Source organism: Pelobates fuscus, chromosome 1 (genome assembly GCF_036172605.1).
Source record: "Pelobates fuscus isolate aPelFus1 chromosome 1, aPelFus1.pri, whole genome shotgun sequence".
In the NCBI taxonomy this organism is placed as follows: domain Eukaryota; kingdom Metazoa; phylum Chordata; class Amphibia; order Anura; family Pelobatidae; genus Pelobates; species Pelobates fuscus.
Genome location: NC_086317.1, coordinates 356999125 through 357143303, shown reverse-complemented (window position 1 = coordinate 357143303; position 144179 = coordinate 356999125).

Genomic DNA, 144179 nt, shown 5'->3' with positions numbered 1-144179 from the left:
TCAGCCCTGCTCCCCAGCGGCTGAAAGTGTGTAAGGGAGAGGAGTTTGTTACCCCCTCTCCCCAGCGGCAGCGCAGCTCACCAAGGGGAGACAGTAAGCCCCTCACCAGCGCAGATGGGACCGTGGTCTCTGTGCCCAAGTTACAGGGAGCTGAAGGGGCCGTCCTCCCTCCCCAGCGGCAGTGTGATTTGTTGGGAATTGGGAGCCCAGTCTCCATTCCCCAGCAGCAGAGTGTCCAGCAGGGAAGAGAGAGCCCAGTCTCCTTTCCCCAGCAGCAGGACACTGTATTGGGAGTAGAGACAGTCGGTCTCCCTCCACAGAGTATAGAAGTATGTAGGGGAGAGGAGCTTGCTACCACCTCTCCCCAGCGGCGGATCAGTAACGTGCAGGGAGAGGAGAGCAGCGTCCTCCCTCCCCAGCGGCAGGCTGAGTTACAGGGGGCCGAGGTAGTTGGTCCTACCCCCCAGCAGCAGCGTGATTTATTGGGAATTGGGAGCCCAGTCTCCATTCCCCAGCGGCAGGCTGAGTTACAGGGGGCAGAGGTAGTTGGTCCTACCCCCCAGCAGCAGCGTGATTTTTTGGGAATAGAGAGCCCAGTCTCCTTTCCCCAGCAGCAGGACACTGCATTGGGAGGAGAGACAGTCGGTCTCCCTCCACAAAGACTGAAAGGATGCGTGGGAGAGGAGATTGTTACCACCTCTCCCCAGCGGCAGAGTGTTCTAATGGGAGAGGAGCTGGTTACCACCTCTACCCAGCGGCAGCTTAATGTACCAGGGGGAGACTGTAAGCCCCACAACTGTGCAGATGGGACTGTGGTCTCTGCACCTACAGCACAGGGTGTAAGGACAGTCAGTCCTGTCCCCCAGCAACAAGGCTGCTTAGCCAAAGGGGAGACAGTCGGTCTCCCCCTCCAACAGCGGAGCTATGTATCCAAAGGGGAGACAGTCGGTCTCCAGCAGCAGAGCTGTGCAGCTAAAGAGAAGACAGTCGGTCTCCAGCAACCAGGCTCCAACCAGACTACTCCCGTGGTAGTGCTGGCACCAGGACAGAGTACCGCTGGTCTCTGCCCCCTCAGCAACCCACCAAGGCAGCCTACCAGTCCCCCACACAGCCGTGGTAAGGCACCTGGACAGGGACAAGATTCTCCCTTACCCAGGTGTAGTAACCATTTATTGCGGGTGGGCTGTACTGCTGTTTCTGTCTTGTGGGTGGGCTGCTGGACTAACAAGGGCACTGACCGGCAAGAGGTCAGGTACCCTGTTAGTCTGTTTGGAAAAGGGGAGAAATGTGGCGAAACCAACCTCGCCACTGGGCCCTGGAGAAGCCTGTTTGCTAGCCTCCTACCTGCTGACTATGGCCCCTGGGTTATTTGGGGCATATTGTACTTTATATTGCTGCAACTGGCCCTTTTATAATCATCGATGGACATATTGGGACTTTTTGGGATTGTGGCGGAACCGACCTCGCCACGTGTCCTTGGAGGGGGCCGATAGCCCGCCTCTTGCCTTTGGACTATGGACCAGACTTTATGGGAATGTGATACCCCAGATAGCTATACCATGGAGCCTATTCATAATGAAAGACTATGGGAAAGACTTTAGCTCCATGGCAATTGTACTGTGTGAGTAGGATCTGCGCGCTATTCGGTAGTTTTGTGCGCTCAGATCCCAGCTATCTGGGGATATGTGAAATGTCTGTGTGTTATGTGTAAAATGTGACTTTATGTATTTTAAAGTGTTTTATGTTGTTTTGCAACCTTGTGGTTAATGGAGTCTGTCTCTGTGCTGGGAGATAATTGAATTACTTCTCCAGCACAGAGAAGGCCCTGTAAAGCTAGGGGTTTTAAAAGATACTTTTAGTAACTTTTGAACCCCTGGTCTGATCCATGCCATTTTTTAATATGTTGTTCCCCTGAATGGATTGATTGTGGATATGTAATTTTGTGTAAATGTGATGTATGGTTTTGAAGTTATAAATATTGTGTAAAAAGTATATTTTAAACTGTATGAATAATGGGATTATGTGTCACACTAAGGGGAGGGGATGTGTGGGAGGTAACATCTATGTCATTGGTTCTTTTATGCCTCCCCCTGGGTGTGGCCTGTATGTGTGAGTTGGAAATAAAAGCCAGGCTGGATGAGCCAGTCCAGAGTTCCTGTTTTACCCTCAAAGTGATGTGTCGTCTCATTATTGGGGGAAGGATTTATTGCATGCTGTTCCAGTTGACTGCTAGGAGTACAAGCCTATTCGTATGGTTCCTATTCAATGGTCTACAGCATTCATATGCTTGGGAGAATTTAAAAGGTTTCTCGGATTCGGTGATTGTGGTGTCTGCCAGAGTGCTTGGAGTCCTCAGGAAGCACTAGGAGCATCCATTAACGGAGGTACCAAGTCGGGGTGCCAGGTGATCCGTTACATCCTGCGCATCATGTACACATTGTCTCTATACAGGTTATCTCTGCAAGTGTAATTTCATGGAACTAAAATTGGGCATATATTGGACTTGTTGGAAACACCATTGTGCAGTAAAAACATTTCCATTTATTTCACACTAGACATCGGTATATGATGTAAATATTAAATATTCAATACTATTGTTGTATATATGTAATATGGTGGCATTAAAGTGGCACTGTCACAAATGGAAGTGTTATATATATTTCTGGGATTTATAAAGTACCAACATATTCTGAAGCACAGTAGAATTGGGAAAACAATATCATGTCAACAGACCAATACAAAAGGTTGATGGCCCTGCCTGTGTGCTTACAGGGATTGAAACTAACAATGAAATGACTTCAAAATGAGAACTGGAGATTTTAAGGAGCCCATGGGTTGCTCCAGCACCTGTTAGTCCACTCTGGCTATGGACTTGCAAACAGACATCTTGACCTGACATAAAATTACTTTTTTTTTTTTTTAGTAAATAAATGTCTTAACAAAGCTAGTTGAAAAGTCTAATTTGGTGAATATACCCCTCAATCATCAGGCGATGTATTGATGTGAAATCTGCAATTATAATCTCTATTATAAATTAAATTATCAATAAATAAATAAAAGGAAAGAATTATCCAATTATCCATAGGCATGAGTATGTATAATTTTAGTGCAAAAACATTGTGACAATCATTTTAAATGTATAACTTTTTAGAGAAGTACTTAGCAAAATAAATGTAATTTTATGGTGCGTTAACATATAATATCACCTGTATAGAAAACAGTTAAAGTTTCATGAATAATAGGAGTACACAGAAAGATGTAAAAAAATGGATCTCATTTTACCTAGCTGACAGAAGATCTTTAACCTTTGAATCAACCTTTTTGAATTATTGACTACATTATATACCAATATGTAATATGCTGAAGTGTTGCACGGAACTTTTATTTAAAATCATCTTTGATTTATCCCTCTAATTTCATATTAAACGCATGCTTGACCAGGGGATTTAGATTTTACTGCATATATAGACAACTCTAATTTACTAAGAAGACAGCATCATGGCAGCATCACAAGGACCTCTCCTGAAGTCATTTATTATCATAGGTAGTAAAAAATGAATTTAAATGCAAAGGGAAGTCAGAAACCTAAAAGGCAATTTTGTTGACACATAAGCAACATGCAAGCTTTTCTATTTCTTTGTTTTGGAACTCCTTTTTAGAAACAAAAATAACCTTTAGTGTATAGTAGACATACAAAGAACTAGATGATTCATCTCTGTAAATCTGCTTGTTGAATTTGATGGATCATCCTTAAAAGCAATGCTGCTAATCTTCAGGTTTTCTTTTTTAGGTTATTCACAGATCAGTGGGTTTTCTGGCTAATACAGGTCCTGATGCTCTTCTGTCTTCACACATGGTATTCATCATATCTTGACAAGAAAAGACCTTCAGTCAACAAATAACCTTCACTGAAGTAAGACATGTAAGTGGGTTTCTTTATGAAAGCTAGATTTTATGGCTGAATTAAAAAAAAATGTAGAGTACAATTTTATTATTTTTATTTTGCTTTTTTTATATTTATTTTTTTATACAACCTATTGGATATACAATGATGTGGTTATTTTATAAACAATAAATCTGCAAAGTTCTCTGCTTAATGCATTTACATCGAATTTGCATTTTTTAAAAATGCAGCCTTTAAAACATTGTTCAAAATAAATTGTTGTCAGTGCATAACTATGCACTTATTAATTAATATACAGCAGGGTAGCTGAATGACAGAAGTGGGATCTTTCTTATTGATAATGCAGGATTTATAATTTGAAGTGCATTAGTTGCTTGATGACAGTTGCCCTTTTCATATAAAATTATTTATATGAATTAGTGTTTATTTAGAAATTTTACATATTAAACTGGAAACTGTAATGAATTGAGGGAATCACAAATGAATGTGATTGGTTAGAGAATGTGAGAATTACACCCATTTTCATGAATATAAAAAACAAATTGGCACATTTTGGATAAATGTGATTGTTTACAAAAGAGAAAATGCTTTTTTTATTTTTTTTTATTTTAAATTTAAGGACAAAGTAGCTGAACTCAAAGCATTTCTGACTTACAGAATTTTTCCAGTTCAGCTACTTCAACCTTAAATTTGAAATTCTCACTTTGCTTAATATATCTCAAAATCTCCATTCTGTGAATTTGAAGTGCACTGAAAAACAAATTGCAAAACTTAACCCCTTAACCCCTTAAGGACCAAACTTCTTGAATAAAAGGGAATCATGACATGTCACACATGTCATGTGTCCTTAAGGGGTTAAGGAAACATGACATGTGTGACATGTCATGATTCCCTTTTTTTCCAGAAGTTTGGTCCTTAAGGGGTTAGTAGCTTGCTAGACCCTGCAGGGGCCTCCTGTATGCAATTAAAGTTACATTTTCAGAGCAGGAGATGAAAACTTTCAAAGTAAATTACATCTGATTGAAAGTGAAACCATGTGATTGTCTGTGTGACTCTGTGTGTGTCTGTGACTGTCTGCCTCTGTGTGTGTGTGTGTGTGTGTGTGTGTGTGTGTGTGTGTGTGTGTGTGTGTGTGTGTGTGTGTGTGTGTGTGACTGTCTGACTGTGATTGTGTGTGTGTGTGTTTGTGACTGTGTTGAGCGTATGTGTGACTGTCTGCCTGTGTGACTGTCTGTGACTGTGTGTGTGTATGAGTATGTGTCTCACACAGAGGGGAAGCAGGAAGGAGTCCCAGCTGAATCCACCCCTCCTCCAGCCCAAGCTTACTGTAAGTGAGAGTGTGTGCTGTGTGTAACTGTGATTGTGACTGTCTTTGACTGTGTGTGTGTGTGTGTGTGTGTGTGTATCTGTGTGTGTGACTGACTACCTGTGATTGTCTGTGTGACTCTGTGTGTGTGATTCTCTGCCTGTGTGTTACTGTCTGCCTGTATGTGTGTGACTGTCTGCCTGTGATTGTCTTTGTGACTCTGTGTGTGTGATTGTCTGTCTGTGTGTGTGTGTGGCTGTCGGCCTGTGTGTGTGACTGTCTGCCTGTGTGTGTGACTGTCTGCCTGTGATTGTGTGTGTGACTGTCTGTGACTGTGTGTGTGTGTGTGTCTCTGTGTGTGTGTGTGTGTGTGTGACTGTCTGCCTGTGATTGTCTGTGTGACTCTGTGTGTGATTGTCTGCCTGTGTGTATGTGACTGTCTGCCTGTGATTGTGTGTGTGTATGTGTGTGTATGTGTGAGTGACTGTCTGTGACTGTGTGTGTGTCTCTGTGTGCGTGTAACTGTTTGCCTGTGATTGTCTGTGTGACTCTATGTGTGTGACTGTCTGACTGTGATTGTGTGTGTGTGTGTGTGTGACTGTCTGTGACTGTGTTGAGTGTATGTGTGACTGTCTGCCTGTGTGACTGTCTGTGACTGTGTGTATTTGTGACTGTCTGCTGCGACTGCGTGTTTGACTGTCTGCCTGTAACTGTGTGTAAGTGACTGTGTGTGGACTGTGTGCATCGGTCTTCGCCCTGCAGTGAGCCGGCAGGTGGGATATGATGTCATCGCGGCCTTAGGGTCATTACAGGGCGTGTGATGGACCTGTGCAGGAAGAGCACAGAGATCCCAGCAGCAACCACTGACCACCAGGGTACACTTTTAGTGCAAGGTAGTGTAATGTTTGCGTGTGTCTATGATTGTATGTGTGTGGGTCTGTGATTGTGTTTGTGTATATCAGTAATTATGTGTGTGATTGTGTGTATCTATGTGTTTAGTAGATAGCTCCTTTATTTGGTGTCCTTAAATATTGCAATCCCACATAAGGATAACAAATAAGGGATTTATCTACTAAACAACTGAAAATAAGAAAGGGGCATTTTTAAACTTGATCCTTTAGCTTGATCCTTTAGTAGATAATTCATTGAATTATATGCAAATGTGTAGTCAGATGCCAGCATGCAGAACACAGCATGCTGGCATCAGACTGCCAATGGCAGCATATTACCCCATCCCCTAGTGAAAAGTTGTACTGCTCACCCTCCCTCCCCCTTGTTTTGACTGTGGTATCTTATGTGCCCCCCCCCCCCCCCCATATATTGTTCCTAGAGTCGCCACGATGTCTGCATGTGTGTCAATGTGTATCTGTGTGTGCCTGTGTTTGTGTGTGTCTGTGTATGTGTATATGTGCACTACATACAAACACACCCACAGTGCTCAGTGCTAAATACATTTTAAAAAAATGGGTTGTTTTTTACATTTAAAGTTAAGGGGGGGTGGAGATGGGGTGCCAAAAATAGGACCCGCCCCGGGTGCCAAATGCTCTTGGTACGCCCCTGTACATAGGTTCAAATTTATCACAAAGATTTTTGAAGTTTTTATTATATTTAAATATGTTGCAAAAATAAAATGTCTGTCTCACCATTTAACGTGTATATTCTATATTTCATATACAGTAAGTTACCATAGATCTTTACAATTCATCAGATCATGTTTTTTTTTCAAGTGTAAAATGGCTGCCACATACAATTTTCCCAGTTACTTATAGCTAATAGATTTCTAAATATAGATTTCTAAAAATGCATGTGTTTGCAATAAAATAACAATTTGAAGTTTATTGGCTCCTCGTAGCCTTCTTAATTTTTATATTGGCATGCTTTGGAAGTGAACTTTGCAGGAAAGATGTGTAAACATTTTCACATCATTTCTTGATGGTGATGGAAATGTGCGAGAGTACAAAAAGAGAGCGAATCCAACTCAGAAATCGGGTCTAGTGAGGAGGCTGGTGAGGAGTCTGTGAGCGACTCTGAGAGGGATTACGCTGAGTTGGGCCTTGACCTCTTTTCCTTCACTCAGGCAGGGATGTCCGAAGGCTATCTGTGGGCTGCTCCTTCTGCAGGCGCAGGGATTGCCATTACGGACCCATTGGGCAAGTCCTTATTCGACCCAGATGAGCTCCACCATCCGAGGTCGGCTGAATGGCTCCCTGTGGACCATATGGCTCGATAACTTGAGAAATGGGTACGGCGCCCATTCAGCAATACGGCCAGCAACAAACTTAGGGCAGAGTGTCCCAGGCCTGTAGTGCCTAACAAAGTATGTGACACCCCGGAGCTAGACCCTAAGATGACCCAGTTTCTGGCTAAATTGGGTTGGAACCCACGCAAAGGACTGGATTCGGCAATTAGATTGTACCAAGACAAACACCTTGATGTCTTTGGTCCCCTTGCAAAATTGTTTGACTTGGCGGAGGAGGCCAGAGCCAAAAACCATATGGTAGACCTGGAGGAAATCCGTGGTTGGATCCAGAGAGCGATTTGCATCGCCGGGAGTGTCAATGCCTCCCTGTCCATGGAACAGCATCCTATTTAAAATAGAGCCCAAGTTGGCCAATCTCGCCCTCACTGAAGCTGGTCAAGATGCCCAGGCCTTATTATTTGGCAATTCCTTTATTAAGGATCTGGGTTGCTTCGTAGGGGCATTTACTGCCCTTGATAAGGCCCAATCTTCCACGAGACAGCTATTACAGGGGCGGGTCTTTACCAGGGCCGGCAGATTCCAGGGCCATCTGGCCAGCCGCAACTATTTCCAGTCCCGTGGCTCGGGACGAGGCTCTTTCCAGCACCGCTCCAATTTCCATTAGACGAGGATCTGGTCCCCCTTCTTCCCATCACGGAGTCGACCATGGCGGTCGAGAAGCTTGGGCTGGCTGGTACCTGGCTAGGGACGTGGATCCCATTTCAGCCCCTGTGACAGCGATTCTGGAATTCCTGACTTCTCTGTTTGACACTGGCAGGGCTCACCGAACGATCAATCTGTACAGGTCGACAATATCTTTTACCCACCGGGGTATTGATGAGTGCCCTGCAGGCCAACATCCTTTAGTATGTCGACTCCTACACAACTCCTGTCTTTCCTAGGCCGCGTTATTCATCCACTTGGGATGTCTCGGTTGTTCTGTCTTTTCTCTCTGTCTGGCCTTCTAACCAAGATCTCTCATTACGCCAGTTGTCGGTTAAATTGGTTTGTCTCTTTTGCCTCATTTCTTGCAAAAGGGTGTCGGATGTACGTGATTTGGATTTTGATGCCAGATCCTACACTCCAGAGACTGTGACTTTCAATATTTCCAGACGTACTAAGACTCCTATTAAGTTGGTATCGTATCCAACTTTCCCTTCGATGCCGGCTTTATGCCCGGTAGCATGTTTACGCCATTGTGAAGATCGTACCAGGCCACATAGTTCCGCATCTACACCTCAACTTTTCTTGTCTTTTTATTCCCCTTTTGCCCCAGTTGCGAGCGCTACATTGTCCCGATGGTTGAAGTGGATTCTGGACCAAGCTGGTATCAACTTTTTTGTTTTTGGAGTGCATTCTGTTAGGGGAGCCTCTGCCTCATCAATTATGGCGTCTGGAGGACCTTATGGGGGTGGCCGATTGGTCACGGAAATCAACGTTTCGGGAATTTTATTTTTGGTCTATTACTCATGTGTTTTCTGCGGTGGTTGATCAGCTTTAAACTTGCAACATGAGCCTCCGTGTCTTGTAATAAAATTACATGATTTTATTAAAGACACGAAGCCGGGTATTGTCCCACCCATTATGTCCCACCCATTATGAAGCAATTTCTCAGTTTGTTGTCTATTTTTCCAACCCATATTGTCTGTTATAGGCGATTGGATTCATTGGTATAGTAAGTGGGGCATTGTATTTATGAGGTTTGGTTTTGATTATACCTGTTTAGAGCTTTGGGGTGGGCTGTTGCATGACCTTCTATGTTTCGTTTGCTGAAGAATTATGTCTGCTGCTTTCCTGTTTGGCTGACTTTTTCGGTTGTGGTGTGTCGCATCTTCAAGAAAGAGGGAGATCTGAGGGTGGTGCCTACTATTACACTGGGACTTAGCTGGGAGTGACCTATGTTAATATGTATGCATTATTTTTTAATTTTGTTTTGTATTCTTTGCTGCTATTGGTGGACAGTAAAGAAAGGGATATGCAATATTTGCCTCCGTGTCTTTAATAAAATCATGACTTTACTTCAAGTAATAGGAAAATCATGTAATTATAACAGCTCAATCAAAAATCAGCCAAGACTTGATGACAGGTGAAAACAGAGTTTACTTTATTTAACCAACACACACATATTTATACAGGGTATATCTGCAGGGGGTGATTAACAGGCAATTACCCCCCTAAGGTGACTAGTCACCCCCCACCCAAAACAAAAAATAATAATCCCCTACCTACCCCCCTCACCCTAAAAATAGTGGGAAGGGGGGTAAAAGAACTAAGCACCTGTAAAAAAAAAAAACAAAAAAAAAAAACACCATTTGATGTCTTCTTTTTTCTAAAATCTTCATTTTTCAGCCCTAAAAAAGGCCAAATAAAAACCATAATACCTGTCGAACTTGTAAAAAAATAAAATAAAAAACCAGAGCGCAAAACAAAATCTGACGAAAAAGAAAAAGCCGACGCTAAAAAGTTAATCCATCTTCACCCGGCAAGGGAATGGCACAGACTGAGCTCCACAGGGCGGGGAAAAGCTTGCAATTTGACTCAGAGCACTCTGATTGGTTTGCTTGGGTCCCCCCCCCTCATTATTTTTATGGCCCCCACCCGACAATAGGTCCCCCACATTCTCATTTAGGGCTCCCACCCGCCGTTCAGGGTTGGGGGTGCTCTAGATCCCCCCTTCAGTTTAATAGACCCCCACTTGCGCGGCACAGGTGGGGGCTCGGGAGGGGGGTACTAGGTTTTGGGGTTTTTTTTTAACAGTGAGCAGGCTGCTCACTGTTTACTAGTCATGCCCCTACTCGCAGTATAGCAAGCAGTTGCAGAATTTACTAATACTAAGTAATCTTTACTTAGTATTAGTAAATTTGGCTGAAAGACCAATTTAGATCTTTCAGCCTTTTGGTAGATAGCTCCCTGATACCGTGGGAATTAGGGAGTTATCTACTACACGAATAGGATCGGAATTTCCTTCATTCTAATGAAATTCCGATACGAACAAAGTTCCGAATTGCATCCTAACCTGAATGAACAAACTGTCCTCATTCTGTTAGGACGCAATTCGGTAGTTTTGACGGCGTTCTGTCTAAGTGACAGGACGATCGGGAAAAGTGACATGAAGCATCGCGGGAACAGGGAGGAAAGCTAAGGATTGTGGGAAAAGTTCTCTGACCACCGGAAATGAAGCACACTTTGCTCCTCTGCTGGTCTGAGATGGTCAGGCGTAGGAAACCTCCTCCATAGGACAAATAGTCCCTACTTTGTCTTATGTTTTAAAGAAAACCAGAGCAGATAGGAAGAAATGGAGAACAGATTCTGACAGAGGGAGAGAAGAGAATTAAAGAAATGTAAGTTTGGCATGACAGTGCCGCTTTAAGTGGCATGTTATAGATATCTGAATAAAGTGAATTAATTTGAACAGTTCTAAGAGGTTCAAACTCCCTCTACTCCTGGGTGGCAGCAGCGATTCTAGTACACATCAGCCCCTAATATGTATTTTAATGTACATAGGGATTTGGGATTGTGTGCAAGCAACTTTTTTCTTTGAATTGTAAAAGGTTGTCCAGCAATTTTGTTGGCTAACTGCGTAAATAAGATGAAAAGGGTTTAGGGTCTGTATGTTTCATTTACGTTTTGTCTATAGATTTTCAATAAAATCCTTTGCAAAAACACAGTATATAATTACAGGCACCACATGTGCTCTTTGCATTCACACTCAAAGACGTTATATCAGAATTCATTCATTCCTGTACTTCTAACCTTGGTAATAATATGAAATTTGGTTTTACATATACAAATTGATTGGTAGGAAGTATAATACATTAAATTAATTTATTGCATCAAAGCACAAGGAGAGCCATTATAGTAACAGTGACACATTATTTTCATCTGGTAATGAGCACACAAGATGTTGTACAAGCTGTGAGATGAGTTCTGTTTTATTGTAATTAAAATTTAGAGTTATACTTAAGCTGTAAGGGAACTGAAGAATGTTATTATCATGAGCTAATGATGTGTACGGTTCTAAAGTATTTAGGGGGGAAACCTTGACTTATGCGTTATTGTTGGATGATTATTCTAGGCAGAGAATGAGCTGTCTTCTGAGATATTTTATGTAGGCATAGTATAGGTATATAGAGACATTACTAAGCAATGTGAATGCAGTGTGACTGTAGTAAGTAGAATATTAATCTCATGACTACTTAGTATGCCTAAAGAAACAATGTGACCATCACCAAGAGCTTAAGATGGATAATTCAATTAGGTATCTGAATGACTCCTATGTTTAAGTCACCCTGTGTCCATTGTGGGTGCAGCGTGTGTATGTAATGCGGTTGTTTGGGGTTAAATGTTAGTGTGCTTTCTTGTCTTGCTAGTGCTTGCAAAAAACTAGGTGGATTTGGCTGTGGAGCCTGTACAGCGCCACCTGTTGGTTGCAAGGGTCTAGCAACAGCGTTATGCACTACCTGAATAGCAAGGATTGCTAATTTGCACATTGCTAATTCTGCAGGAAGGAGAGATATTTTCTGTTAATTATTGTCTTCCACACCCCTTTATGAATATGTCATTGTGTTATGATAAGTTGCTGTATGTTGTCTGCTATGATTTGACGGTTTGTATTTTTATTGTTTGTTTGTCACAGCAATGTTTATGTAATAATCATATGGGCTAGTCCCAAGTAAAAAGTAAAGCTTTGCATGTTAGTTCCTTTTGGAACTTGTGTCCTGTGTGGATTTTTAGGGATCCCAGTGACAGAGTCTTCGGACCATATTGGTGGCTGAAGGATCCCTTCAAGAGAGTCAAGAGAGCTTGGCCTGAGAGCCGCAAGTGCCTTTGTAAAGGCAAAATAAAGCACAATAAGTAGAACTCCAGAGGAATAGGCAGACGGGATGAAACCTGTCTGGAAGGAAGGCTGCAGAGGAATAGGCAGAGGGTCAGGTCAGGTGGAAAAGCTCCAGAAGGACCCTAGTCAAGCTGTGGCGACTGGGGCAGAAGCGCTTCAGATTTCCGGTTCCAGCTATGGAGCAAGCTTGGCGGAGGTACTCAGCCGCGGTGCAGGGAGCTCTGTCACAAACAATATGAACTTGCCTTAGAGTTAGGCATTTATTTATAAAGCCACTACCTATTCCACTGTACATTGGGCCTGCACATGTTAAAACTTTATAGAACAATTATGTAACTGTTGGCTGCTTATTAGAAAGAAATTGAGTAGAGATTATATGAGATTACAAAAAACAAATTACTGGTCTAGATCAGGCTAAGGCAACTCTTAGCACTCCAGATGTTGCGGACTATATTTCCTTCAGTTCTGGCCTTTGAAGGTGTGAGAGCTGTGCAGGCGCACAGGGTGCCATAGCAATAGGTGCGCCAGGAAGCCACACAGCTCGCAACAGAGATAGAGAATCTATTCACTGAGCCATGCAGCACAGCAGTTAAATAGAAAGGCAGTGCTATCTGTAGAGTCTGCCCTCATGGGCAGGCCTGCATGGTTGTCAGGTAACCTGGGAGCATTTATGCCAGACTGGCCTGCCATTAACTCTGGCGGACCTGTCCCATGTCTGCTTTAACGCATGTCAGGGAACTGCCCCCAACAATCATAGCACAGGCACATCGATAGATGCACTTGCGGTATGATCAGGTGTTCCCTGCATGATTGACAGGCAGCTTGGCGTGCATTCATGTCAGACTGACCTACCATTAACTCTGATGGACCTCCCCCTTCTGGGTGGGCTTGCCTCTTTGGGGGCAGAGCAAATAAGGAGATCACATCACTTGCCCGGCCCCTTTCACCTCCCTCCCACCGACATCCCAATTCACTTATTTCCCCCCCAAAAATCTACTAAACAGTGCCCTAATTTGGTATCATTTCATAGGCAATCTTACATAATGGTGGCAAATTTGAGTTTTTAAATAGTGGAAGGCATTTGATGAAGGGGGGTGGCCAAGGAGACAGGGTGCCTAAAGTCCTAAGTCTTGCCCTGATCTTCCCCAATGCATTCCAGCATTATGTCTGTAGAAGCATCATGAGAGATGTAGTCATCAACATTTGGAGTATGAAGGGTTGTCTATCCCTGATCTAGATACATAAAATTGCAGAATTGCAGCACTTTGCATTTCTCCAGTCAGATTTTCTTGTGTAAAAAGAAAACTCAGTTACCAGGTTCATCATTGTTATACGATAATATAGGGAGAAAAAATATAGTTATTATGGGGGAGTGTAGGGTATCAAACCTAAAAGTGCAGTTTAGATAAAGTGGAACTTAGGTTAATGGGTTTGCATAAACAAATATTTTAGGAAATGTCTAGAAAAGTTAAAAGAAGAGCTACATATACATAAAAGAATTTACACTCGGATTTCCTTCCATTCACCCTGTGCTACCCCTCCTTCCACAAAACAACACTTGTACACACTGATACTCCTGCATACAAGGGAGGATAAGGTGGCTTGTAGGCCTGGTACAGGCAATGTTGTTTTCTTTTTGTGTTTTGTATTACCTCTTAATGTTCCTATCTACCTTTCTTCTGCTATTTGATACGGGACCTGCAAGTCCTTTTGTTCACTATTTCCCTCCTGTATGGGACTTGCAAGCCTCCAGAAATGATGTCTTTAATAATAACCTACTATACTTGTTTTCACTTGTCGTTAGTGTTTGGTGCGCTGACTGGGGACCTGTGTGTCCTATTCTCTATGCTCTTTTCATGATTTCTTTGTAAAAACAGACACCAAAAAATGTCAATAAAAAGATATTATTTACAAAAAACAAAAAAGAATTAACATTCTCTTAAGTCTTAAAGGGTTACTACAAGCACCATGGCTGCTTCAGTGGTTTGAAGAGGTCATAGTGCAATAAACTTGTATAGGCAGTGTTAATGTCAATACTGTACATATTCCTTGCACAGCATTTTATTCATTGGCACTCAGCTGATAATTTCAGAAAATGAATGACCATCAGAATCGCCATCTGGCTTCTGTAGATCTGCAGAACCAAATGGATTAATACGGCACGTTAGAAGGCTCGGCGCCTGAGGCGGGGGCCAGGTAAGAGCAAACCATGGTTTACCCCCTTACCAGGAAACAGTGCCAGGGTGCTACTTACATCATTACCACTAAAGTGCACTGTAGTAGTTGTGATCCTGGGAGTAAGCCTTTAAACTTCATGTAATATACCGTGTTTCCCCGAAAATACGCCCTACCCCGAAAATAAGCCCTAGCTGAATTTTCGGGGTGGGCTGCAATATAAGCCCTACCCCGAAAATAATACCTAGGCAGGGCACACTGAGTGTGCACTTCCAGGTCAGTCCGGCCGGGTCGCAGACCGGCGAGGAGCTCGGCCACGCTACAGGGAAGGGGAGGTGAGGAGAAGATTGGAGGGGAGGGTGGGGGGGAGTATTACAAGGATGGTGGGGGGGAGTATTACAAGGAGGGAGGGGGTGGGGAGTATTACAGGGAGGGAGGGGGGAGTATTACAAGGAGGGAAGGGGGAGTATTACAAGGAGGGAGGGAGGAGTATTACAGGGAGGGAGGGGGGAGTATTACAGGGAGGGAGGGGGGGTAATACAGGGAGGGAGGGGGGAGTATTACAAGGAGGGAGGGGGAGTATTACAAGGAGGGAGGGGGGAGTATTACAAGGAGGGAGGGAGGAGTATTACAGGGAGGGAGGGGGAGTATTACAGGGAGGGAGGGGGGAGTATTACAGGGAGGGAGAGGGGAGTATTACAGGGAGGGAGGGGGGAGTATTACAAGGAGGGAGGGGGGAGTATTACAAGGAGGGAGGGGGGAGTATTACAGGGAGGGAGGGGGGAGTATTACAGGGAGGGAGGGGGGAGTATTACAAGTAGGGAGGGGGAGTATTACAGGGAGGGGGGAGAATATTACAGGGAGGGAGGGGGGAGAATATTACAGGGAGGGAGGGGGAGAGTATTACAGGGAGGGGGAGGTGAGGGTCTCTGGGGGGGGTTACACAGAGCGGACACCTGCTGACAGACTGGCTCTAAGCCCTACCCTGAAAATAAGCCTTAGTGTGTTTTTTGTGATTAAAATTAATATAAGACCCGGTCTTATTTTTGGAGAAACACAGTATATTCCTAAATCGAAGTGTACACTGAATAATGTTTGATCCTACACTGGGCTTTAATCCATTTATATAAACCAATGAGATATAAAACCAATAATAGCATAAATTACTCACCACATTTTGAAGGTGCTAGGAAGGTGTTTGTGTGTGTCAGTGTATGTATCTGTGTGTCAGGATTGCACCTAATGGAGCAATGATGTCTGTGTGACCGGCAGGAGCACATAAAACCACTCTCCCACTGGTCACTCTCTCTTACCCCTCCAGAGGGGATGTGAGCTGCGAGGAGCGTCAGTGGCTCGCTGCCAAACACTTTGTGTTAAGGGCTGCTGGGATTAGTACATATATTAATATCAGAATACACTTAGACGTTTTGTAATATTTTCGTTGTGTATTGAGAGGGGGCGGCAAAATCAGAGTCCACCCCGGGCGGGAAAATCTCTAGCTACGCCATTGTTTCAATATGTATCTATGTGTGCTTCAGTGTGTATCTGGATGAGTGTATTTGTCACTGTGCAAATGTGTATGTTAATTTGTGTATTTATGTGGCAGTGTATGTGTTTATATACATACATCCCAGCAATCAAACACCAACACAACATACAAAGATACCCTGCAAACAAAACCAGTACATAAAAACACACCCCTATATTAGGGGAAAGTACAACGGAGGTGAGAAGGGAAACAGGTCCTTCCACCGAGGTTGTAATGGCTGTAGGATACTAGGGGCATAACCCCAAAGTGCGATATGAGAAAAGAGGGCTGAGGAGAGTAGATGAAATAAACCCACTCCCTATCAGACCTTGTACCCTTAAGTAAGAGCTGCTCTAATTAAATAGGTGGACAGTGCCTTTAGAAATAAAGAGCAAAACGAGAACTATAATTTTATTAGTCCTTCATGAGGAACAAAAGAATGATAAATAAATAAATGTAAATAGTGAAAACAAACAAATACATGAAAAATAATAATAAGTGCTTTAAAATAGGACCGATCGTGCTAATACTGTTGCAAAGTCAAATAACAACGTAGTAGACTGAGACTGTATGATAGTCCAATGTTGCAAATAGTTGCAAAGAAAAGAGTAATAGGTCTGTGTCTACCACTGGAGTAGGCTAGGGTGAATGAGCACAAATTTAAATTACAAAGCAACAGTATGAAGGCTTTATCTACCACTGTAAAGGGTAGTAGGCTTAGGGGGTAATATCCCTAGGGGGAGAGTAAATAGTGTCAAGTGGGTATTTGTGGCACCAGTTAGCAGCGTATCCCAAGTTAATATAAGATCAACCGGGAAGCTAGCATTGAGTAAATATTGCCCCAATTGTAATACCCTAGTAGGTATATCGTACACTAATCCAATAATCCAAGCACCCCCTAGTTTACAAAGGTTACCTGGAGTAAGTCTATACCAATATTAGGCATCCGAGCAGTCATTACATTAGAGAGATTGCCAGGAATAGGTATATACCAATATTCACCACTGTGAACAATACAACTGTGGTTGATGATCGAGAGGTAGATAGAGTACTAATGGTATGAGCGTTCTTGATAGCCAAAAATCATCAAGAGCCTGAGATAAAACTTTCCATCTCGGGAAGTGTAGGCAACTCAGATAATCAGACACCTCTTATTCCCACAACTTGAAAGGCTGATGTTAATTAGTACTGTTGGAGTAAAAGAAAGTAAATAGTATACTCAGGCTGAATAACGAAAAGACCTTACATCAGACCCTCCTCATGTAGCTCTATAGGAGATTTGGGGTAAAAGGTATCCCTAAGTGAGAACGTCTAAGCTAACAGAGAGCAAAAATGTAGCGGTAGTCAGCCAGAAATATAAAATCCCCGTATAAAAAGAAAAAAAACCCGCAAGGAGAAAAAAGCATGTAAAGTTGCAGTGGTCCTAATTAAAAAATCATCTGCAGTAACGGGAGAGCCTGCTCAACGCACGTTTCGGCGATACCTTTCGCCTTTGTCAAGAGCTGACTGCGGTCTGAAGGCGCCTCTTTTTAAACCCACAGAGGGGTACGTCCCTTTTCCTGATGCCATGTGGAGTCCACAAATCATATTAATCAGGGGGCGTGTCCAGTGAGAATGGAGGCTTGTTTTATTATCGGCTCGGGAGACAATTAACTCCCGAATAGCCAAAACATTTAAAAGACATAAGTCTTAAATGTATCCTCACGAGGAAATAGTAAATGAGTAGAAGATAGTTCTGAAAGAAAGGAGTGTTTGATCAAAAAGCGTGATATGGGTAAAATTTCCCAATAGTTTGAGTAGATATTTAATCTATATTTAGACCGCAGTGGGCTAAAGGTGATATGAATATATGTTGAGAAACTAAGGAAAGGTAACGACAAATGTTATGCTAGACTAACACACTGTGGGAGTTGAGAATTAGTACAGTGTGGATTACAGCATTAGATTGAACCATGGGCGTAGGAACCCCAAAAAATCTGGGGGGGATAGCATTTTTACTCGCCGGGTATATTCTTATTCCGTAAACTAGGAGTTGTTTATCCCATTGTACAGCGCTACGGAATTTGCAGTCGCTATATAAATGATTAAATAATAACATTAAAGGGTCACTATAAGGAAGGGGTTTTACTTACCCGGATACAGCACCAGGATCCTCCTGATTAGAACCACCCCTACCCTTCCCATGAATATTAGAACCACCCCTACCCCTTCCATGCACAAAAGAACCCCACCTACCCCTTCCACGCATATTAACCCCCTACCCCTTCCATGCATATTAGTACCCCCTAACCCCTTCCATGCATATTAGAACCCACCCTACCTCTTCCATTCATATTAGTACTCCCCTAACCCCTTCCAATAATTTTTCTACCTCTCCCCTCCTCCCATCCATATTAGTAGCCCCCCTAAACCCTTCCAATTATTTTTCTACCTACCCCTCTCCCCCTATCCTTATTAGTAGCCCCCCTAACCCTTTCCAATTATTTTTCTGCCATGTTAACTAACGCCAGTGCTGGAGTGCCGCCGTGTTTACATTAAAAGGCCTGCAGGGACAGGCTATAGACACCAGAACCACTACATTAAGCTGCAGTGCTTCTGGGGACTATAGTGTTTCTTTAATGTGAGGTAAATTAGAGATTAGTGCCACGAATAATATGCTAGATTGCCTACTTACAACCAGATGAGGATGATGATGGACTCTAGCTGCAGTCTGGCTCCACTGGTCTGGTGTAGAACAGGCTCTCTGGAGGCTGTTTGTAACTGTGGTCCCAAAAATCAATGTTCTGTGAGAACGGGAAGCAGCTCCATTTTTTGGGGGCCCTTTACACAGCTCAAGGTCTGGGTCCCAGGGTCCACCTTCACGTTCCACCAATGAGTTTGTTCACAGGGGGTGGAGTGTGTAGGGGATGTCCTGATATGTGTGTAAGGAATGCATTGTGTGAATCTGTGTTTGTATGTGTAAGGGCTGCAAGGTGTGATTCTGTGTATATACGGGATGCAGTGTGTGTGTCTGTAAGGGGTGCATTGAGTGTGTGTACGGGGTGCATTGAGTGTGTGTAAGGAAGGCATTGTGTGTTTCTGTGTGTGTAAGGATTGCATGATTGTGTGATTGTGTGTGTGTGCACGGGGTGCATTGAGTGTGTGTAAGGATGAATTGTGTGTTTCTGGGTGTGTAAGGGTGGCATGATTGTGTGATTGTGTGTGTGTGTGATGGATGTCAATCTCTCTCCCTCGTCACTCTCTTTCTCCCCCTCCCTCCCTTGTCACTCTCTCTCCCCCTCCCTTGTCACTCTTTCTCCCCCCTCCCCCCTCCCTGTTTCTTCCCCCCCTGTTTCTTTCCCCCCTCCCTGTTTCTTTCCCCCCTCCCTCCTTGTTTCTTTCCCCCCTCCCTCCCTGTTTCTTTCCCCCCTCCCTCCCTTTTTCTTTCTCCCTCCCCTCCCTGTTTCTCCCCCCCTCCCTGTTTCTTTATCCCCCCTCCCTCCCTGTTTCTTTATCCCCCCTCCGTTTCTTTATCCCCCCTCCCCCCCGTTTCTTTATCCCCCCTCCCTGTTTCTTTATCCCCCCTCCCTCCCTGTTTCTTTATCCCCCCCTGTTTCTTTACCCCCCTCCCTCCCTGTTTCTTTATCCCCCCTCCCTCCCTGTTTCTTTATCCCCCCTCCCTGTTTCTTTATCCCCCCCTCCCTCCCTGTTTCTTTATCCCCTCCTCCCTGTTTCTTTATCCCCCCTCCCTCCCTGTTTCTTTATCCCCCTCCCTCCCTGTTTCTTTACCCCCCCTCCCTCCCTGTTTCTTTATCCCCCCTCCCTCCCTGTTTCTTTATCCCCCCTCCCTGTTTCTTTATCCCCCCTCCCTGTTTCTTTATCCCCTCCTCCCTGTTTCTTTATCCCCCCCTCCCTCCCTGTTTCTTTATCCCCCTCCCTGTTTCTTTATCCCCCCTCCCTCCCTGTTTCTTTATCACCCCTTCCTGTTTCTTTATCCCCCTCCCTGTTTCTTTATCCCCCCCTCCCTCCCTGTTTCTTTATCCCCTCCTCCCTGTTTCTTTATCCCCCCTCCCTGATTCTTTATCCCCCCTCCCTCCCTGTTTCTTTACCCCCCCTCCCTCCCTGTTTCTTTATCCCCCCTTCCTCCCTGTTTCTTTATCCCCCCTCCCTCCCTGTTTCTTTATCCCCCCTCCCTGTTTCTTTATCCCCCCTCCCTCCCTGTTTCTTTATCCCCTCCGCCCTGTTTCTTTACCCCCCTCCCTCCCTGTTTCTTTATCCCCCTCCCTGTTTCTTTATCCCCCCCCTCCCTCCCTGTTTCTTTATCACCCCCTTCCTGTTTCTTTATCCCCCCTCCCTCCCTGTTTCTTTATCCCCCCTCCCTCCGTTTCTTTATCCCTCTCCCTCCCTGTTTCTTTATCCCCCCTCCCTCCCTGTTTCTTTATCCCCTCCCCCTCCCTGTTTCTTTACCCCCCCTCCCTGTTTCATTATCCCCCCTCCCTCCCTGTTTCTTTATCCCCCCTCCCTCCCTGTTTCTTTATCCCCCCTCCCTGTTTATTTATCCTCCCTCCCTGTTTTTTTATCCCCCCTCCCTCCCTGTTTCTTTATCCCCCCCTCCCTGTTTCTTTATCCCCCCTCCCTGTTTCTTTATCCCCTCCCCCTCCCTCCCTGTTTCTTCACCCCCTCCCTGTTTCTTTATCCCCCACCCTGTTTCTTTATCCCCCCTCCCACCCTGTTTCTTTATCCCCCCTCCCTGTTTCTTTATCCCCCCTCCCTCCCTGTTTCTTTATCCCCTCCCCCTCCCTCCCTGTTTCTTTATCCCCCCTCCCTGTTTCTTTATCCCCCTCCCTGTTTCTTTATCTCCCCCCTCCCTCCCTGTTTCTTTATCCCCCCTGTTTCTTTATCCCCCCTCCCTCCCTGTTTCTTTATCCCCCTGTTTCTTTATCCCCCCTCCCTGTTTCTTTATCCCCCCTCCCTCCCTGTTTTTTTATCCCCCCTCCCTCCCTGTTTCTTTACCCCCCTGTTTCTTTATTCCCCCCCCTGTTTCTTTCTGACCCCCTTCCTCCCTGTTTCTTTCTCCCCCCGTTTCTCCCCCCCTCCCTCCCTGTTTCTTTCTTCCCCCCTCCCCTACCTGTGTTGTAGTGTGGCCGAGCTCTGTACTGTCCGCGGGTACAGGCAGTGGTGTATCCTGGTTTTGTGCTGCCCTAGGCAGGACAAAACTCAGGCGCCCCCCTCCCACCCACGCCACCCTCACCCAACCCTCCCCCCCCCACCCGCGCCACCCCCACCGAACCCTTCCCCCGTCCCGCCTTCTAAATACACACACACACACATTCACTGGCAAATACGCATACACTAGGTAACAGAAACACACTCACTAGCAGACACACACACAGTCTAACAGACACACACACAGTCTAACAGACACACACACAGTCTAACAGACACACACTTACAGACACACACACTGACATACACACACACACACACAGACCCACACACATACAGACATACACACACACACATACAGACATACACACACACACACACATACAGACATACACACACACACTAACAGACACACACACAGACACACTAACAGACATACACACACTAACAGACATACACACACTAACAGACATACACACACACAAACACACACACAAACTAACAGACACACACACAGACCCACTAACAGACATACACACACTTACAGACATACACACACTAACAGACATACACACACACAAACACACACACAAACTAACAGACACACACACAGACCCACTAACAGACATACACACACTTACAGACATACACTTACAGACATACACACACACACACTAACAGACATACACACACACACTAACAGACATACACAGACATACAAACACACTCAATCACTCACATATTTAATACATTTTTTTTTTTTTTAATTTAACCCCCCCAGCCTCCTTACCTTTGGGAAAGCTGGGGGGGGGGGATATCTGTCTCCCTGGTGGTCCAGTGGCTGCTGGGAAGTGCGGGTAGGTGGGCGGCCGGCGAGGGAGCACTTCCTCTGAGCGGTCTGCTCAGCTCCCTCGCGCGCCGCAGAGTGATGCTGGGAGGCGGAGCCGGAATATGACGTCATATTCCGGCTCCCAGCCTCACTCTGCGGCGCGCGAGGGAGCTGAGCAGACCGCTCAGAGGAAGTGCTCCCTCGCCGGCCGCCCACCTACCCGCACTTCCCAGCAGCCCGCCGGCCGCCCAGCATGCCTTGTTAGCCGCAAGGCTAACAAGGCATTTGCCCTGGGCATTTGGGGGCGGCTTTTTTTGCCGCCCCCTGAAAAATGCCGCCCAAGGCAAATGCCTTGTTTGCCTCGCGGCAAATACACCCCTGGGTACAGGGAGCTTTTGTTTCCTGTACCCGGCGGACTAACAGGAAGTGCACACTCAGTGTTCACTTCCTTTTAGTCCGGCCGGGTACAGGAGACAGATGCTCCCTGTACCGGCGGACTATACAGGGCTCGGCCACACTACAACACAGGTAGGGGAGGGGGGGAGAAAGAAACAGGGAGGGAGGGGGGGGAGAAACGGGGGGAGAAAGAAACAGGGAGGAAGGGGGTCAGAAAGAAACAGGGGGGGGGATAAAGAAACAGGGGGGTAAAGAAACAGGGAGGGAGTGACAGGAGGGAGCACTGAGTGCTTCCCTCCTGTCAGCCCCTCTCCTCTGGCTGCGCCCGGGCGGTGCGCCCTCATGGACGCACCAGCCCGGGCAGAGCTGCAGCCGCCTGAGGCTCTCTGCAGAGCGCTTGGGGGGCCCGCAGCAAAAGGGGGGCCGGCGGAGCTGGGGGGGATTTCCCCATTACCTGTCCCCCCCGCATGATTTGCTGGGGGGGATGCGTCCCCCCCATCGCCCCCGATTCCTACGCCCATGGATTGAACTTAAAAGGTTATCGTTACCTATATGTAAAAGAAAACAGTGCAGAAATGTCTAAAACAAGGAAATTGTTGTAATATTGTAAAAAAATTAAATAATAGTGAGTATTGAAACACATCAAAGAGCAAGCCTTGTTGGCAAGTGATTAGCAAGATAGTTATCAGCTTGACCAGTGTATAGATGAAAAACCTAAGACATAAAGGATGACCGATAGTCATAGAGAGTACATAATACTTCATGGTCAGAGTTGTAACTTACAAAGTAAATGGTGGCTTTAATAATTACTGCAAATATGAGAGTAAAGATAAACATAAGGCTAAACATGTGGAGATATATATCGCTGGATCTTATTCAGAAAGAGCAGTGATGTTGGATCAAATCACATAAATGAAGCAAATGAGAAGCCTTCATTTAGACCTTTAGGTTGGAGAGTTTTTAATCGGTAGATCCAAACGCTTTCTTTTTGTCTCAGGTGTCTATCATAGTCACCAAATGATCTTCTATGAGATGACGAGCAATAGGGGTTTCTGTGGTAAGCTTAGGGGACCTAACATGCTCTTTAATTCTCTCCTTGAAAGGTCTAAATGTTTTACCTACATATAGTGGGTTGCACTCACATGTTACTAGGTAGACTATTCCTGCAGTATTGCAGTTAAAGAAGGATTTAATGTTAAAGCATTGTTTCCTGTCACTGTCCATAATTTTTTTGGAGTCACATTTTATGTGTTTAAATTCGACACAGCATCCGCATTTGTAAGAGCCCATGATGGGCGTGTTCAGCCAGGTATGTATAGATGGACGTGAGGATTGAAAATGACTTGGGACAAGAAGATCCCTAAGGTTTCTACCTATGCGTGTGGTAATCTCAACCTATGGGTCAAGTATGTGTTTTAAATGTACATCTTCCAATAGTAAGGGCCAGAATTTTTGTATGCCATTCCTCACTTGGTCCCACCCAGCGTCGTATGCAGCAATCATACGTGGTGGGTCTTAGAAGTTTGTCAGTGTTTCGGGTTGATTGGTGCTCAGTAATGTGTCTCTGTCTATCTCCAGAGCTCTTCTATAGGCCTTCTTTAAACATTTATTGGGATAGCCCTTGTTCCTGAATTGTTGTCTTAAGATCTTTGCTTTAGACTTAAAGTCCTCTAGATCGCTGCAATTCCTACAGGTTCGAAGGTATTGCCCAATAGGTCTGGGATGAAAGCTTTCCCACAAAAGGAGGTTATTGGAGGCTGTGGGTTTTTTAAAAAGTGAGGTCTGGATAGATTGATTGTTAATGGAGATTGTTATGTCTAGGAAATTCAATGACGTACCTCCAAATTCTGAAGTAAAACATAAATTGAATTAGTTTTCATTAAGGAGGGATACAAATGCACTGAACTCTTCAGATGAACCTGTCCATAAGATCAAGATGTCATCAATGTATCTGGCCCAGAGATGTTTCATGGGTCTATAGTGCAAAAATTATTAGATGACACAATAACCTCCTCCCACCAACCCAGGTAAAGGTTGGCATACGATGAGGTGCAAGCCGTCCCCATCACAGTGCCCCGTATTTCATGGTAGAACTTATTATTGTAAAGGAAGTAGTTGTGAGATAAGATAAATTCGAGCAGTTCCAGGGTGAATGTTCAATGTTCCTGGAAATTAGGTCCCTTTTAATCCAAGTAATGTCGTGCATGTTGAATACACCCGTCATGTGGGATAGATGAGTAGAGGGGTACGACGTCCAAACTGCAGAGCAAAGCTGACTCAGGTAGTGTCAGATTGGACAGAGTGCTAACATCTGCTTGGTGTCCTGAATGAAGGATGGTAGAGATTCTACATGAGTACACAGAATCCTGTCCAAATAGACACTTCCATTTTGAGTCAAGTTATCTACCCCGGACACAATTGGGCGTCCGGGGGGGTTGACCTGACTCTTATGGATCTTGAGCAAGCAGTAGAAGGTAGCTATCCTCAGATTCTTATTAAAGATGAAATCATATTCATCTTTGGATAGCACCCCTCTACTGCGGCCCATGTCCAAAATAAGTTTGTAGTCATGCAGGAAGGTATTCGTAGGGTCTGACTTGAGTAGATATGTATCTTTATCCTCAAGTATTTTTAGAGCCATCCCTACATAGTCTGATGATTTCCTAATGACTATGTTGCCCCCTTATTAGCTGGTTTGATCGTGATTGTACTGTTGAGTCTCAGGGACTGAAGAGCTTTATTCTCTTGTTTAGTTAGGTTCATATTTGGATAAAGTTTCAAGTCCATATTTCTAATGTTTCGTATTTCAAATTTGACACTCTAGGAAGAATTCAATGTTTTTAAAGCTCCCTATGTTAGGTGTAAAACGGTTTACAATTTGTCTGACTCAAAGTTGTTCTGGTATCGTTTTCATCTAGAAGGGATATCAAAGTCATTAGGCACTCATAATCTTTATCATGTAGTCCCAGATCTTTAGTCTTTCTCTCTATCTTAAGTTGATGATATTTACAGAGAGCCAGTTTCCTAGCAAACAGGTGTAGATCCTTAATCCACGTAAATTTATTGTAAGCTGGAACTGGCACAAATGATAAGCCTTTTTGAAGGACTGTAGTTTCATTTTCCTTTACATATAGGTAACGATAACCTTTTAAATTCAATCTAATGCTGTAATCCACACTGTACTAATTCTCAACTTCCCACAGTGTGTTAGTCTAGCATAACATTTATCGTTACCTTTCCTTAGTTTCTCAACATATATTCATATCACCTTTAGTCCACTGTGGTCTAAACATAGTTTAACTATCTACTCAAACTACTGGGAAATTTTCTCCATGATCAAACACTCCTTTCTTTCAGAACTATCTTCTACTCATTTACTATTTCCTCATGAGGATACATTTAAGACTTATGTCTTTTAAATGTTTCGGCTATTCGGGAGTTAATTGTCTCCCGAGCCGATAATAAAACAAGCCTCCCTTCTCACTGGACACACCCATTGATTAATATGATTTGTGGACTTCACATGACGTCAGGAATAGGGACGTACCCCTCTGTGGGTTTAAAAAGAGGCGCCTTCAGACCGCAGTCAGCTCTTGACAAATGCGAAAGGTATCGCCGAAATGCGCGTTGAGCAGGCTCTCCCGTTACTGCAGATGATTTTTTAATTATGACCACTGCTGCTTTATGTGCTATTTTCTCCCTGAGGGTTTTTTTCCTTTTTTACAGGGATTTTTTTATTTCTGGCTGACTACAACTACATTTTTGCTCTCTGTTAGCTTAGACGTTCTCACTTAGGGATACCTTTTACCCCAAATCTCCTATAGAGCTACATGAGGAGGGTCTGATGTAAGGTCTTTTCGTTATTCAGCCTGAGTATACTATTTACTTTCTTTTACTCCAACAGTACTAATTAACATCAGCCTTTCAAGTTGTGGGAATAAGAGGTGTCTGATTATCTGAGTTGCCTACACTTCCCAAGATGGAAAGTTTTATCTCAGGCTCTTGATGATTTTTGGCTATCAAGAACGCTCATACCATTAGTACTCTATCCACCTCTCGATCATCAACCACAGTTGTATTGTTCACAGTGGTGAATATTGGTATATACCTATTCCTGGCAATCTCTCTAATGTAATGACTGCTCGGATGCCTAATATTGGTATAGACTTACTCCAGGTAATCTTTGTAAACTAGGGGGTGCTTGGATTATTGGATCAGTGTAATATACCTACTAGGGTATTACAATTGGGGCAATATTTACTCAATGCTAGCTTCCCGGTTGATCTTATATTAAGTTGGGATACGCTGCTAACTGGTGCCACAAATACCCACTTGACACTATTTACTCTCCCCCTACAGATATTACCCCCTAAGCCTACTACCCTTTACAGTGGTAGATATAGCCTTCATGCTGTTGCTCTGTAATTTAAATTTGGGTTCATTCACCCTAGCCTACTCCAGTGGTAGACACAGACCTATTACTCTTTTCTTTGCAACTATTTGCAACATTGGACTATCATACAGTCTCAGTCTACTACGTTGTTATTTGACTTTGCAACAGTATTAGCACGATCGGTCCTATTTTAAAGCACTTATTATTATTTTTCATTTATTCAACATGTTCTTGTATTTTCAGGGAAAAACAAGATGCAGTTGCACAATTATACATGTACATGGTATAGATTGTTTATATTTTAAAACATGGTTTAAAGGAAATAGATCAGTTTATATGAATAACAGTATTGGCAGTATAAGATTTAGTATTACATTTTAAGCTATATGAAATCCTGTTTTCTCTTTATAACTTGTCATTTTTTTTTCTTGCTATGCACTGTGTATATTAAATAGGGTTTTATGCGCTTCTGACAATAAATATTCCAGTTAAACAAAGCAACTGTCAGCAAGAGATGCTTTATGATCCTGATATTCAAATACTTTTCTTCCCATCAACATCACAAAATTGCATTATTTAAATGGTACCCTTCTTTGCATTTATTATATTAAAATTGTACAATGAACAATAATAAATTATGGCAGACTATATTTGCATGATTTTCAGTTCCAAGTGTGGATAAGCTTCCAGTTACGTGGAGTAAGGTATGTCATTAACAATGACTAGCTATTAACACTTGGAATTTATATACAGTTAGTAACAAAACGCATCATGCTTCGATATACTTTTGCACAGTGGAAAAATTTGGTTCTGTCAAACCATTTTTACAAAAATGCAATTTAGTTCAAGACCTCTAACACTTGTTCATTTAATGGTTCAAATCGTTTAAAATATTCCTGAAGAAAACAAAAAAGGGAGCGAAAAAGGGCCAATCAGTATAATGGATTTCATACATAATATAAATAAATTGGTAACTTCTCCAATACCCAAAGCAATCAAACACATTTGTCCACCATGCTAGTCATTGGCATGGTTATACGTCTGTATGGTGCTTTGGAGATATGGATTTCACTGAACCATCAATCGGCCTAAACTTGGATAAATTGCAATTCAGCCGAAATCACATGTACTACTATAGTTAAATGCACAAAAAAATTATGTTTAGAGACAGTTTTTCTGTGTCCTGGAATATCCATAAAATGTGTGATTTATTCTATGGACTTTTTACATATTCCTCATGCAGATATATGATGCTGATTTATTTAACTACTTAAAAAGAAAACACAAAATAGGTTAAAATATAATATTACAATACATTAAACCCAGAGGGGCTGTTAATAACACCAAAATAATAATATTCTGCTAAAACAGAAAGAAAAAAAAAACATTTCCCGTACTGTGTCACTTTAACATGCTCTCTAATGCATCTACACTGGAAGTGCTATAAAAAAGGATAACATATTTAAAAGAATAAAAAACAAGGAGTCCCAGATATCACTGGCTATAGAGCCCTCGGTGCTGTTTGAGCTGGGAAATTAATTTGCTAATGTCACTACTGACATCAGCAGAGTGAATCCATCTACAGTAAAATGAGGGGAGGGATTAAGGGCAGTATTAGGAGTGGGATTACAGGTTGGACTATGAGCACAATTAGGGGTTTGATTATGGGTAGTAGTAGTAGTTGGATTAGGAGAAGGGATATGGCTTGGATTATGGATTGGTATATTGGTTGGATTCGTGGTAAATGTATAAATGTTGGATATTGTTGCAATTGAAAACAGTAAAAGAATACACAGAGTGTGTTCATAGAAGTAGGATACACATGGTCTATGAATGTCCTCAAAGTAAAACACGTGTGAAAAAATACAAAGGGTTAAATGTTTTGGCCTAGGTTTGTGATAACATGATTAAATGAAAAGTGTCAACATGCTCTTAGTTAAATAGCCAGGGTGTGTACTTTCTACAGATATACACTTAACATATCAAGCTGTAATTCATTCAGTTGAAAAACTGATTAAAATGCCAAAACTACAGCTATTATAAAAAGTAGAGCTGCTTACTCCATTTTTACATTTAACCCTATGGAAGCAAGTCCCTCCATAGGGTTGGACTGTTTGGCTACCCTGAAAGCTTAAAATACTAAAATCCCTTGTGGCTTCAGCACAGTGTGACAATATATAGTACTTGCCAATTTTTTAAATGTGATATTCCCAATGTCTTAACCGTACTTTTACATTGTTTGTTCTACGTACTGGAGACCACAAGGACGCCCAATTAATATATTACACACAGAGTGGCAAGTTATGACATCTTTAATTTCATATACTTTCTTGGTTACTGTAGATTAGAAATATTTTTTTTCCCATATGGTGGCTGTTCTTACACTTACGCCAATTTCCCCAATTAAAAAATCCTTTATTGGCCACCAAACAAAAACCATTTTTTTTTTTACATTCTCAGATATCCTAAAGAATGGCCTAGCGAAGCAACATACCAATTTAGTTTTTAGGCTTGGAGCCTCTCTAAAAACACTTTGGGTTCCTTGGGAATAAATTGTGCAAAAACAGGATCGTTTAACAAAAAGTGCCAATGTTTTCTGACAATCCGTTGGATATTCTACGATTGCACATTAAATTTAACCCCTTAAGGACCAAACTTCTGGAATAAAAGGGAATCATGACATGTCACACGTGTCATGTGTCCTTAAGGGGTTAAAGATCAAAGAACATATATGTATATCTTTATTCTTCTGATTTATTCTCCTTTTCTATACACAATTGTAACTTTATCCAAAGCCTCCTCTAAAATGGCAAGGTCATAATCCTTCTCTAAAAATTTATGTTTTAGTTAAAACGCTTGCTCTTCTAAAAACACTAAATTCGGTATAGTTCTTTCAAATTCTTTTGCAAAAATTGTATTAAAATAGTTAAAATAACAACTGAAACATAAATGTAATGAATTATTTATTATGATCATTATAACTATTTTTCAGTGCCATATCCTCATTAATGGACGTATTTTTTAACCTATTCATATTAATATGATTAACCTTTTGAGTTAATAACAAAGTGTGACATTTTCAATTACTTCTAATCTATTAAAATAATATTTTTAATATGTAAAAAGGACTGTAACAACATTGCAAACTCTTCTATTTTAATGTCATGTTTATTAAGAGAAATTGATGAGCTCTGAGTGCCCTATCTTTTTAAATCATTATGGCAGTTGCAGTCAGAATAATACTCACTACTATCTTGTATGTCAGAGCATTTTTATGCACGCCATTTATCTGATTTTGGCATGTCAGTGTGTATTTCTTGCATCTTACTGATACGCTGAAATGATATTTTGTTTAAACAGGGACACTTGCTATTTCGAGAGGATTTTCTACAATCCTTTTTGTGAACAGATCAATCTTTGTCAGTGACTTGTGGATACTAATGCAAAATTCTGATGGCCATTCTAAATACTAGCACTGATAACAGTTTGTAGACATCTTCCATTTGCTTCTGTATTCTATTCTCTTCATTTTGGGGGGAAACGATCAGATCTGTCTCTATTAAATGAATAGAATGAGTTGTAAATCAGCAATATCTTGACAAAGATGTAAAAATGTACTTAATGTGATATGTTAGCACAAAAAAGAAAATGTCCATATTGTAAGTCAGCCTGACAAATATACAGTTATTTTATTTATTTAGATTTTTATTTATTTTGAATGTATCTTTTTTTTCCTCTAAATATTGTTTTTGTTACTTGCACGCAGTCAGTGGATTTGTGCAATCGGATTCGGACAACTTGTGATTTAGACCAATTTGGCCCAATCAGCTGATAAGCCAAATTCTGTATCTCTGAAGTGCCATACAAATGTATACCCAAGCAAACGACTAGAGCGATGGCCGAATATTCTCTATTTGGAGTTTCACCAAAAAAAAAAAACGGCTGGTAGAAATAAAATGATTGATGCCACTAAATGTTGATTTTATTAACAGATCAAGTGAGAAGTGACTAAAAATCTATATTTGTATAGTGTATATTTAATGACTAGATATTACATACATTTTTAAATGTAGATTTCTTTTACAGGTATTTCTCTTTTTTCCCTGTTGTGGTTACTTTTCCTCACTTAATCTGTTAATCAGATTGTTGGAAAATGTGTGTACTGCAAAATATGTACATATTTATATCTTATATATTTTGCAATACACTGATAGGCATATTCTGTTTTTCTGAACAGTTTTTTTATGAACACGGTTCAGCCAAGCCAAACCATTACATGAACAAGCACAAGTATTGCACGTCGCAAACAAAATGTCAAGCTTGTGAGAAATATTTCATCTAAACAGAACAATCGCAATAGCAATAGACAATATTTAAATCAGCATTTAAAGCTCACCTCTCTGATTATGCAAGCATTCTTTACTTTTGTGATTTGATCTAGGGATCGACCGATTATCAATCTGGCCGATATTATCGGGCGATATTCTGTATTTTCGGCAATATCAGTATCTTTATTGCCGATCAGGACCGTGGGGCCCATGACAAGCCCGGCAGTCCTGGGGGGGCCAGCAAGCTCTTACTTACCTTCCCAGGAGCTCCCTTCAGTTCCCCTGTCTAAATCGTGCAAGTCCCGCGGCCATCAGAGCTTTGCCACGGGTTACCATGGCAACGCTCCGCACGGCATACAGGCCACAAAACTTCGACAGGGAAGCTGAAGGGAGCTGCTGGGAAGGTAATTAAGAGCTTGCTGGGCCCCCATTGCATACTCCATGCCACCAGACCACCAGGGAATGCCATATCCCCCCTCCCAGGCCAGATAACAAGCAGTGAGGGGGGACAAAAAAAAATGTTCTTTTCTTTTTACAGTTACAGACACACAGACTCTGCATTATATACACACATTACACAAACACTGCATTATATACACACACTACACAAACACACACACACTGCATTAATTATATGCACACACTACACAAACACACACACACTCTGCATTCATTATAAACACACACTACACAAATGCACACACAGACTCTGCATTCATTATATACACACACTACACAAACACACACATACACTCATGTGTGCCTGTCTGTCACTGTGTGTGTCTGTAACTGTGTGTGACTGTGTGACTGTGTGCCTGTGCTTGTGACTTTGTTTGTGACTATTTATATGTGTTTTGTGTGTGACTGTGTGCATGTGTCTGTGAATGTCTGCGTGTGTGACAATATGTGGCATAGTGTATGTGTCTGACTGTGTATATTAATCTGTGTGGTTGCATGCATGTTATTATGTCACTGTGTATGTAAGTGACTGTGTGTGTTTAGTTGCTCAATTATCTATGCTGTTACAGCGTGTACTTGTTTATCTATGTTTGTGACTGTGCATGTCCCTGTTTGCATATGAGTGCATGTATAATTGCATTTCTATGTATGCATGCATGCATGTATGCCACTGTGTATACATGTGCAGGGGACATAAAATGGTAAGGAAATTAATAAGCATACAATAGGGGATGAAGAGATACAGAAGTAACATAGGTGAGAGACACACAATTAGTGAAAGGGGGAGCGGGATTAGGAGAAGCACACAAGAAGAGTTAGGGGATACACAAAAATTAATTAGTGTGTGAGAAATCAGTACACAAAAGTTTTTACAATTTTAAAAATAAGTGTCCTTGGAGACGCCTCTTATATATAGCAGCTATTTATGAATTGTCCTCAGTTCCATAAAATATATTTATGGCCTGATTACACTTTTTAACAATTGCTAGATGGGAACAATTTTCTCTTTTTATATTAACAACTAAACAAACTGGTAAGAGTACATTTAAATATTGCATATTGACCACCGAAAAGCTTAGATTAAAATGCCACAGTAAGATTTTTTTGGAGAAATGCTGCCTTTATTTTTAAAGAAGCATATAAAGATAAACAAAGCAATTAACTCGACTTGATCCAGGAACACATCACATGGTCCATATGTAATACAGTCTACAATACTCAACAATGATCTACTCATTTATTTAGTATTTCAAATTACAAAAACAGCATTGATATTTATTTTTTTACTACTCCTTACAACATAGGGGTTCCATTTGTTTTTATGTTTAGCATTTTACATTAAATCTGCTAAATGTCACTGTAGAAAACTTAATGAGAAAAGCATCCGTTAGCAATGTCCTCCTTTATATTTCATTATCCCAAGACTATACATTTAGATAAGTTGACCTAATTTGCCTTGACAGAAACATGATCCAAATTTCTGCTTTGTGTAAGTACAGGAATCATTATACCATAGTGGGAATTGACTTTCATTTATTATCAGCAAGAGTTTGAGAAATTTGCTTGAGCACAATAAATATTGTTCATAATTCATATGTAAAAAAATTGGAGAGCAAGATTACCATCATTAAACACGCAATCCTATTACAGTTTTTTTAATTCATTGGGGTTTTTTTTTGTAGTTGGCACATATTTACCTTGTCCTGAACTCACTGTCACAATAAGCTTTTTTTAGGCAAATTCTGCCAATATTTTCAAAAAGGGTGATTTCAAAGAAATAAAGGTAAACAAAGCAATTACCTCTATAATGCTTATGCCTTGAAATATGAATTCTATAATTATGCACTTTTTAAAGAGGAACTGTCACTTCCGTGGTCTCTAGTGGGACACTATAAGCACTGTAACCAATTCATAGGTAGTTTTCTTTTTTTTTTGTAAATCTTTCTTTTATTATGGCATATGCGTTATGGGGTACAGAAGAGAAAGAGGAGGCATTGTGGGGTAACATGAGTTAACGATAACAAGATGGTATGCAATGCACCTCAAAGAAAGATTGCCATGTGTTTGTTTTTTTTGTGAAACAATCATGCAAACAGAGTGATACAAGTTTGGTTGAAAAACAAAAGTAATAAAGATAGGCTACGCATACGTGTCTGGTGTTCATAGCTAAACAAGATATGACAATTTGGTCTAGAATATGATAATGCTTATGTCTATTCTTCAAATTGAAGCGAGTAGTAGTCCAGAAGTATATCGTCCTATGTGCTTAAATTAAACCCAAGATTAGTAACGAGTGGGAACCAGTGAACCAGTGAACTTGCACATAACTATACTGGAGGAGAAGTTTATCTTGCACCAGATATGCTAGTGTGGCATGTGGGTTAGGGCACAGTAAAGTGTCAGTCAGTATATAGTGGCGTATGCTCATGTAGCGAGTTCTCAGGAATGGTCATTTTTAGGCAGTCATGTTTTAGTTGTAATTCTGACCCTAGAGCCCTAATGTGTTAGTGGCGTTATGGACAGGCCTACATATCTTGATCTTAATCAAAATTAGTTCAGTGTGAAAGGGCTGCCTCGCTCATCGGCATTTATGCCGGTCAAACCGACTGTAAGTGGCTAGGTCCCATATTTGCGTCCCTAGGTCGTGGTATAAATGATAAGGTGCAAAGACTAAATATGGTTTCATCAGATTAGGAACAATGAGTACATGCAAAGCGATAAACATAACTATTACACGTATGAACTATATGCAATCACTAGATAATACCATTAAGTCATGCATTGTGTGCATCTGCGGGCGGGAGTCCAGGAAGGGGAGTTCATGCCTGCCATTAAGGTCAGGTCCCCGATAGTCCATGGTAGTGCGCGGTATAAACCGGCCTGCCAGTCCCAGAGGTGAGTTTATCCGATGCCGCTACTAGGTAGGGCCAGTGGGGTGGAATGTACGTTATCGAGGGAAATCCTTGAGGCTGCAGCATGGTGCGGGTTGATGGTGGCCGCCTTCCGGCCCCGGGTCTTCGCAAAGGCCTGCACCTGTATGCCACCGACTCGGTTGCTCGTAGAGGCTGGGTCGACCCGTCGTTGGGCGCCGTGTGAGGCCTGGGTGTTCGGCCGCCGCCAGCGGCGGGCAGGCCTCCGGCGGTGTGGTTGGCGCTTCGGAGTTTGACTCCCTGTGGCCTTCAACCCGGGAAGGCATTGTGGGCGGCCCACAGTAGTGACCTCCGGTAAATGTCGGAGGCGTCGGGCGATCCGTCTTGGCATTTTAGTGCCGCTTTTCTGCCGCTGTGCGTGCAACTTTGGGCCTGTAAGTATACCTCTGGGTCTGGGTTGGTGAGTAGGGACCGGGCTCCGTTGACTGTTCCAAGGTAGGGATGCCGTCTTATCTAGGCTTGTTGTACCCTTCGTGTGGTCGGGGCCCACAGTAGCCGGGGGTGTGCCTGCTGGTGTAGGCCGCAAGGTGTTAGCTGTGTCCTGTGCCCTCTCCGAAATCCGAGCCCAGAATGTTGCAAGGATTTCGTCCAGCTTAGTTAACAGGTTGCTTGTTAGTTCGCCATCTGCATTTGTGTTTGCTGACTGGCGCGAGGCATCCGCCATTTTGGTGTCAGGGATTCCTGATGTGCGCAGTCCCTGGGACATGAGTGTCCACGGTGGGTATGCTGCAGGTGCCGGGATAACCCCCACCGGCGGGGGGGGGGGAGGAAGGCTGGTGGACGGTTCCCCGCATAGGACATGTCGGCGTTCAGGGCTGGGTGGTCGGCCGCCTCACCCGTTCCCAGAGCTCCGTTTAGGCCAGTCGATTTTGCAGTAGGCCCCGTCCCTGCAGTCAACGTTCGCGGTGGCTCAGCGTTTCAAGAGTGGTCTCATTTCGTGCTCTTTCGTTTCCCCTTTGTGAGTATTGTATTTGTAGTCGATTTTGTAATCGGGGAGCAACGATTAAATCGAAGTAAGTAGATTTCCAGGCGGGAGCTCGTGCCACACGCGTCCGTTCAGCTCCCCAGCCAGGCTCCGCCCCCCATAGGTAGTTTTCAAAGTATTATTCAATGGTATAAATTACAGAGAAATTCAAGTTTCCTTTTAATAATTTCAAGTTATTTAATATTTATTAGCAATACAATAAGGACTGTTCACATGTGAAATTTATTGGACAGATTTAGGCAATGTTCTGGCTCAAAAACACTCTTCTCAAGCTATTCAAGAGTGTTACCATACTTTGTCCAATAGATCTACTTTTGGAATGTATATATATACTCAGTCCTTTTCCTTGTAATATCTGGGTGTGCTTACTCATAGTTTTGGAGGACTTTTCAACATCTTACGAACAAAACAAAATGTTAAACCACATCGAAGCATCATTGTAGCTTTAGATCTCTCTGCTCAGAAGGTCTGGAGGCAGTTATCCTTTGGGACCATGGACATACTTGGAGGCAAACTCCTTGCAATCTTAATTGCTCTGCCACTTTACTTTTCTTTTCTTTTTTGCAAATAGAGATCGTACTTACTGTCAGTGAGCGCTGTAATCCTACTATAGCCTTTGTTCTCTAAAATAAGCAATTTTTCTAAATTTAAGAATACTGCATGTTTGAAGACATTTTATTCAATCAATGTGCATTTATTTCCTGAAACTAGTTATATAGTATATGAGACCATTGATTTTAATATAATTTACCTGGATAGATCTCCTTGGAGCAAATGTTAGCATTATCTCTCAATTTCTGTCGTACTTATTTCATTTCTGACATTTGCAGTAAATTTAATGAGCCACATATGATGTGAAGGTGTCTCGTTCTGATGTTCTAACATAAAAATTGTTCGGAATTTATGCCGATGTAATACTAGTTACTGATTCATTAAGCAGCACAGTGATTTTAATGATTTGGGTCATACTGGACTTCATCAAGTTCTAACGAGTTTCCACTTAGCATACATTTTACATAAAAATTCAATTTGCAAATCAACACTATGAAACTGTAACTCTATTTTTTTTTTTTTCATTTATCTCTGTCAGTTACTTCTGCTTGCTTTGGCACCTCAGAGAATAGTCTTACAAGTTCAGAAATACAAAACTGTATTCCTAACACTATAGTTCCTCTGCCTCCATTCCCCTTTCCCATCATGAAAAAGTTAAAAATACCTTTCTTTCACTTACCTAAATCAAGCTCCAAGGGACTCCTCCTCCCGTGATCTCATGAATCAATGTTTAGCTATGGGGCTTTTCAAAACGCTGGACGTCCTCATGCAAAGCGTGAGGATGTCAAGAGTCATTTCACGGAGTTAAACTCGTGAATCTGCAGGAAGCACCTCTAGTGATTGTCTGGAAACTGTAATGTTTTACATTGTAGAGTTATGGGGACAGGGGCATTGCACCCAGGAAACTTCAAAGAGATGAAGTGGTCTAGTGCCTGTAGTATCCCTTGAAACATGACATTTTTAAAGAACATTTTTAAAGCACACTGTTTCCATTTTCAACATAACTACATGGATGATAATTTTGGTTGCATAGTGTAGCCTGATTAGCATTTGTCTCTAGAATTAACCCATGATATTCCATGATGGTTAAAAAAGACTAAGAAAAAAAAGCTATATATTACCTTAAATGTCATTGTACAACCTTCACGGTTTTTATTTCTATCATTTATTTAGTGCAATCTTTAAACATCTATTTCTACATTTTGGGGAAATGTCGAAAATATGTTAACTGGTTGTCTTCCCCACCTCCCAACAGTCAATGAAGATGTTAACTCTAAATTTAGGTCAATACATCTGGTCAACTGGGAAAAAACAGCAACATTTAACTTTATAGTTATGCAGTTATGAAGCACATAAACAAAGCAAGCCGTGCTCCTAGACTATGGGAGCAGAATGTTAGAAAAAGCTGGGCCTAACTGGTCTAATGTTTGTGCAGTAGTATACCATTTATTCTCAAAGACAGGAAAGACATATTCACTGGGCATTCATTAGTTGGCCTCAGCCAACCACAAGCTCAGTGTACCATCCAGCAATCTTATACTGTTATTCTCCTAAAACCATCTATATTGCTCATTGTGACAAATACTCCTTCCCATGAATGTTTGCTACAAACTCCTGAAGGAGAGTGGAAGTGTCAGGATTACTGTAGATGCCCAACACGCAGAACTAGATGTAAAGAAAATACCTAAGATGTAGTACCGGGCCTTAGAATGGGCGGATTTAATGTATAAAGGCAAAAAAACACAAGACAGGGTAAAGGCAAGACGTAGAAATAACATAAATGATGAACAAGCCACGGGTCAAGGAATGGAGAAATCAGAATAGTCAGGAGCCAAGCCAAAGGTCAAGGAATACAGAGATCGGATAGTCAAAAAGGGAAGCCAAGGTCAAATACACAAGTATCAATACAAGGAACGCGCTCTTGGATAACCAATATGGAAACCACGACAGGGCACATAGAAATGGACAAAACAGGCTTATATAGTCTAAAGTGATTGGTTGCAGGGAAGCATGTGATCATGGGCGTGTGTGTGATACACTGACATGATAATTACTGAACTGGCCCTTTAAAGGTTAAACAGGGAAACCCTTATATACTTCAAAGCTGCAGCGGCCAGTGGCTCTAATGTTTAGAGAGCCGACCGCTGTGAAAGGAGGAGGAGCCACCACAAGGGGTGAGTGATGGGCGTCATTCCCACAACCACGTGGGAATGCCGCCGGACCGAGATGTGCCCGCCGGGTATGAGCAGACCTGGCGGGCGGGACCTGACAGGTAGGAGATCGGCTGCATTCCCCTTAGTTTGTGGGAATGCTGCCGCAACAATGCGCGCGCGCCAGGACCCATGTCGCTCTCTGACAGGAGCGGACCCTCCCCACTGACTATGGTGCAGGTCTGAAACCCAGCTCAGGAGTTACCCTTCCCAGCCGCCCTTAGCGGCTTTCCATTGGTGCCCCTGGTTCGGCACTTTACCTTTTGGATTTAACGGAACGCTTGCTCCCTGGTGGCTGTTCACACAAACCAACCCACAAATGGTCCTCAGCAGTACTTAGCCGAGCCACTATGGAACTAATTTTGGCATGAGGACTTTGTGGCTCCCGGTCAACACGTGAACAGTCCTTGCGATACTTATTCACAAATGTTATGGAACTAATTTCGGCTAGGTGACCTTGCAGTTACCAGGCAACTTGGTCCGGTGTTTTGATCCACTTTACGACCCACCAGGAAAGCACATTTTGGAGGGAAGGTGCCTGAGACTAAGAAGAATAAACGCTCCCTGAGAGCCAGGTGGAGCACCCCATATTTTGGCCGGAGGATTTTCTGAAGGTTGACTGGCCAAAGCACACATTGCTCTGGAACTATTTGGGGCATAGTACCACGTGTGTGGCTATTGGCGTTTCCCCTACACTGCATGGATCTGAGCACTATTTGGACAACTTGGCCACTAAGATCAGGGCTGTTTGGGGTTGTTGGACATGTGGGGTTATTGTATGTTTTTATAATATTTTGGAGTACTTTAATGTTTATATGTTTGGCTCTCTGCTCCTGGGAGATAATTAACTTACCTGTTTTTAACTCAATTATCTCCCAGGCACTGAAACACTTGACAGGGGCTTGTATTGTATTGTTCGGAGACCCCCTGCGGGGGCCTGTACATGAAAGGCTCATTAAAACCAGTTGTACTCCCAGAACTATGTGTTGTCTAGTTACTGAGAGGGGAAAGGGCTATTCACCGCTCAGCATCTTGTTCCAGCTCGTGGACGATTCAGCGGGGAAAGTCCTTGTAAGGACTATCGCTCCCAGACTGTGTGTCATCCAGTCCCTGGGAGGAAATAGAGCTAGTCCCCTATCCAGTTCCAAGATGGAACTGAGGTTTTTCCCGGTTTTCAGCTAGGAAGTGATCGTTGGTGGAGGTGCCCAGCCGGGATACAGGGAGCTCCACTACACTCATAAATTTCACATTCACAGTACTTTTCTTTTTAATTTGAAAGTTTTAGATACAGGCTTCATATTACAAAGTTTAAAGAAAATGGGAGTGATATCAAGCATGTCTTCAATCTTGCATCTTGTACTCACAATATATATTAATATCTCCTATGTAATAAACATCATCATAACCAAGGTCCTAGTTGCTAGAACATATAGCATTCTAGAAATCAGAGAATAAAAGCCAAAGAAGAAAGTTTCTTGCACAATATACCAAACCCCCATGCACGTTTAAATAACTGAGTGCATGGCTTAATTTTGTATGTTTGTATTCTAGAAATCAGGCCTAGGTTCCCCTAAATCACATGCTGATCAGCAAACTAGATTTTTCTCTAATTCTAGTTGGAGAATAGATGTGTTAGGTGGATTTCTGGAAATACGCCTGAAAAATAGTTTGAGCTGGAACAGGAAAGAGATTCAAGAAGGTCTACTACTGGTAATTAGCATGGCACAGCTGATAAGTGAAAAACATTGTAAAAGTCAAATAAAATGGTCATAGAGTATTAGAATATAGAATTATGAAACCGCCAGACATAGGGCACCATAAGTATAAATAGTATAGAAGAAACCAATAGTCAGTGTAGGTAACTGACAGGAAAATCAACAAAGTTCAAAATCAGCAACAGCACCATAGGAACCACTAGGTTAGTAGGATAAGTTCCAACAATTAACCGTATCCCCTTAAAGACCAGCGAAAATAGATGCTGTCAAAAAATCTGTTCTTTAAAGATTTAAAGATTACTTTCAAAAATGTATTCTCTAATTAGGGCTATCTAAAGTTGCTGATGCTAAATAAGCAAGATATTAAATGCTAGGATATGGTCTTAAAGGACTAGAAAGCGATGACTGCTATAAATATCACTGGCCCCTAACCCCTTCACTATTGATTTATTTAAAAAAAAAAATAGCATAACATGTATTTAAATTTTGGATACACAGCATGTAAACATAGGATAAAACAGCAGTTTTATGTGTAGGCGACGCAGTTCAGGGATAGATAAATGTGTACAATTTAAATTTTCCATTTACTTGGTCATTTTTATAGAAAGATTGGAGGGTTATGTTCAAGCTAAACTGTATTCTTTAATGTTTGAAAAAGGCATAAATACCATTATATCACACGTATTAGTTTAAAAAAAAAATATTCTCAAGAATGGACAAAATCTGGAAAAAATTGGCAAATTCTGTCTGCAATGGTAGTTAGAATTACTAAAGCTTATTCCAGTTGGAATTTGGCCATACAGACCAGATTTGCACCAATTGGCTACATTCATTCATAAGCTTTTCACATCTGAACACGATACAAGTTATAGGATTCAGAATATTTACACTGATTTTAAAAAAAGCACTAGGAGTCAGCAGGCAAACATGCCGCTACATTACATAAAGGTAACGTTAAAACAAAAAAAAAGTCTATGGCAGGCAATATGACCCCCATATTACTATGCAGGAGGTTTAAAGCCTCTTTTTTCCCCCCATTTGCTATGTCATGGGTGGTGTCATATCTACAAAACAATTAAAACCTTGTGACTGGGCAACCACTGATAATTAGTAGCTAAAAATGTACCAACACAAGGTGCTTCAAATTAAATAATGGTGGGTGGAAAGATTAGGGTCAACCCCTCTGTACCCACCCATGGTCCGCATGTGGTGGCTAGTAAATAGGGGTAGTACCAGTTTGCAAAAAGTTCAGATTTTTTTCATTCTAGGCCCAAACGTAAAGCATCCAAGTCCGGATTTGAAGCATCCAGGTCCAAATTTCAGCGATCCAGTGGTGTTCAGTTCTGCTACAATAAGGACTTAGTTCAAACTTGTTCTGAGACTGCTCTGCAAAAGTTGGACATTGTTAACAAGTGTGAACAATGATCAGATTTTGCAGTTTGATTGGTCCCGTATGCAGCTGGATGGTTTTGCCCCATTCGGACATTAGTGGATAACCCTCTCTATTTATGAGTAAAAAACTTGATGGCGTTTCTGGGAATGCTGCTTCCTAATAATCAGCATAATACTGTAATGAGATTTTCTAGTTAACTAATGAGAAGATGAGATCAAATTGCGGTCCAGTAATGAGAAATTTCCAGGCTGACTGCACAAAAATGATGCACAGCAGGTTACCACATGGCTGTTGACATTGCAGACCAAAAAGCTAAAGGACTAAAGGTTACTCTATAGACTAGATTATTCATCAAAGTGCCTCAAAACCCATCTCTTTAGGAAAGCTTATGGCCTCCCAGAGTAACCTCTACCTCACATACCTGTCTCTTGCTCTCTCCTAAAGGGCAGCACTCTACTCTCTCCTCCAGCTCTGCCTCACTCCCACCTTATTTGATTGCTACTTCCTGTCGTCTTGTGTTTTACGCCCCACCTCCTATAGACTGTAAGCTCGTTTGAGTAGGGTCCTCTTCAACCTATTGTTCCTGTAAGTTTTTGTTATAGTCTCATTTATTGTTAAATCCCCCCCTTTGATAATATTGTAAAGCGCTACAGAATATGCTGACGCTATATAAATACCAGTAATAATAATAATAATAATGCTAATAATAACAATAATAATATTGTCCTTGGCTTTTTACATGGCAGCACTGCCATAAATTCCAGCATTTAGAGATTGGAACAAAGAGGTGCTGATTAAAATCTGTGCTAAATCTGATTTTATTTGTATAACATTTAGCTACAATCCTATGAAGTGCAATGTATCCCGATCAGTGAGCTTCAGCTTCCGACAACTATTCATTTTTGATGACGTAGTTTCTTCATGTGTCATATACTGTTATCATTCGTTTTTTAAAAAGAACCAATTAACACATTAAATAGTGCTCTAGGCTTGTTGATTGATGCACCTGCATTTAAGAACTAAACAGGTATTTAAATGTGTTTCTCCTTGAAAGCTCTCACATCAATGTGCCAGTTGACCAATTTTATACCTGAATACTGTCAATTTTCAATCATCTTCTATGGCTACTCTTTGCAGAAACCTTTGTAATTATGAAAATTACTTTTTTCCACTGGTGTTTCCATTATTTTGTCCACTCACATATATGTGTATATTCTTGTCTCAATGTATGAAAAAGAGGTGTATGATATAAGAGGCATGTGATGGAATATATTTTCTTTTTACAAAGTAACAGTAAAAAAAATTAAGAGAAAGCTACAGTATTAAGGTAATCATCTATATTTATGATGAATAACTTGTGACAAGAGATGTTTTAACAATTACTGCTGGTTAGCAATTTGTTAAAAATAAATATAGAGAAGATTATTAAGCAGTTTTGGATGCTCTCACATCTATAGTGAAAGGGACAATGAACGTTTGAAGGAAAAATTATGTGTCATTTTTACAAGTGATAACAGCAGAAGTAACACAAATAGAACAGACCTGACTGACTGTCAGGGCTGATGAGAATCTTCATCTGCATGGCAATGACATGAAAAAAATGCATTCTTTTAAGGTAGTTGACATTACTGCTATAAAAAAACCTTTTTTCTGGAAGGCAAATATAAATTCTTAAAGTGAATTACAGAAAAGCTAAAGATTTTATTAAAGGGAAACTCCAGTGCCAGAAAAACGATCCATTTTTCTGGCACTGGAGGGTCCCTCTCCCTCCCACCCACCAATCCCCGGTTACTGAAGGGGTGAAAACCCCTTCAGTGACTTACCTGGGACAGCGGCGATGTCCCTCGCCGCTGTCTCCGCCTCCGCGACGCTCCTCCTAGTGATTACGTCGGCCGGTGGGCGAGACTAATCTCGCTCACCGGCCGAGGAGACCTAATGCGCATGCGCGGAAATTCCGCGCATGCGCATTACGTCTCCCCATAGGAAAGCATTGAAAAATCATTTCAATGCTTTCCTATGGGGTTTTGAGCGACGCTGGAGGTCCTCACACAGCGTGAGGACGTCCAGCGACGCTCTAGCACAGGAAACCTGTGCTAGAACCCAGGAAGTGACCTCTAGTGGCTGTCTAATAGACAGCCACTAGAGGTGGAGTTAACCCTGCAATGTAAATATTGCAGTTTATGAAAAACTGCAATAATTACACTTGCAGGGTTAAGGGTAGTGGGAGTTGGCACCCAGACCACTCCAATGAGCAGAAGTGGTCTGGGTGCCTACAGTGTCCCTTTAAACATGTAGCTTCACTTAGGGTGTTTCATGTCTACTAGGGATAAAACTAAATCTGAATAATGCTATATCTATATTTTTCTGAGGCATGTATGGCCCAGTTGACCAGAAGCCTCAGGTTATTTCCCTATGGTGGATTATGCCTTTGTGCAAACTGATATTCAATAGTACAAAGGACAGCACACTCCCTTAGTCCCCAAACTGCGACCGGACCTGAGGTAGGCCCAACAGTGCTCTGTAGTTTATGAAATAAACAATGGTCCAGGCACTCAAGGTTTTACCAAAAGTGCAGATTTATTGGAGCAAAGAACAAGCAACGTTTTAACCCCCAAAGGGTCTATTTCAAGCTTTTTTAGCTGTCCTGATTAAAGGGTTACTCCAAAACCATGACCACTTCTGCTTTTAGAAGTGGTCATGATCGTAGCAATCTGTACTTGCAACATTTCAGCTTGAAACTCTGGCACCTGAAGTAATTCGATTCTTTCCTTGTGGGCACAGCTTAAGTAAAAGCTTGCCCACAAGGAAAAGCTTACACCTCCCTACAACAAATTTGATTGTCCACCTCCTTCTACATCGATTTGCTCAGCACCCTTCTACATCGATCTGCTCAGCAATTGGCTGGTGGGCAGGCATTAATGACGAGACGAGCAATTTCTTAACTTTTTTCGCTGCTCATGAATGTAGCATTGAAATTTTTTCCTCATAGAAAAAACTATTGTCATTTGCAGGTCCAACAATGCTTCTCTATGAGAGAAGCATTTCATTGGACCTCAGACCTAAAACAAATGACGAAGCATGAAACAAATATAGGCAGGGGGCGCTAAAGGGAAAACTCGGTCCCAGTGCTGGATTCAAAGTGTGTTGTTCCCTTTATTTTAGTTTATTAAATAAAAAACAGCTAACATTGATTCCACTGATTCCAGTGAGGCTTCTGGGACAAAATATCAGTTGTGAATCCTAGGCTGCAGTAATCCTTTAAGCCCTTCAGTAAAGGACTAGCTCATGACTATAGTTCTAACACAGTGTGACTACTTACAAAGGGGGAGGGGCAACCAATGCACTCCTGGCACCATAAACACTGTAGCACACTGAGGTGGTTATAACTATGTCCCTTTAATGGGAAACCTTAAAAACTACTCTGCAAGGAGAAGGGGCATAATGATAAATGACATACCAGAATCATCACAGTTTAATGGGGTTTGCCATAAAATAATAGTAATAACAATAACTCAACACAATATTAACCCAATAATTGTGTATTAGCATCTAAATATGAACACATTGGGTAATAGTAACGCAGATGGCTATTAGGATCTAAACTTCGCTTTTGCCCTTTTTCTCTCATTTACATTCCTTTTCAATGTGTCAGCAGAATCAGCAGAATACAAGCAATCCTTTCTATTTGTTAATATTAAATTAAAACCAATAGTAGTTAGATGCTGCAAAAATAAAAGCAAGAGTTCGGCAATTTTCTGCATTGATCCAGCATACATAGGTCAATGTATTTGCATGATTTGTTTCAAAAGTGTCTGCCCAGCGAGGGATGGAGGACATTTGGTATCAGCATTGTCAAAGGTCAATTAAAGAAAATTCAATGGCTTCACAATAAAGGAAATCAGTCCACACACCTTCATTTTCCAGTAATAACTGGGATTAAAATACCTTTTTATTTGACCAAACATTCTTTTTTACCTGGTTTTTTTTTATCACACATAAGTTTTAAATCATCTAAAATTTCTAGATTTGCTATATACACGACCAGTTAAATAATTTCCAAAGTGCCTTAGCACTCCTTCAGTTCAAGAGAAGCCCATCTAGTCGTATTGTTAATGTGTGTAGATTTAGAAAGAGCTAATTAATATTACCCTAGTGAGATCATTTTCAATGAGAAATACATCATAAAGCAAGGTTTATAACTAATACATATGAATCAGTGGAAAAGCTTATGAAAACTAAAAGGATTTATACAATGTGCACTTGATTTAATTCTATTCGCCGATAATAATCAAAAACTATCAACTGTTTTCGGTCAATATTTTTTATCAAATTTCATCTGGATGAAATTCCAGCTGATATTCAATCAGTGGAACTCAACAAATGGGTCAGCTGACCGAAATAAAACCACTGATAATTGTGAATCAAAAGTATATTCACCTGTCTTTAATGAAAAACACTGTTTGTGTTATAAAAAAAATCTATGGGGCTCAACATGACCATTCTACTTGTATAAGGGAGGCACCCTATGCCACCACCCGATATGCCGTGGGATGGGGGGGGGGTATCTACTAACATTGCAACCAGTGGCTGCTCACTGTAATTGATAAAAAGAAAAGAATCATTTTTATTAGTACCTTTGGTAAAAATTGATTTTTATTTGGCGTTTTGTTGGGCTGATGCAAAGAAGATTTAAGACAAAAGTATTGGAACACACCTCTTAATTATTGAATTCACGTATTTCAATTAGACAGGTGTATACAAATCAAGCAACTAGCAATGCAGTCCGCATTTACAGACATTTGTGAAAAAAATAGGTTGTTCTAAACAGCTTAGTAAATTGAAGCGTCGTACTGTCAATGCCACCATTGCAATAAGTCAGTACGTGAAATTTCATCCCTGCTAGTATTCTACACTAAACTGTAAGTAAATATTTTGGAAAGTGGAAGCATTTAGGAACAGCAGCAACTCAGCCATGGAGTGGAAGACCATGTAGAGTCACAGAACATGGTCACTGAGTGCATGGGCACCAATGCTCAGATGATTCCATAACTGAAGCGTTCCGAATTTCCACTGCTGAGGCACATGGCACATAAAAGTTGCAACACTCTGCTTATTCCATAGCTGAAGAGTTCCGAACTTCCATTGGCATTAATATCAGCATAAAATCTGTGCGGCGGAAGCTTTGTGGAATGAGTTCCATGGTTGATCAGCTGCATGCAAGCCTCACACTGGACTCTGTGGAGTGACAAATAATGCTTCTTTGTTTGGCAGTCTGATGAGCAAGTCTGGGTTTGGAATGCCAGGAGAACATTACCTGCCTGACTGCATTGTGCTGACTGTAAAGTTTGGTGGAGAAGGGTTTAATGGTGGGGAGTTGTTTTTCAGGAGTTGGGCAGTGTGTGCAAGGGGTGCGGTGTGTGTGTGTGTGAGGGTTGCAGTGTGTGTGTGGGGGGTGCATTGTGTGTGTGTGTGTGTGTGTGAGGGGGCAGTGTGTGTGTGTGTGTGTGTGTGAGGGGTGCAGTGTTTTTATGTGTGGGGCAGTGTGTGAGGTTTGCATTGTGTGTGAGCGGGTGTAGTGTGTGATGGGCTCAGTGTGTGTGAAGGGCAGTGTGTGTGAAGGTGTGAAGGCTGCAGTGTGTATGTGTGTGGCAGTGTGTGTGGTTTGTAGTGTGTAAAGGGGGCAGTGTGTGTGTGTGAGGTGGGCAGTGGGTGTGTGAGGGGGCAGCTTATTATGGGGGCAGTGTATGTGTGTATGGGGGGCAGTGTATGTGTGTGGCAGTGTATGTATAGGGGGGCCGCGTGCGTGAGAGGTGCAATTTGTGTGTATGGGGGGTCAGTGTGTGTGAAGGGTGCAGTGTGTATGAGTGGGGCTGTGTGTGTGTGAGGTGTAGTGTGTGTGAGGGGGCAGTGTGTGAGGGGAGCAGTGTGTGAGAAGGGGGCAGTGGGTGTGTGAGGGGGACAGTGTGTGTAAGGGGGGCCGTGTGTGTGAGGGGTGCAGTTTGTGTATGTGTGGGGCAGTGTGTGGGGGGTGTAGTGTGTATGAGGGGGCAGTGTGTGAGAGGGGGGAAGGGATGGGCAATAGTTTTTTGTTTTTTTTATACAGTGAGCAGCCACTGGCTGCTCACTGTTTACTAGACATGCCCCTACTCGCGGTATAGTGAGTAGGGGCAGAATTTACTAATACTAAGTAATCTTTACTTAGTATTAGTAAATGTACCTGGAAGACCAAATTAGGTCTTTCAGCCTTTTGATAGATAGCTCCCTAATACCGTGGGAATTAGGGAGTTATCTACTAAGCGGCTGCAAGATGCAGCCGCGGCAGGAATAGGATCGGAGTTTCATTCATTCAAATGAAATTGCGATCCGAACAAAGTACCGAATTGCGTTCTAACACGAATGGAGAAACTGTTCTCATTCTGTTAGGACGCAATTCAGCAGTTTTGCCGGCATTCTAAGTGACAGGATGTTCGGCAATACTGACAGGAGGCATCGTGGGAACAGGGAGGAAAGCTGAGGATCATGGGAAAATTGCTCTGACCACCGGAAACGAAGCGCACTTTGCTCCTCCGCTGGTCATGACGTAGGAAACCTCCAGAAGAGAAATAGTCCATACTTTGTCTTATTTTTTAAAGAGAATTAGAGCAGACAGGAAGAAATGAAGAACAGATCCTGAGAGAGGGAGAGAAGAGGAATCGATTGGGGAAAGGTAAGTTCAGCATGACAGTGCCGCTTTAAAAGTTAGAGAAGAATTGAAATCGACATTGTTGGTACTGTAACTGATTAATTTTATTGAAAAGCTTATAGTGTCTAGAGTAGCCTGATTCCATCCTTGTGTTCAATGTTAAACCATTTTTGAGTGTCTGAGAAAGTCAGGTGACTGCTTGTTTAGCCTATCACAGGTATGAATTAAAATGACTGAAGAAGAGTGTCATCTATGTCATACAAAATAGAGATTAAGAAACGTGCACACAAAAAAAAAATACAGTTTACATTTTACAAGGCTACTTAAAATCACCTACCTTAGCAAACAAATATGGGGATTTCATTACACATTATATGGCCACATTGTGTTAAACCCACCACTACGTCACAGTATCTTAATATTGGTGGGTCCTACTCTAATCTTAACATTGGACATTAACATGCTAACTGCAATACTTAGTGCTTAAACAACTTCCTGAGACACTCATTACATTTATGCTTTCCTGTGGTGACCTCCAAAGGGGTCCCCATAGTGGATAGGTGGAGTGGTCAGCCCAATAGAAATATGATACGGATTCCAAATCTACACAGAAAAAGAGGAATTTGGGGAACACCTAGATTAAAGGGACACTCCAGGCACCCAGACCAATTCTGCCCATTGGAGTGGTCTGGGTGCCAACTCCCACTACTCTTAACCCTGCAAGTGAAAACTGCAATATTTACCTTGCAGGGTTAACTCATCCTCTAGTGACTGTCTACTAGACAGCCACTAGAGGGCACTTAGTGGTTTATAGCACAGATTTTCTGTGCTATAGCGTCACTGGACGTCCTCACATTATGTGAGGACCTCCACTGTCGGTGAAATCCCCATAGGAAAGCATTGAAAGCATTTTCAATGCTTTTCTATGGGGAGGTCTAATGCGCGTGCGCGGCATTGCCGCGCATGCACATTAGGTCACCCCCCCCTCCGGCCGCGCATGCGCAATAGGTCTCCCCCGCCAGAAGACATCGGCAGGGGAGGATCATGGGCAGACCCTGAACCAGCACTGAGGGACATCGGTGCTGGATACAGGTAAGTCATTGAAGGGGTTTTAATCCCTTCAGCACCCTGGGATGGGGGTTGGGAGGGAGAGGGGACCTGCAGTGCCAGGAAAACGGAGAGTCCCTTTAAGCATTTCTAAGTAGTGATGCTGCCGTAAAGACCATAAAATATACAAAATGCAAATAAGGGCACAGCGCGCACAGAAAAATATACAGTTTTAAATTTTACAAGTCTACTTAATATTACCTATCTTAGCAAACACATTTGGGGATTCGGTTACACCATATGGCCATATTCTGTTAAGCCCACCACTGTTGGGGTACTGTGATATAGTGGTGGGCTTAACAGAATCTGCCCATATGGAGTAACTGAATCCCTATATTTGTTTGCTAAGATAGCCGAACTCTAGCGAATTGAAATCCAAATGGCAAAGTGCAGGAAAAAACACCAGGCTGTGATTATAGATGGGAATTTCATTGTTTAGTGAATCAACCCTGCAATGCAGTAATGTCTTTTAAAGGTTCACAATTCTTCAGCTCTGGCAAGATGCAGAATGTTAATATTTACACACATATAATTGAAATGTAAACAATTTTAATTTTCTATACCAGCAATCTGCATTTTCTGTATTTTGTAAATTAAAACATGCGATTGAAGAATAAAACATGCTTGACATCCTTACTAGGCAAACCAAAAACAATAGATTTTGTTGGAGCGTGGCTTTTTATGTTTTGATTTCTTGCTTGTTAATGTCTATGAAATAATAATTTGGGCATCTGATGTATTTTAAGCTGTAATTTCTGTTTCATAAATCTGCGCTTTTAACAATTATTAATACCCATAGAGCAGCAGAGGAATGTTTTATACTTCATGTCTTGGCATGGTTATTAATGATAAACACAGGAATAAAAATTACCATATCGGATGCAACCATAGTTTTTTTTACTAGTAAACAATTCAGCGGTTAGGGATACGGATGATTTGAATCAACAAGGGTGAAAAGATTTGGGTACTCTGTGCATTAATGTTAATAGAAATAGATTATAGAGGAATATTTGTGATGTGACCTTCTGTGCACTAATTGAAATAGTACTGAGTGTCAGCAGTAGAGTAATCAAATTAAACATTGTCTCATAAATCATCATGAAAAGGGCTGTCACAATTTAGCCATTATTGCCCTATATATCTGGCCAGTCTCAGGAAAATGTCTGCTGTGCCGATCTTTAGGTTAATATGAACAGATATGGCATTTAAAGACTATTTGAATCAAATCTGCTTTGAGGTGGGAAGTGTTACTCTGTTAATTTACTGGTAATTTGAAGTGATGTACTTGGGGTTAGAAGGAACACAGCTGATTCCATCGCAAGCAAATCAAAGGCTATGTGAATTGTTTCCTCAAGCTAGATAATTTCCCTGAGACTTCTACTTTAACCGCTTAAATGCCAGGATATGCAATGCTTATATGCACCAATATTTTATTTAAATATAACTATTATATTTCCACTAAGAAAGTGGTACATTGTGAAAACTATTGCTAAATATGAATTTAAAGGGGAGATTTATCAAGGCAAAACAGGTGCCAATTTGGGTGCAATTTTGGAAGGACAGTCCCAACTGCATTCCATGATGACCTGCATCCAGGGACACCACAAAGCTGACTCAAACCAGCACAGTGCATGTGCATTATTAGATGCACTGTTCCTGAGTGAAACTGTCACCCAACCTGGTGTACAATCACCCATTTGGATGCAACTGGTGACATTGGTACGCCCCTTTACCTGTCTTGATTCATACGTCCCAGTTTTGAGAGGTATGTGATCTCTAATACAGAAGGGATCCCACATGTTGTACTTGCGATTATAGTATTTTCAATGCAGCAGTATTTTGTAATAGCTACAGGTCATTAGTTATTTTTCTCATTTGTAGAAATATTTTTCAATTAATTTAAAATTATGCTGAATGGGTACATTGAAGCATTTTTGTACAAATCATTGATATTGCTTGTGGAAGTGCCAGAACCATCACATTTTCTTGGATAAACACAACTGCATGTTTACATGTCTTCACTATGTATATTTCGCATGCTGGTGGAAATAAATCAGTTTAGTTGTCAAAGACAATTTCAAATGGTCTGTGTTGACTAAATTAGTTTACTCTTTATCACATACACTATATATATATGTCGCAAGGGACAGGAATCTCCTCAAAACCCTCAACTCATCCAGATATCCAGTCGATGAAGCAGAAGTGTTGGAAATATTGTTATTAGTGTTATGGTTTGTAGTGTGTTTGCACCGCCCCCTGTCACAGGTGTCTCATCTCAGGACCCTATTTAAGCCTTGTACTGCAGAGAACTCGAGATGGAAGGATTTCCCCAAGTGAGTAGCTCATTTAGTGGACAGTTGGCAGTGAGAGTAGGACCTGCCAAAGATGGGGTACATTGACGTTTGTGGCAGGCTTATGCAATGTATGATCATATAGTGTAACTAAACCCCCATTATTTTTTGCCTAGATTAGGTGTTTTTAATAAAACTAGTCAAATCTGTCAGCATCAAAGTAGCTGTTTAGTTGATAAGTGAGTGCACTGGATTTTCACAATACAGACCCACCACAGAATGGATATATAGCAATAATGATATGCCAGAAATAGTGTCCTACCACGGTAATTAGTAAAAACAGTTGTACAACCTACCTTGGGTCTTCCAGACTCAGACTCCTCTGGAGTCAGAAGCTCCCCCTGAGAGATTGTTAGCTCTCCTGAGCTAAGTATTGTTTTTATTGTTCTTGTTTGGCTGAGTGTCTATCAGACTTAGATAAGTGCCGCAGTTTCCAGCAGCAGAACAGGAGGCCATACCTTATGTAAGTTTTCAATCTATTTGCAGACAGTTTAATACATTTCTCTGTGAGGCTGCCAAGGCACTTCTAGCACCATATACACTGAAGAAGACTGTAGTGGTTATGGTGTTTGAGCTTTCCTTTAATGGTGTTCTATTCAATTGAAGATTATACTAGCTTTAGTGTACTAATAATCTTAATTTTAGTAATGACAGGAGGCGAATATTTGCATATCTTTCTTTGCTGAAAACTCCAGCAGCATAGAAACTGTAACAACCAATCAGAGAAAAGATATGGTGCCCATAAAAGGCCCTGTCTATGACATCACTTCCTCTTTCTTTGAAGCGAAACAATAAATAGCAACAATAAACATAATCATATTACGTCAACAGTTCCATAACATATTAGAATAATCAACTCCAGTAGTTCCATGATGTAGATTTATGGAAGGTGAGTCTTTGTCTTGATGAGAAGACGTTCACGCTGTAAGAAAAAGAAAAAGGTGAAAGGACTCTGGCGTCGTAACTTGTCCGCATACAATAAACATTAAGAATCTGATATACCAATGGATACTAGAATGAGTAACATATCAATATATATTAATTCTAAAGCAATGATATTTAAGAATCTATAAGTACAACATAATTCAAGGTACATGTCTAATTATTCAACCTATACAAGTCTCTCAAGCCACATATCTAAGTAGCAAACATACAACCATAACATACTTACCTTCCTGAACATAAAGGGCATATACTATTCAACACGAGAAAACATGGGAGGGATCCTATAGGGTGGGAAATATTCGCCTCCTGTCATTACTAAAATTAAGATTATTAGTACACTAAAGCTAGTATAATCTTAAATTTTACCACATGACAGGAGGCTTCATATTTGCATTTTTAAAGCTTAGAATTGACCAGTGTGAAGGAAGTATGAGATGTTTGCCGAAATAGAGCTTTCTAAACGTACCCTCTCGCGCTCAAACCGCGCATTGTATAATGTCGGTTAGGGAAGCGTCGGCCGAAAAGGACTTGTGGGGCCACCGCTCACTTGACCGAGTGGTCTCCGAAACAAGGTTCGACGCCCGCTAGATGCAATAGCCAGCGGCTCCATCTGGCCAGTGTAGCGGTAAGCACCTCTCCATGAGGTTCCACGTAAGAAGTCAGGAGTAGACCCGTCGCATGAATACGAAGGGGAATGATTTCGGTATACCCCATTAGCGTTCCGACCACACCTAGTTTGGTGTCTGACACAAAGTATGGGTATGACACCGAAGATGAACTGGACTTAGTTCGTCTCGATATGGTAAAGGTAATCCCGTCTGGTGTGATAGAGAAAACCATCCATATCGAAAGCCCTAACGTCCGTCACCCGTCTAAATAAGACGAGGCATAAAAAGAGGGCTAGTTTGGCTGAAAGTTGTTTCCGTGACAAACAAGGATTGTCCTGCTATTCCCCCAAGGAATCACAGCACCACATCCATCTGCCAGAGGTGTGCATACTTGGGTGCCGGGTCTCGATAATTCGGCACCCCGTAGTAGTCGACAAACCAGTGGATCTTGACCTACTGGTCCGCCCTGTACCGGAACGTGCGCCACCGATATGGCGGATCCGATCACGTTGAGGGATCGATATGACCGCCCCAACGAGACCAGGTGTATCGATTGTATGGAGGAGGAGAGGAGGAGAGGAATCCCACAATCCGGTGAGTATTCTGAGAGGAATCATATCCAACCTTAGAGCGTGTCCGACATCCATCCGTATAGGTGTGATCTTGTCGGGGACCGACGCGGAACGTAGTTCTCCAAGCCGATGTCGAAACCGAGGAACTGACCCGACACAGATGGGGGAGCGATTTGTCTGCGTACTACCAAAAAACCCGTGGATTCCAGAACGTGAACGTCAAATTTGACTGCAAACGTAGCCTGGATTCGCAAAGGGTCAGCAAGTCTTCCAGGTACACGAGACATCGCACGTCTAAATTCGCGGATGTGAGCCCTCACCGGCTTCAGTAGCTTTGTGGGTACCACAGCGTCGTAAACTGCTGTGTTAGCCCTCATCACTGGGATCGGAGGAAAACTAGGTAGTTTAGGGTAGCGGATATTGACAAGTATGTGTCCTCCGGGTCCCGATGTGTAAACCAGTCGCTATCGTTCAGGAGGTCTAGTAGAAGGTTGATTTTCTCTATCCTGAAGCGCTTGCATACCACGTAGGAGTTCCCTTGATGATAGGTTGACTCACTAGTAGATGAAGCGGTTGGTGGTTCGGTTCCGCTACCGACCAGTCCTCCCAAAAAACACTTTTCCCCAAAGGGGTGTGGAGGATTTGCTTCAGCGAGGTGTGGGCTAAAGTTAGTGTGGTGGGTAAGTTCCCGCCGTCAAATAGTAGGTCTTGTGCTTCTGGGCCGAATACTTACGTTCTTACGTTCCACTTCCTCAGATGGCGAGTTGTCTTCGTGTGAGTGGTCTATTATGTCCAACGTGCGTGGTGGATAGTAGTCTTCTTTTTTGGAAGATTGTGGTGGACAGGGTCGCGGATTCCCGGTGTTCCGTCTACTTGGTCTGTTTGATGGGCGGCTTGCCTTAGACCTTAGTGGCAGGGGGGGTGGGGGTGTTGGAGCCCTTCCCTTGCCATGGGGCTGGGATTCGTGGGGCTGGGATTCGAACCCACACCTCCAGAGAGACTGGAGCCTAAATCCAGTGCCTTAGACCGCTCGGCCACGCTACCTTGCTGCTGAGGTCTCCAGCAAGCAGTTTGGGGCAGAGCTCATAACGAGAAAACCTTCTCCACTGAGGCCGCTACTGGGTCGTTTATCAATGCCTAGAAGTCCTAGGGGGTTGAGAGTGTTCTCCATGACCCGTTCTCGTCCTGTTGGGAGATAGTGGTAGTCAGTGGGAGTAGTGTTTGAGGGTCAGCACGTAGGGGTGCTAGACTCCTGGTAGCACTGGGGGTCACCCAGGTAAAGCGGCTTGAATTGCCTGCATCAGATTGTCTGAGTGTATGAAATACTCATGTCAAGTGTAGAGGGGTCACCTCCATCAGTTTAATCTGGCAATTGGGAGCTGTGGCGTAGGCGCGATTGACCGGTAGTGCTGGTCCGGTTAGCCGGGTTCACCATAAATGCACGCCAGAGCTGTATGCGCGGATGTAACTATACAGGCTTATTATAGAAGCGCATGGGACCTGTCTCCATAAGGTCTGCAGCTGCAGGGCCCACGTATATTCGACTGGGGTCATCCCAGGTGGTGTGCCATGGTAACCCAGAGGACACCCACATTATAGCTGTTGGCACCTTACAAGTATTGCATGCATGTCTGGGGGTCACCCCAGGTGGTGTGCCATGAAAATTTACTCAGAGGACACCCACGTTCAATATGTACGCCAGGTACAGTAAATGTACAGATGTGTATCCCTGTGAAGGGTACTCCGCAATACACTCAGTTCACTCATGATCCTGCCTGCAAATCGTATCCAGCAAGGTGGTACTGTTGCTTTAATGTAAAACTGCCAGGCAGTGTTTAAACACCCATATATGTATGCAGTATTCAGTGATAAAGTTGAGGCATAGGACTTCGTGCATTCCATCGGGGTTCAGCCCGGGTGGCGTGCCGTGGTAATCCAGAGGACACCCACATCAACATAATGGTCTATGAATGACCTTGCATGCATATCTGGGGGGTCACCCCAGGTGGTGTGCCATGAAAAATACCCAGAGGACACCCACATCAACGTAATGGTCTATGAATGACCTTGCATGCATATCTGGGGGGTCACCCCAGGTGGTGTGCCATGAAAAATACCCAGAGGGCACCCACATCAATGTAATGGTCTATGAATGACCTTGCATGCATATCTGGGGGGTCACCCCAGGTGGTGTGCCATGAAAAAAATACCCAGAGGACACCCACATAAATTTGCACCGTCAGGTACAGTAATATAATATGACCCTTTGTAGGGTACAATAATATAATATAATATGCCATTTGTAGGGTACAGTAATACAAAATGCCCTTTGTGGGGTACAGTGATATAGTTGATCTTGTTATAGGTACAGTATATGTTTTGTATAACAACTGTGATATTGTATGGCTTCACAATAATACATAGATTGTGTGCGTGCTCAACATATAATCGTCCAGTGTAAGGCACCATAAGAGATATATCCATGAGAATAAAAAATTATAATTGTATCAATAAATGAATGTACCCAGAGAGGGGAACCCTTAAAGGGGTTAAATCAGATGCAGGGCGCGGTGATCAGGTGATTCCTGTAGGGTATAGTAATATAGTATGACCCTGGATAGGGTATAGTAATATAGAATGACCCTGAGTAAGGTACAAAGACATAAAGATCCTGGGGTATAGGAAAAACATTGTGTCTCCTTTAATGCTTGCATGTAAGTATTTGTTTGGCAGACACTGTTGGCAGGCACTGTGGCAAAAAATCGCAACAGGGAAACGTTAAAGAATATCAGCACACGATCCTCTAGCCAGTGTGTAATTACACAGCAGATTGAACTCTTGCTGTACAGGGGAGTTGAACTCATGGAGGTAAACATCCCAGTGCAAGCCTGTAACCACTGAGTTACCATACAATATGTCATGTCATGCTTGTCCTCTCCCATTGCACACCTGGGAGGGCATACATATGTGGAGCCTGGTGGTCGGGTGAGTTTCCGATCCGCCGAGCGAGCGGGGAAGGCGGCCGCCCGGTATCTCGCAAGCCGCGAGATCCAAGATGGCCGCCGCCCGCGTGTGAAGGTGCGCCGTGTTCCGCGATCGTGCGGCGTGAACAAGGTGGATTTAACACACAAAAACCCGATAGCCCCAGCCTCCCTCAACCCGTCCCCATACAGTCCCCCGTGAAATTAGAAGGGGCCGGCCCGCGAGGCGCGCGCGGCACGGATAGCCGTTGCGCTCGCGGGTACCAGGCAGAAAGGTGTAAACTAAAAGGGGAAAAAACAGAGGGCTGCAGAGAAGGGACAGGGACAAGGGGGCCAAGGTAGGAATAATCAACCAAAAAAAATAAAGCAATATACAGTGGATTGACATTAAGAAACTGCCAGAGAGGCAAAATACTCTGACCTGATGTTGGCTGGAGCAGCAAAGAAAGAGGAAGTGATGTCATAGACAGGGCCTTTTATGGGCACCATATCTTTTCTCTGATTGGTTGTTACTGTTTCTATGCTGATGGAGTTTTCAGCAAAGAAAGATATGCAAATATGAAGCCTCCTGTCATGTGGTAAAATTCACATCAGTGGAATACTAATTATTACAAATAAAAGGTAAGCCCAAATGCTGTAAAAACCCTATTCACTGAGCAAGCTGAAAGTCTTTTGCATTTTCTGGATAGCATAATGAATTTACTGCTGCTCAATCCCACCCAGAAATCCTGAAACTGACTTTTCGAATATAAATCTAGTGTGATATGAAAGCCTTTCCTTTCTAAATCTTTATAGAACAGTCCCTTGTGAGTGCAAGAAAGCAAGCTGTATTGCCAGAAAAGGTATCCTTAGAGTATGATTTACAGAGATTTAGAAGTTACAAGTTTATATTCTCAGTGGATCCTTGTATTCGCCACCCCCTGTACATATATTGTGAACTATTATAAATTCAACTAATTATTTATACCAAAACGTAGAAAGCGTCTAGCAAGCTGTGCTGCCATGCTTCCATAGATCTCTGTAAAACTTTGACTTTCAATGCAAATTTTTTCTTTATTTTAGAAACAATCTCAATAACACTTACCACCCTCTATCTCTTGGGAAATAAGGATGACATCAAAGTGACATAGAGGTTCACAACTAGGTGATTCCCAAGATATTGGGGACATCCTGTTAAGAATCCAAAGGCTTAACATGAATTGACAAGGAAGGCAGACATAGGAGATCCAGTGAATGTCATCACAGTGATGGAGGAAATTCCCTTCTCAGAACACATTCTCACACATTGCACTGAGATTGATAACAAATATTATTGTTAGATATTCAAGACATGTTCGAAGCCAACATAGTATTACTCATATCCTTTTCATTCTGCCATCACCACTGATGCAGATCTCCTCTCTTTATACCCTCGTCATCCTGGCGTCAATATTAAAAACTTCTCTTCATACTCATGTCATGCCGACATAAAAATGACAATGGATGTTCCAAATCTGAGTCTTTTTATAGCTCTGTGTTAAGTTAAGAATGCAAGATGGCCTGCAACATTTCAGCAGCATTGTACACTCATGTTTTGGGCTCATGGACAATCTACGCCAATCACTATATAAATCTCACAAGCCCTCAAGTATATCACACAGTTGTGGAAAAGACTAATATTGCTAGAAATTGGAAATCAACTATACCACCCTACTTTTACAGAGTGACACAAAATGTGCAAGCTACCAGAAACCATGAATAGATGGCCCATAAGATTTTGGGATCCAGCACTTGTTTTACAAAACGACCACCCATGCACTTTCCATAAATACCAACCAAATTGTGTAGCCAAGTAGGATGATGTTACTATGGCTCTTCACTGTATTAGATTTATATACAACCTACAATGTAGTATTACTAACAAGATTGTTGCTTCCTAATGCTTTACGTTTTTGTAATTTACCGAACTGGCATGGTGTTCTCATCTTTTTTTCTTATTCTATATTTTATGAAAATCAGTAACAATTATGTAATAAGGAAAAAAATAGATATTTCTAAACTTTATACATAATAACTCTTAAAATTTATACATATAGAACTTCAAACTTTTTCTCACTTGATCTGCGAACCAAATGGCAGGAAAATGCTCATGACAGTATATTGCAAAATATACAAATATAATGTACAAATATACAACTGATTGGTCCATTTTCACGCTGTTTTGGTTCGGCTGATTCGGCTGAACCGACATGAAGTGGATATTCTGGAAAAAAAAATCATGATAAATGGTTCAGTTGAGATACATTTTCTCACTGTGCACTGTGCTCTTTTGTGACATTATGTCCAGACGCCCTCAGGACCAGTAACTTTCCTCTTTCTAGGATAGTGTGGATTTACTGCATGTTGGAGTATCCTGTACTGTGACAACTACAATCATGTATTCCAAGATGTAGTGAGGGGTATGACTTTGAGTTCAGCAAAGTAATATGTGCAGAAACATACTAATGTGGGGACAATACTTAAGGATCAATCTCCAATTATTGCAAATTGATGTCACCTATCACTATGAATATCCATGCTCTCTCTAGGAAGGTAGTACTATCTGGCAACCAATATCTATGCAGAAGGCATAGACCTTCTTGCAAGCCCTATCTACCTCAACTGGAAGTATCATGCACTGTAACTATGACATCTCTGCAGTAACACCACTCATAACCTGGGCAGGTTTTTGTCGAAGGATTACTTTTTCTGAGATTTTTCTTAGTCTCAGAGGCTTTTTTTTTTTAATGAAATGTATGTAGTTTTAGATTGATGTATTGACAATAAGAATTATTCTGTTTATGTTCTTTATTCCACTCATATGCTACACTATGTTTTTCTGCTATATCCTTCCTTCATAAACCTGTACATATCTTAGTATTTGTGGATGGTACCATGTTGCTTTTTTTTTGTCAATCTCTTTTTTATTAAGAGGTTACAAGTAACAGACAAAGGCAAAAGATATAGTTATGACAATCAATGAAAGCATACAGTAAAAAATGGTTCGGAATCCGAGGCAAAAACACATCTTTTTACCTGTCTATAGGCTTAACATGGGGAGCCTCTTCTTCCCTTATAACCCTTTTATAATTTTACAATATAGGTTTCTATGTCTGTGCCTGTTGATTGTTCTGTTTTTTGTTTTTTTGTTTTTTTTTTTATCACCTTCTTGCTGTGGCATCTTGTATGATTACCCAATAAAAAAAATTTTTATAAAAAAAAAGGATATGTTTGAGCCCTGTAATGTCCTATTAAATAGTAAATATGAGTGTTCAATGATAAAAACCTTATATTCCAATAGAAGGTCTTATTACATCGCTGTATATTCTATCCAGGACTTGGACAGTGTTTTAGAAAAATTGACACCTAGAAATAATAACTAAATGTCTAGTGAATTTCCTCACCTTCTTGCTGTCCCTGTATAATGTGACTTTATAACTGGCTCTCATTACATCTTTTTCCTTCCAGAGAAGCCGCATTAACCTTTATGATTCATAAACGTGGGGTTACGAAGGGTTTTATTAATTCTTGAAGAACAATTACAAACACGTACATTAAAAAATTCTGAATATAATTAATTTGCATCAGTCAAAGACCTAATCACAACTCAAAATATAATTTAAAAGTAAAAGAAGCTTTAACATACTCACATTTCAACCTTCTTATTTATATATCTGCAGCTTTTGATGTTGTGCTTTAAAGTGGTTGGTTTCTCAAATCACCTACAGCTTTATGTTAGTAATTACAGTCTTCTCATGAGGGACATTTATGGCAGTTTCCATTTTAGTAGCAGGATGAATCATTAATATGCAAACTGTTAACAACTTGTTGTGTCTTCAGAATTTCCAATGAGAAGTGGCAGGGTCTTTCTGGCTTGACACTTTACTGCTCCTCTGTCAGCTAAATGATCTTACTATATGCTTTATTATTTGCTTAGCTACCAACAGCTAAATATGCATTTAAAGTACATTTATATTATATACACACAAAAAAAAAAAAAAATAAATACAAATTAAATATATATATATATATATATATATATTATTATTATTATTATTATTATTATTATTATTATTGCCTTTTTATGTTTTAGGAACATTGGATTACAGCATACAGTATACTGGTGAACCTCAAAAAGTAATTTTAATTGCCCTGCATATGTTTGAATGCAATACCATTTTATAGTGTGGTGACAAGGACACAAAGGTTTCGGTTCTATATTTTCAAGTAAAGATATTTAAAGTAAATCACTCTATTCTACAGGATATCCCAAGGGACATACAATTTTGTATACAGTAGTATAAAGTCTGCATCCTCTCTTGTCAATGAATAAAATGCCTTTATTACAGCCACCGCAAGTGAACTAGAAATGTTTAGACTCGTTTAGGTCATCGTCAGAAGACGATAAATCAAGTGGAACAAATGTGCAGTACAAAAATAATTTAATTTTATATATTGGATTAGCACTACTTACATCCATAATTCTCGCTAGTTTTATTGGTGTAAATAGGTCTTGGGTTTTTATCTTTTTGGGGTTTGTATCTTTGATCTTTTTTTTAATCTTTTTTGAAAAGCTGTCTGTCCGTTCTTTATATATATATATAGGCCCCCAGGACAAATTGAAGAGTTAGATAATCTAATAGTTGAGGAAATAGCTAAAATGACAATGAAGGGGGAAGTTATCATCATGGGTGACTTTAATCTTCCTGATGTGAATTGGGAAACCAAAATAGCTGCTTGTGCCAGGAGCACACATATTCTAAACTCCCTACTGGGATTGTCTCTAAAACAAGTCGTTGAGGAGCCAACTCGTAAAGAGGCCATACTAGATTTAGTGTTAACAAATGGAGAATTGGTATCCGATATTACTGTAGGTGAAAGTTTAGGATCCAGTGATCATCAATCAGTGTGGTTTAATATAAGAACAGTGACGGAGTCACACCACACAAAAACAAAAGTTTTAGACTTTAGAAAAAAAACAGACTTTTCTAAAATTAGAATATGTGTAAAGGAGTCATTATCAGACTGGAGCAATTTAAATGGCGTCCAAGAGAAATTGGATTATTTAAAAGTTGCACTACTGAAGGCAACAGAAAATTGCATTAGGCTTGTCAGTAAAAGCTAAAAATTCAAGAAACCACTGTGGTACTCTGCAGATATGGCCAAAATAGTAAAAAACAAAAAGTTAGCATTTAGTAATTATAAAAAAAACCCAGAGTGAGGAAGACAGAATGATCTATAAGATTAGGCAGAAAGAGGCTAAGCAAGTTATAAGAGCTTCCAAATCACACACAGAAGAGTCAGTAAAAAAGGGGGACAAAACTTTTTTTTAGATACATAAATGAGAAAAGAAAAGTAAAACAAGGATTAGTTAGATTAAAAACAAAAGAAGGAAAGTATGTAGAAGAGGATAAAAGTCTAGCTTACTGCCTCAATGAATATTTTTGTTCGGTATTTACAGATGAAAATGAAGGAGAGGGACCTCCTTCATTCCCTCTGTGAGTTTACAGAGGAAGAGGTTCTATTTTAACTGTCAAAAGTAAAGACAAATAAGTCAATGGGACCTGATGGAATACACCCAAAGCTATTAAAAGAGCTTAGTGGTGTACTAGCAAAACCATTAACAGATTTATTTAACCAATCATTGATAACAGGAGTAGTCCCAGAAGATTGGAAGTTGGCGAATGTTGTGCCCATTCACAAGAAAGGTAATAGGGAGGAGTCGGGCAACTATAGGCCAGTAAGCCTTACTTTAGTAGTGGGGAAAGTGATGGAAACCATGTTAAAGGATAGGATTGTTGAACATCTAAAAAAACATGGATTTCAAGATCAGAGACAACATGGGTTTACTTCAGGGAGATCATGCCAAACTAATCTTATTGATTTTTTTGATTGGGTAACTAAAATTATTGATCAGGGTGGTGCAGTAGACATTGCTTACCTAGATTTCAGTAAGGCTTTTGACACTGTTGCACATAGAAGGCTTATCAATAAACTGCAATCTTTGAGTTTGGATTCCAATATTGTTGAATGGGTGAGGCAGTGGCTGAGTGACAGGCAACAGAGGGTTGTAGTCAATGGAGTATATTCGAAGCTTGGGCTTGTCACCAGTGGGGTACCTCAGGGTACTTGGACCCATTCTCTTTAATATTTTTATTAGTGATATTGCAGAAGGTCTTGATGGTAAGGTATGTATTTTTGCTGATGGTACTAAGATATGTAACAGGGTTGATGTTCCAGGAGGGATAAGCCAAATGGCTAATGATTTAGGTAAACTAGAAAAATGGTCAGAGTTGTGGCAACTGACATTTAATGTGGATACGTGCAAGATAATGCATCTTGGATGTAAAAATCCAAGGGCAGAGTACAGAATATTTGATAGAGTCCTAACCTCAACATCTGAGGAAAGGGACTTAGGGGTGATTATTTCTGAAGAGGGAAGTGCTCATGTCATTGTACAGAACACTGGTGAGACCTCACTTGGAGTATTGAACGCAGTACTGGAGACCGTATCTTCAGAAGGATATTGATACCTTAGAGAGAGTTCAGAGAAGGGCTACTAAACTGGTTCATGGATTGCAGGATAAAACTTACAAGGAAAGGTTAAAGGAGCTTAACATGTATACCTTGGAGGAAAGACGAGACAGGGGGGATATAACATCTAAATAACATTTAAATACATAAAGGGAATCAACACAGTAAAGGAGGAGACTATATTTAAAAGAAGAAAAACTACCACAACAAGAGGACATAGTCTTAAATTAGAGGGACAAAGGTTTAAAAATAATATCAGGAAGTATTACTTTACTGAGAGGGTAGTGGATGCATGGAATAGCCTTCCAGCTGAAGTGGTAGAGGTTAACACAGTAAAGGAGTTTAAGCATGTGTGGGATAGGCATAAGGTTATCCTAACTATAAGATAAGTCCAGAGACTAATGAAAGTATTTAGAAAATTGGGCAGACTAGATGGGCCGAATGGTTCTTATCTGCCTTCACATTCTATGTTTCTATGTTTCTATATATATATATATATATATATATATATAAATAACGGACAGGCGGCTTTTTAAAAAAAAAAAAAAGAACGGACAGATGGCTTTTAAAAAAAGATCTATTTCAATATATATATATATATATATATATATATATATATATATATATAAATTCAGCAAAATTATATACTTAAAGATATTTAAAGTAAATCATTCTGCTCTACAGAAAGTTCCAATGGACATAAAGTAGGAACAGACTCTACAACCTTTATTGCCAGTTCTTAAGATGCCTTTATTACAGCCATCACAAGTGAACTGGAAATGTTGCTGGACTTTTTCAGGTCACTGTTTTGGTTTATCAGAAGAAGATGAGAAATCTGCAAATCTGAGATCCCACAGCTGGAACTGTAAGCACTGAGCTATCTCACAGGCTACATAAACTGGTCTGGTTGGCAACCAACTCAATACACATAACACTGTTATTGAACAGTTAAAATGTCAGGCTCATATAACAACTTTTCCATTTACCAGCAGTCAATAAACCACCATGTAATTATGATCAAGCAGACGAACGTGTGAGTCTTTTAATGTGACATTAGGAAGAGTTAAAACAACAGATACTTTTATAACTGAAAAAGTTCATTACATTCCGAGCCTAACATATCTATCTTCAGTAGTACAGTTGCATAAACCTAAGTCACTCAATGTTAAGAGGCTGAACTAAATGCTGCCATTGCATTAATCACATACCAATTCTAATTAAAAGAGCAGTGCACAAAGCTTTTTCAAAATGTTGCCCAGGTATTGCAATAATTGTTGATCACCCAAGCCTGGAAGACAAATAATTAGAGCTGTCAGAGCATTCTGATGAGTGATGTCAGAATCTCCAAGTGACCTTCCCTTCACTAATTAATTTTCCTTTTATGAAAAGAGGCCCTGTTGTTGCACATTATTAATTGAGTTCACTAAAAGATGCGGCTGATTAATTTTTGTTGATAATACTTGTCATTCTTAGCCAAGGCTCTAATTATTCTATTGGTTTAAAAAAATATTTATTGCTTTAAGCCTGGTGGTTTTGAATGTCCAGTATAGTTTTAGAAAAGATTCAAGTGTCTTAGACTTATATAAACAGCGTTTTTGCAACAGACTGAGGAGAAGATCACATTTTTTAAAACATTGTTTTCAGTATAGACCATCAATAAGCTAGGAATAAACATATAGTAGTTAAGCAGTAATCCAATTTAGACGTTTATTCACTAAATACTGAATTGTAATAAATTAAAATCTGAATTGCAAAATTTTATGTTAAATAATCAAGATGTGACTATAGCTGTAAGAATTTTCCAAATCATTTTATTAGCCAAAATGTTGTAATTGTTTGAATTGTATCAATTCACAATTCAGTGTTTAGTTACTTTACTTTTAGGGGACCTGCCATATCTAAAATCGGCAGTGGGGGAGATTTATCAAAGTGATCTATTCCAAAAGTAGTCTAAGGTACTTAAAGTAGGGCAATCACCATGGAAACCAGTGGAACCAGCAGGCACATTGTATTGGCAACTTCTCCCCTCTTATACGTTTGCACCCCTTTTTAGAGCAAAACACTTTGATATATCTCCTCCAGTAGATACAGGGCCACCACTTGGGTTGTACAAAAAGAAGTGTATATATATATATATATATATATATATATATATATATATATTTCTTTGTGGTCGGGGACAATAAGCCGAGTTATGTTAGCAGTGCACAAGTTGGTTGTTGTGTGCCAAAAGTGACATTCAGGTAGTCCTGTAAAAAGAGGGCGCACTAATTTAACCCCTTAAGGACCAAACTTCTGGAATAAAAGGGAATCATGACATGTCACACATGTCATGTGTCCTTAAGGGGTTAAATGGATTGATAAAGGGAGTGGTGGGTGGGCTGAATCAGACAGTCTCAACCCAGAGGAAGGGGCGACCTGTGTATCTATAGCAATAACCCCTCCCACAACTACAGGCTCCACTCACAGGCACAGCCGTTCCATATAAACATACAGCCATGCAGAGGGAGATCGAAGATCATACACAATACACACACACTTACGGCCTGACACAGACACACACACACACACAGCATCCACTACACACACTGCGTTCCTTACACACATACAGTACATTTCTAAAACACACATATTGCATCCCCTACAAACACAGTACATCATCTACTGCAGCTTTGCTTGTGTCTGAAATGTGGTGGTGAAATGAGCAGTGGGCCCTGTATGCAGACTCTGGGTCAGCCCTGTGGACATACTCAAGGCAGGTCCCCGGGGCCCAGGCCCTGGGCTATGTAAGAGGTCCTAAAATTTCTGATGGCTGCCCTGGGTGTGTCCAACTTCTATTTCATGAATGTATTCATGGGCATAAAGCATGGAGCCCAGTCACAAAAATTGTTAGTTGACAATGTACCTTTAATATTTAGTATAAGTTACAAATTGTTTTGCAAAATGTAGGCTAACAAATGTGATGACTTATACACTCAGTTAATTATGGGCTTTATTTGTTTAAATGTATGTCAGTTCCCCAAAGTTTTGAAGAATGCATTGCCATATTTCTATACAAAATCTCCATGTTGCAGACTCGGCAATGATATTTCAATGTTCTGGGAAAAAAAATCAGAAAATCTTATTATTTTTTTTTTTTACAGATTTTGTTTCCCTTGAAATAAGGGTGGTGCCTCCATTGTAAGGTGTCAAACCACTTTTGAACAGTTTGACTTCTGACATGAGGTCTCCTGGGCTCCACTCCTCACCTCTGCTATCATGACCAGACAGCTAGAAATTCATAGGAATTAAATTACCACTTCAAATTACTGAAGTGGTCATGGTGGTTGGAGTAACCCTTTAAGTTCTACTTTCAAACAGTCAAATGTAACAGACTATTAAACATTACATGAGCAAAACACCACACTCAGTAAATTTAATCAAGAGATATTCACCACAATTATAAAATGTTCAACTGATGGGAAATTCACTTCATAGCAAATTTTATAGCATGACAGGAGGCTTCATATTTGCTTAAGTCTCTCTTTACTAGAACTCCACAGCAGCACATTAACATAGAGAGATAAACACCAAAGACAAAAACATAAGGTATCTATATAAGGCTCCTCCTAAGCCACCATTTCCTCTTTCTTTGCTGCTCCGCAGAACAGTACAGGTCAGAGTACCACTACCTCCTATTAATTTGGGTGGTTGTGTTATTTATCTATTTCTTGTAATTTTGTTTGTGTTTGTGTTACAGAATTTCTGTATATTTTTCGTTTTCTGTGCTTTTGTGCCTGTTTTTTCCTTGAGAGTTTGTTTTTTCCCTGTTTGCTTTATTGTTTGTGCTGTTTCCTCTGGCTTATTGGCCGTGGTGGTCGCCGAGAAGCGGTCTTCCGACCGCTCCCCGTGCCGACCGCCGGGACCGCGGAGAAAGACTCCTGCGGTCCCTCGTGTGTTGCCTTTGATTCCCGCCCGCCGGCTTCATCCGCCGAGCGGGAATCCCCGTTTTGTTCTTTACCCTGCCCGCATCCCCGCTCACTCGCTAACGCTGTTATCAGAGTGGGGACGGAGCAGGGTGCTACTCATTTGCCGCGGGAGCCTCCGCTCCCGATCGCCCTCCCCCCGCGACCGTATGGTCGGGCAGTGGGTGCGCGGCTCTCCTCTGTGTTTGCCGCGCGCGTCACTGCTTTATTAAAGGTACAGTGACTAGTTGGTCCGGTGTGTTCCCCCATCTCCTGGGCGGTTTGGGGGTGCGTATTTTTTTGGTGACAGCTTCCTTTTCTGTCCATGTGAATTCTGCACAATTTTTTGTAAACCTGTATTTATATGCAGACTCTGCATTTCTTGTTTAAATAATGTTACACTATTCTCTTTAGGAAACTTGGTTACAAAGGGGTTAACAAATACAGCAATGCTTGCAACAAGAAGAAGATATGTATATAGGCTTGCTACAAGAGCAAGATCAAATAATATTCAGATTTATTTTTCTTTAATAGAGCCCTTGCATCATAAATTATGCCCCATATAGGCGGGTCGCAGATTCAATCCCCTCACCTCCCCAGTGAACTAAGCAATAGACTTTAGTTTTTCGATTCTTTGCATGTGTGCTTGCCCTGCATGTTTTCCTATGGACATGGTTTTACGGGTTACTGGTTTTCCTGACTTCCACATTGCCTGGTGTCCTTACCCACTTATTGAACTAGGACTGCTCTAATCAGGCCTCAGTTGCCTGATGGATGTAGCACTGGCGTCCAAAGCCAGGGATTGTGGGTCCAGGCCCCATCTGGGTGGTTGAGCATGGCGCTCGTATTTTGTGGCCTAATGGATTAGGCTCAACCATATAAAAACTAAAGTGTTTCGCTATCTTGAAGAACCTTGCCTATAAGGACCCAGCTTCGTCTCTACCCTGCACCCTAATAGTCAAGATTCTACTACATGTCTAAAAGGATCTACGTTTCCGCCTGCATTATACCTCTGGGTCGGTACCGCCCGTACCCTTATACTGGCCTGCCTTGTCTGTGCCTTTATAACTGGCCTGCCTTGTCTGTGCCCCTTGATTGGCCTGCTTTGTCTGTGCCCCTTGATTGGCCTGCTTTGTCTGTGCCCCTTGATTGGCCTGCTTTGTCTGTGCCCCATGATTGGCCTGCTTTGTCTGTGCCATACTATACATGCTATTGGACGGGTGGCTCCATACCCTGGATAACGGTTTGTTGAGCCTGCATGCATTATTACTTGCATCTGCCAACACTAGGGGTGCTGCCCCTTTTGCCTGCTAATGATACCTGTTTTCTATCTTCCTAGGTATCAAGTATTATAGACTCAGACTTTATGGACGCCTCTGCACAGGAGCAGAATTTGCAGGCTTTACTTAATGCGGCTGTGACCGCATCTGTGGAAAAGCCCTGGCTAGGGCCCTCCCTCAACCACATACGGACAGGGGTGTGTGTGGAACCCCTCATTTGGCAGAAGACTCGGATGAGTCAGACTCTCAGGTGCGAGAGCAGGCAAGTGCGCGAACACTCTATTGAAAGGGTGAAGGCCCTGAACCACGCTCCCAGTCGGGCAAGACTCCGGCGAAGTGACGTGGTTTGAGATTGACAACCTCGCCGGCCAGGCGCCACCGCCTATCGGGCGCAGGGGAGGAGGCCTCCTTACCCCCACCCACCGTGGCCGCGCTGGATGTGTGGCGGGCAGACCAGCCTCCCTCAGATGGAGAAGATGTTTGGGTTGAGGACCTTGGCGAGGGTCCCGGTGGACGCTGGGAAGAGGAAGACGCGCCACTGACTAGGGCCCCCACGACAATGTTGGGGGACGATACCCTTTTGGGCACTACTGGAGAACCTCTGTTAGAGCCTCAATCTATCCGACGCCCCAGGTCCTCGGACTAGTCACTGCCCGACCACTTGGCACAATTCGTGCGCTACTGGGCCCGTAGACCCCTTGGAAGTGAGGCCTGCAAGAAGCTGCGGGTGGAATGCCCCAGACCGGTACTGCCGGACAAGGTGGCAGTTACCCCGGATGTTGGCCCTAACAGACGAGGCCTTCACAGAAGGTAGGGCACTGGACCCGGCCACCATGAGGGACTGGGCACTTCGTTCCATTTGCCTGCTGGGCAATGCCACTGTGGCACAGAACCCAGGAAGACGGCACTCTTCCATATGGACAACAAGCTGTCGGATTTGGGATAAAGGTCTGCTGTTCAGGGAGCCTTTCGTTAAGGAACTGCAGAAACAGGTTATTCTGTTTATGTCAGGATCAGGACAGGGATCCAACACGCAGAGTACAAACAGGTACAGGATACGTATACCGGACCTTAGAATGGCCGGACTAACGTACGGAGAATATAGAGAATAGTCAAAGACAAGCCGAGGTCGAGGGAACGAGAAGACAGGTAAACGAGGAAAAAGCCGGGTCAAGGGTAACAGAGATAAACAGAGTAAGTCAAACAAGCCGGGTCAGAACCAAAGGGATAACAGAAATACAAGAGCACTGTGTGACTAGGCAGACTAGAACCACGACAGGGCAATGAGCAAATGGGAGAAGCAAGTTTAAATACCCTGGCTGGGAAGGGTAGACACGCCTCCGACGAGTCCTGATTAGTCTCTGAAGGATTGAGTGACAGGTCGTTCCGGGTTGGCGTCATGACGTCGGTTTCCGGACGTCATGCTAGAAAAGGAAGTGAGTCCCTCGCGGCCGGCGTTTACGTGACCGGATGGACTGCGAGGCACAGAGGAAACAGCCCGTCCGGACGGATGGACGTCTAAGTCTCTACCTCTCTCGGAGGTAGAGACTTCAGGTACCCTGACAGTACCCCCCCTCTCAGATACGCCCACCGGGCGGAAGGAACCAGGACGAGATGGGAAGCGGGAGTGAAACGCCCTGCGGAGACGAGGAGCATGAACATCCTCCTGAGGTACCCAACTCCTCTCCTCAGGACCATATCCCTTCCAATCGACCAGATATTGTACTCTCCCCCGGGAGATTCGAGAATCGATAATAGAGTTAACCTCATACTCCTCCTGACCCTCCACCTGAACAGAGCGAGGAGAGGATGATGTGGAGGAAAATCTGTTACAGACTAGTGGTTTCAACAATGAAACATGAAATGAGTTAGGGATGCATAAGGCAGTTGGAAGAGCTAGACGATACGCAACTGGGTTAATGCGAGTTAGCACCCTGTAGGGTCCAATATAACGAGGAGCGAACTTCATGGAAGGCACTTTTAAACGGATGTTTCTTGTACTCATCCATACTCTATCACCTGGAACAAACACCGGAGCCGCCCTTCTACGTTTATCAGCGTGTTTCTTAACCAGCATAGAATTGTGCAGAAGAATCTGTCGAGTCTGATCCCACAACTTCCTCAAATTGGCAACATGAACATCAACCGACGGCACCCCCTGGGAAGAAGAAGCCGAAGGGAGAATAGATGGATGAAAGCCATAATTCATGAAGAAGGGGCTTGAACGAGTAGAATCACACATGAGATTGTTGTGTGCAAACTCCGCCCAAGGAATCAAACCAACCCAATCGTCCTGGTGTTCGGAAACAAAACAACGTAAATATTGTTCAATCTTTTGGTTGGTGCGTTCAGCAGCTCCGTTAGACTGAGGATGATAGGCAGAAGAGAAATTCAATTTGATACCCAGTTGAGAGCAGAAGGACCTCCAAAAACGGGAAACAAATTGGGAACCTCTGTCAGATACAATTTGGGAGGGTATCCCATGTAATCGAAAAATCTCCCTTGCGAATATCTCCGCCAATTCGGGAGAAGACGGGAGTTTAGGCAGAGGAACGAAGTGAGCCATCTTGGTGAATCTGTCAACCACGGTGAGGATAACAGTCTGTTTTTTAGAGATAGGTAAATCGACAATAAAGTCCATAGCCAAACAGGACCATGGCTTCTCTGGAACCTCTAAGGGGTGCAGAAATCCACAGGGAAGGGTATGAGGTTGCTTGGTCTTAGTACAAACCTCACATGCACCGATGAAATCTTTAATATCCTTCCGTAAATCAGGCCACCAGAAGTCCTTAGAGATCAAAGCACATGTCTTGCGAATACCAGGATGTCCAGCCACCTTGCTGTTGTGGAAACATTGCAACAGTTCCAGTTGTAGAACAGGAGGAACGAAACGTCGACCTTCAGGAGTCTGTTTAGGAGCTAGATGTTGCAGTTTAATGATCTCGGCAAGTAACGGAGAGTGAATCCTGAGATTCGTGTTGGCGATAATATTGCATTTCGGAACTATAGAGGAAAGAACCGGTTCAGATATAGTAGAAGGTTCATATTGGCGAGACAAAGCATCGGCTTTGGAGTTCTTAGAACCAGGTCTATAAGTAAGCACATAATTGAAGTGGGTCAGGAATAAGGACCAACGAGCTTGTCTGGCGGACAGTCGCTTAGCTTCCCCAATATAGGACAAGTTCTTGTGATCCGTTAAAATAGTAACAGGATGTAAGGTCCCCTCCAATAAATGTCTCCACTCCTTTAAGGCCATAATGACCGCTAAGAGTTCCCTGTCACCAATGTCATATCTACTTTCAGGGCCAGACAGTTTCTTAGAAAAAAAAAACACAAGGGTGTAGTGGTTTATCCACCCCTAACCTTTGCGACAGAACAGCCCCTACGCCTGTCTCAGAGGCATCGACCTCGAGTAGGAACGGCAGAGTCGTATCAGGATGGACTAGAATTGGAGCAGAAGCAAAAAGATCCTTGAGAGTCTTGAAAGCAGCGAGAGCTTCATTAGACCAAGTCTTAGTGTCAGCCCCCTGTCTGGTCATAGTGGTAATAGGTGCAATAATAGAAGAGTATCCCTTAATGAAGCGCCTATAATAATTGGAGAAACCAATAAACCTCTGAATAGCCTTGAGTCCCTTAGGCAAAGGCCACTCTAAAATGGACTGGAGTTTGTCAGGGTCCATCTTAAAGCCTTCCCCAGAAATCACGTATCCAAGAAAGTCTATATGAGACTGGTCAAAGCTACATTTCTCCAATTTACAGTATAAGCCATGTTGCAGGAGTTTGTGTAATACCTTTCTGACCTGTCTGTGGTGGGTCTCAACCTCTCTAGAGTGTATCAGTATGTCATCCAGGTATACAATAACACAATCATGTTGAAATTCCCTGAGAACCTCATTAATCAAATCCTGAAATACTGCAGGTGCATTACAAAGACCAAAAGGCATGACCGTGTATTCATAATGCCCATAACGGGTATTGAACGCTGTCATCCACTCGTGTCCTTGCTGGATTCTCACCAAGTTATATGCCCCTCTGAGGTCCAACTTGGTGAAAATTTTAGAGCCTTTCAGACGATCAAACAGCTCGGTAATCAAGGGAATCGGATAGGCATTTCTGATGGTTATCTTATTCAAACCTCGGTAATCAATGCAAGGTCTTAGTGAACCATCCTTCTTTTTAACAAAAAAAAAACCCGCCCCGGCAGGAGAAGAAGATCTCCTAATGAATCCCTTGTCTAGATTCTCCCGAATATACTCCTCTAGAACTGAATTCTCCTTAGTGGATAGGGGGTATACATTGCCCCTCGGAGGCATGGTACCAGGTAGTAAGTTAATTTTACAATCAAAGGTCCTGTGTGGAGGTAGAGTATCAGCATTCTTTTTGTCGAATACTGCTTTTAAGTCTAGGTACCGGGGCGGTATCTGTATCTCTGCAGACTGGGTAGAACTACCTGGTGTGTTAATTACACCCAATGGGGAAACCCTCCGTAAACAATTCTCCTGGCAACCCTGGCCCCATGAGAGTATCTCCCCTAACTCCCAATCAATAATAGGGTTATGTCTTTTTAACCATGGGTAACCCAGGACTATGGGAACAGAAGGGGATGAAATAAGCATAAGCGATAAGTCTTCCTCGTGTAAGATACCAACAGTTAAGCTAACTGGGATGGTCTCACGAGAGATAACAGGCTCAAGTAAAGGTCTACCATCTATGGCCTCAACGGCCAAGGGTGTATCCCTTAACTGGGATGGGATAGTGTGTTTAGTAGCAAAGGCTTGATCGATAAAATTCTCAGCAGCACCGGAATCTATCAAAGCCATGGTCCTTAGTACTCCCCTTTCCCAAGTTAAAGAAACTGGTAGCAGAAGCCTGTGATCTTTATAATTATGCATAGAGGACAAAATAGAAACACCCAAGGCCTGTCCTCTAGAGAAACTTAGGTGCGAGCGTTTCCCGAATGATTAGGACAATTCAGGCGTAGGTGACCTCTGACTCCACAATACATGCATGATCCCTCCCTTCTCCTGTACTGCCTCTCCTCCTCTGAGAGGCGAGTATTGCCTATCTGCATAGGTTCAGGACATAGTGAGGTAGTGGAATCAGGACTTTGAAATGCGGGAGCCAATCCAAATGAAGGTCCAAGGTTCCTCTCTCGAGTGTTCTGTCTCTCTCTTAAACGCTCATCAATACGAGAAATGAAAGAAATTAAATCCTCCAAATTTTCAGGAAGCTCTCTAGTAGCAACTTCGTCGAGAATTACCTCTGATAGCCCATTCAAAAATACATCTATATATGCCTGCTCGTTCCACTTAACTTCTGCCGCCAAAGACCTGAACTCTAGTGCATAATCCACAAGAGTTCGGTTCTCTTGTCTCAGGCGCAACAGTAATCTAGCTGCATTGACCTTTCTACCAGGAGGGTCAAAAGTTCTTCTAAAGGCAGCTACAAAGGCATTATAATTATATACCAAAGGGTTATCATTCTCCCATAATGGGTTAGCCCATCTCAGAGCTTTCTCAATGAGTAAGGTGATAATAAATCCAACCTTTGCCCTATCTGTAGAATTGGAGCGAGGTTGTAATTCAAAGTGGATACTGATCTGGTTAAGGAAACCACAACACTTCTCAGGTGAGCCACCATAACGTACTGGTGGTGTAATACGGGAAGAGGCACCTACAGTGGCTACCTCTAGGCCTGAGCTCACAGGAGAAATAGAAGTAGTACGCGTCTCCTCTGGCGGGTTATTAGCACGAGACAATAATGCCTGTAGTGCTAGCGCCATCTGATCCATTCTGTGCTCCATGGCTTCGAACCTAGGATCAGAAGGACCAAGCTGACTGTTTGTACTTGCAGGATCCATAGGCCCTGTCGTAATGTCAGGATCAGGACAGGGATCCAACACGCAGAGTACAAACAGGTACAGGATACGTATACCGGACCTTAGAATGGCCGGACTAACGTACGGAGAATATAGAGAATAGTCAAAGACAAGCCGAGGTCGAGGGAACGAGAAGACAGGTAAACGAGGAACAAGCCGGGTCAAGGGTAACAGAGATAAACAGAGTAAGTCAAACAAGCCAGGTCAGAACCAAAGGGATAACAGAAATACAAGAGCACTGTGTGACTAGGCAGACTAGAACCACGACAGGGCAATGAGCAAATGGGAGAAGCAAGTTTAAATACCCTGGCTGGGAAGGGTAGACACGCCTCCGACGAGTCCTGATTAGTCTCTGAAGGATTGAGTGACAGGTCGTTCCGGGTTGGCGTCATGACGTCGGTTTCCGGACGTCATGCTAGAAAAGGAAGTGAGTCCCTCGCGGCCGGCGTTTACGTGACCGGATGGACCGCGAGGCACAGAGGAAACAGCCCGACCGGACGGATGGACGTCTAAGTCTCTACCTCTCTCGGAGGTAGAGACTTCAGGTACCCTGACAGTTTACCTCCCGGGATAAAGCAAAGTTTTCGATCGGGAAGGTCTTCCGCCCACAGTTCCCTTCAGACGTATGGGTCCTTAGGACAGTGCGGAGTTATGTCACAGACTTCCACTCTTCCCCTACACAGGTTGGACGCCCGAGGATCCCAGTCATCACAAGAGGCCAACAGCCCTTGTTGGAGGTGGAAGTTCGAGCTCCGCTAGCCAAAGGCGCGGTCCTACAGGCCCCAGATTTGGGGGGTTTCGTCAGCTCGATTTTCTCCTGGTAAGGGAGAAGTCCGTAGAATTCCGTCCAGTGATCAATTTAGGTGAAATGAACGCCTTCGTGGTATACAACCACTTCGAGATCGAGGGCATTCACCTTCTTCGATGCCTTCTCTGGCCAGTAGACTGTTTCACGAGACTGGACCTAGAAGACGCTTACCTCTCCGTCCCGGTGGACGGGGCCTGTCGCAGTCCCCTCTGATTCGTATGGAGAGACGCTCCGTACCAATTCCCATGCCTCCCCTTCGGCCTCAGCTCGGCCCCTTGGTGCTTCACCAAGCTCCTGAAATCGGTGGTCACCCAATTCAGATCAGAGGCCGTACGCTGCATCATCTATCTGGACGACTTGCTTATTTTGCGAGGACCCCGCCGGGCTCAGATTTCGGACGCGCTCTGCGTTTCCTCATTGGAATGCCTGGGGTTCGTGGTCATTCTGAAGAAATCGGCCTAGGAGCCTGCGCAGACGGTGGAATTCTTGGTTTTCGTAGTCGTTGCGCAAGACGTCATTCTTAGCCTGCTTGTGGCGAAGATAACGGTCCTTCGGAAGGAGATCAGACGTGTTTTTCGACAAGACCGGACTCCCCTCCGGATGTTGGCTCGCGTGGTGGGTCTCCTCTTGGCCTCGATACAGGCGTTCTACCCGGGCCCACTACATTACAGGGCCATGCAGCGGCTGAAGGCGCACTCTCTACGCAAGAGACCCTCTTAGGACCAGATGATCTGCATGATCTCCTGCATATATCCGCCTGGAACAGCAAGGCGATATTCGGGATGACCCCGGATCTCGTGTAGGAATCGGATGCGAGTCTTTGGGGCTGGGGTGCCTCGTGCACGACGAGGTCCACGAGGGGCCCGTGGTCGGACAATAGATCGGAATCCCGCATCAATTGCCTGGGGTTGATTGCAGGTTCGTTGGCAATTCGGAGCCTGGCGAAGCATCTGTCGGACTGATGCGTGCTCCTTCGGATGGACAATGGTTCGGCGGTGCAATACATCAACCACTCGGTTTCGAGCACTAGCGGAGGTGGCGAAGGTGATTTACGGTTTCTGTTCCCTACGCAACATCACCTTTCGAGCGGAATATCTTCCAGGGGAGTCGAACCTGGCAGCGGACTGGTTCTCCAGACATTGGAGGGATGCCAGCGTCTGGAAGCTCCTTCGGAACGTCTTCCTCGAACTCGAACATCAGAGGGGTCCATTCAAGGTGGATTTTTTCACCTCCAGGACGAATCACCTGACTCTGAGGTACTTCAGTTGGCTCCCGGACCCGGAGCGCTCAGCGGTGGACGCTTTACTCCAGGTGTGGCCTTCCCAGGGAGATTATGCGTTACCGCCACTCGCTATGATTCCCAGGATGTTGCTTCATGTCCGACATCAGCGCGTGTCCTTGGTGCTGTTGACTCCGCTGTGACGGGGTCTGGTTTGGTTTCCAGAGCTCCTGGATCGCTCCTATCGGGAGCCCCTTCTCCTTCCGTCTCATCGTATGCTCCTCTCGGTCTCCCAGGGCAATCCTCACCCCTTGTGGGGAAGGGCCACCTGCTTTTGGTGGCCTTGACTCTTTCAGGGGTGCCTGGAATGACGAGGCGTTATCGCAGTCGGCTAGTGGCCTTCTTTGGGATTCCTGGGCCTCTGGGATGAGGAGGTGTTATCTCTCAACATGGAGCTCCTGGTGTCGCTGGTGCTTGGAACGGGATACCGATCCCTTTACGGGTCCTGTATCCAGCGTGCTGAATTTCTTGCCTCATCTCTTTGACGTGGGTCGGTCGTATCGCTTGGTTATCGTGGTTAGATCAGCTATCTCGATGGCACATGTCTCGCTTCGATTTTTTCCCCATCGGCCAGGATCCGCTAGTCTGCAGGCTCTTGCGTGGAATGAGAGTGGTGAGCCCTCCGGCGCCCAAGTATTCTTCCCTCTGGGATGTGCGTTTGGTTTTGGTGTTCTTTCGGAATTGGCCTGATAACCAGGACCTTTCTCTTCGCCAGCTTTCAGCGAAATTTGCCTTCTTGTTGTGTCTGGTCTCGTTCAGACGTGTTTCGGATGTCCGGGCCTTCAATATCGGCGCTTTCTCGTTTTCTCCAGAGGGGGTCTCCGTCAAGGTGCTTGGACGTACCAAGTCGGAATCGACGGTTGTATCATGCCCTTACTTCTAGGACTCGCCTAAGCTTTGTGTAGAGAAGGCACTGGCTCGATGGATAAGATGTCTTTTGGCTCTGGCGGGCGTGGATGCGACCTTCGGAGCGTTTTTGGTTAGGGGCGCCGCAGCTTCCGGAGCTTTTTTGGCGAGCGCTTCCCTTCAGGACATTTTGCGTTCGGCGGACGGGTCCCGTGTAGAGTTTTTTCGCCTATTCTACTTTAGACCGTCGGAACATGCTTCTTTTGCTTTGCTGTCGGAGCGTTAAAACAGCAAATATGAAGCCTCCTGTCATGCTATAAAATTGTAGATTATACTAGCTTTAGTGTAACTATAATCTTAATTTTATTAATGACAGGAGGCGAATATTTCCCACCCAATTTTATTTCTTCCCCCCCTTGTTTTGGATGGATTGCATTGATTGTATTTCTGTTGATTTGTCTGATTATCTGGGCTAGGTTGGTTAGTCTGGGGTGATGTTGTGGGAAGTGCATGTTATACTGTATTGACGGTCATTAGTATGGATTTCGTGTCTTTATTCTATCAGTACTGGATCGTGGGATTTATATTTTATCAGTACATTTCGTTCACTAATCAGTGTTTTCGATTCTGTTTATTTCGTTTCAGTTTAATGGTTCGACTTCAGTTCATAGGATCGGCCGTTTGGCGGGATGAAGATCAAGTTCATCCATTATCCGAAGTTTTTCCAGATGACATTCATCGTTATGTTGTGAATTTTTCTTTATTTAGTTATTGTCATTGTTGTGTACGTTACGTTGTCGCAGCGTGAAAGAGGAAATGGTGGCTTAGGAGGAGCCTTATATAGATACCTTATGTTTTTGTCTTTGGTGTTTATCTCTCTATGTTAATGTGCAAAGCAAATATTCGCCTCCTGTCATTAATAAAATTAAGATTATAGTTACACTAAAGCTAGTATAATCTACAATTTTATTACATAAATCAATGGTTCTGAAGGCACATATCTTTAAATGTAATATATGTAATCTAACATACTAATTATTTCCAGTTTCCCATCCCTGGGTAGTGGTTATGGTGCGAAGAATGCCCTGGCACTGTCCCACTGTAAGTAGTCAAACAATTTCAGAAGAGTTTGACAAATTACCTTGGGTCAGCCAGTCTCCTTTTATTAGTTGAGGGTGCCACTGGGCTTAGCTCAGTGCAGAGAGCTTCCAGGTGAAGAGGAGGAGGTGACTAACACCCAATGGGCTTCTGGTAAGTTATCAAACTGTTCTTAAATGATGTGACTACTTACACTAGGATGGCACCATGTCTCACCTGGCACATAACCACTTCAGCAGGCTGTAGTGATTATGGTGATTTGTGTGCACCTTTAATATGCTGGGCTGTAGTGATTATGGTGATTGGAGTGCACCTTTAATATGTTGGTCTGCAGTGATTATGGTGATAGGAGTGCACCTTTAATATGTTGGTCTGTAGTGATTATGGTGATTAGAGTGCACCTTTAATATGTTAGTCTGTAGTGATTATGGTGATTAGAGTGCACCTTTAATATGTTAGTCTGTATTGATTATGGTGATTAGTGTACACCTTTAATATGTTGGTCTGTAGTGATTATGGTGATAGGAGTGCACCATTATTATGTTTGTCTGTAGTGATTATGATGATTGGAGTGCACCTTTAATATGTTGGGCTGTAGTGCTTATGGTGATAGTAGTGCACCATTAATATGCTGGGCTTCCTCCAGCTCCAGATCTCCAGGTCGCTCAGTGGTATTCAGCTTCTGAAACGGAGTGTCAGGAAGTGCAGATTGACGTTAGGCATGGGTGCTGCAGATTGGCTTGAGTGATCAGTTGACACTCTAAGCCAATCGCTAGTTCCCGGTTCATAAAAATGTTTTACTTTTTTATGAATGGGGAGCTACTGATTGGCTTAAAGTGCCAGCTGACCGCTCTAGCCAGTCAGCGACACCCCTACCCAGCGGCACTTTGTGCTTCCTGACACTCAGTAAATAAAAGTGAACACATTAACACTGATATATTTTTTCACCTGGGGAGATGAGAAGGTCCAAAGTTTCCCTGCAAGGCCCAGATACCAAAGCCTTATGATGTGGTGTCCAGAATAAAGTGGAGGGTTCACTTCACTTGTCCTTCCTGCTCCAATCTCCTTTTGTTCTCCTTCATTTGACACAGTCTTCTTTTTTTACTGACCCTGTCTTCTCTCCTCCTTGGCTTCTTCTACTCCTTTACCTTTCTGCTACTTTCTGCTTATTTTGCGCCCTTCTGCTCCTTTCTCTTTCTGATCCCTTTCCACTCCTTGCAGACCCTTTCTGCTCCTTCTCCTACTTTACCTTTGTGCTCCTTCTGATTCTTTCTGCTCCTTGCAGACCCTTCCTTCTCCTTGCAGACCCTTCCTGCTCTTTCTGTCTCCTTGCAGACCCTTCCTGCTCCTTGCAGACACTTCCTGCTCCTTGCTGACCCTTACTGCTAATTTCTGCTCCTTCTCCTACTTTACATTTGTGCTCCTTCTGTCCCTTCCTGCTCCTTCTACTTAACCTTTGTGCTGCGTTACCTTCCCCCATGTCTCACTTCCCTGATCTAAAGGCTATCTCTCTCCCCTGCCCACACCCCATGCCTCACTTACCTGATCTGTAGGCTGTCTCTGCAGTCTGGGAGTTGCTGGCAGCATGTGCTGCTCCCCTGCGGATTCAGTCAGGAGAGAGAAGCAGGGATAAGATGTAGCTTCCTATCTCTGTCTCTCTCCATACACAGCGCCGGTATTGCACTGCATTTTCAATCTCAGATTAAATATAGCAGAACAAGCCGAAAAATCCAGGGTGGGGGCAAGTACTAGGACACTCTGTACTCAATCATAGGGTTCTATGACACTCTGTATTCAATCATAGGGTTCTAGGACACTCTGTATTCAATCATAGGGTTCTAGGACACACTGTACTCAATCGTAGGGTTCTAGGACACTCTGTACTCAATCATAGGGTTCTGGGTCACTCTGGATTCAGGTACAGGATAATAAGGACACAGGATCATGCCTCTGGGGTCTCAAGATACAGGTTGTCTTCACCTTAACAGCCATTTCCCACCCAGGTTGAGACTTTGGGTTAGAAAGTTTCTGGGACGTAGACTGCCACTTGCTCTGGATACAGTGTTTCTGTTAGATTAGTCGTCAAAGATCTCCAAACAGAAAGACAAGCTATGTACATATCAGCAAGCTGACACAGAATTTTCTAGTACAGACAGTAGAAGAAAGACTAATCTAAACTAACTGACTAAGAAGGTCAGCTGTCTGCAGGACCTAATACAAAAGCCTGCAGCAAGCACCACAGCAAGCAAGTGGTGCTGGTAAGCAACGTTCCACACTGGACATTTTGCATGTCCATAACCAACATAAGTTAATATGCAGTCTTATAGTATAATGTGTTTTTTCTTTACTTTTTGAAAGCATACTGTTCAATAAGATACACAGAATCCTAAGTTGTTTTGATCGTCAAAAAACAACTACCAAGCCCTTCTACCATCTCCAGCTGTTCGTGAGCATTGTATTTTACCAAAGGCAATCAAATTGTTTATTTCATCAAGACCTTCATTTAAACAAACCCCCAACAAATCTACATGCAATGTAGCTTATATTCAAAAATGTATTTATTTTTTATTCTGAAATCATGTTATAGAATTCCCTATCCCCTTCCTACAGTCTCTACAGACATACCTAGTATTCTAATAACAACAGTAACTTTTCTTATAAACAACTGTTTTTACCCACCAGGACACAGCTATCGCTCCTGTGATCAAAAAGAGTATACAAATCATTTCTGCCCGCTGAATACAAAGTACTGAACATCTGCTGCATCTGTGATCCTGGGAGTTGTAATCAAATTTTTAAAAATATGCACACATTAGTTATAAATATTAGAACTGAAACTTGCAAAAGCAATCAAATATTTATAGTAGTAAAAAGTACGCCCATTTTTACTTTGTTATACACTTCATAATCTTCGCAAATGTAACTACTACCTGATCTTTCAGTGTCTCTTCTGAACAGAAGAATTGACACCAATGTTTTTTATTTATACAGTCTGTATGTTTGTTCATATATCCATTCATGTCATCATAATAAGTACAGTAAAAGCAATCAAATATATATATTAGTAAAAAGTAGCACACATCTTTACTTTGTTATACACTTCAAAATCATCACAAATGTATCTACTACCTGTCTCTTTAGAATAGAAGAATTGACACCACTTTTTGATATATATATATATATATATATATATAGAGAGAGAGAGAGAGAGAGAGAGAGAGTGTGTGTGTGTATGTGTGTGTCCATACATGTCATCATAACTACCACAGTAAATATGAATTGGGTGTTAAAGGGAACCTCTAGCCTCTCTGTTGTGACTCTCCGTACATGTACATTGAGTAACATTGATCTGTAGGATACTTAGGTCTAATCACGTGAAGAGGGCTTATTGAGATTACATGTCCTTTATAATTAGTATTCTAATTGGGTACCACAGCAGTAAACTTCAACCTCATTTGCCATTTTGCAGACATATGCTCAGGTTATTTTCTTACCTGTTTATTAAGGGTACAGAAACTTGACCATGTTTGTCGTGGTCACCTGTGTAATAAAAAAAAAAGAATGGGTAAGTCAGAGGAGAAAACTCGTTCTTGTTTTAGTTCTATGAATTAAATTGGTATGATGATGGCATACATAATAAATTGTTATTTCTCTTTATGTGGGGAACAGTTTAGGTAAAAATACCTCGCAATATTGTTCAAAGAGTATAGAGAATATTGTTGCTATGAAGTTATTCTTTGAATACCGTGCAATAAGCTAATAGAAAACACTGGATATATAAAGCCGCAGGTATAAATCTAGTTAATGATTTTTTTTGGCATTCATTAAAACAACATTTGCAATTCGTATACAAGATTTCAGCAACAGCAGGAGTAGAGGACAAAAAATTGGCTTCAACAATCAGTCTGTCCATGATATTAACTTGATATCCATTTATTCTTAACAGTAATATTTATTAATATTTAAACTAAATGTTCTATCTATATAGCAGAGTGCATAGAAGTTGGATTGTAGAGTATTATTATCAGAAACAAAAGGATTTAGTAAATAAATAGTTAGTTAAGATTAGTTTACAACTGAATTTAGGGTATTGAAGTATTCATGCAAAAATAGTTAAACCTCAAAAGGTATCTCACTCTTTGTTCTGATGGAGATATTTCTATTTAATTTTTACTAAATCCTGCTTATAGTAGGGCATCCCAGATTCCAAGGTCATCGTTCCCTAATAAGGGATGAAATAATAGTGGCAGCGAAAAATTCAAAGTAGCATGTACTGAAAAATGTGTATTTTCCTCTAGTCCAATGGGTTTGCACCCATCAGGGGAAAAATTCAAAGAAAGTCTCAGGGTTGTTCACTAAACACCAGATATTGTCAGAATGGACAAAATCCAGTGAATACAACCGAATACCCACTGCATTGGCAATTCTAAATTCTAAGATTTAAATGCAGTAAAATTAGTTTGGGCAAGTTTAAATTAGTGCGATTTTTGCATCTGCACCAATTTGCAGCACCAGAATCGGAGCGTTATCATTGACTGCAGAGCGGCCGATGATAAAACGAATGCATCCAGCAGGGTGCATATTTGCAAATTAACAGCAGGTAAATAGTTAGTTAACCTTCTATGGAGCAAAGGTTAATTATGTGGTGGCTGGCCATGGCTTGCTAGTCAGCCGCCACATTAATAAAAGTAAAAAAATAAAATAAAATTTCATATGGGGGAACACATATAGCTATAATGAAGGTAATGTACATCCATACACCTCTACCTTCCATCTGGCAGGTGGGGGCATATCTACTAAACATTAAAAACTAGCCAGCCATTATTTTTTGACACTATAGGCAGCAAAACAACTTTAGGTTAATGAAGCCATTTTGGTGTATAGACCTTCAGTCTTACAGCTAAATGTTCTGCTTTTTAGGAGTTAAATCACTTTGTTTATGTAACTCAAGTCACACTTACCTTAATGTGACTTACAGAATCTTCCTAAATACTTCCTGTAAATAAAGATCTAATGTTTAAACATCCTTTGTTGCACAGACTGTTTAATTTAGAATGTATTCTCTCCTACTCTGTTAATAGCATGCTTAACCCTGCAGGAGCCTCCAAGGTGTGTAAAGAAAGTTATGTTGACATAGTGGGAGGTAAAAACGTCTAAAGCAAGTTAACATCTGATGACAGGTGGCAGGTGGGGGCATATGGTGGTATATTACCTCCATTATAGCAATATGAGGGTTTTATTGACCCCTGTAGGGTTTTAATTTATGTAATTTATTTAATTTGTACTTTTGTAATGTAGCAGCTCACTAGCAAGAACTGGCCAGCTGCCACATAATTGAAGATTATGCTAGCGCTAGTGTACTTATAATCTTAATTTTAATAATGACAGGAGGCGAGTATTTTGCATAACTCTCTTTACTAAACTCCACAGCAGTAAAGAAAGTGAAACATTTAACCAATCAAAAATACAGTAGGGAGTATGATATTCCCAGTAAATAGGCTCCTCCCCCTCTTTCGGAAGCGACAGCGTGAACAGGGAAGAAAGTCAGTATATAGAGTCTGTAAACAGACACCAACTGGTGAAAAATCCAATAGAACGATGGTCTTGAGGAAAATCGGTAACAAGTATCAATGGTGGAAAGATCCAACAGGGATGATGATCTTCATGGACTGCGCAGTAATCTGGATAGTTTCCTGCAGTTGTTCCATGCTCTCTTGAAATTAAACTGAAAGAAAATGTGAAATGGGTTAGGTACAGGTCTCAAACTGGTTGCAGCAATAATAGCGACCCATCGAGTAGTATTACAATATTCTGATTACAGGTTGGCTGTACCATGACAATTCTAACTGACCATAAGTAAGTGTGGTGACAATCTAAACATATACAGGTTCGCATGGAGGCAGGTATAATAAATTGTAAACATTACTGTTAGTCAGAGATTCCCCTCTTCCCGGGTGGGAAAGGGTGGGAAAATACTCGCCTCCTGTCATTATTAAAATTAAGATTATAAGTACACTAGCGCTAGCATAATCTTCAATTTTATCACATGACAGGAGGCTTTCTATTTTAAATTTTTAACGCTGTTCTATGATTGACATGGCCGCACCGGGTTTTGGGCGGAAGTAGAATGTGCGGAACATGGATTCTCTTGACCAGTCCGCAGAACGTAGGATATCCGATAGCGATGCACATGCCGCAAAGGCCGAGGAAGCCGCCGCGCCGCATACCGAGTGGGCCCCGAAAGAAGAGTTTACGCCTGCTAGAGACAGTATCCAACGAACCAGGGTGGTCACTGAAATGGGAATGTGTGGTAACAGGAGTTGGCCTGAGGACGAAGTTCGAATCGGTAGCGTAACCTCCACGCACTGTCGTAGGGTGGAAACAACGCAAAGTTGTGGATCCGAGGTGAAGAAAGGGTAGAAAACTGACGTAGAGTCCGATTTTGTGCGATGGGATATTCGGAATGTGTCTCCCTCCGGGGAGACTGAAAACGCGTTTAGGTCAAAACTCTGCAGAAAGACACTAGACAAAGCAGAACCGGGAGTTTTGCTGAGAGTTGCTGGAGGGAAAGTCTGTCATTAGTTGGCCAGTCTCTCAGGAAACGGAGAACCACGTCTACGTCCCAGAGCGGTGAATATTTGGGGCCTGGGGGACGTTGTAGTCAGGTGCCCCTTAGTAGTTGACACACCAGTGGGTCTCTTCCCACCGGGATCCCTAGTATGGGGACAGGGCAGCCGAGATAGCGGAACAGACTACGTTAAGTGATCTGTATGATCGCCCTGTCGAGAACAGGTGGGATAGGAAGTTTGAAATGGCTGGAATAGTGGCTGTAAAGGGATCGTGGATTCGTTCCATGCACCAAGTGGACCTGGAATTCCAAGCAGATAGGTAGCATCTTCTGGTTCCTGGAGCCCATAAGTCCCATAGGAGGTCCCTAGCAGCCTGCGATAGTTCGCTGACTTGCCAGGCACCCCGGAAAGAGTCCAAGCCACCAGAGTGAGTCGGTTGTCCAGGATTAGCAGATGAGGATTGCCTTTCGGATCCGTGAGGAGGTAAGGATGATGAGGCAGTAGGAGGGGATCCCTGTATGATAGTGCCAGGAGATCCGGCAACCATGGTTGTCCCCTCCATAAGGGAGTGATGAGCAATAGAGAGACCTGTTGACTTTTCAGGTAGTGGATGGTCCTTGCTATCATGGCAAAGGGGGGGAAAGAGTATGCTCCCGTGTTCGGCCATGGTTGTAGGAATGCGTCTACCGCTTTGCTCTCCGGATCTGGGAGCCAGCTGAAGTACACTCGAGTTTTTCTGTTGTTGCATGATGCAAACAGGTCCAGGTGAAACAGACCCCGGTGTCCCGCTATGCGGTTGGAAATCTGTGGGTCCAGTCTCCAATAGCTGGTGTCGTGCCAGTGGCGTGAGAACCAGTCTGCCGTAAGGTTCGTCTCCCCTGGGAGGTATTCCGCTTTGAGGGAGATGTTGCGGGGTAGACAGAAGTCGAAAATCTCTTTAGTTAATTCTGACAGGAGACGGGACCGGGCTCCGCCCAGGCGATTGATGTAGCGGACTGCGGAGATGTTGTCCATTCTGAGGAGGATGCAGCAGTCCATCTTGTCTTTTGCCAGGCTGTGGATAGCGAAGGATCCCACCAGAAGCTCCAGGCAATTTATGTGCAAGTTGAGGTCCTGGGAGGTCCAGGCGCCTCCTGTCGAAGTATTTCCGTTTGTCGCGCCACATCCCCAGAGGCTGGCGTCCGATGTCGGGTGTGTTCCCAAAAGACCGTTCCATGCTTCCATGCTGTCTAGCCACCATCTGAGTTCGTCTCTGACTTCCTCTGTTATGGGGACCGGTTTGTCGTATGAGGGATTGTGTCTGAGGAAGGACGCCTTGAGTCTTTGCATCGCCCTGTAGTGGAGTGGGCCCGGGAAGATAGCTTGTATGGAAGCTGAGAGGAGTCCCACCAGTCGGGTGAGGGCGCGGAGTGGAATGATGTGGCACCGAATGGCCCTGCGTAGTTCCTTTAGGATGGCAGAAATCTTTGACGTTGGTAGTCGTAGTGTGCTGGTGGTGGAATCTATCTCGAATCCTAAAAATTGTACTGTTTGAGATGGGTGGATGGCCGACTTTTGGAAGTTCACCACAAAGCCCAGGGATGATAGGAGATCTGTGGTATAGTGTGTGTGCCGTACCAGTTTGGACTTGTCGGAGCAGAATAGCAGGAGGTCGTCCAGGTATATAATGCAGCGAATTCCTAGTGTTCGAAGATGAACATGGGCTTCAGTAATTTGGTGAATCACCATGGGGCAGAGCTGAGGCCGAAGGGGAGGCACGTGAATTGCCAGGAAGGTCTTGCCAGAGGAAACGTAGGAATTGCCGGCAGGAGTGGTGGACGGGTACTGAAAGGTAAGCGTCCTTTAGGTCTAGCCTTGTGAACCAATCTTTATCTTGTAAGTCCCTCAGAAGATTTATGCCTTCAATCTTGAAGTGCTTGTATGTGACGTATTCGTTGAGTTGTCTCAGGTTTATGACATGGCGAAATTCTACCGTTTTCTTCTTCACCAAGAATATGTTGCTGAAGAAACTCCGGGACCGGAGGCGGGTTCGATTGCACCTTTCGAATATAGTTCTTGCAACTCGTTGTGCGATCTTCTGTTGAACAGTTGATGGGATGTGGAAGGTCCCTTTGACGTGGGTGGTCTACAAAGTCGATGATGTAGCCCTGTACCGTTTGTAGGACCCATGTGTCCATGGAGATGGTCGTCCATGCCTGAAAAAAACATTTGGTTATTTATTTGACTGTGCTTTTTTTGTTTTTAACACTAATTAAAGGACTTTCCAATATCTTTGGCCTTAATAGTGTGCAACAGGTGATCCACTCTAATTACCCATACATTATTGACCTATTGCTGACAGAATGTAAAGGAATTTCTCCCAGAAATGCCAAAACTTCAGCATGGGAAGTTAGTCCAGATTCCACACATTTCACAGATGCATGCAAAAAATGTTTAAAAAATAATAACATTCACATAATAAGCAACATTAAAGGTTTACTGTAAGCCAAGTATGTCAAACTCACGGCCCACAATGGACATCTTTGCGGCCCGGTGAGCCGTGAGTACATGCTTGGCGTTAAAGCAGAGTAGGCACCTGCTTCTCCACTTTGTAGGTGCCTACTCTGCTAAAATTTACCTGGCCAGGGAGGTAGCAGGATGCTGGCGGCACCGAGGCAGCTCAGTGTTCCTGCTCCTCACTGCTCCCTTGTGCGCCGTCTGTAGTGATGCCGGGTGCCAGAATATGACGTCATATTCCGGCATCTGGCATCACAAAACTGCGAGGGAGCAGTGAGAAGCAGGAAGGAGATCTCCAGAAAAAGATCCCCAGGGAATGATGTGAGTGTGTGCAAGAATGTGTAAATGTGTGTGTGTCTGTCAGTGTGTGTCTGTCAGTGAGTGTGTGTGTGTGTGTGTGTGTGTCTGTCAGTGAGTGAGTGTGTGTGTGTCTGTCAGTTAGTGAGTGTGTGGGTGTCTCTGTGTCAGGGCCGGATTAAGAGCCCAGTGGGCCTGGTGCTGACAATTATGAGGGGCCTAAGTACAGAATCTTATTGACCAAAAACACTAAAACAGACATACCTCTCAAGCATTATGTATCTGGTGGAGATGTTGCCAGAGGGAAACTCATAGGATGCAGCAATAAAAAAAAACCTCATATTCTCTTAAAATATGCTAATCTCTCTGTAATTTAAGCTTTCATCTTTCAAGTAAATCCATACTCCCTACCAGCAGTGTTCAGAGAAGCAGTAAGTCAATGGGCGGTGTAAAAGGGCGGGCCAGTGGCGCGGATCATGTAACCAGAACTTCCGAAAGGGACGAACATGCCCAAAAAGGAGACTGCCCAAAGAATTGAAAGGCTAGTCTAGCATGAATGCATGTCAGGCTGCCTGCCAATCATGCATGCTGGCCAACAGCTTCCTGAGCTTGGCATAAATGCATCTAATGATGCGCTATCTCTATGCTTTCTAAGGACTGTCCCCTAGTATTTGCTGGTTCACTTCTATCCTAACCTTCTTACTAGAAGGAAGAAGCTCCTGGTATACAGTCTGAGACAGAGAAAAGGTGGATGTAGTGAGTGTAGAAGAAAGGGAACATGGCACAGTGTTAGAGAGACCAAAGTCGGCACTACCTTAACTAATTTCATTTCAGTTAGTCCACACAAGATTTGTTCCTCTACATCCCTCTTAAGTTTCCATACTTAAGCAAGAGTATGTGCATCCTTTCTTGGAAAAAAAATGACAGGCCTTACTAATTTGCATAACTAACTATGTATGCATGACATCACATGATGTAAATCACAAGGAATGACAGAGAAAATTCTGTGAAATCCTCAAAAAACTACTTAGTTTGATACTGCTGTATAGATTGATTGCTCCCAGTGTCTCCCTGTCTCCCAGTGTCCCCATGTCGCCCAGTGTCCCCATGTCACAAGGTGACATCACAATGTCTCTGTGTCCCCATGTCTCTGTGTCCCCATGTCTCTGTGTCCCCATGTCTCTGTGTCCCCATGTCTCCCAGGGACACTGAGAGACATGGGGACACTGGGAGACATGGGGACACTGGGAGACATGGGGACACTGGGAGACATGGGGACACTGAGACACTAGGGATACTGGGAGACTAGGGACACTGTGAGACATGGACATACAGACACTAGGGACACTGGGAGACATGGGAACACTCAGAAACTAGGGACACTGAGACACCAGGGACACTGGCTGGGAGACATGGGGACACTGAGACACTTGGGGACATTGTGTTCCTAGTGTCTGTGTCCCCATGTCTCCCAGTGTCTCAGTGTCCCCATGTCTCAGTGTCCCCATGTGTGTCTGTGTCCCCATGTCCCCTCGTGTCTCAGTGTCCCCGTGTGTGTGTTTGTGTGTGTGTCCTTGCCTCAGTGTCCCTATGTGTGTCTGTGTCCCCATGTCTCCAAGTGTCCCCAAGTGTCTCAGCCTCCCTGGAGGGCTCCATGTGTCCCCATATCTCATAGTGTCCCCTAGTGTCTTAGTGTCCCCATGTCTCCCTGCAGCCTTTACCCCATCCCTCACTTCTCTGAGCTGTAGGCGGTCTCTGCAGGCTGGAAGCTGCTGTCTGGACTCTTTGTGCTGTGTAGCTGCTCCGACAGCGGATCAGTGAGTAGAGCAATGCAGGTATATGCTGTAACTTCCTATCCCTGCCTCTCCCCACACACAGTGACCCCTACTGGCCGGTAATGGTATTGTAAAGTAATCTCTGTTTATACTGAGAAAAATACCGGCATTTGTATTGCCGGTATTATTGCAATATCAGCACTGGCCAGGCAGCCTCAAATAAATAAATACCGGCCAGGTGAACAACCCTAAGAGTAGTGTGTAAAAATAAAAAAAAAAAAAGTAAAAAAAAAAAAAAAAAAAAAATTTTTTTTTTTTTAAATCAATGGGCCTATTCCATGGGCCTATTCCATGGGCCTGGGCCTGGAGCTGCAGCTCCATCAGCCCCTATGTTAATCCGGCCCTGCTCTGTGTGTATGTGTCTGTCAGTGTGTGTGTGTGTCAGTGAGTGTAATACAAAATGGAGAAATAAAGTAAACAGAGTGCAGGTCAGGAGTCCGGATACAAGTCAAGGGCTCATGAGCTGCACCACTGTAACAACCTAATAGGGAGCTCCAATGAGGCGGTAACCCTCCAAAATATGTAGGTGATAGGAGTAGGTGATGTGTAGAGTCCCACAAGGGGAAACCAACATCAGGAGAGCTCCACTGTATAAGAAATGAGGAAGGGAGGCCCTACCTTTAATCAATCTAAGGATAAAAAGGTATATGCAAACAAAAAGTATAACTTGAAAACAGTGGAGCTCTCCTGATGTTGGTGTCAGTGAGTGTGTGTGTGTGTGTGTGTCTGTCAGTGAGTTTGTCTGTCTGTGTGTGCGTGTGTTTGTCAGTGTGTGTGTCTGCCAGTGTGTGTGTGTCTGTCTGTCTGTGTGTCTGTCAGTGTGTATGTGTGTCTGTCAGTATGTGTGTGTCTGTCAGTAAGTGTGTGTGTCTGTCAGTGAGTGTGTTTCTGTCAGTGAGTGTGTCTGTGTCAGTGTGTGTGTCGGTCTGTGTTGCAATGGCCGCAGGTGGACAGTGGAGAACCTGATGGTGCACGGAGGCCCCGCACACCACATCACATTCCAACGTGACGTAGACGTGCTCCACCTTCACAGCATTTCAAGAAGTAGCGGGAGGATCCGCTTTGGCACAGGGTGCGGACAGCGATATTTGGGGTATATTAGAGGTCAGACTCCGGAGTCATATACTGGCAGCGGCAATGTCAGTGGAGTCTGCTTGTTGGCTAGAGGGGGTGCATGGATTTAGTAGACAGGGGACTTGGATTTAGTATAGTGGGAGGACTGGGATTTAGTATATGGGGGGACTGGGATTAAGTAGGGGGGGGACTGGGTTTAAGTAGAGGGAGGGCTGGGATTTAGTAGAGGGGGATGCGTTTTTTTTTATACTGTACTTAAGTTTAGTTTTTTTTGCAGCCCACATAAACGTAAACCTTGTTTATTTGACCCGTGCTAGACTTTGAGTTTGACATGCTTGCTGTACGCAATAAAATCACTTCAGCTTGCTATCCAATGTGTGCAGTCTCCCCATTATTTCATACAGGGCATAGAATTTCACACAATCAGCTGTCAGACAGTCAATATTTTGCATGACTGCTATCATTGTACAGAGCTGTTCCATTCATGCAATGTATAAAAAAAAAAACACATCCTATAAACCACTGCTGGATGGGAATTTATAAGATAAGAATAGACTCTATAGACCATATTGAAATATTCCTGACTGGAGCGTCTCTTCCCAGTGAGGAGAGAAGTCAGCTTTTGAAAGTCCATGTAACGATCACATAGATCTATATAACAGTTCCTTCCTAAAGATTGTATACAGCAAAAAAATTATAGAAGATGTATTACCAGCCCTTCATATACAAAATCTAAAACATAAAATAGGGACCCCACAAGTCCTATATCCCCGGATAGCCTGGATCAGAGCACCCAAAGTGTCTAAATAGCACTGAGATCCCACAAATACAGCCGAATCGCCACCGGGGTAAAGTTTTAACCAACCACACATGTGGAGTCTGCCCAAAATAGTTCCATGAGAAAAGTGGTAGTGGACGGTCACTCTCAGGAGTCCCAAAACGAATGGTTCCCTGGCTCATAGGTAACAACTGTTTGCCTTGTTCATGCGAACAATCCTTACCAAACAGCATCCTCCTGGCTTGTCGTGGAAAGAAGGCGTTCATACCAAATCACCAGTGTTCGTGAGGTCCAGTGTTCACTTTAGAGTACCAGACACTCGACAACCAGGTACCGCTGCCTGCTTTCGGGAGACAAGATGGCCGCCATTTTCCAGCGTACGTGTTGTTCGGTTATAAGAACGGTTGCCAAACAGAGAGAGCACTTAAGTTTGTGGTTTATTTGAAGTTAAATGAGCCAGGGGGTGGTCGGTGTTCGGTAGATTAGCCTACCAAACGCAGGAAAAAATTACTGGGACAAAGGAATATGGGTTTTTGTCACACCATGAAAAGGCAACTAACCAGGGGTCAACTGACAATATATAGGTCAGACTCCTGAAATCGTCACTCTGCATCTTCAATCACAGAAATGGTGACAAAGAGCATTCTAAAATTGCGCCAATAAAAAAATATCTAGTTACATGATTACAACAGGCTGTTGTCAAACATAACGTAGGATCATACAGGTGTCGTTACTTTTAGATAATTTAGTTCATTTTATATAAAGGATATGAATAATCTACTGAGGGATGGAGGCTACAGGTCTCAGACTAGGGAACAATCTGAATTTAAATAGTTACATTTGAGCACAACGAAGAATAAAGCAGTATTGTAGATACCTGGTTTGCAGAGTCCAGAAATAGATCAGATTGATGTATGCCTGTAGGCTAGCAGATGAAGGACACCTGCAACCTCGCAGAAAAAAAAAGAACTAAAATAGCTGAATGTTTGGGAACAGATAGAAACTCACAGAGGACATTACAAAAGGCCAGCATATGCACAAACAAAGATTTTTGTGAAACATGCATCAGTTAGCAGAGGTGAAAACACAAGAGTATGTCTTGAGGATAGAAAGGTTATAGCATAACACATTTGGAATAATATAAAAAGCTATTGGAAACCATGGCTGATTGTGACAAATAAAACCACAATGAACAGTACCAACAATTCTAACTAAGCCTAAATTATTTGTAATTTTGTGTTTTGTCCTTATACACACCTTAGTCAATATCTTCCTATAGTACTTTATCATGAAAAATAAACCATGTTCCATCTAGGAAATAATAGCAAATAGCAAGAATAAAATCTGGATATAAAATATCCGGTACACAATTTTTCAGAAATCACAAATCCTTAAATTAACAATAATGTTAAAACACAATTTAATTCATACAAGAATTAAGAATTGTAAATTTTGAATATTTAGTAAAAAATAAAAACAAATACCATAGTTTATCATTTTATATCACTTTTGGAAAAGTAACTAGATTACTTCTCATTATGCTGCTATTGCTGTGTTGGGACATTGTTTCAGATTTTAATAAATTTCTTATTGGTAGCAGAATTACACTTGTTTGATATTATACCGAACTTGCTCCTTGTCATAATTCAATACATTCGGTGTCATGTTTTGTTTCAGGTTTTCACGTAACAGTCTGTGTGTTTGGGATTTCTGTGGGTATTTCGGAAATGACAATGCCATGTCTATAAACATGAAAGGTAACAAACGACAGGCTTAGCCAGTAAGTGGTGTTCTGGTAACCAACGTCAGAGCCAGGTATCAGTACAGGTATTAGCACAGAAACAGCATAGCACATGAATAGGGTTTAATGCAAGGCACCAAGAAAACAAAGTCATCTTTAAATAGGGATGCCTTGATGTTTTACCCAGGTAAATAATATCACAATGCAAATTAATGGATACTCTAACCCTTTTTTGACTTCCATTTTTTTTAATTGGGCTCTAGTTAATACTTAAAGGGATACTATAGAGGCAGGAATACAAAGCTGTATTCCCGGCACTATAGCTCCCTCTGCCTCCCCCTACCTCGCGCACCCCCCCCCCCCCCCCCTTGCCGTGTTGGTAAATAAGGGTTTAAAAATTATTTATTTACTTACCTGATCCAAGCGGTAATGTACCTCAATGCAGGGTAACAGCTCAGCCTTCTCTGACATTCCTTAGACGAGATGGGTGCTAATGCGCAGCGGGTGAATCAATGCTTTCCTATGGGGAAATAGCTGATGCTGGATGTCCTATCGTATGACAAAGTAGGGACTCCCTACGTTGAAAAACTTGACAAAAGACAGAGCTACCTCCATCAAGTTTTGTCAATCCCCACAGTTGGTGCTAGCTATACCTGTGGGAACAAGGCATTATCACAAGATTATATCTATGAAGGCTTCTAGACCTCAGTGTTGTACTCTCGTGCATGCGCAAGAGTCCAGCACCGAGGACAGCTCCTGGTAGATGAATAGCCAAGAGTTGAAGAAAGCAGATAGATTAGATAAGTATAACTTACCATAGCTGCACCATCAGGCCACCGCATCGCAAGCCGCAATGTCACCATCGGGGGTCTTTGCAAAATATACAAAGATCCCAGAAGGTGAGAGAGCCACTTTAAATATTTCCTCTTATATTCCCACATGTAAGTCAGCATAGCCTAAGTTCCTCTTAGTGGCAGCGCATAAAGGAATTACGGAGGGTTTGGTTAAAGAGAGCCATGAGAACAGTAAGCAAACTGCTGAGCCCTTGGATGGGTATAGGGTTCAATTCGTTGTCAACACAAATTGAAATCTACTTCTAGTGCCATTCTGCCATAAATTAAATTGAAAATACAGTTATTATTGGGCCACTGTATCACCCTACTCTACATAATTATATTACTTCTAAGAACAATTATATTGGACAAATAGATGATAGGTATATTTTACTAAATAATATATTTAGATAATTGATATTTTGAATGCACATCTCGTTAACACAGACAGACTTTATGCCATCAATTTAATTTAGGAGACTATTAGAATCAGTTGATGTAAAGCTCTTATGTCAACTAACACTTTGGCATTTTGCATGTTTTTAATATAATATATATGTTCTTGAGGTGCTGGTGCTTTTTATTGTATGTACAAACCCAGACAAATTAAAGTTATAGCTGGTTCCTACTTTATGGGGCACTATATGCCACTGTGATAAATAGAGGGTGTAGCTAATAATCAGCAAAAAAAAAAGAAGGCCTGTTTTAACCATCACTGCAAAAGGTTGTAGCCATTAAAAGGCAATTCAGCATTTAATGGGACAATATAGGCACCAAAACAACTTTAGCTTAATTGAGCCATTTTTGTGTATAGATCACTGCTCAATTCTCTGCCATTTAGGAGTTAAACTACTTTGTTTATGCAGCCCTAGTCACACTTCCATTCATGTGACTTTCCCATCTTTGCTAAACACCTGTAAAGGTACCTTTAATGTTTACACTTCCTTCATAGTAGATTCTGTTTAATTTAGAATTTCTTATCTCCTGCTCTGTTTATAGCCTTGTAGATTGCATGAGCCACCTGTGTGTGATTAACATTCAATTTATAAAGCAGAAGATACTTTTAAAACAAGTTAACATCTAAATGAAAATGAAACCATTTTGTTTTTATGCAGGCTGTGTGAGTCATAGCCAGGAGAGGTGTGGCTAGGACTTTATAAACAAAAGTGACTTAACTCCTAAATGGCAGATAATTGAACAGTTAAACTTCAGAGGCATGGTCCACACAGCAAAACTACTTAATTAAGCAAAAGTTATTTTAGTGACTATAGTGTCCCTTTTTTAAAATTTCTGCAACTAGCATTTAATCAATCCTTTCATTTTAGTGCACCACTGTACCTATTCACTCATCTGGCTAGTGCGACAATACAAATCTAAACCTGAGTTGACTCAGTGTTTCATTCTTGTGAGATAGATAAAATAGTTACTGTTTATTTGGAAAATAAAATAAATCTAAATCAGTCCTTTCTGATAAAATTGTTTATTTTTGTTATCACAGAGCATTGTGCCATGTACTGAAAATTACAATGATTCTGCACCCTATAATACGTTTTGAAAACTCCTCATATAACTGATCTCAGGTCAGAAAGGTATACTTGGAAAGTCCATATGGGCAGTCTAAACATAAAAGTAATAAATTAAAAGATTTAAAGGCAACAGTGGTGTAAGCAGGATCTACGGCAGGGTCGAGCTGTTTCTATCTAATCCCATGTTTCCACAGCAAGTTATACCAAAGTATATAACTTTAAAGGACAAATTTGCACTTGGCTCTTTTCAACTATAATTATGCATGCAAATTGATCTGTACAAATAAAGAAAAATGAACAAAGCCATACTTACTCATCTGAGAATGAGGTATAGCACTTGAATACTGGCATATGAGCAGTGCTTATAATTTCAGAAGGTTAAATGCAGCAAATATCACAGATAACTCCCACATCAAGCAAGTGAACCAAAAAAGGGGAGATTTCCTTTGTGAAGGAGACATCAAGGAGACTCTGCTTAATCACTTCTTAATAGACTCAAAGACACTGTAAAGGAAGTTGCTTCAAAGAATTAATCCTTCATTACTTCATTGTCTTCAGAGAACATTACTAATGGAAATGAAAATATAGCCAAAGAGAGGGATTTAGGGGATCGTTACAATCTTTATGTTTAACTTACACACACAACTTTCCCTGCAAAGAACACAATATTGTGCAGTAACAAAGATAATGTAAAGATACGTGAAGCTTTCTCCACAAGTCCTGATTATTCTGTCTATTTAAGAATGATATGTAATTGCTCAATGGAAAATGTAATAGTCTTTACAGACATTTCATCAGTCACATTTACAGTTCTGGGTGCCCCCTGGGCTAGCATTTTATTCAAAGACTTTGATCACTGCCTGGTTCTGTTCAGAATAAAAGTAAGGTATTACAAGTATGTGTTACTTCAGCAATATCCCATGATAATACACACCAATAATACCAGCAGGAATTTCTGCCTGGTCTGAAGATTTTAGTGTGTGTGTTGAAAACACAGATGTCACATTTAAAGATTATGTTTTGTTTAGCAAATCGATTACTCTATTTTTGGCGCGCATTTGCTATGTTATGTGGAGAGAAAATTGGACTCATAATAAATTACTCATATTGAGTTAAATTGTTATTGTACGGAAGAAATAGAGAACATTTCAATCACCATTTTATGTCAGGAGAAATGTATTAGCTCGCCAACCACAGCCAAGGATTTGAAAATATTATTTTACTAGAAGAGCTGCAATTTCTGAAGACATTGCTATGCTCTTTAAAATGTCCCCACAAAATGTCCTCATAACAGTAAGCTTGGGTGATTACTTCTGGCATACTATAGAATGTGCATAATAAGCACTCCCTATTTATTTAAAGGGATATTATAAGTGTATTCCTGGCACTATAGCTACCTCTGCCTCCCCCCTCCCTTGCACCACCCGTTCCTCTCCCCTCCCCACCAGACATGAATAAAGGGTTAAAACCCCTTTATTTACTTACCTTATCCAAGCGTCGATGTCCCTCTGCACTGAGTCGTGGCTCTGCTCCTTTGATGTCCCGCGACACGCATTAGACCTCCCCGATAGGAAATGATTGAATCTGGTGGAAAATCTGATGCTGGATGTCCTCATGCAGAGTAACTGTTAGGTGGAGAATGAGATAGCCACTGGAGACAGACTTACTGCTGCAATGTAAACATTGCAGTTCTCTGGAAGAGCAATGTTTAACATTGCAGCACTAAGTGCAATAGGGACACTGTACCCAGATTACTTCAATTAGCTGAAGTGGTCTGGGTGCCTATAGTGTCCCTTTAAGAAAGTGTCTCTAACCGTTTATTGCTTTGGATAATAAACAGCTGATGTTGATGCTCTGTCCTTTGCACTTGGCAGTCAGCATAGAGAAACTGTGCAAAAAATAGGAAAATGTATACATGTGCATAGACTGAATTGGATTTAAAAAAAATGGAGTATTACAAAAAAGATAATGCAATTTAATAATAACAGTTTTACTATTTTATTTAATGGTGCCAATGATATAGATGTGACAATTCCCTTTAAGACATTTTTTATTCTTCATTATTGATGGTTTTGTGGCAATTCTTGTATACTTTTCAGTTTCCTAAGCAGGACACTCATTTGCCTTTGTAATAAGCTTTTTTTTCTATATTTCTCCTTTGATTTAATGGAATATATTTATACTAGCTGCCAATGTAGAACGATCTTCGTGAAAATGGTCAGATGCACGGGCACTGCAGTAAAGGTCTGGACAGATTATTAGTCCTGGTTCCAGCCATGGCATACCAATCACTGTGTAAGGCTTCATACACAGTGACTTTAATGATTAATTAAAAGTATAATTTAAGTTTGGCAATAGATTTAGGGAATTTAACATACAGTGCTAAACCGACTACATATGTATCTTACACATGCAGTATAAAGTCATATACACTGTTGAACGTGTACATCCACGTTACATATTTCTAAGTATTCTGTTGCTACAGGTCAATCTAATGTGCCCCTTTGACAAATTAGTCAAACATTCTGGGTCCCATATTGTGCTTGAGGCTCTAGAACTAGCACCAATATATATTTAACAACACTTGAGGGAGGAAAGACCAGAATTTCAGTTTTGGTCAAGTTTAGTTTAAGGAAATGGGCAGTCATCCAGTTAGAAACAGCAGAGGCAGTCAGAGACACTAGTCAAGAGGGACAGGGAGAGATCAGGAGAGGACAGGTAGATTTTCGTGTCATCCGAATAGAAATGATATTGGAAGCCAAAGGAGCTAATGAGTTTACCAAGGAAGGAAGTATAGATGGAGAACAGTAGGGGGCCAATGACTGAACCTTGGGGGACACCAACAGAGAGGAGTTGGGGAGAAGAAGCAGAGCCAGAGAAAGAAACACTGAAAGAGCGCTGGGAGAGGTAGGAGGAGCACCAGGAGAGAGCAATATCTTGTAGACCGATATTGCGGAGGATGAGAAGAAGCTGTTGATGATCAACAGTGTCAAAAGCCGCAGACAGGTCAAAGAGAATTAGGATAGAGTAGTGACCACGAGATTTTGCAGCGAGCTGATCATTGGATACTTTGGTCAGTGCCGTTTCCACAGAGTGCTTAGCGCGGAAACAAGACTGAAGCGGGTTTAGCAGAGAGTTGGACTCGAGGAAGTCTGTCAATCTCGCATACACAATTCTTTCAAGGATCTTGGATGCAAAAGGCAGTAGCGAGATAGGACGATCGTTGGATGGGGAATTAGGGTCAAGATTGGGCTTCTTTAGAATTGGGGTTACAGTTGCATGTTTGAAGGGCAATGGAAATATACCAGAGGAGAGAGAGAGATTGAGAATTTTAGTGAGAGGTGGAGAAAGAGAAGAAGATAGAGTACGGATGAGATGCAAGGGAATTGGATCTAGGGAGCAGGTGGTGGAGCGGGAGGACTGAAGCAGAGCAGAAACCTCTTCCAATGTAGCGGGTGCGAATGAACATAGAACAGCAGAGGGAGTGAAGTTAGGGGAAGTATTGTAAGGGAAAGATGAGCGATCTCTTCTCTGATTGGAGAGATCTTGTCAGTGAAGTGAGTTGCAAAGTCTGAGGCGGTCAAGTTAGTAGGTGGAGGAGGAACAGCAGGGCGAAGAAGAGAGTTAAATGTGTGAAATAGTCGTTTGGGTTCGCGGGAGAGTGTGGTTATGAGGTTATTGAAGTAATTAACTTTTGCAGAGGAAAGAGCCAAGCTGTATGAGCTGAGCATAAATTTATAGTGGAGAAAGTCAGATGCACAGTGAGACTTTCTCCAACCGCGTTCAGCAGTTCTGGAGCATTTTTGGAGGTATCGAGTGAGCTTGGTGTGCCAGGGTTGTTGTTGGGGGCGCCTGCGGCGCCATGATGTCTAGTTGAGAGGAGAGGGTGGAATTGTAGAAGGAGGTTGCAGAACTAGGACAGGTGAGGTTTGAGATAGGTAAAATGAGAGTTTGGAGATTAGTGGAGAAATGCTCTAGGTCAAGACATTGGAAGTTTCTGTGAGAGTGGTGTTCAGACAATGGTGTCAATTGGGTCTTAGGTATGCCAATGTCAAAAGTCAGCAGATGGTGGTCAGATAGAGGAAAAGGAATATTGGAGAGATTAGAGGCAGTACAGAGGTTGGTGAGGGCAAGATCAAGAGTGTTTCCCGCTGTATGGGTTGCTAAATTGGACCATTGCGTAAGGCCAAAGGAGGAGGTTACAGAGAGCAGACGAGAGGCATCAGTGCAATATTGGGTTGTTTATTGGGATATTGAAATCCCCAAGTATAAGGGAAGGAGTGCTAGATGAGAGGAAGTGGGGAATCCAGGAAGAAAAGTGCTCAATGAATAGTCTAGTATAACCGGGGAGGCGGTAGATGATATAAATTCTTAAAGGAGTGGGTTTAAATAGGCGGACAGTGTGAACTTCAAAAGAAGAAAAGGATAGGGCAGGGGGAGTTATGATTGGTTGAAAGGTACATTGAGGGGAGAGAAGGATGCCTATGCCGCCTCCTTTACAGTTGAGTCTGGGAGTGTGAGAGAATTGTAGCCCACCAAAACATAAAGAGGCAGGAGTAGCGCTATCAGAAGGGGACAGCCAGGTCTATGTAAGTGCAAACAGTGTGAGTGAGTTTGAGATGAAAAAGTCATGTATGGTTGTTGATTATAAATTACTGCAGATGGAGCGGGCATTCCAGAGTGCACAATGAATTTTGGTAAGTGAGGGTAAAGGGCAGGGTATTGTGATGAGGTTTGTGGGGTTTCTGGTTGTCTTAGTGTGTGTAGAAAAGGTGAAGGGCCCTGGATTGGGAAAGACATTACCAGCTGCTAGAAGTAGGAGGAGAGAAAGTGACAGGAGGTGTGAATGGGTTTTGTATGCATGGGGTCTAGGATGAGATCGATTGTGGGTCGGAGTGAGAGAGTAGAAAAATGAGTGTAAGGCATGAGATGAGAGAAGGGGGGAGTGTAGCAGAGAGGGGCATATGTAAATGTGGATGGGGGGATGAGTGAAGTGGGTGTAAGGAGAGATTTTTATACTGAGGGAGACTCAGGAAATAAAGAGGAGGAGAAAACAGATAATTGCTAAACTGTGAAAAATAAAAATTGGAAATAATTGGAATATCAAGAGCAGGTGAAGGTAGGAAAGATATTATGTTTTATGGGTTAAGAAAGTGCAGGAGTGTACTAATAAGAGGCATTTTTTGTTGTTCTTTTTAACCTAACTAAAATGTGGGTGTGACAGACAATCTATAAATGTAATAATGAGCATGGGGTGGGATGGTGTGGGAAGGGGAGGGAAGGGTGGGCATCAGGCTTGCTCACTGAAGTAATGGGCTTGCAAAGTTGGGGAATCAGGCTTTGCAGACAATCAGGCTTGCTCACTGAAGTAATGGGCTTACAAAGTTGGGGAATCAGGCTTTGCAGACGTTCAGGCTTGCTCACTGATCCAAAAGAAGGCAAAAAAAAAAAAACAGTTTGAAGCATTTCCAATTTTGCAACAAACTAGGGAAAAAAATTCTTCTTGACCCCAGAATGGCAGTCAGATTAATCCTTGCTTTAATAAGCTATTACCCTACATTAAACAATTCTATCCTTGAATATTCTGTTTTTTGCAAGTATGCATCTAGTTGCTGTTTGAACATCTGTATGGACTCTGATAAAACCACTTCTTCAGGCAGAGAATTCCACATCCTTCTTACAGTAAAAAAAAAAAAACTTTTATTTGCCTGACACCATTAACAAAATATAAATGCTTATAACTTCTGGTGGAAAGGTCACCACTGACTGGTATGCAAAGCTATTTCTTTTGGGGGAAGGGGGGGGGGGGAGGGTGCATGAAATAATGTCTCTTTATCAAACACACAAAATAGGATAAGCGCTAGAAAAGCAACTACAAGGGCAAAATAATAGGCTGCAAACGCTGTATGTAAGGGATACTTCTAGCCCTTTACTGGAGAGAAACAGAATAAAACAAAACACAAGAAAAAATAAAATGCGCCAGATACTGCATATGATAAGTCTAATACGTCAAAAGAGTTATTCTGAAATTTACGGCTGGAAATTGTCCAATAGTGCAGATGGTCTGGTATTAGGTGTAAGACATCCAACAGGTATATGTGGGTTCACACTCACATTTGATAGAGTTATAGACCAGCTCTGTTTTACTCAGATCTCTTGAACCCCAGATCCAAACATTTTGAAAATGGTCAACTTTACACCTCTCCTGGTACATGTGTAATATAACTCCAAGCATTATTACATATATTAACTGTGTTGCACATAAAAGATAATTGTCATTATGCTTAGGACAGGGTTGTATGAGCGGTCATTGTAGGTATTGTAGCTCATCTGCAGATGAGCTATGGGAGTAACTCAATGAGCTTGAATGATCACATAAAATGTTCTGAATCTGAGTGTTAAAACCAGCCTGATTGCCCATTGCAGTCCTGGTCTACTTTCTGAGTGGACCTGCAAGCTTTCTTTACAAGATGAGACGAGTAGGCCAGTAAAAAACAGCAATGTCTGTCCAGTTTTGCAGAGTTAGAGGATCATTGGCTCAAGTGCCTAAAACACCTGGGTGTGCATTTGTTATCTTATCTGCAACTACATATTTATTAGTTACAAGGCTAATACAATAACCTACAAATGTATAGGTAATTGTATTAGCATTGGTTTGCATGAGTATGAAATGTCCTAAATCACATCTTGTATTCTAGTTCCTATAGCCGGCAGCTATAAGAGTATCAGATGTGCACATGTAAATATTTAAGTTGTATTTGTGTGTTAGGTATTCTATCAAACATTAAGTCTAGTCTAGACATGTCCTAGCCTTCATTCACATCATCACATAGCATGTTAATGTGTTTAATTCGATCTTTTGAATACAAAACACTGCATCAATTATTTTGCTTACTTACTTATTGATAAGCTACATATTACAGACATATCAATCACACATGGTCCAGAAGACTTTTGGTTAATATTGTTTTTTAGTTCTACATAGTTCCAAGATAAAACATATGGGTTAAGTATCAGTGTGGGAAAGAGATAGCTATTTGATGCTGCAAGAGTACTTTAAACTAGCCAATCAGAGACCATGTCTAGGCAGACCTCTATATGATATAAATTGAGTTAGCTTAGATGACACACAGTCAGTCAGAAAGAGACAAACAAGTAGCAACTGATGTGAGAACAAAAGGTTGTAGGAGTACGAACTGAGAGGAATGGTAACTATGGGCTAGTTCCAATAGCAGGCAGCCATAAGAGTATCAGATGGGCATATGTAAATATTTTAGTTGTATTTGTGTGTTAGATAATTACCAGTAGCTATCTGTTGTTTGTATTGTCATGAAAGCCTACGTATTGCTTGTACCTGGCACAGAAATGGATTATCATCGTGAAGTCTTTGGTATTCTGTTGCTGTTCTATTACATTTTATTAATGTAACTGAAGCAGATTCTTTCATAAATTAATCCTCAAAATGTGTTAGAGTAACATTAAATATATAACGGAGGGCAATTACAAACCAGACTACACTCTATTGTACGGATAAGCACCATAACTTATACATATGAACAAGCCAGTAATAGTTATATATTCATATAAACGGTATAAATATATTTATGCTTATATGCAACTATTTTTGGATAAATGCTGAATAAATAAATCTATAGTTCACATAGTTCAATAGTTAATTATATTCCATCCTATATATTGTGTCCCCCCACAGTTATAGATGTATATATTAACATTGACATTGATATGAATATTAATATTACTTGTAATAAATATTAATAATCATAACTATACATATAAAAAAGTGTTGTGTGTTAAAAACTCATAAAACCTGTGGAGCGTTATATACCTTTAAAGTTCAACAAATGTACAAATCTGTATTTAGTGCAATACTTTAACTGGCTTAAGTGGAAATATGTGATGTACCAGCAAGTATACCTTAAATAGAAAAATAGTGGACAATAGAGTTAAACCTTATTATATATTTTAAGATAGAAATCTTATATGGAACACTCACATGGTCCAGAGCTAATCAACCTAGCTCTGGTGTGTATAGCTTTTAGGTCTGTTTGGGTGACCTCTCCACTTTCCCATATTAATTATTTTAACCCCTAAAGGACTGAGGCAGTTGTACAAGTTGTGATAAAACCAAATGTAAACAAAACCTTGAATTTGCGCTATATATGTTTGTCATATTATGTGTACCCACACTTATCATATATCATTTTGTTCACAAGAAACAGGGCTTTCATATCACATCAAATATTTGTATATTAAACATAATTTAATATGAATAAAATATTTTTTTTAATTGAGAAATTGACAAAATGTTTTTAATTTTTTTTAGTTTTGCATGGCATTTTAACTGTGAATATCACAATACTGTTAGCTGTAACTGCAATAAAGTACACATATCTGTATTGAGCAATGTCTCCTGAGTAAAACAGTACCCCCAATGTAAAGGTTTTATGGTGTTTTGGAAAGTTACAGGGTCAAATATAGCACATTACATTTTAGAGTTTATACACATTAAAATTTGCCGGTTATGATGCCTTTGAGACCAAATGGTAGCCCAAAAATGAAAATGACCCCCCATGATGGCATACCATTTGCAAAAGTAGACAAACCAAGGTATTACAAATGGGGTATGTCCAGTCTTTTTTTAGTAGCCACTTAGTCACAAACACTGGCCAAAGTTAGTGTTCATATTTGTTGTGTGTGAAAAATGCCAAAAACTAAATTGAACGCTAATTTTGGCCAGGGTTTGTGATTAAGTTGCTACTCAAAAAGACTGGACATACCCCATTTGCAATACCTTGGGTCGCCTACTTTTGCAAATGTTATGCCATCATGGGGGTAATTCTCATTCCTGGGCTACCATACGGTCTCATCGGCAACATAACCAATCTGGCAAATTTCAATGTGAAAGTAAATTCAAGCCTTATATTTGACTCAGTAACTCTTAAAACACTATAACACCTGTACATGGGGGTACTGTTATACTCGGGAGACTTCGCTGAACACAAATATTAGTGTTTCAAAATAGTAAAACGTATCACAACAATTATATTGTCAGTAAAAGTACAGTTTCTATGTGAAAAATGCAAAAAACTGCATTTTTACTGATGATATCATCGTTGTAATATGTTTTACTGTTTTTAAACACTAATATTTGTGTTCAGCAAAGTTTCCCGAGTAAAACAGTACCCCCCATGTACAGGTTTTATGGTGTTCTGGAAAGTTACAGGGTTAAACATAGGGTATGTGAGCCAAATTCTCTGGACTTTCTGCCTGGGTTGTCGGGCAGGTCCCTCAGATTGTAATTAATAAAATGACTTAATTATGTAAAAATATTATATAAATATATTTGTAGAATTTAAAGATATATGTGTATATATATGTATTTATATATATATATATATATATAATTTTTTATTATTTTATTTTTACTATTTTTATTGATATATAACTATAGATACAAATATGTATTTATAACGTCATTCTAAATAGACTATTTTGAATTTAATATACTTCTGAATATACGATCACATGGTCGAGGGGGGTGGGCGGACCTGGCAGAGGGGGTCTGCCTGAGTTCCCAGGCAACCCCAGGATCACGCCTGCCGTCCTTAAGGGGTTTGTCCAGTGATGTATAAACATAGAGCCTAAATCCTGGCTCAGGACCACACCACCTTCTTTTGTAAGTGCAGAAACTCAGGTAATGGTATTAAAAAAGTATTACTTTACTATATTATAAAAACAACAAAGATAGTATAATATAAAAAATATACCAATATTATAAAGTCTTTTTAGCTTCCAGAAACGTTTCACCATTAGTTGACTTCCTCAGTCCTGTACAATAGACTTCCTGGTCCCTGCTCTCGTATTTACATGCCTCCTTCTAAGTTTTATTACTTATAGCTGATCCCATTGTGATCCTAGACTCGTTTTGATTCTTCCTTTCGCCGCGACCTCATTTCCGGGTTAGGTCGCTTCGAGTCATATCCGTTTCTTGGTAATTTTATCACAGAGTTCATAACTCTATGATATCCTGTCCAGAATGCGTTCCAAATTGTGTTCCACTGTTTGTATAGCTCGTTTCTTAGTCCTCATATACATCAATTATCCAGCCATAAGTATAAAGTAAGGGGAGAAGTATATCAATATTCTTATATATAAAAGCATTCAAATTTACAGCTATATAAATATCAAAAGAGAAGAAAAAAGGAGATGCTCTCATGAAGATATACATATATATATCCTCTTTTGCTCTCCCTTCAAGTTAGTGGTATCCACATAAGTTCATCCTTGCAAGCGCGCTGTTTTGGTGTCACTTGATTCTCCATTATGTTGCCAAATCCTGTAAATTCCATATTAAAAACATAGCCCACATCCGCCCCTTTCTTACGCAAGATGCTACCAAGGAGCTTGTCCATGCTCTAGTATTTCCTGCATGGATTATTGTAACCCTCTCCTAATTGGTCTTCCAAAAAGACGTATTGCCCCACTACAATCTGTAATGAATGCCGCCTCCAGACTGATTTTCCTCTCTAGTCAATCCTCTCACACCTCACCCCTCTGTCAGTCCTTACATTGGCTTCCTCTATCCTATATAAATATACAAAACACACTAATCACCAGTTAAAAACAGATCAAGCACACAGACAGGTATAAAAAATACCTAATTAGTTTAAGGCTGTAGAAAAAACAGGACTCCTCCCGGTCCTCGCAATACAATATAAATAGAAAAGATCTACAGAACAGAAAAAATAAAAAACTCATAGAGTAGTATAGCCAGTATACATAAAATCACCAAATATTAAGTTGCACTCACAGACATAAATTGATAGTAGGCGTATCTCAATAATAGAGAGATGATAAGGGATCCTCAACATGGATGTATGGACATGTAGGAGAGAAATAAACCACAAATAAGTGTAGATGGTAGATAAATATACCCTGCACTCCAATAAATTGCACTTACGAAATTGTAGTGATATAAAAGCATATCATCAGATGTTATCTACGGCCATCCTCCTCCAATCGATGTAAAATAAGGGGGATACCGTCATTAAATTATAAAAACTATTTATTAGCACAAATAAATCAAAAATGAGAATAAATAAATACAGTGTGAATTCTCTCTACAATAGTCCAACCCTACGCGTTTTGTCCTTAACAGCTCGAACTTCCTCAGGGGTACTTGTTACCAGGAACTCCCGTGCAGCGTCGTCCTTCTCTTTTCGGTGTGGTTAAATAACCCGGTAAAGCTCCCGCCATATTCAGCCTCCAATTGACTCCACGCTATTCCGGCTGCATTAACAGCGTTCCAAGCCTCGTTTTCATATAACGTTCTTGTACGCATGCGTGCACTCGGCACTTAGAAAAAATGAACGGTCGATCCGAAAATCCATGTAAAGTCCTCCCTTCCTCCATAAACAGTCCCAAGAGGCTCATAGAACATAAATAGCACATATAGAAAATAAATATTACAAAACAATACCCCATACAATAAACTAATAGTCAATACTCATAAATACATAATAAAAACAATATTTAGATGAGTTAGTGTGTTACAGAACAAAATAAGAAATACAAAATAAAAAAGGTATCCTCGTGGTATGTATATCCACAACCTCAAAAGAGACACCCATAGACCTTTCTGTGTCATCCAAGTGAACCCCGAAAAATCTCAAACCCATAAATAACACTCTAAAAAGAATCATGCTTAATAATGTCAATAAAGCCTACAGAATCTAAAACCTCTAAAATTGATAATATACCTTGAATGGACCCTAAAAGAAAAAATTGTAAAAAATTATTTAAGAAAACAAACTAGATAGAAATCTACATTTAAACCCCAAGGTTGTATGGTATTTAATTTGTGTATCCAAAAGCCTTCTCTCTTCCTTAGTTTAAGCATCAAATCCCCTCCTCTTTCATCAAGACACACTTGTTCTATTTCTATAAAGTTAATGTTGTTAATGTTGTTAATGTTGAATAGGGGGCATTTCTTGCAGTGTTCTGGAACTGAGTGGGTAGTAACTTTCTTCCGAATGTTGTTATAGTGCTCAAGACATCTTACTTTAGCCTTCCTTCCCGTCCTCCCAACATATTGTGCCCCACACCCACACATGATGAGGTACACAACATGCGTGGAGGAACATGAAATTTGGTTCTGGATTTTGAATGTCTCCTTAGTTTGGGTACTTTGAAATTCTTTAAAAGATGTAAAAGAATAACTACACGCCTTGCATTTACCACACGTGTAGAATCCAGTGTGGGATTTAATTCCCTTTCCCTTCCCCCTAAACATACTCGGAGACAACATATTCTTCAAATTATTACCCTTTTTAAAAATCATTCTGGGGTTATTAGGAATTTTGGTCCAGAGAACATCATCTTCCAAAAGCAATGCCCAGTGTTTCTTCACAATCCTTTGTATGTCAAAAGCCTTTGAATTGAATTGGGTATTAAAAGCATATTCGTAACCTTGATCCCTCTTCTTCTTAACATAATTATCTCCTAATAGACTCCTTCTTTCCTTGTGTCCTATTCTAACGATCTCTGTGTCCAAAGAGTCCCGAGGATAACCCTTTTCTAAAAATCTATCTCGAAGAATTTCAATCTGAGTGAAAAACATATCTTTGTCGGTACAATTTCTCCGGATACGAGTAAATTGGCTCTTTGGTACTCCAGTCAACCATTTGGGATGGTGACTGCTATTTTTCTCTATGTAACTATTAGAGTCGGTTTCTTTAAAAATATAAGTCAATTTAAAGTGCTAACCCATACCTATAAAGCGCTGAACAATTCTAGCCCCTCTTATATCTCTTCACAGATCCATAGGTATGCCCCTTCTCGGTCTCTCCGCTCTGCCCATAACCTTCTCCTGTCAGTTGCTCACAGCCGTACGGCGCACTCACGCTTGCAGGACTTTTTCATGGACGGCTCCCTTCTTATGGAATAGCCTGCCTACCATCATCAGACTCTCCCCTAGTCTGGCATCTTTTAAGAAGCTATCGCCGTTATATAGACGACATATTTTTTATCTGGACAGGAAATGCTATTGACCTCAACTCCTTCATTTCTTATTTAAATACCAACGAATTTAACTTAGTTATAACCGCACAGATTAACACTCAACACATCAATTTTTTAGACCTAGATATTCACATAACAGACATGAAGATTGCAACCAAAAATCATTTCAAAGAAGTTGATGCGAATGGTTACATTCGCAAGGAAAGTTGTCACCACACTCCTTGTTTAACTAATGCACCTAGAGGACAGTTTCTAAGAATTAGAAGGAACTGTTCGAGTGACCAAGATTATTTAAGACAAGCTAACAACATCAAAATTCAATTTTTACAAAAAGGCTACGAAGAACCTTCACTACAGGCAGCCCTAGAAAACGTCTTACAAATACAGAGAAAGGAACTTTTGGTATACAAAAACAAAAAGAAAGACCCTAAATGGAGTAATAATAACATTCCTTTTATATGTAATTTTAATGGCAACAACAGGAAAATTAACAAAATTATAAATAAGCACTGGCATATCTTACGAGACGATCCAGTTCTTAAAAATATTCTGCACGACAAACCAAAAATATTTTTTAGGGGAGCCAAGAATTTAAAAAAATACCCTAGTACAGAGTTGCAATAAAGAAACAACAATAAAGAAAAACTTTTTCACAATGAATAAAGGATTCTATGGATGCGGACAATGCTTAGCATGCAAAAACAATAAAAATAAAAAAAGACACATAACAGATCTAGAACCCTTTATCAATAGAAAATTTACAATAAAAGATCACCTCACGTGCCACTCCAAGGGAGTGATTTACGTTTAAAAATGTCCCTGCAACCTCCTCTACATAGGCCGTACAATTCGAAGCCTCAATACTAGGGTGGCAGAACACACAAGTAATATTAAAAATGGAGTGGAGTCACACAGTGTCTCCAACCACTTCAGAATTACACACCAAAAAAATCCTGAAGGAATGTTTTTTAGTGCAATAAAACAAGTACAAAAAGATTGGAGAGGAGGAGACTATATTAGGAAGATAGGAAAGGAGGAAATTAAATTCATCTTCAATTTTAATACTATGATACCATATGGGCTAAACAAAGATTTTGAACTATGTCACTTTATGAATTAATATGAATTAATATGTATTTAGTATTTATTATGTTTTTACCTCTCTTATATGTGCACCTTGCTTTTAGTGAATTCAGCTTGTCCACTTATCGAAAAATGTAAGAAACCACCTTTTAAATTCATTTTTATCAGTATAAATATTACATTATATTTAAGAGTCCATATTGCACTAATCTTATAGGAATATGCAAACTTCCCTACTTAGAAAGATAGCAAATTGGATTTAGGGAGGTGCAGTCAAAGATGGGTAATAAACAGATTATACTTATACTTATGTTAGGTATGTCTTGATTTCAACCTAAAATAAAAAGAAATCCATAGCATAATACTGTAACATTTAAAAGTAAATAAAATCGGAGGTAATGGGTCACTCACGATCTGCAGAGCCTTGGAAAGCAGGCTCTAGCTATAAAAGCATGTGAATAATAAGCTTATTCCAGCTATCTCCACCGGTTCCTGGTGATAGGGCACTTTTCCACACCAAAAGACACCACAGCGGAATATATTAAAATAGAAAAGTTTTACTTGGTAAAAAGTAATATAAACAAGGGCACAACGCGTTTCGACCGTAACAGGTCTGTAAGAAACCACCTTTTAAATTCATTTTTATCAGTATAAATATTACATTATATTTAAGAGTCCATATTGCACTAATCTTATAGGAATATGCAAACTTCCCTACTTAATTACTCCTATACGAAGTATTTCTTATGCATGTGACACTTCCCTATATCAATAAAGCTTGTTGAATTGCTCACATACGGAAGTCCGACGACGAAACTGATGTTGGAACGCACGTTGCGTTCCAAAAGGACGCAAACCGGAAGTGACGAAACCCGGAAGTAAAAGACGGAATTAGTGAAACCGGCAAACAAGGCATTTAAAAAGCCACTGGAACAGACGGAACACAGAACAGCCAACTGAGGAAGCCTTATGAGAAGGCGAAACGCGTTTTGGACTATCAACTTGGGACTATTGAGTCTACCCAGTATTACCTGTGATAAGTATTTTTTACTATTTATATCTTGTTTTTATCTTTCTTTGGAATAAATTGTTTTTTAAGAATCCTGACACACTGGGTACTTATTCTTATTTGAAAACCAGTCAGAAAGGCACAAAAGGAACCACTCAACATCCAGCACGCTTGTAAAGAAGGGTCTGGACAACCCCCAAATGGTCCAGAGGCTTATATCACCAGAGTCATATGAGGGTATGACTCCAGGCTTGTGAGTTTGACAAATCTTTCTACCTATTCCTATATAGTGTGTTATAGACATATTGCACTATTTTCTGTATGTATTTTATTTTTACAGAACGCCTGCTGAAATCTAAAAGCTCCACTTGTTATATGTATGCATGATTCTATGTTTTGAAGTGGTGTAGGGGATACCACTTTACAGGTGTTTTTGAGCTAGTGTACTACATCCACTTCCACGTTGTGCATACTTTCTGCTGTATATCTTTTAAGAAGTGCCTTAAAACCCATCTCTTTAGGAAAGCTTATGTCCTTCCAGAGTAACCTCTACCTTACATACCTGTTTCTTGCTCTCTCCTAAAGGGCAGCACTCTACTCTCTCCTCCAGCTCTGCTTCAATCTCACCTTATTTGATTGCTATTTCTTGTCCTAATGTGTTTATACTCCACCTCCTATAGACTGTGAGCTCGTTTGAGCAGGGTCCTCTTCAACCTATCGTTCCTGTAAGTTTTCTTGTAATTGTCCTATTTATAGTTAAATCCCCCCTCTAATAATATTGTAAAGTGCTACTAAATTGTTGGCGCTATATAAATGGCAATAATAATAATAATAATACACATGCTGCTTAAATAAAATTGCCATGCTCTCAAGATCGCCTCATGTTTCTCAGAACAGCCATATGTGGCGGATCTGTTCCATAAGATCCAACCAACACTGGTGTGATGGTGGCCTAATTTGCAGCGAGAGGGCAGGAATAAGCAATTTATAGCTGTTAGCATCTGTTTGGATATTGTTTTCTTATATTTATAAGTGGGTGATTTAGTGCTGTTTACTTGATATCCGCTAGATGGAATTCCTCCGCCTCATCTCCCTCTGTGGTCATGACATCATAAATCCTTTTCCAAGAGGGATAGAGGTGGGCGGTCCAAGATGATTCTTGGCATGAGTGATGGAGTGATGCACTCCAAATAAAGACTGCCTACAAAAAAATAAAATACAGGTGTGCCCAGACCACTTTTTTACTACTATATTCTGTATGGGACATTGGAGCACCCTGCTGGAAGTATTCCATGGATAATTGATGTGTGCAATATTCTCTTACTATTTACCAAATTCTGTCAGTGTGTGTGTCTGTCAGTGTTTGTGGCAGCCAGTGTGCCTGTCTATCAGTGTGCATGCCTGTCTGTCAATGTGTATGTTTAGGTGACCAGCTCCCCTCCAATCAAATGGGAATGGTGTTTTTACTTACCTTTTTTCTCACGCTGTACTGGTCTCCCTGCGGCTGATATCATTTTGGTATGTTTTTGGAGCAGGTATAGTAGCTGGGGCAGCATCATTTTGATTAAGTGTATATGTCCAAACAATGAGATTTGTAGTACTGATCATGCTCCCTTCTCTTTATGAAAATAAAACTGCATTGTTGTAAAGTGTCACTTATAGAGGTTTTTTAAGTTTTTTTTGGTAGTGGTATTGTTCCTAACACCACTGTGACAAACTCCCCGTTTCTGTGAGTTTGCCACAAGCTTTTGGAGGGGCTTGTTTGCCAGCCTCTTGCCCCAGGACTATGGCCCATGTATTAGACCTGGCTTCAGCACTGTGGAAAGGCTTTGTTCATGCCTTTTCCCCTCTACGGTTCGGTATTTGGGGCTACCGAATGTATTCTGCTTATGGTGTTCGTTTACCGAACAAACAACCGAACAGTCGGACCACACACAAGTGAAGTGTGCAGCTCATTTACCCCCCAGGCTGGGAGTTAACCACAGCCAAATTAATGAACAGCTGGGTGGTCACCGTTCATATAGCCGAACACGTGGCGGCGGCTATCTTGTTTAGTCGCATGCGTCTAGCTGTGTTTTGTCGTTGAACGCATGGAATTCTAATCTAAAACTCGACGGCACGAACACCGCTGGGACTTCCACCTCCAGTTAGGTTCGACTAGAATGGCATGAACGGAGCGCCGTTCGGTAGAAATAATCTACCAAACCAGATACACTCACTGACTCTGTGCACGAACGGCTCGTTTCGACTATTTGAATGAAGCCATGCGTGCGGTTGGTCAGTAAAGAGACTTTCAGGAATTTCCTGAAACCCTGCTCTGATCTGGGTGGTGTTTGGATATGTTGTTCACCCAGATCAGGGCTATCAGGGGTTGTGACTTTTATAGGGATATGTTGTGTTTTGGGGTACTTCTTGGACTTTGTAAAAATGTGTGTTTTTCTCCCTGGGTATAATTAAGTTAATGCATTATCTGCCTTAATTATATCACAGGCAGAGGGGGGATTGTATACTGTATGTCATTCATTGTCACAGTGTTTTTATTGGCTTGTACACTTTGTGTCTCTGTGCCCAACAAGGTCCACCCTTCTTGGGAAACTGGCATAAAAGGCCAGCTGTGGCTTCAATTAAAGAGATTCGTTTTACCCTTCATGAAATCGGGGCTCATGTTTGGGGGATTGGAGAACTACATACACTCTGGGGATTGCTATATCATAATACTCCCCTGAGTATAATCACTAGCTCTTCTAAGAGCTGTTCCTGCTACGCTCTCTAGACTAGGAGAGGGCTACCCAGTGGAAGCTGGATCCTGGTCCAGGGTGGGTGGAGGACGGCAAGACCCCAACCAAGCTGTGGCGGTTTGTGGGGTTTACGGTGGTTATGGTGCTCCAGTGTAGTGGTTATAGCACTCGCAAGTACTAGGAAGCACCGATTGATGGAGGTACCCGGTCGGGGGGCAAGGCGGTCCGTCACAACCACCGAAATGGAAATTGAAATGTAATGCTTCTGACTAGGCAGGTGCATTTTTTAAAAAATATATTTTGATGCCATTTTAAATATGTTTGTAGTTAATTGCATTTGTACTTTATTTATGATGGAGTGAGAGATGTTCTTTCAGACTCTCTTGTGTGCCCTCCAAGTCATGAAGAAAGCAGCAGGGATCTGAGTTTTTAATGGAGGTAAGGGTGCCTCAGAATACTACTCTTGCAAGAGATGTAAATAATGGGTGTTAAGGCATTTGTGTTAGTCTAATGGCTCAATATTCTATTTTTTACTTTACTAACTTTTTTATCCTTTGAAATATAGACTGTTAAGGCTCACATAACCTTTTTTGTATTCCTAGGGCTAAAATAAAAAGCCAGTAGCTGCTAGAGAAACATGGAGGTTAATGTAAGAACAAGAAATAAATTGATAACCATCAGGTTACAAATTATATCTTCAGAAAATGTAGTGTGTGACATTTCATTATACTGCCAATAAAAAATATTTCAACTTTCAATCTACTCAAGCAGTTGGTCACTAGAGTGTAATGTTGGTGTGAGCCTTTGTCATCTAAAACAAGACTCTTGGCTTAAATACAAAACCCTCGGCTTATAGGATGAAAGGCTGTAAATCATTTGGAGTTATTTGAACCAGTCCATCATGCTTAGTGTGCATTGATTTGAGGAATCATGGCCGAAGGCAATTCATAGTCATTCTTAAAATATAAATAATTCCATATATTTTAGGAACTTTGTTTATTTAACCACCCATGAGGAAAACATTTATAGCAAGGCAGAATTTTGAAAGATCTATTTAAGAGTATTGAAGGTATGTACTAATAAAATGCAAACAAGATAAATTAAACAAGTAATTATTACTTTTTTACAGTTAGTACTGGTGGTAATTTATTAACAAATCGCGTGTTGATAGTAAATTTCATAAGTATGAAAAAGTATTTACAAATCAAATATATTTTAGCACATTTTAAAAATAATCAATATTGTGTTCTTTCAACACGCTATTTTGAGCAAGTGATATTTACCATGTGCACTTTTATTCACTATACATCACAGTAGCACATTATCAGTAGCACATCACTGTCTTGGTTTTGGTCAGTAAAGTAAAGAAAATTAAACAGAACATTAAATATTTCAATTATTTCATACATATTCATTTTTCATGTCAATCTCTTTTTTTCAGTGGTGAATGCAATGTACATAAAGATATACTGTGTAAAGATATCAGATCACAACTAACACAAACAAAAGGTATAATAGACCTGCCAGTAGATACGCTAAATCATTCCCAAGCCCCATACGATACTCCTTCCCACACATGGATATCGCATCTTATCAGCCAATCTCTCTGCTTAACCTCACAAAAATCATGCACGCAGATTACAGTTCTTTCTCCCTAATATTTTAACCAGAAAACAGTTGGTTTTTGATGCAGGCAGTTATGGGGGTGTCACAAGTACTGGTGGGTGGGGGCAGGGGCAGGGGCAGATTAGTTTTCCATCACATATCAGTCTTAAAATAGATAAAGCATTCAAATGCATTACTTAGCCCTATCTAGTCCTAAACTACTTATTTTTTGCAACACATTCATAACTTTTATAAAAAAAACTGTATCATAGACCATTTACCTGCATAACAACAAACAGCCTTGACTCTCCATACTTTGCATTGGTGTGTGGCGGGAGGCAGCGGTGTTTCTTAGCCTCTTTGCTGTTTAACATGTCAATAGTTCTACTGCTAAGACCCATAGACTCCCTCCAAGACTTTAGGGGCATCCCGATGGGTGCTATGGCCTTTGCAGATGACATCCTAATTTACCTGATGGAACCAGCCAAGTCCCTGAATTGTTTGGGGCCTTTCATACTCTAGCAGGACTCAGGGTCAACTGGAATAAGTTAAGCGCACTACACTTGGGGAGGCTACCTGCCTTCCCTCCTAGTGCCACTATCACTCACTATGAGGTCCTTGTCCTTTACTCGCCTACCTCCCGCTCCCATTTCCCGTCTCTCACTCACTCCACGAGGACGCCGTGTCAGAACGTGACGCCCCCAGGCAGCACTGTCAATTCAATCACCCACGCTGACTGTCAGAGACTCTCTTGTTGCATCCTGATCCTGTTCCTGATTTTGACCCTTGCCTGTATCATCGCTTCTGAACCTGTGCTGCCTGCCCTGACCTTTGGCTTCCCCGACTATTCTCTTTGTCTAATCCTTTGGTACTGCAAACCTGGTTCTTTGCTTTCAACATCTACCTCCATATTGGGCTTTGTCCACTAAACTGTGAATCCGACACTCACTTAGCAGCCAGTGGCTCTCTAGGGAATAGAGCTCAGCGGATCAACTCAGGCATGCACATGACTAGATACAATCAAAAAATAGATTAGTTTACAAGTCACACTTAGACCTGAAATCCTTTTTACCAATGACAGCCTTGCCACAAAGACCTTACAACCTCTTTTTATCAAATCCCTTACCGGCTGTTCCCACCAGAGCCTGGGAGCAGTCACATTCAAAACTAGATTTTCATCCTCTGTGCTCTCTACGCATCCCACTTCTCAATAACCCTGACTTTCAAAACAGAACCAATAATTATCCATTCATAGTGTGGCCAGCCCAGGGTGTTGCAAAACTCCAATCACTTGTGGATAGTGATGTCGCGAACATAAAATTTTCCGTTCGCGAACGGCGAACGCGAACTTCCTCAAATGTTCGCGAACCGGCGAACCGCGCGAACCGCCATTGATTTCAATGGGCAGACGAATTTTAAAACCAACAGGGACTCTTTCTGGCCACAAAAGTGATGGAAAAGTTGTTTCAAGGGGACTAACACCTGGACTGTGGCATGCCGGAGGGGGATCCATGGCAAAACTCCCATGGAAAATTACATAGTTGATGCAGAGTCTGGTTTTAATCCATAAAGGGCAGAAATCACCTAACATTCCTAAATTGTTTGGAATAACCTGCTTTAAAACATCAGGTATGATGTTGTATCGATCAGGTAGTGTAAGGGTTACGCCCGCTTCACAGTGACAGACCAAACTCCCCGTTTAACGCACCGCAAACAACCGCAAACAGTCCATTTGCACAACCGCAAACTCCCCATTTGCACATGTTTTAGAGCAAACTAGTCTAACTACTAATATAGTTGAAACATGCTACTTTTATTCATGCCAGACAACCATGCAGGCCAGACTAACAAACATGCCAGGGCCAATCATAGTTAACCACCTTTAGATAGTAACATGGCTCCCTCTATATACAGAGTAAACATGGCTCCCTCTATATACAGGGGCGTACCTGGAGCATTTGGCACCCGGGTGGATCCTTTATTTGGCACCCCCCTCCCCAACTTTGAAATGTAAAAAACAACTGCAATTGTTTTAAATGTATGTGTATGCAGTGTGTGTATAGTGTATAAAGTGTATGCAGTGTGTGTATAGTGTGTGCAGTGTGTGTATAGAGTGTGCAGTGTGTGCATAGTGTGTATGCAGTGTGTGTATAGTGTGTATGCAGTGTGTGCAGTGCATGTAGTGTGTGCAGTGTGTGTAGTGCATGTAGTGTGTGCAGTGTGTGTATAGTGTGTGTGCAGTGTGTATAGTGTGTGCATAGTGTATGCAGTGTGTGCATAGTGTGTACAGTGTGTGTATAGTGTGTGCAGTGTGTATAGTGTGTATGCATAGTGTGTGTATAGTGTGTATATAGTGTGTATGCAGTGTGTGTATAGGGTGTATGCAGTGTCTGTGTATAGTGTGTGCAGTGTGTGTGTGTAAAGTGTGTGCAGTGTGTGTATAGTTAGTGCAGTGTGTGTATAGTGTATGCAGTGTGTGCATAGTGTGTACAGTGTGTGTATAGTGTGTGCAGTGTGTGTATAGTGTGTGCAGTGTATAGTGTGTATGCATAGTGTGTGTATAGTGTGTATATAGTGTGTATATAGTGTGTATGCAGTGTGTGTATAGGGTGTATGCAGTGTCTGTGTATAGTGTGTGCAGTGTGTGTATAGTTAGTGCAGTGTTTGTATAGTGTGTGCAGTGTGTATAGTGTGTATGCATAGTGTGTGTATAGTGTGTATATAGTGTGTATGCAGTGTGTGTATAGGGTGTATGCAGTGTCTGTGTATAGTGTGTGCAGTGTGTGTATGTGTATAGTGTGTGCAGTGTGTATAGTTAGTGCAGTGTGTGTATAGTGTATGCAGTGTGTGCAGTGTGTATGCAGTGTGTGTAGAGTGTGTATAGTGTATGCAGTGTGTGTAGAGTGTGTGCAGTGTGTGTATAGTGTGTGCAGTGTGTGTATAGTGTATGCAGTGCGTGTAGAGTGTGTATAGTGTATGCAGTGTGTGTAGAGTGTGTGCAGTGTGTGTATAGTGTGTATGCAGTGTGTGTGTAGTTTGTGTGTATAGTTTGTATACAGTGTGTGTAGTGCATGTAGTGTGTGCAGTGTGTGTATAGTGTGTGCAGTGTGTATAGTGTGCAGTGTGTATGCACTGTGTGTATATTGTGTGCAGTGTGTATGCAGTGTGTGTAGTGTGTGTATATAGTGTGTGCATAGTATATGCAGTGTGTGTATAGTGTGTGTATAGTGTATGCAGTGTGTGTATAGTGTGTATGCAGTGTGTGTATAGTGTGTGCAGTGTGTGGGGGCCCTAAATGAAAATCCCCCCTCCCCCATCAAAGGTGACTAGGGGTCCCCAAGCCCCTAGTCACACACCGAAATAAAAAAGCCCCTACCTACCCCCCCCACCCTAAAAAATAGTGAGGGGGGAATAAAATTACTACCCTGTAAAGTAAAATTCAACTTACTATTCAACGTCTTCTTTTTTCTAAAATCTTCATGTTTCTAAAATCTTCATTTTTCAGCCCCAAAAAGGCCAAATAAAAAGCCATCATACTCGTCGAACTTAAAAATAAAATAAAAAACCCGAGCGCAAAAAAAAACATTAATCCATCTTCACCCATGGAGGGCTCTGCGCAGACTAGGGTATTAACATATACCCTATTGTTACAATTGTTACTTGAAAAGCATGAGGAATGCTGTTGGGGTACCACATGCTCATTTGTTATACCTCCATGCACTACAAAAATAAAGAATTTAAAAAATAAATAAATAAATAAAAAAATAATACAAAAAAATACAAAAAAAATGTATGCAGCTTCCAAATGAATCTAAAATGGATGCTGTCCATGAGGTGGGAGGGTCTGCTAGGGAGGGAGTGCTGCTGATTGGCTGGAATGTGTCTGCTGACCGAGAGGCACAGGGTCAAAGTTTGCCCAATGATGACGAATAGGGGGCGGATCGAACCGCCCATGTGTTCGCCCGCGGCGGCGAACGCGAACACGCTAAGTTCGCCAGGAACTGTTCGCCGGCGGACAGTTCGGTACATCACTACTTGTGGACCAACCTTCTTAAAAATTCCTTGCTCATGCTGTTATTAGGGAGCATTTTCCAGACCTTCCACAGCTGTGGTTTGCATACCTTGAGGTACAACATTTTTTTAATTCGTTAATGCTACAGTTCACACCCGAGGACTGGACTAACCTCCTGGATACTCTCTTATGTACCTCGAATCAGGCTTTTTACTCCATATCTAAACTATACAGTCTCATTTGTTGTGTCACTGAGTGGACTAAAATTAAAGCAGGTGTGGGGAGGTAGAAAGCACGCGTTTCTGAAATAAAGCTTATGGAGGACATGTTCATAAAAACCACGCACAACTCATATTACACCCCTCATAGACTCTATCTCATGAATAGGAAGGATACCTCGAATTGCTTTAAGTGTACACATCTGGAGGTACTCCTGTATCACAGTCTGTGGGAGTGCCCCTTGATCAAAACTTTGTTATCTGGTGACTAAGACACTGCCCTCCTTACATCTAGTTCCTGGCTTCTAAATACTAGGGCCCTATAACCCATAACCCTGTCTCTTACAAAATATTTCATTCTTCAAGCTTTGAGTACACGGCGCAGGTCTCCATGGAGGTCGTGACTGACCACAACCCCTCGCAACATATTCAGCATTAGCACTTTAAGTGTAATATCCCTAATCCTGGGCAACTGAGATGTTGGGTTGCTGGGGAGGCTTGTGTTCCAGCTATACAGTTTAGTTTACTGGATCCAGATGTGAGAATGCACAGACTTCTGGGCCGCTACACCTGTCTCTACCAAAGTAAGTTATATTTGATTGAAAGTGAAACCATTTTTTTCATGCAGGCTGTGTGAGTCACAGGGGAGGTGTGACTAGGGCTGCATAAACAGAAACAAAAGTGATTTTGAGCAGTGAGACTACAGGGGCATGATCTATAGACTATAACTGCTTCATTAAGCTTAAAGGGAAACTCCAGTGCCAGGAAAACGATCAGTTTTCCTGGCACTCGAGGGTTCCTCTCCCTCCCACCCCCCAATCCCCTGTTACTGAAGGGGTGAAAACCCCTTCAGTGACTTACCTGAGGCAGCGGCGATGTCCCTCGTCGCTGTCTCCACCTCCGCGACGCTCCTCCTCTTCATTGCGTCGGCCGGTGGGCGAGACTGATCTCGCCCACCGGCCAAGGGGACCTAATGCGCATGTGCGGCAATGCCGCGCATGCGCATTACGTCTCCCCATAGGAAAGCATTGAAAAATCATTTAAATGCTTTCCTATAGGGTTTTGAGCGATGCTGGAGGTCCTCACACAGCGTGAGGACGTCCAGCGACGCTCTAGCACAGGTTTCCTGTGCTAGAACCCAGGAAGTGACCTCTAGTGGCTGTCTTATAGACAGCCACTAGAGGTGGAGTTAACCCTGCAATGTAATTATTGCAGTTTATAAAAAACTGCAATAATTACACTTGCAGGGTTAAGAGTAGTGGCAGTTGGCACCCAGACCACTCCAATGAGCAGAAGTGGTCTGGGTGCCTAGAGTGTCCCTTTAAGTTGTATGGTTACTATAGCACCTCTTTAATAAAAATGCATTGAAAAAAAGATATAATAAGCATGATATGCTAAAAAAAAACTGGTTATAAACAATGTTCCACTAGTTTGCCTTTTTTGTGTGAATTAAAGAAAAGATATAACCTTTTAATAAGTCCAACAGATCAATATTTAAGCCTTGCATTAAGCATACCTACGTAAATAATAAATCATGGGCTTTTCAGGCACAGTTGATTTAGACTTATATATGTCACACAGTGTTGTATATATTAATATTTTTTTCAAATGTATCTGTTTGGTACTTGACTCCTCTAATATTCAAAGTTTGAGAGTAATGACTAAGCTCCCAATGTGTCTGTACATTTGATCCAAAATCTCATTGTGACACCACAAGCTATGGAAAAATAGCTGCAGGAATGTTTACAAAATGTAGCAGTGCTAATGAATTGTGCTTATTTGTATTAAAGTTTGTAAAGTGATGGTTGGCTAAAAGCACTGGTCAGCCACCACATGATTACTTCTTACGCTGCTAAGGAAGTTTAACTATTTTTAACTGGTTGTGAGCACTGCCACCAGGCAAATAGTACTTCAAATTATCATTCACTTGCCTAAAAGCAAGAGAAGGATACATTGTGAATGTGCATCTTGCTGAGTGAATTTGATCCTTATACAATTTAAAATCAATGTTTTGTTAAAATTCTGGATTCTACATTTTGTGTAGGGTTTGGATTTGAAAAGCACTGATTAAACCAGACACTGAAAAGATGAAGACATTTGTTACAAATTCTGACCAGAAATAGCTTTAGTAAATATTAGAATTGCCATTTTGGGTAAAATGTGCCCATTTTAACCTGGACAAAATTCAGTGTTTAATGAATAACCCTGTACGAATTTGTTAGTTTATTTTTTTTATAGAATTAATTGGTGTTATATGTACTAATAAGCAATTTTCCACAAATTCCCTTCATTAATCAAATAAAAAAATTATATTTTTATTCAGAAGAATCTTAAAGCGGCTCTGTCACCATCTGGGAACGTTGCAGAAATCAGCAGGAAAAGGTGAGTTCTACTTACCTGAACCTGTCCCTAATGGGAGCGGTCATCTTCCTCTGGTAGGTCCTCTTCAGTGAAGCGTCAGGAGCCGACCTCACTGTTGTACTCTTACACAGGCGCCAGAGGACAGCATTGAGGTATATGGGGGAATCCCACGAGATCCTCCATAGACAGTGCCAATTCACTGCAACCATCACTGATAGTTGGAGAGGACTGACACTTCTAAACGGTGGTAGCTCTAGAAGTGTCAGGCGTAGGAATTACGCAGAAAACTGAATAAAAAATCTCCAATTCAGAAAATTGTACAACTCCTCTATTGGCCAAAAATGATCAAACCCCTTGCCTGTTCTGCACAATGTATGGTTTAATATGTCCCTGAATAGGTCGTCATTTAACACAAAGATCACACATGTTTAGGGGCTCGTGGCTCCTGCTATGCTAAAATCAGAGCTTCCTTGTTACAATCAAGTTACAGCAAAAATTGGAAATCAATATTGCCAAATACAGTGAAACTATCAGTCAATGTCACACCCAATTTTTATGTCGTAGGGGATTTAATAAAGAATCATGAGATAGCTCTGTTAAGTTGTTTTAATTGTTAATATGTCTTAAAATAAAATATATAGTGTTTCCCAAAATTCTCTTAACTTTGTCGATGCTTGTTTATCTTTTATGTGGCTTTTTTTTTCATTAGTCTACAGGTAAACCAGCAATATGGTGTTGTCAGATGAGTGGCAATTACATTTTCAAGGCCAGGGAGGAAAAGTTCTCGAGAAAACAACTTCCAGTATTTTATTCCTATGAGGAAATAAAACTTAGGTATCTACAGCCATGTCAGCTCCAGCTGTCAGGACACAAATCACTAAGCACAACTGAATTACATTACAAATTACATCTGGTCTGCGGACAATTTTCAGGATATGTTCTGTATATTTTATATCAGTGCTAAATAAAGTGTTTGCTTTTTTTTATCACCTAGAATTCATTATATTTTTATGGATTTGTTAAAAATGCAAAATGATACCTGTTACTTTGTTAAGTGGATGTTACAATTATATATTTAAGGATATTGTTGTGATATTGATACACCCTAGGTTTATCTCGATAAAAGGTACCTTAGTGTCCTTTGGGACATCTGTTACTGTCATGTGACTCTGTGGTATCCTTGTCTGATGCCTGTAACATCAGCATTCTGTCAATAAGCAACCGGTTTGAGTTACCGTCTTTTTCTTTTCATATTGTGTATACAGCCAGGTTCTAACGGGTGCCTTATTAGGAAATGTCATAATATTTGGAAAATGAATTATTTTTATAAGCAGTGTATAGTAGTGGGTACATGTAGGTAGATTTAAGAACTACTGCTGTAGAACAAGAAAGTAACATTCCTTATAAGCCCATCAGTTTTTATAGACAGGAGGCAATAATGTATATTTTTTTACAATGTTGTTGCCCAAAGTGTACTTTGGATATGCAAATTAATGGCAAAGGAAAGTCAGAAACTAAATTTAAAACCAAAGAAATCAGTGTTTCATAGATTTGGGAAAACATTGATTCAGGATGTTTTGTTGAACTGCGTCAACAAACCTATTGATAATGCAGAATGTGAAAAAAAAACAGAACACACACAAAATCACAATGAAATAAAATACATAGTTAAACCCTTTCAAAAAAAAAACTAGCCACGAGGGCGGAGCCTAGCATCTGAAGCGAACGGTCACATGGGCGTGGAGCTCCGGACAGACAAGCATAATAAACCGTATCACCGGCACCCCAACCCACGCAAAACCTCTCCCGGGACGATCCCGAGACCCCACAGGCATGATGGGCAGAAAATCTAAAAAATCCTAGACCCGACAAGCCTTGCCAGGGTATGGATATCGGAGAGTTATGGAGGCAGGCGCACAATGCTGCAGGAGCCAAGATGGTGTCCCTGCACGGCGGCTGCTCAGATTTTACTGACGGATCGTTGGATGAGGACGGGTGAGACCGACCCAGTCGCTAACCCGGGCGCAACCATTCACAAAGCCTCACACCCCTGTGACCATGGAGGCAATCGGAGCACTTATGGCCGACCATCATAAGAAAATTGCTGATGATGTGGCCCTGCTCAGAGAGGACATTAAAGGCACCACCAACAGGCTGGGAGCAGTAGAAGCCTCCTCCACCAGCCACACCAACCAGATTGCAGTCCTCCAAGAAGCGATCCAAGACCTGCAACAAAAAGCTCGGCAATACGAACAGCAACTTGCCGCCCAAGAAGATAGAAATCGTCAGAATAATATAACGCTAAGGGGGGTAGCCGACACCGTTCTAGAGACCGAACTCCCACATTTCATTAGGAGATTACTTACAGAGCTACTAAACCCAAAAGCAGCAAAAGCAACCGCCTTGGAAGGAATATTCCGCATACCGCGACCAGCAAAGGCCACACCAACTGCGACAGGGGACCTAATCCTCCAATTCCAGTCACTCAAGGACAAAAAAGCAATCCTAGAAACCGTCAGAGGACAGCCCACGTATCCCTTCGAGGGAATGAACCTCTCATTTTACACGGATCTGTCGAGAGGGACAATGGCGTGGAGGAGACACATGAGCCCATACACAGCTCTCCTGCGCCTCCATCAAATCCGGTACCGCTGGGGACCAGGTCGCACCCTCACCATTGAAGCAGGAGGCAACAAGCATAATCTTCACGACATGCAAGAGGCTACTGGGACGCTGAGTCTACTTGGCCTCCCCACGGACTCACTGGCTCCGAAGACACGACCTGAAGGCAAAACACGCCCGCAAGGAAGATACTCAGCCGATGCACTGGAATTTGTACCCCGGAGAACAACCACGGACCCATATGCCAAGTCCACCACTTAAACCAGGACATACCCTGCAGGGCTTGCATAAAGAACTGTACAACGCTATACATATCCCCTGCCAGCCAGAGAGTCCAGGTACGCCTACAACTCCAAGTTCCCACACACCTAAGCAGAAAAGGGGACCTGGGCACCATGAGGGGAAGCCAAACCAGACAACCGGACTAACGAAGCTGAACTACATCGGCACATTTTGGTGTTTTTTTTTGTTTTTTTTTCGTTTTGTTTGTTCTTTTTTCTTTTACCTTCCTCATTTTCTGTTACTTCTGTGGGCTTAAGCTTGCATACCTGAACAGCCAGCCTTGGTTAATTTAATTTCTAGTGGACGACACAGCTCAGGCACATACACCAACATTTTCACCCCCCACTCACGAGCATTTTAAACCCACCGTGACATCTCATGTAAGCCATTGGCACCAGAAATCTGTCATCACACAGACTCTTGTCACGGAGGAACGCCAGGCCTGCTGCGGACTCCCCACTCATACGCATAGGCCCAAATCTCACATGCAGGCCATTAAAACCACACATAATTAACATTTCACTATTAATGAATAGCCTTTACATGTTAAATGCAGCTTGATGCCTACAAATATTAGCCCACTCCAAACACACGGTATATTAGCCTAGACTATACAATAGGGCATTTCTACGAATATACACTCACTGTATTATAGGTTCACTTGTGCACAACTTTTGATGCTACTTTAGAGGCTACCTACTGCATGACCGAGCATTATTATGTTACCTAACTTGTTTTTTCTAACCTCTTTTCCTCACTAAACCCAAAATGGGCTACTAAATGTTATACAATGTCTTGCTTTGTTTTGGTCCGTGTCTGTGACCCTTACATTTACTACTAGGGTAGACACAGCATACTGTATTGTATAATGGCCGGGCAGCCCAACCGGGTTATTAATGCGCTGTAATCTGAAGCTCCACGACTTTCATAATATATTGACATAAACAGCAACAGTTCAAGCATAGCTAATGTAACCACTAGCTAGACTGACTACTCACCATAGCCATGCTAGCATTATATGATAAAGAAGCAACGTTTCAACTCAATATATAGCACTAATCTCCCATTGTTTCATATTGTCACGTTTGACTTAACCTTGTACCACACTTTGTCCGATAAGCTGAACTGAAATATTACTTAATAAGCGACAATTATACATTAAAATGTGCAATAACCTCTAAAAAAATAAAAATAGCCACTTGTTTTTAATGATTAATAATAAGTACTGACTGCACTCACAGATAACCAGGAGCTATGATATACAAAAATACTGACAGAAATAGAAATAAAATAATAACTAAAATGGTTTATTCATAAAACATAAGAAGCTACACACTTTCTGACAAGAATTCCATGTACGTCTCCACAGCAGGTTTCTATAACAATTTTCACCATTTTAAAGTAGACAGTAGCTCAAGAAGTGTAGTGAAGCACATCCACCACGTTTTCTGTTTTATTGTATTATTTTAATTTGCTATATTTAACACTGAAAAGTAATGCATAGCAAAAAAAATACAGTGAGGTTTGACAAAATATGGCGAATGACATCGCAAGACTTTATGTACCATAACCTATATACACTACACTGCAGTGGTTGTGATGCTGATGGTTCTCAATATTAAATATATATTGTGATATATAAGAAGTTGTAAGAGGTAAAAGGGGATACCTTGCAAGGAATCCATATCGACCAAAACTGTTTGAAGATGGACTATTTTGGACATTCCTAAATTTGTGTGAAGTATTGTAAACATTAATTTAGAAAATTGGCACTCCAAGCAATTAGCCACAGTTAAAAAAAAGTAATTAGTTCCACAGATAGATATCTCCTTAAATTAAAATTTGTATTAATGGTAGGCTGCCGTGAAGCAGCAGTAAGAGAAAGTGATAGAGACTTTATTTATTTTCAGGGGCATGTGTAGGCAACAGTTTGTGATCGTATGAGGTTTCATTGGATTCAGGTGTTGTTTGCACAGTGACTGTATCGGCGGGTGAGCGATCTGTGTATTGTAGGTGGTGTGTACGTATATCCACTCTATCAGTTTCTCCCAGAACCTGCTTACTATTGTTTGAGGTACAAGGCAACAACGTCCAGCTACCTTGAAAACCCTTTACTCGATTTATATATTGACTTATACATAATTTCCCCCTGTTCTTTTAATCTCTGTCTACCTTTTTTGACATCAAGATACCCTCTGTACTACACCCCCTCTCTAGTGTATTATTTCAGTCAATAGGAGACCGGTAGCACTTTTGTCCATATTGTAGCAAGTTTTGCAGAGTTTTGCCTTACACTGACAATTATTAAAAAAAAAAAACAGTTATAGTATGTGATTAACAGATGAGCCTCTTTGTAATTGGCATCGTTTTTATATATGTATTTTTTTATTATTATTATTAAAACAACTGGCATTGTATCCCCCCTCCCTTCTTACCTTTAGCCTGGGAGGGGGGACGGTGCTGCCATCCCTGGTGGTCCTAGTGGTGGGTGAACTCTAGCCTGTGGTGCTAGAGTTCACTCTCGCAGAGACCTAGAGCAGTGCCATGGCAACGCTCGGGATCTTGTGAGAGGAACCCGGCGGAACTGCAAGATAGAGCTCTTCCGGGTCCTCTCTAGTCCCTCTCCCCTGCCGGTGGCCTCATTTCACTACATGTGGTCCGGTGAGGGAGATCATTGATGGAATACTACAGAGCCAGTGCTCGGATAGCGCGGGCCCTGCATAGACCGGCAGGGTAGATCCTGTGACCTCCCCTGATGGCCTAGGCCCATGGATATCGCGGACCACCGTGCATTTGCCAGGTGTGCCCAATGGCCAGTCCGGGCCTGGTGTATACTGCGAGTGTGTGTGTGGCAGTGTGAGTCATTGTGTGTATACTGTATCTTAGTGGTGGTGTGTGTGTCACTGTGTGTATAATGTAATGTGTGTATATACCATGTATATTAGATATTGATATTCTGGCTTAATTTCTCTACCAAACTCCTAGAATTCCAGCCAAAGAAATATACCAGCCTCTGCAATGCCAGTACTTTTGCAATACCTGCACCGACAAGACAGCCTTAAATTCTGGCTGTAAAAGTAAAATACCAGCCATGTGGCATCCATATTCCCCAGATACCGGTAGTAATAAAATAACCTGCAGTTGCTGGTGACACCATGTAACAATTTACATTATCATATTAAGCTGTACTATAACCTCAGAGAAGTAAGACAAGTTACAGATGTGGTGATTCAGCCATGACATACAATGTTACTGTGTAAATAGATTACTGGCAACTTCCCCATAGAGCTCCATATGTTAGTTCACCTGCTGAGCTGTTCTTTGTGTTAAAATGTGTTGCTTTTATCTATTGTCTCTGTGAGTTCTCTAAATGCAGGATGTCATGCAGAATAAAAGGCAAATCCAAACTTTATCGTCATGTTTGAACCTCTCCCATTGTACTATTACAGATACAATGGAAGCTTGTTTTAGCAGGGCCCTCTTCACCTCTTGTCTCTGTCAACACTACTTTGCATGTCAATACTTGTTGTTTTATATCCCCAATTTATTGTTGTAAAGCACTGCAAAATATTTTGTAGCTCTATAGATGCTAATACTATTAATAAAAAAAATAATAATAATACAATATAATAGCCCTTAATGACCCATTAAAGTTAAAACTGTTTACTAGCATTTAACCCCTTTAAGGACTAGTGTTTTTTTGTGATGCAACGCGTTTGTGACCAAGGTCCTTTTGAAACTTTTGCCATGCATTCATTGTACCACAATTTGGTACCAGCAGGGATTTAACACATCTAATACTTTTACTGCATGACGTTCTATGCCACTACTGACCATTAAAATCCTGCACTGCATGACGGCATAGACCATCATGTTAAGGGGTTAAGTGAGCAGAAGTGTTTACCAATATTATGAAATACTAGTATTGTGCATTTTTTTTTAAAGGAGCACTCCTAATCATAGGAAACGTTGTTTAACTAAACCAAGACAGAAAATCTCAGCACACTCAGTCCATAATAACTCCCTACGCCTGTCTAATTGTTTAAAGGCAATCAAAATATTTGAGCTTTACAATCAATAAAATGATCATTACATTATAAAAAATAATGTCAAGTACCAAGTATCATTAAAAGTTGCCTTTCTTTCTTTTTTAGTTTTTAGTTCTTTCTTTAGTTCATGTTGCAATAAAGTTACTTTATCTAAATATTTAGACAGTCTCTTTTCCATTCTTGAAATAAGGTGAACCATTTAGTGTGACAATTTTCTTTATTTTGTTTAGTTAAAAGAGTACAAAATAACTGCTTTGGTAATTATAACAATTACATCTAGAACAGTTTACATAAAAAAGTACATTTAAGTTATTCTTTTCATTTCTCATTGTGGCAAAAACTACATCTGATGTTAGGAAGGAGGGGAAAAGCGATTTTCAACTGTCTATCTTTTCTGTTTCCTTAGAATTATGAGGACCACCTGTAAGTGAAAATATTCAATTTAATTCTGCAGCTTTGCTTACTACAGTACATCTCATTTTCACTGCTCCAAGACATGTATTTGCCAAATATCCGTGTGTCTTCCGTAGCTTATTGAGTTTCTTTGTGAATTATTACTGTAGAAACAACTTAATTCTACAATGCAAGTTGTAAATTCTATCTCCTAGTTGATCTTTTATATCAACCAAGCAATTCATTTTGTTTATATAAATGTCGGAAACACATTCCCATAAATATGGAACAGGCTATAAACTTTGTACAGAAAAATGAGAGCATGTAGAATCAAAATCAAAATTCCTACATTTATAGGAACAAAATTATTGCAATTTTCTTTGTACCAAAGCCAATGCTCTGTGTTCTAGGGGTGTTGCATAGATCCCAGTACAATCTTGCATCGTGGAAGACAATATTCATATACTCTGCTAAATGGATTGTCCGATGGAAGGAAATAATACAATTCAAAGTCTGTGACCCATAGCAGCCGAAGTAAGTTAATATGCACTGTTTGCAATGGATACTGGGAATAAAATGGTAGATATATACTAATACAACCAAAAAAAAACTGGTGCAGGATCCAGGTAATCTGGTTCCCAAAAAATCTGGGCAAGGCTATAGATCACAAAAAAGACAAGTAAGAGAGCCACACTCCAAATTTAAAACTACATAGAAATGTTTTTTACGGGTTAAACTACTGAAAAAACAAGATACAAAATTTATTAAGTCCATTAAAGAACGTAAAGATAGCTCAGTAGAAGAAGAGTAATTATCTACAAAAACTAGAGGTCAGTTAATAGTTATATCGTCTTCTAGTAATTGCACAATACGGTATAGCAATATAACATAGACTAATGCACAGTTAAAAGTATGAAGAAATGTCCAATATTATCCCCTCTCTCAGGTAGCATTCATGTTTGTCTTACAAGTTCATAATTTAGTTAGTATTCCACACCAGATAAGTATACAGAGAATTCTCACACAGTTTGTGTTCATCAGAGAAGGTTAGTTCCAACAGAATAAATGTAATGTAAACCCAAAACTCCCAATTGGTATAAAACCACCACATAGTGTATTTAAAATCAATATTTCATCTCAAAACCAATCCAGATCAATAAAAATAAATGTGCCACGACAGGTCAGGCAGTATTTTAGACAGTAGATTTTATCTGCAGCCTAAAATATTGCCTATTCTGCGTTGGCACGTTATCTCTGTATGTCCCTATGGATGTTAAAGAAAAAATCCTTAAGGGTAACTATGTGGATCTTCAGTGCTTGGTTCCCACGGACAGGTAGTTTATGGACATGCAACAGAGAGGAAATCCGCATGATGCAGACAAGAGCAAGCAGCTCCCACAACCTTTTGGAAACTGGTTGCAAGTATTTTAACCAGGCATTTGTTAGAGCAAGCTCCATCGTTTTATTTATTTAGATTTAGTTTGGCTTGCATACAAGATGTACGGTGGTCACTGTTGGTTTCGACATGAATCAACACAGTAAAGGAGGAGACTATATTTAAAAGAAGAAAAAACACCCGAACAAGAGGACCTAGTCTTAAATTAGAGGGACAAAGGTTTAAAAATAATATCAGGAAGTATTACTTTACTGAGAGGGTAGTGGATGCATGGAATAGACTTCCGGGTGAAGTGGTAGAGGTTAACACAGTAAAGGAGTTTAAGCATGTGTGGGATCGGCATAAGGCTATCCTAACTATAAGATAAGGCCAGAGACTAATGAAAGTATTTAGAAAATTGGGCAGACTAGATGGGCCGAATGGTTCTTATCTGCCGTCACATTCTATGTTTCTATGACCAACAGTTTTGGCAAAAAAAATGGCTTCTTTTGAGATTCAGGACAGCAGCCTACGGACACTGTGTCTTTTAACTCCAATTTCCGGTGGAACTGGAAATCATAACCCTGCGCTGGCTGGGCAAAAGAAGAATGTTTGTTGGCTCTTTAACAATAATACATATCCACAATCAACCCATTCAGGGGAACAACATATTAAAAAATGGCATGGATCAGACCAGGGGTTCAAAAGTTAGTAAAGTATCTTTTAAAACCCCTAGCTTTCCAGCTCAGACCGGTTTTTACAGAGCCTTCTCTGTGCTGGAGAAGTAATCCAATTATCTCCAGCACAGAGACAGACTCCATTAACCACATGGTTACAGAAAGACATAAAACACTTTAAAATACAGAAAGTTACTTTTTATCCATAACACACAGACATTTCACATATCCCCAGATAGCTGGGATCTGAGCGCACAAAACTACCGAATAGCGCGCAGATCCTATTCACACAGTACAATTGCCATGGAGCTAAAGTCTTTCCCATAGTCTTTCATTATATGAATAGGCTCCATGGCACAGCTATCTGGGTTAACACATTCACATAAAGTCTGGTCCATAGTCCAAAGGCAAGAGGCGGGCAAGCAGCCCCCTCCAAGGACACGTGGCGAGGTCGGTTTCGCCACAAAGGCCAAACAGCTCTCCAAGCCTGGGGGGAGGGATGAGGTATCTAAAGAACATGACGCCAGTGAGCATGGAAAAGATACGTCCATGCCTTTACCAGTATCCTAAGTGGTGGGTGGCACATCTTCCTTTTGAGGGTTTTCGGTTGGGTTTTGGATCATTTTCATATTTTCTAAATTATTAGTGTATTCGGATAGTTTGCATTCACTGGCATTATTTGATTCTTTGTCTCCTGCCTCATGGCGACTGTACTGATCAATCTGGTCATGATGGCTGACTTTTATGGACGTATTGGTTCCAGTGGTGTTGCAACCGGGAGATTGTTTGCCACACTATCCTTGCTAGCTGCCTTCGCTCCTCCCGAAAAATCTGTAGTTTCTGCGGAGAGGAGCATGACAGCGTTATCCTTCCTTTTGCGGTTGCTTGGTTTGATTGACTTGTCTAAATACCTTACATTGTTGGCTAGATGTTATCCTATTACGGTGGAATTGTTATTTAGATTGCTGGAGATGGTTCCACAGGTACTGTACAGCTATTTCTCATATGAGAATTTATTGTTTGGAGTTGCATTTTTGCTATGGTTCTATGGTGCTTTGAGGATTAAGGAGTTTCTTGTCCCGAATACCAGGACTACTGCTTCCCTGCTTTTATTGGATGTTTTAGTGGCCACTCAATGGGTAGACATTACTGTTCATCATCTCATCATGGATAAGTTTCCTTTATATGATTTAGATTTAACTAAACCACTAACTCTTAGTCAGAGAAAAGTATTAACCCCTTAAGGACCAAACTTCTGGAATAAAAGGGAATCATGACGTGTCACACACGTCATGTGTCCTTAAGGGGTTAAAGCACTGTTCCTAGGTCAAAGAGATTACTGAGTTGAGAAACGTTCCCATCCATCCCACCCCCCTGGTCCCAGGCCACAAGCGAAACCGGCACTCAGCATCCAACGACTCAACCAATAGTGGGCAATTCGGAGTCCCGAGGTAGTCCCCAAGAGTGAACAACCACTAGTTGTAAGGAGTGGAGGGCCACCCAAGTGCCATCCTTACCTCCTTCACTCCTCTCCACGCTGCACAGGAACATGCTACACCGACGGAGACCGCGGCTTCCAAGCCGCTTCAACCGAATCCGTTCTCCGACTGGATGTTCTAGGCACGCATATGTCAGAACCTAACCTTCTTAAAGTGGAAGTAGGCGTTTTCCAGAAGGAGGTCCCAGGAGACAGGTAGGGCACCTGTGAGATATGCTCCACCCCCTCTCCTATATATTCCTCCTCAGACCTTCTACCTGTGCTCAGTATTCTGTGCTCCTAGCTCCTACCAAGTAATTCCCTGTTCCTGTCTTCTTATCTGATATCCGACCTTACAAGACCCGTCTGCAACTAAATGACTTAGGGTACACGGTCATGCTTCAACTTCTTTTGCAGTGAATACCCTCAGCATTCCAAACATATATATATCAGGAGGCACAATCATTAATCTCTGAATTATTGTAAATGTTTTTCGGATATGACTTCCCAACTTTTAACTGTCAATGTGCATATTAAATGTTTTTTTTTGTTTTTGACAAACCATTTTTTGCCATCTTGTTCATAGTACTTAGAGTGTCTCTTTAATTTTTATAACACCTAGCATTCATTTAAAAAATCATAACTTATAGCATATTTGCACCAGTTGCAGTTCAAGTAAAAGTAGGATAGTAAACATTTAAAGTGATTTATCAATGCCATGTAACACCCAATAAATAAATGAAAATAAAGTAAAGATCATGATGTTCACTGTTTTTCATATTTACTTTCATATTTTTCATACAAAATCTCTTTGCAAAACGGGAACTTTTTTATAATTCTAACATTGATTGTGCTAAATGCCAGTGACATCAGGAATTTCAAACATTCCAGCAAAGAGCTGTCACAATATAATGGCATTCAATAATTATACAGCAGGAACTAATTGAACCTGACCGACCTTAAGGTTGAAGGTCATGTACTCCAGTGATATTCCATTGGGTTGAAATGTTTTCATTTCCATAATGTTTTATGATAGAGCAGATGTTCGTCTAACTCTGTGCTCATAAACATGACCTGTAAAACTGCAAGGTAAGGGTCTTTTGATTAATTATATGCCATTGAAAAAGTCTATGTTTTTTTTTTAATAACATGAATAAAAACATTTTGATAATCATTTATAAAAATTTAATTTAAAGCACAGAATTAAATCTGGGTAGATTGATTCTTGCAGTGTGCTGCTGAATGATTTATATCCACATTTTCACAACACAACAACCTGACTACATACAATGTCACAGTTTATTATAAAGAATGCTGTAGATTCCATTACATCAAGGTCTGGAGGTAACTTAGAGCAAATATACTTCATTGCTTCCTAGGAACAGCAAAACGACAAATAGCCACATTTTATGACAATACCAAGGTCCCTCTAATCTTATAGTATATGGACAAATACACTTGACTTAATCATATTAAGGTTTTGTTTTCTATTTTAAAGAGCAAGTAAAAGAGTTTACATACTTTGTTTTTGCTGACATGAACAACTGGCCCTCAAGTGACAAAGAAACCCTAGGTGGGATATTAAAATGGGGCTAGTTAAGTGCATGTGAAGGTACAGGGCCTGATAATATTGGCATGCTAATGGAAAACTGTTTACCAACTAAAATGACAAAAACATCAATCAAATAAGAAGACGCTATTAAGGATTGTTAACTTCCTTCTTGATGGAAAGCAATGTGTTTTTTTCTCTTACATAAATAAATATTCATGAGATGAATCTGTGTAAGAAATGTCACCAGATATTGAAAGTCTTGAGTGCAAATTTAGCAAAATAAAGACAGAGAAAGAGTGAAAGTGGCTAACACTTTTGGCATAGTTTTATTTACTAGTAACTTTTTATTGTAATATATCATTTTTAGGGGGGTGCCTGCTCATATATTGGGCATTGCATAGATTGTGAAATTAAGGGTTACCATCAGATGTGTTGTGTGAATATATTTGCTATTATTACGTTTTTGACACACACAGACGTTATGTTAGAATGCATGGATAAACATTTGTAGAGAGCGGTGTCATTGTTTAAATGTCATTTTCAGGTGACATATCATAATGGTAAAATAAAGTACACAGGTTACTTAATGAGTGTCTGAAACGGGCAGTGTAATGCCAATTGCTGGAGACAGCACATAATCGACAAGGTGAGGCACTTACAAATATATATATATATGGTTAGATTACTTTAACATGTTACAAGCTTTGCTTGTGTGGCAACTCTGTAAATTGAAAAATGCTGTCAATGCTTCAGATTAGCAGAACAGAGATCAACTGGTTGCTCTTCTGAGTGAAGAGATAGCAGGTAGAGTCCTGACATGAGATACATGTGTATAAGATATAAAAAGAGCAAACGTCTTCTTTTATGCTTTTAACAGATAGCCTTGCCAGATGATTTCACTAAGTACATCTCAGAGGAACAATGGTGGCGACGTCTATGACGCAGTATTATTCAGGAATATATATATGAGAAACTTTATTCATACTTAAGGATATTGTCTTTTCCCGGTAATGGGCCATGGCAGCACTACTCCTAGATTAGCTCCACCCACCACTCCCATTGGACAGGACAGAATGAAATGTTTTTTAAATATCGCCCTAAACCCTAGTTTGTATAAATTCACACAACTCAGGGTGGGACCGTAGTGTATCTATCAGTAAGTATGAATACATTTCCTCTATTCCCGGGTCATGGCCATGGCAGCACTCCTTCTAGGACATATCCATCCTAAAGAAACTAGGGAACTGAAGAAAGAAACCAGTAAACATACTATTGCTGCAAATAATTAATTTATTCAAATTTTGTAGCAGAAAGGACAGCTGTGCTGAATTCCATTCCTTGAGAGGACCTGACATCCAGTTGGCACGAGGACCACGTAGCTGCCCTACAGATCTGATCAGAATGAATATTTGATACAGCTGACCATGAAGTAGAGGGGACCCTGGTGGAATGCGCTTTCAATCCCTTAGGGACCTGTATTTTCTTAGCCTCATAAGCTTTGGATATAGTTGTGGCAATCAAACTGGAAATAGTTTTAATGGATACCTGCTCGCCTTTATTCTGGCTTCCAGGAATTACAAAGAGCATCTGCGATTTCCTTCAATTACTATTATTATTTTATTATTTATATAGCACCAGCAAAATGCCGTAGTGCTGTATAATGTGTGGACTAACAGACACATAATTGTAACCAGACAAATGGACACACAGGAACAGAGGGGTTGAGAGCCCTGCTCAATGAGCTTAAATGCTAGAGGGAGTGGGGTATAGTGACACAAAGGTTATAAGTAGGGGTAATGAAAGAGGTTGCTAGAAAAGTAACTGGGAACTTAGTAGGTCATTTTTGACAGTTGCAAGAAAGGAGTCATGGGGTGACTAATTGTTTAAATTATATGCTTTCCTGAAGAAGTGTGTTTTAAAAGATTTTTTGAAGGAGTGGAGACTGGGCAAAAGTCTAACGGAGAAGGGAAGGGAGTTCCACAGAAAAGGTGCAGCCCTGGAGAAGTCTTGGAGGTGAGCATCAGATGTGGGAGTATGGACAGAGGATAGACATAGGTCTTTGGCAAAGTGCACGGGACTCGACAGGACATACTTGTGTATTAGGGAGGATAGGTAGGTTGGAGCAGCATTATGTAGGAACTTGTAAGCAAGCACCAGAATCGTAAATTGAACCCTATATCTAACTGGAAGCCAATGTAGGGACTGACAGAGGGAAGAGTTGTGGGAGGTGCGGGCAGGAGGAAAATGATCCTTGCCGCCGCGTTCATAATAGATTGCAGCAGAACACATAAGACCACTGAGAAGGGGATTGAAGTAGTCAAGATGAGAAAGAACAATGACATGAAACAGCACCTTAGCTGCGTCTGGTGCTAAATAGGGGAGGATGCGAGCTATCTTTTTGAGATGTAAGCGGCAGGATTTGGCAATCGACTAGACATGAGGAGTGAAGGAGAGGTCGGAGTCAAGGAGAACACCTAGGCAGCGAGCCTGCGAGGTAGAGGTGATGGTGGCGCCGTTGACTTAGAGGGAGACAGACACGGAAGTAGCAACACTTGAGGGAGGAAAGACCAGAAATTCTGTATTGGACAGGTTGGGTTTAAGGAAGTGAGCAGTCATCCAATTGGATATCGCGTCGAGGCAGTCAGAGACATGGGTCAAGATGGGCAGAGAGAGATCAGGAGAGGACAGGTAAATTTGCATGTCATCTGCATATAAATGATAATGGAAGCCAAAGGAGCTGATGAGTTTACCAAGGGAGGCAGTATAGATGAGAACAATAGGGAACCAAGGACTGAACCTTGGGGGACACCAACAGAGAGGGGTTGGGGAGAAGAGGCAGAGAAAGAAACACTGAAAAAGCGCTGAGAGAGGTAGTAGGAGCACCAGGAGAGAGCAGTATCTTGTAGACCAAGATTATGAAGAATGAGAAGAAGCTGTTGATGATCAACAGTGTCAAAGGCAGCAGAAAGATTAAGGAAAATTAGAATAGAGTAATGGCCGTGATATTTAGCAGCGATTAAATAGTTGGATACTTTGGTCACAGCTGTTTCAACAGAGTGACAAGCGCGGAATTCAATTCAATCACAAGTTCAGTTGAGATAGACTTACAGGCATCTAACCACATCCAAGTGATTAAGATGTATTTCCTTTTCAGAAGAAGGGGAAGGGAAGAAATTTGGTAAGACTATTTCATGGTTCAGACGCAAAAATGATATAACTTTTGATCTACATTCTGGTATTTAACTCAGAGCACCCTTGTCCTAGAAAAAAAATGTGTACTTACTGTCTGAGGAAAGGGCTCCCAATTCCGATAATCTTCATCCAGAGGTACGGGCTGCTAGAAGGACCATTTTGAGTGTCAATAACACTCCAGTGGTTCAAAAGGGGCTGACTGAAAAGCCAACAGGACAAATGGAAGATCCTAAAGAGTGGATATTGATCTGGTGAACTGCTCTCAAAAATCTGGCAACATCTGGATGCAATGCCTATTTGAAGTCAAAGAGAGCTGATAGGGCACAGACATTAGACTTAACAGAAGCGGGAACTAGGGTTTCCTCAGCCAAAATGGAATCACTGCTCCTTAGTATTCTCTTGAGCAAACATTCAAGAGCCATCCATGTTGCTCTGGGATGTACCTTGTCCTGTCTCAATGGATAAACAACGTAGATTGGCTTTTCCCTACCAGAAGAATGTCGTCCAGGTAGTGGTAAATATGAACACCTTGTAGACGAATCTCTGCTATGAATATGAATATGATATGAATCTAAATGTTTCATATGATATTTTTGTTCACTCCCGTGAATTAAAGCTAATCGTCTGCACAATTTCATCTTGGTTGTTTCATTTCAATTGAAGCGTCAAAATTATGAAAATTGTGTCCATTTTCAAATATTTTTTCAGACCTAACTGTATATCTGAATTCCCCTGCTGACCTTTTCTCACTGCAGACCATCACTTAAAATCCCACTATATTGGTTAAACCCATTTCTTCTGTTTCTCACCCTTGTACCTGAAAAAAAACATCTGCTCCATCATACTTCCACTATAACCTGCCATGGTCTTGCTGCAGCCCACTACAAAAACACTTCTAGCAATGGACTAGACACTGGTCCCTCCCCAACTGTGCAAATTCCCACACCATTAGTTTTAGCCTTGGTAATCTTTCATAAATGCTCTTGCACTGCTGAGCGTGTCAGGAGGAAATCTCACTTAGAAGCAGATTTCATCCACTATAAATGTATTCTCCATTAATTTATATGAATGCATGCGGCATTCATTCGCTTAGCTGAGCAATCATACTTTTCTTCTCTTATAACTATTCTTTCCTCCAACACTAAATTACATTTCTATACTTTCAACTCTCTCCTTTACCCACCAGCACCGTCTAACTTAAGAACTCAAGACCTTCTAGACAACTTCTTAAAAACCACACATACTATCCAAAAACCATCCCGATACAAGCTTGCAATTTTTCATCTCCACCCTAAGTCACCCCACTGTGACTCTGTACTTCTTCCCCTCAGCCACCAAGGATGAAGTTTGCTCTTTGTTTTTTTTCTCACCTCACCAACTTCCCGTTCGACCGTACTTTACAACTACTCGTTAAAGGGCTGCCATCTTATCTGTGTGATACAACGTGTACCCTTATATGCCACCTCCAAATGTAGTGGTGGGAAGAATTAGTCACCCAATCTACCCAGATTTCTCCTTACTTTAAATCTGTGTATCTTTGGAAAAGATACATAGACAATATTTTAATTATTTAGACTAGTACCTGTGAAAATTTTGTCAGTGTTGAATGAATATGAGCTAAAGATTTTTTCAAGTATGAGATAGGAGGCACGTTACTTTCTGTATACAAGTTTGCATATCCCAGAGGATGGGTCAAAAAGTACCACACTGTAAAGAAACCCCACATCATCTAACACCTTACTATGAAGTGTCATTTGTCACCCTGCTGCACTTAAAAATGACATACTTACAACTAAAAAGAAATAACTCTGCGAGCTTTACACAATTTCCCTGCAGACTTTGTGTTTTTTTGAGAAGCTTATCCATGACAAGTAAGCATTTCACCCTGGTGTCACGCTTCACAGACTGCTATGGAAGATCGTTACAGGCAACAACTTATTAAATTACCATACCCGATACAATACCACTGGAAGAACTACCAGACTACCTGAAGTGCCTGATGGCGGTAATACTACCTTTGAATCTAGCAAGTAAACGAACCTTTGATGTATTTTTTGTATCACTCAGCCTTGTTACAATGCAGCCGCCCATCCCATGTGTTCCCTATTAAGGGTTAATAATATATAGGGGTGTATATAAATAATACCCCTTTCTGTCTCATTAGAGATCGTTGCCAGAAGCTCAAGGAAGCAAGGTGAATGGTTAGAGTTAGGATCCACCTGGGGGGGGGTCTGCCTTGACGTTGGCAGGTGGGCTTATCCTCTCATGGCCATTGGAGGTAACTAAAAAAACCTCCATTTGTTTAAAAATACATAGGGATTAAGGAGAGAGGGCAGGTAACTTGTTTTTCTTTGTTTTTTACTATATATTGGGGCTGATGTGTACTGTAGTCATTGCTGCCGCCCAGTGATCTTTCTGCATTTGAACCTTTGATGGGGCCTATCTTCTCCCAAAATCACAAGGGATGTTGTAGTCCACTGCTCCATGTTCCACGATCATGGCAACAATTTGAGACAAGAAAACGTACTCATATGTTATCAAGACCTGAAAAGATCTAGGCTCCAGTGACAACTCGGCTAAGGGAATACGGAGTGGTCTATAAATGGGTTCCCCAAGATCCCTACTGGTGACCCAACAAGGGATTGTCGATCAACTCTCCATCAACACTAAGGCTTCACTTTTCTTTCAAGCATTGGGTCTACCCGCACTTTCTCCTGCGTTGGCTGAATCCCGCACTACTCCTACATGGGATCCTAACCGAGTAGTTCCTTTTGCTCAGAGGGAAGGAGCAGAGGTCCTCCCCAGTACCTTAATGATAAAGGGCCAGGAGAATCTCCAAGCATCACCTACTGATTACTTTATTGTTTTTCTATTATGTGTGGTTTCTTTTTTATTATTGTTAGTGTCTCATTAACATACCTCAGGATGCCCTCTTTACAATTGAGTCTCACAAACCGGGACAACTCACACAAATCACTCTACGGAACAAACTTTAAGCTCCGCCCATTCATACTAAATACTCAGTGTTAACTAACTCCCTCACACCCCCCCCCCCCTCCCCACTGGTTTTCTGCATGGTTAACTATTATTTATTTACGTTATGCTTTATATACTCCACACCTATATTTTTTATAAATTTTTCCGCTCATGGCGAATATGAGTATGAGTATGTCACTCATGTATCGAATGACCTTTCTTGATCTGCTCATGGCCACTTAGGTCTCTCAAGTGTAACCTATTCAGCTAGCTAAGCTTGTTCTATTCACTTATTTTGCATGTTTATTGACATACGTTTAATTGAATTACCTTCTTATATATATATATATATATATATATATATATATATATATATATATATATATATATAAATAAATTATTGACATGTCAGGCATTATATTCACCACCTCTCTTGTCTACTATAATCTTGATAATATGTCTCTACAAGCTGAAAAATAAAGAATGTTAAAAAAAGAAAAACTCAATTAAGGGCCAAAATATGTTTCTGGTTACACTCATTGAAAAAGGTGAGAACAGAGAAAATGTGATTAAGAGGATTATAAATTTAGATGCTGGATTGTATTTTCTAAAAGAAACAATGGAGCAGTATTGGTTCCTACTAACATAAAAAAGGAGTGATTATTTTTTATAGTTATCCTTTAAAGCAACAAGGAGATAAAACAAAAGGATAAATTGGCATCTACTAGCCATCAACAAACAAAAAGATCAGGCTTAAAGGGACACTATAGACACCCAAACAGTTTTAGCACTGCTCAATTCTCTTCCAACTTTGTTTATGCAGCCCTAGTCACACCTCCTTGCATGTGACTTACAGTGCATTTCTAAAAACTTGCCTAAAGAGAGATGTAATGTTTAAACTTTCTTTAGGGGAGAACGTACAATATACACAGACAAATACAAAAGAACCCCCTTGCTCGCACCCTCTCCTCCTCAACAGTGTACAAAGTGTTAAAAACCCTTAATGTGTATTTGTGTGTATTTGTTTAGTGGAAGCAGTGGATGCATTGTGTATGTATTGTTTAAAGTAAAGAAAGAGTAGAGAGAGTGTGTCAGGTTGCTGAACATTTGTGGGGGGTAACCCCTTGGTATAAATTAACTGAAACATGGAAGAAAAAAGTACAAGAAGTCCATAAAAGGGGGGGGGGGGAGAGAGAGATCTAAAAAGAAACCCCCCTGGAAATTCTTGTACTGGAGCAGCAACCCTGGGTGTTCTTCTCATAAAGAGAAATAAAATATAACTTTTAATTCTAATAGTTAAAATAACTGAAAGTGAAAAGCAAGTACATTTAAAACAAAATGTGTATGTATTGCATTGCGTGTGGATGCACAGTGTTTGTGTGCATAGTGGATGCAGAGTGTGTGTATGGAATTGGATGCAGCTTGTGGATAGTGGATGCAGTGTGTGTAGTGGATGCAATGTGTGTGTGTGTATAGTGTATGCAGTATGTGTGTAGTGGATGCAGTGTGTGTGTATAGTGGATGTAGTGTGTGTGTAGTGGATGCAATGTGTGTGTGTGTGTGTATAGTGGATGCAGTATGTGTGTAGAAGATGCAGTGTGTGTATAGTGAATGTAGTGTGTGTGTAGTGGATGCAGTGTGTGTGTGTGTGTGTGCATCTAGTGGAGGCAGTGTGTGTTTGTGGTGATACGTAAATTTGTGGAGGTGAGCAGTTTTTAATTTTTTAATTTTAACTTATCCCCCCTCACTGCACTTATTCCCCTCTCCCTGCACTTACTCATTCCCCCCTCCCTGCCTCTTACCTGTGGGCAGAGGGAGGGATACATGATTCTATTGGGGTCCAGTGGAGCTGGAGAACAGTGAAGAGGAAGCCCTGATAGTGATCTTACAATCCCCAGCAGCAGCAAGTACTCTTCTCTCGTAAGCCGCGAGAGCGTTACCACGGGTTGCCATGGCAATGCACCGTGTGGCACGCAATGCATGCCGGAGTCTTGCCATTGCAACACATGGTAACACTCTTGCGACTTGCGAGAGAAGAATACCTGCTGCTACTGGGGATTGTAAGATTACTCTCAGGGCTCACTCTTCACTATACACACCAGCAGGGCCCGGAACAGCTCCTTTATAGCGCTACTCGCTACACATATGTGCAAATAGGCAGCCTGGGCCCTGCTCCAGATTTCTTAAAGGTACAGGTCTTACTGGGGCCAATGGATGGGCCGGCCCTGCCTGAAAGTATATTCAATATCAAAAGTGTTATTTTACAATGCAAATAAAGAGAGTTTTTAAGCTCCAATCTATGCTCATGTTTTTAGAGACAGATTATCCCCCTAATTCAATTCTTAAGGTGTACAACAAGGCCAGAAATATGGATAGGAGGTCCTTGTATAACTCTTCCTTAAGATCAGAAGTAGGTTCTACAACCATCACACCGATCCCGTATTCAGATAGGCATAATGCGATTATATGTAAATTAAGTAATTATGATTATAAGCCTAAGAAAGAGACTAATATTTATAACATCAGTACTAAGGACATACTTCAGAATTAAGGTCCTATTTTTTCTACTGCCTTTAATAATTCATATGATGAGATCATAGGCATCCTTCGCAAACACTGGCCTATACTCAAGTTGGATCTTTGGCTAAAATTTAGCATCTCCGACTATCCGAGGGTTACTTTTAGATAAAACAAAAATCTAAAAAACATTCTGGCCCCTTCCAAATATACCTCTGTAGGGGTGGATAACGTGAACAAGAATATTCATAGGGGCAACTTTAGATGTCGGGGCACTCGTTGCTCGTTTTGGATCCACACCTGGGGGTACCGAGTTTATGATTGGTCAAAGGATCAATTGTAATTCTTCCTTTTTGGTATATCTCCTTACCTGCACATGTGGTCTCCACTATGTGGGACAAACCACGAGCTCGTTAAAGACAAGATTCAGGGAACATAGACTAGCTATTCTTCACCGGTCCCTGATGGCACAACATTTTCATTCAGCCCATAATAGTGACCCCTCACATATTTCACTATTGGGGATAGAATGTATTCCTAATCGGGGGGAGCTTTCAAAAAGGAAGAGTCCTCACCTTAGCTGAAACCAAATGGATTTTTAAACTTAACACTCCTGATATTTTACCTTGATATTTCCCTTTGACCTTTTTACTCCATATCATTCAGGTCAAGTTTTTATTTTATTTTATATATTATTTTATTTTCGATCTTATAAGATTTTTCCAATAAGTTTGTAATTTTTATTGTGGTTATAGTACACGTTATATACATTCATGTGTATTCATAGGTGGATTAATTGAGATATGAATTCACTTTATAAAGATTATAAGTCTCTGTTTATGGGGCTACTAGCCCAGTATTTAGTTTTTAATTATCTTTTGGAAAAAAATTCACATTCAGTTTATTTATTGTTTTTTATTGTTGTGAATATATGTCATAATTTCCTATACAGAGTCTATTTCGGATTTTGGACCCATTCTACACATCCTCTATATGGGTATATATATGGGTTCTGTTATAGGTGCACCTGAGTCTTGACAAAGTCCCTCTATGGGACGAAATGCCTAGACACTTTGGTCCCTCGCTGTCAACAGGAACTGTCGCTTTAAGTGTGCCGCTGCCTTTTTTTACGTTAACGGCCACGGCTCAGTAACGTGATATACCATTGGTGTCCAGATTGGTGTGCTCCCCCTGCTCAGCATTGTTCGTCACGAACAGGGGTATTTGCCTTTTTCCACGAGTAATATAGGAGCTTTGGGCAGTGGTAGCTTCCCTGACAGTCCAATCTCGAGAGCTGAGGGTAGAGTTCTCTGCCCACCTACCTCCTTTGGATTTCCTTGCATCCAAGGACTTGTGGACCGTATAAACAGTGCATTGCTCCTGAATTGCTTGTGGGGGCCCCCCACAGAGTGTGTCATGAGTAGTGTGTATACGCCCTGTGGTTCTTATACGTTATCCTTTGATTTATTTATTTCAATGCGATTGTTTGCTCACTCACAATGTCAACGTATTCTTCAGTCTGTCTAGCGGCTACATTTTGCTAGCATTTCGAGCATTGTAAGAATCACGAGTCTGGCTTTAAAATAGAGTTGTGTC